Source organism: Pimephales promelas, chromosome 12, assembly GCF_988280905.1.
Source record: "Pimephales promelas chromosome 12, fPimPro1.hap1.1, whole genome shotgun sequence".
NCBI classification, from domain to species: domain Eukaryota; kingdom Metazoa; phylum Chordata; class Actinopteri; order Cypriniformes; family Leuciscidae; genus Pimephales; species Pimephales promelas.
In genome coordinates this window covers 15371225-15494157 of record NC_142780.1, presented here as the reverse complement: position 1 = coordinate 15494157, position 122933 = coordinate 15371225, and the positions used below count along the sequence as shown (strand labels likewise).

Below are 122933 nucleotides of genomic sequence, written 5' to 3'. Positions count from 1 at the left end.
TTGCATTCTGTCGGTGTTCTTTAGATCATCTTTCACCATCAGTTCCAAAATCAAAAAGAATATGTCAACAACAGTGAATGTGATGAGCTCACCATGGCACTCGCTGCAGGGCGGTGGTGGGCAATAATGGAGGTTTCACGTCCCATCTCTGAGGAGCCTGAGTATGGAGACCTCACCTCAGGGCTGTGGTGGGAAACAGTGAAGGCAGAGGAACTTCATGCCTGATAACCTGGTCTTCAGGGATGCATCTGAGAAGACTCAGTCCCTGCATTCAGGCTTCTCAGATGCAATACTGAAGACCACAAGGCAGAGGAAGAAACAGGGAGTACCCATCTCTTCTGGGTCTACACAGGGAGGACTTGCGCCTGCCAGGTCCCAACAGGGAGCACCTTTGCATGCCAGTTCTAATAAGGGGAACCTCACCTCAACCTTCATCTTGAGTGATGCATCTGTATTCAGATGCAACACTGAAGACTTTAGAGAAGTGGAGGCAGAAAAAAACACACCTGGGCCTACCTTGAAAGTACGATGTCAAGCACTGTAATTTGCTCTGGACCCCTTCCTGTTCGCAAGAGTGATGAGATGTTTAGTCGATTGGCCTCACTCAATGGCTGGCTGTCTAAGTGGTGTCCACATATAGAATTCATAGACAATTGGCTTTATGCACATCTGCACTACTTCCTGAACTTCAGCAGAGAATGTCTAATTGAAGAGAATTGGCACTGGCTGGTTACTTCCGGGTTCTGGATTGGCTGCAGTAACGCGTCTCTGTCCATGCGGGGGCGCTCGCAGTCGAGTGCAGAATGAATGGGAGTCAATGGGGTTTCATCCCCAGAAATCCACTTTTCTCAGGATGTAATTTTTTGTCAAGTAATTTGAAAGTTGCATTCAAAAGGAAGGGCTAAGAAACACTCAGCTGAAAATTGCATTTTATCTTACTGCACAACTGCACTTAGCTGTTCGAAAAATCCGTTCAAAACTGTGATGACGTCACACAATAGCAGAATGCTAGCGTGTTCCGGCCAACAATGGCCTAACCTGTAAGAAATCAAAAGGACATAAGTACTCGTTCATTCGACTTTTGGCCTATAATCTATATTGAACTTGCGGAATCAACAATAAAATCTTTTTTGATTTAACGACAAACAGGTGAAAGAGACACGTTTAGCCCCATAGACTCCCATTCATTCTGCACTCGCCCGCGATCACCTCCAGTGGAATTCTAATGGAACTGCAACCAAGATGATACACAACGGGGCTAATAGGAAGTGCCAAGGCTCTCCGTTAGACGGGCTCTGACTTCAGCCAGCTCCTTGTTTCCTGTCTGACATTATTGGACAAATTGATTAATTCAGGTGTGCCTGACCTCAGTAGTCACGGCAACAATAATCAGACACACCTGAAGTAATCAAGTTTGGTCAATAATGGCAGACAGGAAACAAGGAGCTGGTTTAAGTTCAGGAAGTAGTGCAGCTGTGCATAAAGCCAATTGGAAAAGTTTTTTGAGAACAGATGGTGCTGCTCATCTCTCTACACTCTAAACAATGCTGGGTTGTTTGAACCCAAATTTGGGTAAAATATGGACAAACCCAAATGTTGGGTTGAAATGTAATTTCAAATTTTAACCCAACTTCAACTGTAAACTTTTGAATTAATTTTTAACCCAACAATTTGGTTTGTCCATATTTGACCCAAATTTGGGTTGAAACAAACCGACCATTTTTTAGAGTGTAGTAATTTGGCAAACTATAAAGTTTGGGTTGCTGAATATTCAATCCCTTACTTCAAAAGTGCTCATAGTTAATGATATGATTTCAGATTATAACCTGACAGAAACTTGGTTAAAAACAAACGATTATATTACTTCAAATGAGTCAACCCCACAAGATTACCATTATAAACATGAGCCTCGTCCGAAAGGCAAAGGTTTGCGTTAATTCATAGAAATATTTTCAAAACCATTAAGAAATCTAGTTTTAAATATGCATCTTTTGAAGTGTTGGTGCTTAATGTAAAGATATATAGTAGTGTAAACGATAAATCACGTTTGAGAATTCTGCTGGCTACTATATACAGGCCACCAGGGCAACATAAAGATTTTATCAAAGAATTTGCTGACAGATAAAGTACTAATTGTTGGTGATTAAAACACACATAGATAATGAAATAGATGCATTTGAATTGGCATTTAAAGACATTGTAAACTCAATTGGAGTTAGACAACACTTGTCAGGACCTACTCATTGTCATGATCATACTCTAGATCTATTACTATCAAATGGAATAGGATATATGTTGATACTGTTGGAATACTGCAGCAGATCGATGACATCTCAGATCATTATCATGTAAATTATATTTAGCCAAGGCTGCAAAGCCGACTCTGTGTTATAAATTTGTTAGACCTATGACTTCTGCCACTAAAGATTGCTTTATCAATAATCTTTCATTTTCAGCATCCCGGAACATGAAAACTTTAAACTCTCTCTTTTCTAGCACTTTAGACGCAGTTGCTCCATAAAGAAGATTAAAGAAAATAGCCCAACGCCGTGGTACAATGAGCACACTCAGGCCCTTAAGAGAACAGCCAGAAAAATGGAGCGCAACTGGAAGAAAACTAAACTAGAGGTATTTCGGATTTCATGGAAGGAGAGCTCTATTGCTTACAAGGCTTTAAAAGCTGCTAGATCTGCTTATTTTTTAACCCTATTAAAAGAAAAGAAACATAATCCTAGGTATTTATTTGAACAAGTTACTAAACTAATGAAAAATAAAGCTTCTAGCCCAGAAGTTTCCACACAGCAGTAATAACTTTATGAACTTCTTCGCTTATTAGATCGATAATATCAGGGACAAAATTATAACTATGCAACCGTCTACTACAGTATCGCATCAAGGTGTGCATTGTAGTATCCCTGAGGAAAAATTTAAATCGTTTGTTACTAGGAGAGGATGAATTTTGCATCATCTAAATCGACAACTTGTAAGTTACACCCTATACCGACTAAGGAGCGCTGAAAGAGATTTTTAATATCATTGATTTGTCTTTGTCTCTAGGATATTTACCAAAAAAGCTGGCTATGATTAAACCGCTTGTTAGAAAAAAAAAAAAAAAAAACGCTGTCAAAGATATTAGAAAAAGCAGTATCCTCACAACAACTGTGTTCCTTTCTTGAAAGAAATGATACCTGCGAGGATTTTCAGTCCGGATTTTAGACCGTACTGAGACAGCTCTCATTAGAGTCACAAATGATTTGCTCTTATCATCCAATCATGGTTGTATCTTTCTATTAGTGTTACTTGATCTTAGTGCTGCATTTGACACCTGACGACCACATTCTTTTAAAAATAGACTAGAAAACTATGTTGGCATTTGTGGAATTGCATTAGCATGGTTATATTTATCTGACAGTTATCAGTTTGTAGCAGTAAATGAAGAGATGTCATATCGATCAAAAGTTCAGTATGGCGTACCACAAGGCTCAGTACTAGGACCGCTGCTATTCATTCACAAGCTGCCATTTGGAGACTTCATTAGGAAATATGGAATTAGCTTTCTCTGTTATGCTGATGATACTCAACTGTATATTTCTTCAAAACCTAACAAAACTTACCAATTCACAAAATGAATGGAATGCTGATATAAAAAAATTGGATGACTAGTAAATTCCTACTACTAAATTCTGAAAAAAAATTCTAATTATTGGACAAAAAACTTCCTCACGTAATAACCTAGAATACTTGAACACTTGATGGCTGCTCTGTTAAGTCTTCGTCGTCAGTTCAGAATCTGGGTGTGCTCTTTGATACCAATCTTTCATTTTAAAGTCACATGTATCTGTAAAACCGTATTTTTCCATCTTAAATATATATATATATATATATATATATATATATAAAAATTACGCCATATACTGTCATTGACAAATGCGAAACAATTAGTTCATGTGTTCATGACCTCAAGGCTAGATTATTGTAATGCTCTACTGGGTGGTTGCCCTGTACACTTAATAAACAAACTACAGCTAGTTCAAAATGCTGCAGCTTGAGTTCTTACTAGAACCAGGAGGTATGACCATATTAGCCTGGTTCGATCAAAACTGAATTGACTGCCTATTAAACATCATACATTTCTAAATATTACCGATTACTTAAAAAGCACTAAATGGTTTAGCTCTGCAGTACTTGAGTGAGCTCTTAAAGCATTATAGTCCTTCACATCTATTGAAATGAGCTCTAGAAATATTTACACAACTACAACTACAAGTGACAACCTTGTGTAATTTCAATATCAGAAAAAGTGATCAATGTTATCCAAGAAAGATAAAAATAAGCAGAACAGCACATATCGTTTATCCAGGTAAACAGCAGCAGAATTTTTTTTTAATATAAAACAGCCTGAGCAACTTTAGTTGAGAGTCATTTTATATAATCATTCTCAGTGGGATATAAAACTCTAAAATTGCTTCTGGAGCTGAAGTCTTCCTTTGAGCCTTTGGTTGTTAGAATAAAATACTAATTGGTTGTCAACTTTCCTCCTCAACCATTCATAAAAAAATTTCCCATAATTTCGATTTCACTCATATATGTGTTTTACATACGTCATGCCCCTTTAAAGGTTAAACTCATAAATACCACCATCATTATAAGAGGCTATTCTGAGTTGTAGCCTATGTCTCCAGAGCCATGATGACGCTATAAGGTAAGTTAATTATATCAATTATGGCACTCAAGGTCCATCCAGATATAATTCTTTGAGTAAAAAAGAAATGCCAATTTTCCAGAAGGTGAATTGTTCATGGCTGTATATAAAAGGCCAGTGAGCTTTTGAGCAACAGAGGCAAGCTAACAGCAAACTGCACACACAGCCTGGCACTGCAAACATGTGAGTTCTTTTGGTTAGATGTTGAAGATTTGGTTTACTGAGGAAGTCTATTTCATGCTGGGATTGTAATGTCTCTGCATGTTGTGTGTGTGTGTGTGTGCGTGTGTTTTGCGTCTAGGTTGAAAGTGTTGGCTCTGATGACACTACTGATGATCTCTGTGGAGTCGGACCTCTCACATGAAGAGTGGAAGTCTCTGAGCAACCCACAGACCAGGACCCTAGTGAGTCAAACTGCTCAGTTCTTCATGCAAACACTCTTGCTGATTTTAAAAATAAGCAAATGTGGGTGTTATATGTGATTTTCTATTTTTATATTTAAAGAACCCTTTATGGCATAAAGGTTATAAGGAGAAATGTCTTAAATGATTAAAAAGTCAGACTTTTTTTTTAGCTTCATTTTTTCTTGTAAAAATACTTAAATGACATTTACTGCATTTTGTAATATGTTTTCAGTTTTTCCGGATCCTGCAGTCGTATCTTGAAGGCAGAGAGAGTGAAGCTCAAGCGATGGGCAGGAAAGCAGACGTGAAAGTCAACCAAAACGGCAATATGGAAAATACTGGTTACGACAAGTACAACTTCTATCTTCATGATGTTTAGCCTGAAGATTTAATTTTTAGTTTCTCAATGTCTATCATGTAAATCATTAGGTCTAATAGTTTGAGGAATGTTCAGGTCATTATGCCTGTAATGTTTTGCACAGTAAAATTTGAACTTTTAATGCTTAACCAATCTTCACTACGTGTTTCATGTCTCATATACTACATTTGTATGTTGTAATTTTTTTAAAAAAGCTAGAAGCTAGTTAATATAGCAAAGCATGTCATATGTATTTATAATAAAGACTTTTGTAAGTGGTGGTAATGTGTTGTTCTCTTCAAATTATCATTCCTCTGTTAGATGTCCTCTAAATTAGTATGATAATGGAAACAGTGGAATGAAAATAGCAACTGTGGATATGAGATTTTGTTGAGGAGTGCAGATTCTCAACATAATTATATTATATATATATATTCATTTTTATTGAATATTAAAGATTACTGTGAATATTAAAAGATGGTGTACTGAAGTGTAATGAAGACTACACTCTAAATTGAGTGTCTGATTTCAGTTTCAATTTCATATTGATGAAAGAAAGAAAGAAAGAAAGAAAGAAAGAAAGAAAGAAAGAAAGAAAGAAAGAAAGAAAGAAAGAAAGAAAGAAAGAACATTGGGAGAAATGTATTTAAACATGCGTTTTTGCTTCTTAAAACACACACATATACCTTCATCTTCTTTTAGATCCATAAGAACGGGTAGGAGGAAACCAGACTTTACCCAGTAGGTGGAAACATAAGCTTGCATTGTTCTGCAACTACACAGAGCACAAACCCTAGAAGAAGAGCAGCCAACAGGACAGAAGGCAGAAGAGCAGTTTGATATCTGTAACGTCGTATGAGTGAAATGAGTATGTTGTGAAGTTGATTATGGATGAAGTTACTGGAGCTCAACTGATCGCTGAGGCGCTCAAATCTCAGGTCTGTATTGTGTTGCTTTTCAAAAAGTGTTTTCTCCAAGTTTCTCCTGTATATTTAAATGAAATTAATCTTGCAAAGTAGGCCATCTAATTAAAACCTTTGTCCGTAGCACCTAGTCATTAACGTGTATTTTATTTACAGTGTTGTTTTTCCATTGCAATATGCATATATATATATATATATATATATATATATGTATATATTCATGTTTGAAGCGCCCCATTAAAACTGTGAAAAAATAATTACATATTAAAACAAATTATAAATATCATGAGGTGTGTTTTGTGTTGAGATGTATCATTTATTCTTTTAAATCACTTTTATTTATTTACTTATTTGTTTAAATCAGTTCATTTTAATCAGATTTATTAAAAAAATCTATTATTTTAATAATTAATTTGTAAGTTTAAATCAAATAGCTTATTATGTATTTATTCAAATCAAATTTTATTTATTTTACTATTTGTATATTTGAATCAAGGTTAGTTAGTTATTTGTTTGTTTCGGATAACCTTATTTTTTATTATTTGTTTTTTTTTTTTTTAATTTAAAATGTACACTGTTTTTCTCTAAATGTTTCAACGGTCCCTCCGTGTTTAAAAAAACCCTGGCCTAAATGTACTGCTTCTTTTATTGTGGCTTGGATTACCAGAAAAACTTATAATATTAAAACAAATAATTAACATATTAGTTTGCCTGTTAGGTATGTCTTTTCTTATATATCTAACTCCATCTGCAGAATGTGGAGTACATGTTTGGCATTGTTGGCGTGCCTATCATCGAGGTGGCCATGGCTGCCCAAGCGGCGGGCATCAAGTACGTGGGCATGCGCAATGAACAAGCAGTAAGACAGTCTCTCTTTCCACTTTTATTTTTAAATTTGTCCTGCTTTAATTAAATTGAAGACTGTCTGGGTCTATGTTTCCATACATCTTCTCTCTCCTAACAGGCCTGCTATGCTGCATCTGCTATTGGGTATTTGACAGGATGGTATGAATATGTCAGTTCATTTATTGTATTTATAACTTGTTTTTTCTCATGCTGTTTTGCTGAAGAATAATTTCCTTTCCATAGGCCAGCCGTGTGCCTGGTGGTGTCTGGACCCGGGCTGATCCATGCTCTCGGAGGAATGGCCAATGCTAACACGAACTGCTGGTAGCTAACTCCAACACTGCTGAATTCACTTAAAATGAAAGGGAATTGACCTCAAATGGGCCATTTTTGTAGTTTTCTTCTCTTCTTTGAAATCACAGGCCTGTCATTGTCATTGGCGGCTCATCTGATAGGAACCAAGAAACCACGGGAGCATTTCAGGAGTTCCCTCAAGTAGGGTTGATAGGAAATGTTTGGCTTTGGTACAAAATAGCCTCTGGAATCTCAGTATTTTTTACTGATTTTATACATTAAGTAACAAATAAACAGCATTTGGTGAATGATAAATGCAACACGTTTAATCAATAGATTCAATAATTATTGATTCATCTCATATTTTTATAGGTGCTTAACATATCATTTGTATTTATTGTCTTGTGTCTCTTTAACCTGTGATATTCTTTCCGTTTCTCATCAGGTTGAAGCTTGTCGTCTGTATAGCAAGTTCTCTGCTCGACCAAGCAGCCTTGAGATGATACCAGCTGTAGTCGAAAAAGTAAATTGTGCTTTTAAACCCCATGAAATCAAAAATTCAAGTTTTGTGGCTTGTAGTCCATGTCTGTCAGCTTTGAGGCCATCTTTATGACATAAACAAAAAAATGATATACAGTTTAGCCGATATACATAGCATTTTTAGCAATTTTACTAATTTAAAGTTAAAAGTTTATGCCTGTTTTCTACAGGAAAAAAATATAGATGACTCCTCTTGTTTAAAGATTTAGTCTTATAGCCATTCTGTCATGTAAAATAAAGGCCCAGCTCCTTAACATGTCAGTTATGTTCACCCCAACAAACAATAATTTTGTTTCAGTGTTGCTGTTAACTAAAACTTTGAATTATAAATTTTGTTAATTGATAAAGCTGATATAAAATGTAAATATAATAAATAAAAATAAAATATGTTTGAGATAAAACGCATAACTAAATCTGAATCTGACAATATAAAATAAAAGCTAATTCAAAATATCAATACCTACTAAAATAGCACTGCCCTAGGTTTGCCAAACATTTAAAGGGATAGTTCCCCCAAAAATGAAAATTAAGTCATTAATTTCTCACCCCCATGCTGTACCAGCCCCGAAAGACCTTCATTCATCTTCGGAACACAAATAAAGATATTTTTGATTAAATTTGAGAGGTGGATCACTACTACATAGGCTAAAAATCCTACAAAATCTCTTGAACTCTCGTCTCAAGCCCAGAAGGAAGAAAATAAGTAGTCTAATAAAGTTGTTAATTTTGTTTTGTTTTCCGCACAATAAGTATTCTCGTCGCTTTATAAACTTATAGTTGAGCCACATGGAATATTTAAACATTTTCTTCATTGACTTTCTGGGCCGTCAACTTTCAATCCCTTAGGGAGCCAATGTAGGAGTGATCCTGTTCCCAAATTTAATCAAAAACATCTACATTTGTGTTCCAAAGATGAACGAAGGTCTTACGGAGTTGGTACAGCATGGGGGTGAGTAACTTTATTTTCATTTTTGGGTGAACTGTCCCTTTAATGGGTTCCTGAAATTGAATGTAAGTTCTATTTGTGTTTTTTTAGGCTGTAAGGAGCAGCATTTATGGCCGTCCAGGGGCTTGTTACATAGACATAGCTGGAGACATGGTGAACGCCAAAATAGACCGGACCAGTGTCAGGTGAGCTTTATGTAGACTTCAAGAATAATCATAGCAAAGGGGACTAACTAGTTTATGATGTGATGATCACTTATTGATGTTTTTTCTTTTGAATCTTGAAATATGCACAATTGCATTGCTTGTATAGACGTTCTTCATTTTTCTTTAGGTTTGTTTCCTGTTGTCCTGCTCCTCCTGTGAGTCAGGCTGACCGCAGGGAGATCACACAGGCTGTCAGGCTCCTCAAAGCGGCTCAGAGGCCTCTGATCATCGTGGGCAAAGGTGAAGAGAATACAGCTGAATGACCCAGATGTTTGAGCATCTTCAAGGCATGCAGTGTTGAGCTGTGATCTGGTGCAGGTGCGGCGTATGCCAGGGCGGAGAAGGAGATCAGGGAGTTGGTGGAGGTCGCTGGAATCCCTTTCCTCCCCACACCTATGGGGAAAGGAGTACTGCCGGATGACCACTCCAACTGTGTTGCTGCCGCCAGATCCAGGTATGTGTGTGTATGTGTCTAAATTATCTTTACGAAATCTCTTTTTAATGGAACCGACTGATGTGATGTGATGCCCGTCTCTCTCTCTGTTCTAGAGCTCTGTTGCAGGCTGATGTTATAGTGTTGCTGGGTGCCAGACTCAACTGGATCCTGCACTTTGGTTTTCCACCAAGATTCAGTCCTCATGTGAAGATCATTCAGGTTAGTTGCAAGCTGGACACTCAGTGAGTTTCTGCAACATCAGCGTAAAGACTTTAAAGTAAAAATTTTAGCCCTTAAAACTCGTCCTTGTTAATCAAATTTGCATAGGATTTAATTTTTTTTCCTGTGAAAATAATTTCGTCATGCCTTAAAGGATTAGTTCACCCAAAAATGAAAATTATGTCATTAATCACTGACATAAGCCCCAGAAAGGTGGTAAAGACATTATTAAAGCAATCCATGCGACTCCAGTGGTTTAACCTCAATTTTATGAAGCGATGTGAGTACGGTTTACTAAAAAAATACATAATTTACAAATAATTTACAAAATATTAATCTCCAACGCCCATTCACGCATAAACGTCTGCTCACGCGTCAAAACAACATGCATACATTGTGGTTCTCTTGTTCGTTGGAGATTATTATTTTGTGAATAAAGTGGTAAATTATGTTTTTTTTGTTTTTTTAGCAAATAGTACTTTCATCGCTTTATGAAATTGAGGCTAAACCACTTGAGTCAAATGGATTACTTTAATGATGTCTTTACTACCTTTCTGGGTCTTGAAAGTGGAAGTTGCGCAAGTGGTAGTTTCGGAGGCTGTCAATGGAGGGACAGAAAGCTGTCAGATTTTGTTAAAAATATCTTTATTTGTGTTTTTGGAGATGATAGGATGTCTTACAGGTTTGGAACGACTTGATGGTGTATAATTGATGACATCATTTTCACGTTTGGCTAAACATTCCCTTTAAAATAGCTTGAATGTTACTCTACAACCTTACATCATTTAGTGTACGTGGAACTCCCTGATCCACTCGGTCAACTGTAGTAAACGCTACTCAATAGCAAGTAGAAATATTGGTTTAATTCAGTCATGTTTGAACCAGAAATTGAACAAATTATAGTGGGTCGTCTACAAGGCGATGTATCAGAATGGTAATGCATTTTATTTACCGCTCTCTACAACGTCGGACACATATTGGTAATTTATGTGATTAGCCTTTGACTTGAATACATTATAAAACAGCTAATGTGTTGCTAATTTTACACAAACCATGTTCCTGTTCGCTATTTAGAGTCAGGCTGTTGCCCTCTAGAAACATCTTAAAGCATATTAAAAACACCACAGAAATATATAAACAACATTAAAAACTAAATTTGCACAACAGCAACTCTTTAAAATTACAGTTGATTGTGAATTTGTTTAGGTGGATCTATGTGCTGAGGAGCTGAGTAATAATGTGAGAGCTGCATCTGCTCTGCTTGGAGACATACGGGCTGTGGTCAGCCAGGTAAATTACAATGTCACCTGAGTTATCTTACAGAAATACAATGTTTTTTGGTTAGCATCATGTCAATCGGCACTCTCAGAAAAAAAAAAAAAAGATCCAAAAGCTGTCACTGGGGTAATACTCTTTCAAAAGGTACACTTTTTTTTTTTTTACCATAGTAGTACCTCATATTAGTACATTCAGGTACATATTGGTACCTAAATGGTACATATTAGTTTTTTTTTTTCTTAGAGTTTATGTTCTATAGACTATGAACTACAGTATGTTTTGTATCATTTATTTCCTTTTAGTTCTTATAAAGCTACACAAATGTTTTTAGCAAAAATGCATCATTTAATTTATTTTCTCTATTAAAATGGCAGTTTTTCTATACCTTTAACTTAAAGGGATACTCCACTTTTTTTGGAAATAGGCTCATTTTACAACTCCCCCAGAGTTAAACAGTCAAGTTTTACAATTTTTGAACCCATTCAGCCGATTTTCTGATATTCAGAAGTATCAGGGAATACTATGGAAGTATTTAGAAGTATGAATACTATGGAAGTCAATGAGACCAGAAACTGTCTGGTTATTGATATTCTTAGTTTCAAATATCAGAAAATCGGCTGAATGGATTCGAAAATGGTAAAACTCAAATGTTTAACTCTGAGGGAGTTGTAAAATGAGCCTATTACCAAAAAAAGTGGAGTATCCCTTTAAGGCTTTTCTATATCAGTGACTTCTGTTTCTGTGGCTTACGTCTTTGCCTGTGAAACGAGGATCAGTTTGTCCATTGTTACAGAATTCGGATTCAGTGTTGATAAGTATAAATGGATGGCAATATGTTAAAGGGTTAGTTCACCCAAAAATGAAAATTCTGTCAGTATTTACTCACCCTCATGTTGTTCCAAACCTCTATGTGTACCATGTTAGTCAATGGGGATTGAGATCTGTTTGATTGAAACATTCTTCCAAATTTCTTACTTTGTGTTCAGCAGAACAAATAAACACATAGAGGTTTGGAACAACATGAGGGTGAGTAAATACTGACAGAATTTTCATTTTTGGGGTGAACTAACCCTTAATGTGCTCATTTTGCCGTTTAATAGCGTGGAAAACATGGGAAATCATGTTTTCCATGAAATGGCCTCTTAAATCTCTTTTTCTATGTGGTTTAAACAAAGCTGTTGGAGACTGTAAGGTCAGAGTCCTGGAGATTTCCTTCTGATTCACAATGGTGGGTGACACTGAGGGACAAAATGACTGCCAATGCTCAGATATCAAAGGTGAGCTTGTGGGCTAGTAACATCCTTGATAATAAAATTGCTTTCAATTGATGATTCAGATTTATGTAAATATATCAACTGTGAATTTAGCATGTATTGTATTAGATTTGACAATTTTTGTCTCCCACAGACTCTTGCTCTCCAGTCCACTCTGCCCATGAACTACTACACAGCGTTCCACCACATTTCTGAGCTCCTGCCCAAAGACTGCATCATAGTGAGTGAGGGAGCGAACACGATGGACATTGGCCGTACCATGCTGCTTAATTACCTCCCGCGACACAGGTGAGAGACCCTAATGTTCCTGCCCTAATGTTCACAGCTGGAAAAGAGATGATGCTCTCCCTTTTTTTTATCCCTAGTTCAGTATTCACTGTTTAGCTGTCCAGATCCAGACCTGGGATTGGTTCAACTTGAACAGTGAAGGAGAAGGAAATTTAAAGAATGTCTTGTGCAGGTTAGATGCGGGCACGTTTGGCACTATGGGGGTGGGTCCAGGCTTCGCCATTGCCGCAGCGGTTTTGGAGCAGACGCAGAAGAGCACTCAGAGTGTGGTGTGTGTAGAGGGAGACAGCGCTTTCGGTTTCTCTGGCATGGAGGTGGAGACCATGTGCAGGTGAATTACACATCATGATGCATCATTCTAATCGTTATTTATCTAAGACATGGAGCTCCACCTTCAGGACGTCTGTGCGGTGTGCATACTTTCATAATGGTTCTATTTGCCCTGCGTCATTATAACTACTTTTAATTCTGAATAGGTATAAACTGCCCATCATCATCATAGTAATCAACAACAATGGCATCTACAGTGGAGTGGATCCAGAAACATGGAAAGAGATGGAAAAGATGGGAGACATGACCACCATGTGAGTATTGAGCGAAAGGAAAATTCTGGGTTCCTTCTGAAGCAGAGGTGCCTAAAAACTGAAATTAAATGTTATATTATACAACACAAATTTACAGTCTCTACATTTCAAAAAAAAATAAAAAAATTATTAGAAATGAAGATATGCTTCAATGGCTTGATTTGTTTTCCTTTTGTTTCTCATTTTTGACAATAGATGGTGATGCACGTTTTGCGACTTTATATCTTGCCAATTCAGACTTTATGACTCTATATTTCTCAATTCGGAGAAAAAAAGGCAGTGTGATACAAACTCAAAGTCTGAATTGTGAGAAAAAAAGTAGCCATTACCTTTTTTTATTATTATTATTCCACAGCAGAGACAAGTTTCCATAGAAATTTGTGCAATTTATCCGGGACTAAGATGGAATGAAGATAATACAAAATTGTTGGGATAGATGGCTGAAATGTTCAAAATGTAAATTGTATATATAAATTTATAATCAATAAGTACATTGAATTAAATTAATTTTTAGCAGTGTAACAGATCGCTATCAATTGGCTTAATTTCTTTTGAAGTCAGCTGGTATCAAACGCTGGCTATAATTCTGACCTGTGTGTGTCTTAGTGCTCCTCCGGTGACCCTGCTACCAGAGGCACGGTACGAGCAGGTGATGACTGCGTTTAGGGGTCATGGGTATCTGGTTCGAACGGTGGAAGAACTCCGCAGTGCACTACAGGAGAGTCTGAAAAACACAGAGATGCCCAGCCTCATCAACGTACTTATAGACCCGGCCTCAGACCGCAAACAACAGGTACCACACACACCTCAGGAACCTCTGCTGCAGCCCTTAGTACGGGATTGTTGATTTATTTATGTAAAATTCAGAACAGATACTTCTTCTAAAGACACCCACCTCAGTTTACAATCGTTAAATGAGTATTGTGAAACAAAGAAAAAAGGTATAAAATATTTACTGATTTAAAGGGGAGCGTGCAAGTCGTACTGAATGTGAATATGCAATACTTAAGGGTCTGATCACCTTGTTTTATTACAGAACTGCAAGAATACAATACAAACAACATGTCACATTATAGAGCATTACAATTAGACAAAGCTTAAAGGGATAGTTCAGTTTGAAATTAATTTTTGATATGTTTTAGCTTACCTCAAGGACATCCAAGATGTAGGTGTCTTTGTTTCCATAGTATTTTCAATTTTGATGTTTTTAGTTCAAACCGTTCTTGTCTGTCAGTCATATAATGGAGGTCTATGGTCACCACCTCAAAGAGACACGAAACAAGCAGTTTGTGTGAGAAAAAGAACAGTATTTATATCGTTTTTACCTCTTTTAACCACAGCCACGTCCAACTGATCTGAAGGCACGGGCGCTTTGGTCTGCGCAAGTGCTGGAAAGCACCGGAATGATCTCTCGTGCAGTTTCTGAAAAAATATATCGAAATCGTCTTCCATTGCGATTTCCCATATATCTAAATATGTTTAGATCTTCACAGTGAAAGGTAACGCTTCCGAAATATCTGTGTAAACAATGATTGACGTACATGCACGAGATATCACTTCCGGCGCTTGCGCAGACCAAAGCGTCCACGCCCTCAGATCACTTGTACATGGCTGTGGTTACAAGAGGTAAAAACAATATAAATACTGTTTGTTTTCTCACACAAACCACTCGTTTCGTGTCTTAGGCCATCAATGTGTACTTACATTTACGAGTCATTAAATCATGTTTAATTTGGACTTCTCTGTGCATGCTCTTTGAGGTGGACCCCATAGACCTCCATTATATGACTGACAGACAAGAACGGTTGGACCTAAAAATATCAAAATTGAAAATACTGTGGAAACAAAGACAGATACATCTTGGATGCCCTTGATGTAAGCTAAAACATACCAAAAATTAATTTCAAAGTGAACTATCCCTTTAAAATATGAATTACGACCGTCTATATTCGATAAGTCTATATTGGGATGATTAACGTTTTTGAGGAAAAAGATTAAACCATAATGTTTGCAGTTATCAATAATTAGATCAATTTGATGTTTAAGAGAGAGCGAGATGAAGCATAAGTTCACTAGTCTGTGCGTGCCTCAACAGTGTTCGGCAGTAGCATCTCTACTTTTAGAGAAACTAAGTTTATCTGCTCCAAAAATAGTGCCGTTATTACCTAGCTACTGAGAAATGTCATGTAGCTTTTAAGTTGCTAAACTATTTTACTGATAAAATCATCAGTGCAGTGATGACAACACGTTTCTGTGCCAGTGTGTGAGAAAAAGAGAAAATGTGCTCAAATAAAATTTAATTTTGTGCCAATTCCAAATTTAATTGAATTTTTGTCCTATTGTTTACTATATTTATTTACGTTGTCAGTGTCATAGCAGGTTTTGGTTGCTTTGCTGTTGTCGGCTGAAATAACAAACCACTTTTGGCGAAGTGATATGGAACTGTAATGCCTTTGACTACTTTAGCCGTGCGTTTCCCTGAATTGCACACTTTAGAAAGTTTGTCAACCAATCAGTTTCAAGCATTTATCAGCCCCATAGTATAACAATTTATATAAAACACAACTCCGTTGTATATTCTTACACAGGAAAAACAGGCAGTCTATGTAAGTGTCAATTGGATAGTGTGAGGTTGTTGGACCTTTGACATGTACAGCATGCCTGTTAAGTGTTCATAACATCACAAGACATGTGTAACCTTACATTTCAACACACTGTTTTTTATATACCTCTCCCTCTCTCATATACACTCACCTTAAACATATCTGACCTTTCTATTCTTGAAAGTTATGAGGCCCCATTATTGAAAGTTGTGACCCTCTTTGTTGTGCTGGTTGTATCCTGGCAACCACACGCAGACGTATTGAAGGATTGGGTGTCATAGCGAGCTGGAACACTGAAACTCTCTCACACCGACACTCAAAGGGCTTCCCCAACGATGAATGGAAACTTTCTAGTGTTACAAAAGCAGTTCGAAGTAAACAGGAGTTTATTCAAGTGTAAACTTTCGTTGTCTTTAATGTTTATATTATAATGAGACTGTGTTTTTCTCCTAGGAGTTTCCCTGGCTGACCCGGTCAAATCTTTAAAAGCTGACAGAGGTATCGGATGTCGGATCACACTGCATCTTACACTACGTTTGTCAATTGACTGATTTACTGTAGGTGGCACCGTTTCCTATAAAAATAACCAAATCTATAATTTTACATGATCTTCAGTCTCTACAACTGACTGAAATAAATTTTTAGAGATTCCATTTTTCCTTTAAAAACTTAAAAGGAACAATTCGCCCAAAAAATGAAAAAATCTGTTATCATTTACCTCATGTCGTTCCAAATTTTGTTTGATTTTATGTTGCTTGTGGAACCCTAAATTTGATTTTTGTTGTTGTTGTTGTTGTTTTGTTCATTGCTTTATATACAATCCAAGAAATTAATTCCATTGTTCTGAAGTCAATGTGTTTTTGGTGAAATATCTGAAATAAGCTAAAGATATTTTCACAACATATAGCTCACTCGTGCCCTCACTCTATACTCATGCTCTTGTAAACTCTATTTTAACCCTACAACTTTCCACCTTGTAGATTTGAAATAGCTTGGTGATGGTGACGTTGAGGTCATGTGGCTGTGGTGAAGTCCATTTAAAGCCTAAATTTAGCCTTTTATTGCTGCTGATTGTATTTTAGGCTTCAAAATGTTGATTTATGAAACATGTAAGAAACTCAAACTTTTGTTGTTCACAAAGCATATTGCCTGCAATAATTCCAAAAGCCAATGAAAAAAAATCCTGTTGATTTTTTGTCGAGGGAAGCAGGGGCCACAGTACATTCCTGGTTGGCATACAAAAAAAAGACATCCCTTACTTTATAGTGACCATGTCTGTGTCAAACCATATGATGTGTGCGAGTCTTCTAAAGTTATATCCCAATGGTAACACTTCGCTTGAAGGGGTGTGCATAAGACTAACATGACACCTTCATAATAATGACATGACATATGTAATGAATATGAATGCCATTATGCCATCATGAAGCCATTATAACCTTTTAATGACAAATTCACTGTGTACCACTGTAGTTGAGGTCACGAAAAATATTCATGACAGCCAATGTCAAAGCCAACCACATTTAATGTCAAGTTGTCATGACAAAGACACTGACAGGTTTTGATGTTATGGTTTATGTCAAGATGTCATTACAAAGACATCTTAAACAATGTCATATTTGCATTCAGAATGTCATTATTGAGTGAATGACACTTAATGACAGTTGTCATAAACCCTATTTCATATTCATGACATATGTCATGGTTATTAAGGTGTCATCCAGTCTTATGTACACCCCTTCAAGTAAAGTTTTACCCTACAGCTTTATATGAGAAGTAAGCTAACTTTTAAGTAATTATTCACAGATAATATTCATGTTTTATTCCTTTTTATAGCTATAAAAGAGCAGTGGGAAGATTCTTCCAAATATGTTTTTTGTTCCACAGAAGAAAGTCAGTCATGACATGTAAATGATGACAGAATTTTTGGGTGAACTTCTCCTTTTAAAGCGGTCATGAACTGCTTTTTAAATTGTATTATATTGTTGTCTGAGGTCAACTTATGCCGTTCGCTTGGTTTTTGCATTCAAAAACATCAAAATTAATAAGTAATAGGCTATTTTCGACCCTAGTTTTGCGCCTAGCTCAGAAACGCACGGTTTTAATGGGCGTCTCGCACTGAAGACTTGGAAGTAAACGCCCACTGCTGTGAGTGGATAACAGTTTTGCATATTATAATGAGTTTCGACTCACCCGTCGTCTACTTCATAGTTTCTCCACTTTGAAAAACGAGTCGTTTGCTGAGCCTGGTGTCAATAAATAAAAGCTTTTATTTGACTGACAAGGACGTTTTCAGTTCTGAAACTTACAGGATATTCTTATAATATGATGACCTCTTAGATGTCAAAAGCTCAAGGAAAATTCGATTTCTCAGTTCATCACCCCTTTAAAGAGAAAATGCTAAATAACAATGTCAAATAACAAGTTAAGGGACATTTCACTAGTTAATAATGTATGCTTAATCATTTTATTTTACTGTTCCAATTAATCTTTGTATATTTTGAGTGTTTTAACCTCTGATCTCAGGTCAGTGTTGTGTGCACTGCTCTTGAGGACTTCTGTTTAAGCTCATCTCAGTATCTGTAATTGAGGTCTTTCTCCTGGCCTCTCTTTCATAAGGTATCATCATTACTGTGGTGCTTTATCACAGAGTGAGAGTGCTTCTCCTCCTCGGCCTTGGCAGATCACATCATTTTCACAATGTTCTCAACAGTTTAACAGCATATAAAAGAACAATTTCCACAAGGTGAGAATGTTCACATTATAAAAGCCTTATAAATGTGTTAATTATTGTGCACTTACAAAAATGGCCTTATTGTATAAAAGTGATATTTTTCTTGTGATAAGAAACAATGAATGTACCATAATGTGATGCTCTATTGTTGTAAAATTAAAATGCGATTCATAAGAAGCCATCTCTGCCTCTGTCTTTCTCTCCTGTCTCCTTGGTTCTGCACTTTGTCTGATTGCAGGCGTTTACAGACTGCATCTCCCATCAGCCTTTTAAACGGCCCTCTTCATAATTGCTCTGTCATTAATTCTGAGGGAAAGTAAAGGCGCCAATAAATTGTGAGCAGTGGTGGTCGATAAGTCCTGAAGAGGAAAACAAAAAGGACAGAGAGAGAGAGGGAGGGCGAGGTAGACTGGAAAACATCTGTGATATTCCACTACGAAGCATGCTGGCATGCGAGATTTAAGTTCTCATCTCGAGAACCAAACCAAACCCAGCAGGTTTGTCTTTCTATCGTTCTATACAAACAGATGCCTGTAGTTCAACTTCACCACTTGCATGACACATTGTCACTTCAATGTCATTTCTATCCATACTGTTTTGTTTTCTCTGTCCATTTGAGGCAGGGGAAACAAAGGCAGTGCTGGCAGTAGTAACAGGCTAATATTGGCTACAGAGGGCAGCTGACCGGCTGCCTCCTGTATATTTAGCTCAGGGCCAATACATGGGAGAGGTGCAACAGACATTGGCTGGCGTTCACTTCTCCTAAAGGCGTGGATCTAGTGTGTGTGTGTGTGTGTGTGTGTGTGTTTGAGAGAGAGAGGAGTAGTGCGGGACTGCCTCAGATCACTCCTCGGTGCGATTGGAGGTAGACGACAGCCGGCAGAATGATTCTGTTCTCTCTTGGACTATATTTTCAACTCCTTTGCTATGTGTCGTCATTCTCTTACGTGGAGAACATATTCCCTCTCCCAACAGGTAAGACATCACTCTCTTTTGCACATGTTTGGTAGGTGCTGATATTAGGGGTTTTCTCTTTCAGAGGGAAGTTTTTTTTGCACAATATGCAAATTTGACTTTTCAGCAACAGAAGCTTGTTTAACTAATGCAAATTAAATATATGCAGTTGCAGAATATGCATAACTTGACTCGGGTTGCACTGCTTGTTATGAGATGTTGCCCTGATTTTGCAATAAATTTCCCCACAGGCATCAATGAATTATCTCTGGCTATTATCTCTAATGGCAAAATGGCAGGGTTTCAGTTTTGCCGGCCAAAAGTGAAAAGTTTAATTAGGCAAGTGGTTGTTTTTTTTTTGTTTGTTTTTTTTTTTTTTTTGCAAAGTTAACAGATTTTTTTGTACTTTATATGTTAATGTACTGTGATACATGTATAAATGGTCACTTTTTTCTCCTGCACAGCAATTATATATATATATATATATAATAAATGTGGGAAAGTATTTCAACAATAAAGTCAAACTTAATGTATGAATATCATTGCATTATATATGCATTGTATACAAGTACCATTTATTTTAAATAAAGACAGATTATACATAACCACAAATATTCAAAAGACTTTATATTAATTTATATGTTAATGTACTGTGATACATGTATATATGGTCACTTTTTTTCACCTGCGCACCAATAATATATATATATATATATATATATATATATATATATATATATATATTTATAATAAATGTGGGAAAGTATTTCAACAATAAAGTCATACTTATGAATATCATTGTATGAATATCATTGCATTATATATGCATTATATACAAGTACCATTTGATTATACATAACCACAAATATTCAAAAGACATTAGGTTGATAAAAACAATGCATATACTGTTCAATATGGCAAGAACAAGTAATTTTCAGATGTTAGTGGATCCTTTTCATAGTAATGAAAATACTTTATAAATAATAAAGTAACTATAATAATAAATATATACTTATAATTAAAGTAAGGATGAACTGCATTTATTTAGTACACATCTTTTTCTTGTGCACCTGACCAATCAATACTAGCACTTACCTTTTCTATACTATTCTATTTAACCTTATTAAGTGTACTGTGCTGTTACAGCACTTGTTTACTGTTTCCCTCTCAATGGTCATATTGCTTCCATTATTCTCCTTATTTGTAAGTTGCTTTGGATAAAAGCGTCTGCTAAATTATTTAATGTAAACGTAACTGTGTGAACTTGATGTGAACTGACTTAATAGAATCTCTAAAAATCACCCTGACACCAGTTGAAGTCATCATAAATGCCTAATTTCTTAGAAAAGCTCTAGCATCGTGTGTTTACAGATAAATCTCTAAATATCCAGTAGTTTCAGGAATGAATGGCCTTTCGTTACACTCTTGTCCACATGATGACTACCGTAGCGGTCATGTGTTTCAGTCTCTCTTTTCCAAAGCAGTGGCTTGAAACCCTGTTCCGCTGTCCCACGTGTCTGTTGACATGTTCCTCATGAACCTCATTTCCCCACATCTAGATCTCCAGTTGCTGGAAACCAGAAAGAAATTCAACCCCTGCTGTTTACTGAGTCCACCTCCGCCCCCTCTCTTCCCTCCACCCCCTTCACTGTGGCGGCAGGGGTCTCTGGTGAGTCCTGACACGTGCATTTTATGTAGGTTACCGGTCAAGGGTTACATCAAGTGTTCAGGGTGTGAGTAAATACATTAAGTTTTTCCCCAGAACCACAACAGCTGTGTCTACATCACTTTGATTAATAAATGCAAATAAAGGTCAAAAGAGGTTTGTGATTACCACTGAAGACTGTACAGTTCATATCATATTTCTCAGGTGTTATTTTACGTGACTTGTTTTATAGACTGAGACTGGTGTTACACCAAAAGAGGTGAACTCAGAAGAGAAGCACAATCCCACAACCCACATATGTTCCCCAGGGCCTCCAGGACCAGCAGGACCTCCTGGCCCTCAGGTATGTGCTTCAAATGTGATGTAATGTTGAGGACGAAACCATGTGCATTCACATAGAGTACGTTTTTTGGTCACAGATTTTAAATAAAACTGTGACTGTAATCAACTCAAATCAGCGAAAATCTGTTGTTGTTTGAAGGCTAGTTTGATTTTTACACTGTTTGAATGGCAAACACTGTGTACAAGAGCTTATGAGGGTATACAAGATTCCTAAAATATTGGTTTTAGTTTTGAAAAAAAAAAAAATTCCAGTCCTTGATTCTAATTGGATGTCATGTGTTGTAACTATCATATCAAGTATCATGAATATAAATATTATTGTTGGTCACACCATGTTGCTTTTTTGTCTAATTGGTGAACAGAAATTTGCTATTATTTTCAATATATTTTTAGATATTGAATATATATTTATAAAAATATATATTTTTGTCTAAGAAAATCATACATTCTTAATTCTCAATTGATCTTTATGTCATGAAAACACTCCACAGGAGAAAACCAAAGCAAAGATAATACTGGACAATGAGCCCAACTAAACTGAGGGCTTAAAAACACAGGAGAAAACAAACTAAACAAGAAACGGGTGCACAAAGCAATTCGTAACCATGACAACAAATATTAAATGAGAACTCAGGCAAACAGGAACAGGGAAAATCAAACTTAAAGGAGAACTCGGGCGCAAAATGAACCATCGGTACCTAGTCGACCGTTCTCTGAGATTTGTTTTCATGATAATCGAATGTAAAGAGTTTTATCTCTAAAAACTGTTTAGCGTATAACGCTGGTAATGGGGGCATTTAGTATGTAAAAAGAAATCGCTAGTTTATACCACTAACAAGGCTCAAAATAGCCCCACACTATCACAGTAACATAATGAGGGTCTATACATACAAAACGAAGCATTGAGAACTTTGTAAGTGTACAGACCGTTTAATAAGAAGATACTTTATAAAGACACTTCACTTTGTGTATACAGACAGCAGCCATCTTGGAAAACAGTCACAATAAGTCAAACCACGAACGTCGTGCTGAGTGAGCTGAACTGTATGAAGTTCAGTGAACTTCTGAACTGTATGAGCGGTGATCGGGGATCGACTTATCGAGACTATTTTCCAAGATGGCTCCTGTCTGCATACACGAAGTGTGAAGTGTAAAGACATGAAGTGTCTTTATAAAGTATCTTCTTATTAAACGGTCTGTACACTTACAAAGTTCTCAATGCTTCGTTTTGCATGTATGGACCCTCATTATGTTACTGTGATAGTGTGGGGCTATTTTGAGCCTTGTTAGTGGTATAAACTAGCGATTTTTTTTTTTACTTATTAAATGCCCCCATATAGTAGTTTACAATCTAAACAGTTTTTAGAGATAAAACTCTTTACATTCGATTATCATGTAAACAAATCTCAGAGAACGATTGACTAGGTACAGATGTTTTATTAGACCAAAGGCTCATTTTGTGCCAGAGTTCTCCTTTAAGCACTATTTACACACTGTTTACAACAGTTTTTTTTAAAACTTTTCATTTTGGCTGTTCGTTTACATGTCAATGGCACTTTGGGGGCCTCAAAATGCAGACTTTTGAAAAGGGGTTTCAAAACGATACCGTTATCATCTCTGTGTAAAGTACAAAATCTGTGGAAACAGTGACGGTATGCTCATGTGTATTACGTGTTCAGTGTATTTGGTGTGTATGTACGCAGGCACGTAGTCTTTATTTTAAAAGTGACAAAATGACATTGCCAAATACTGGCCTGGCAGCACAATACAGCGTTTTAGTCGTTTTTAGCGTTTCAGACCCATTTGAACAGGGATTGTTGTAACAAGAAAAAAAAAATCCGTTTTCAGTACATTGTTGTCGTATAAACATAATAACCCCAAATAAAACCTTACAGATACTCAGGACAGTTGTATCAGCGTGACTTTTGTTTCTTTATGAATTTTAATAGAAAAATGTTTAAACTTGCTCATCATAGAAAAATTCTATTCAAGTCAATGTCATTTTTATGTATTTCTGAATAAATTAATAGATGTGAATAAAAAATAGCATCATGTCAATGAGACATAAGCTTTGTTTACCAGTACAGACTCTGTCAAACTCAAATGTTAAGTATTTATTCATAAGTAATAACAGCAGTCACATGCAAAATTGTTGAGGGTTGCATAGTTGGTGAAGGTGCTTCAAGGAAGCCGAGTATTATTGGGTTGTCACAATGGTCAGTTCCAGCTCTGTAATTAGCCTTCATAACCCTCTACTCAAGTGAGACCCGTGTGAGTTCCCCAGACGTCTTTCTGTAGTGACACGGATGTGACCAGTTTGGCCCCCCACGACACAGCAGGCCATTAACGCTCCACATTTAGAGCAGATGGAAATAGACCTTTTTCCATTGCCAGTCTCTGCTCCATCGTGCCATTCTTAGAAACAACCCCAAGAGAGACACACAGGCACTCGAAGCCCCCAGAGAGAGTTCACCCCTTCCTTGCAAGTTCACTCTGAAAAGAGTTTGATCCCTGTCATAGGTTTTCAATTATGTGGTGAATATTATTGTTGTGATTGTCGGCCAGGAAGACTTGGTCAATAGATACTTATAGATACTTTGGCTTTAGACTGTGATATTACCTGAAATTGTAAGAGGTTTTCTATAAAGTTTTGCATTGTCTGTGTTATGATCAGGGTCCTTCTGGACTGCCAGGACCAAAGGGACCAAAGGGAGATAAGGTACGACACTTACTTGTGTAAATACTGTATACAGTACATCTAAGTGATCCAGTGAGAAACCAGTGGAAACAAATAAGATATTATTATGGTACCACTTTATTTTACAGTCCTTTATAGCATAATACATATTATGTATTTTTATTGATTATAATAATTGGCTAATAACTAGGTACTAACCCTGAACCTACCCTGAAACCTATTTACTAATTATTAATTACTGTCTTATGTTACTTATATTACTCATACTTTAATATATACTATGTCTTATTATTATTTGGGCTGTGAAACGATTAATCGCATCCAAAATAAAAGTTTTTATTTACATAATATATGTGTGTTTAGTGTGTATAATTATTTTGTATATATAAATACACACACATGCATGTATACATTTAAGAAATATTTGCATGTATATACTTTATATATATTTATACAAAATTAATATTATACATAAATATAAATATTTGATATATTAATAAACAATTTTCTTAAATAGATACATGAGTATGTGTGTATTTATATATACAAAATAACAATACACACTACACACACATATATTATGTAAACACAAACGTTTCTTTTGGATGTGATTAATCACGATTAATCATTTCACAGCCCTAATTATTATTATTGTTTATATGTTCCAACAAAAAAAAATTTTAACGACAGCATCAACATTCTGTCAATTACTATAATAAACAATAATTTCTCTTTAGTTTTAAAAAATGAACAAAAATCACACATCTAGGATTACAGAATTAACATGCATGACAGGAGTTTAAAAAAATGGATAACTTTGTACTGACAATGTTTGTAAGCAAATTCTCTATTTTAACACCTAAAATATTTAAGTTTTGTGGATATGTTTTTTTTTGTTTTTTTTACCATTAACATTTATGCCTTGCCCCGTATAGACTTCTATTGCAAGTAGATTACAAACACTTGTTTTACAAACTGAGGGATGGGCCAGAAATAATTGGTAACACTTTATTTTACGATGTCCTTGTTACATGTTACATGTAGTTCTTACAGTAAATTGTGAATTACATGAAACTAACCTAAACCACATCCTGATTCTAAGTACATGTAGCTTTATAAGTACATGTATCTAATTTTTATTACTCAATATTTACATGTATAATCACACTGTAACACGGACATCTAAAAAATAAAGTGTAACTGAATAATTTTATGTGGTAAATATCATCATGCCACAGATGCTGTTAATGGCAACCTTGTGGATTCCTTTAATTCACATGGCAAAACCCGTCATCTGTGTTTAAAAGGACAGTTCATTCTTATGTCATTCTCATGTCACTCCAAACCTTTATTACCTTCTTACTTCTGAGGAACACTTAAAAAGATATTTTGAAAAATGTCTTAATGTTTTCTGTACAATGAATCTAATGTAGTCCAGTGTTGTTTTGGACCCAATGATTTGCATTCTTTAAAGGGTTTGTTCACCTAAAAATGAATATTCTGTCATTAATTACTCACCCTCATGTCATTTTAAACCCGTAAGACTTTCATTCATCTTGGTAGCACAAATAAATAACTTTTTGATGAAATCTGAGCGCTTTCTGCATGTCCCTCCATTCACAGCTACGCAACTGAATGGTAAATAGACTGCATTTATATAGAGCTTTCACAGGCCCAATGGCCACCAAAGCACTTTACATATTGCCTCACATTCACTCACCGACGGAGATGTCTGCCATGCAAGGAGCCAGCCAGCTCGTCAGAAGCTGCTGGTGATAGGTGTCTTTCTCATGGACACCTCGACACTTGGTCAGGTGGAACTGAGGATTGAACCACCAACCTTCTGATTTGTAGACAACCTACATGAACCACCGCGCAACTGACGCCCAACTACCACTTTGACGCTTCAAAAAGTTCATAAACAGATCATAAAACTAATCAATGTGAATTTAGTAGTTTAGTCCAAATTTTCTGAAGAGACTCGTTTGCTTATTTGAACATATTGAATTTAGGCTTTTATTGAAATTTAAACATTCATCAACACACACATTACTTGGGGGTAAACAGAAGCTCAAGCATGTTCGCTTGATGTGCAAGAACCAATGTGTTTCATTCTCGTGTTAGGCAGCACGTTTGAGCTTCTGCAAGAACCAATGAGGTTCATTCTCGTGTTAGGCAGCACATTTGAGCTTCTGCAAGAACCAATGAGGTTCATTCTCATGTTAAATGGCACATTTGAGCTTTTACAAGAACCAATGAGGTTCATTCTCATGTTATATGGCACATTTGAGCTTCTGCAAGAACCAATGAGGTTCATTCTCATGTTATATGGCACATTTGAGCTTCTGCAAGAACCAATGAGGTTCATTCTCATGTTATATGGCACATTTGAGCTTCTACAAGAACCAATGAGGTTCATTCTCGTGTTATATGGCACATTTGAGCTTCTACAAGAACCAATGAGGTTCATTCTCATGTTAAATGGCACATTTGAGCTTTTACAAGAACCAATGAGGTTCATTCTCATGTTATATGGCACATTTGAGCTTCTACAAGAACCAATGAGGTTCATTCTCGTGTTATATGGCACATTTGAGCTTCTGCAAGAACCAATGAGGTTCATTCTCGTGTTATATGGCACATTTGAGCTTCTGCAAGAACCAATGAGGTTCATTCTCGTGTTATATGGCACATTTGAGCTTCTGCAAAAAAAAAACAATTGGGTTCATTCTCATTTTACACAGCAGAATTTTCTTTTTTGGGTGAGATATCCCTTTAAAATGTCAAATTTTGGGTTCCAAAGAAGAAATAAGGGTTTACAATTGCCGATTAAATGATGACAGAACTATTCCTTTAAGTCAATTAGAACAAGACTGTATATATTGTGTAACACACTGATGGACTGACTCTGTTCTTATTTCCTCCTCCCTTCCTCTGTGTTGCCAGGGTGAAATTGGAAGACCTGGACAAAAGGTGAGACTTAATGTCCTCTACATTCCAAGTGGATTTGCTTAAAGAACAATAAATGAGAGATGCACACACACATAGACTTTAACAACTGCAGCTGGTTGGAATTCAAAGCAAGCGCAACCTTGACACAGATACGCAGATCACATGTTTCCACACAATCTTCTGTATGTATAAGCAGCGGAGTGCCTAAACATCAGGGGACGCTTAGGTTCAATCCACAATAGAACATCCCCATGGCACCTATCCCACAATGTGATTTGTGGCTTGTGTGGTTTCCTGGAAGGCATTTGGGACTAGAGTCAGTAATACCTACTGCGGGTAAACTGAGAAGCCACTAAACCACTGCGCAGGTTTCTGGGTGTGCTGGTGCATTGTTTTACTCTAGGCAGGCACTGAGATTACAGTACTGTAGGAAGCTTTGCAGCATTGCATAGTAATTTCGCTTAGTGCTGGGGCAGCCCAATAAATCATTCCCTCTCCCACAATTCCTGGCTCCTGCCCTTAGCACATAATTTAATTAAAGCCAGGAGACTGATGGGGTTTGGTTTAGTTTGCTCTCTCTCTCTCTCTCTCTCTCTCTCTCTCTCTCTCTCTCTCTCTCTCTCTCTCTCTCTCTCTCTCTCTCTCTCTCTCTCTCTCTCTCTCTCTCTCTCTCTCTCTCTCTCCCTCCTGATGGCTGTTTTGTCCCTCAGAGCACTCAGAAGACACATTGTCCTCACCTTGTCCTTATTGCTCTGTGTTTTAAGAGCCAATCATCTTTAGGTGTTAAGGAACATAAGTCATAACACCTAGATAATACTCAATAGAATCGTAAATATTCCATTACGTTTGTGTTCTTTGCATTTGGACATATGCCTGCCTCAATTACATTTCTGATATACTGTATCAGTGTTGTTATCGTTAACAACCGTTTTTGCGAAGACCAACTGTTACATTCAGATCGGATTCAGAATGATGATCAAAACATAGATTGAGTCGATCGAGTCCATTAACTCTCCTAATGCTTTGCACAGTCCCTATAGCTCGCCCTGGGTCGACATTTCATTCAGTAACATTAGGCAGTTTTGATTTATGTGCTGTTTATACGTAATTTATTTGATGATAATTATGATGATCGCGTTATTTTAAATATGCATCTGCTCATACATATGATATCGCTTGTTTCTGCTTCTTCTTCATATGTTTTTTGATCAGGAGAATCTGTACTATTTCAGATGTGTAATAGCGCCCCCTACCATATAACATTGAAAACACGTGAAGATGACAGGGAAAGAGTTAATAAAGTCTATTTAAAGAGCACCTATCATGGATTTTTGATTTGTGTAGTGTGGAATATAGCTCTAAGGGAATGAAAACATTCTGCAAAGATTTATATCTGAAAGTTCACCGTATATAAAGTTATTGTCTTTCAAAAGTGAGAGTCGACTCTGGGTCTATGAAATGAATTGTTTTTGAAATGAGTCATTAGCTGTTTCGTCGTGACGTAGATACAAAACTGCTCCCAACAACTGCGCGCGCGCAGACGGGAATGTAAACTTGAAGTCTAGTCTAGAACAAATTCAAATACTTCAGCTGAATCGCATCATGTCGGACGCTGTGTTGTACATTGCATCTACGTCGCTAAATGTTTTAATTTTTTTTATAGTACCTTTAAATGTTTAGCTTTGTGTGCTAGATTCATAGCTTGTATGTGTTACAGGGGCGCACTGGCCCTCCTGGTCTCCCAGGGCGACAGGGATCAAGCGGATGGCAAGGACCAACTGGGCCTAAAGTGAGTAATTCATTCCATCCCGTGAACACTATTCCTGCTGCTTCTCTTTACAGAGGCCAGGAACTAACTTGAAGTAGATTCACATTTGTCTGGATGAAAAAATCAAATAATCTGTATCTCTGTAAATACTGTAGAATCCAAAACATTTCTTCACCTACATACTGTATGTCTGCAATATGTTTTTCATAAAACTGTTTTATGCTTGTCATACTGTAAATTAACATTCAAAGATTTGGGGCCAGTGACGTTCTTTTATGTCTTAAAAAAGTATCTTATGCTCATCAAGGCTTGCATTTATTTGATCGTAAATACGGTTAACAGTAACATTGTGAAATATTACTATAATTTTGTAAAAAATCAAATTTATTCCTGTGATGGTAAAGCTGGATTTTTAGCAGATAGCATTTAAAACGATAAAAGATTGTTAAAAACATTTGCGCTACATAATCTTTTTGTTAATTCTTGGATGAATAGAAAGATCAATTGCATTAAGATCATTTTAACACTCCTTTCTGAGATAAGCATTAAGTTTCCCTGTGTGTTTTGTGTTTCTGGACTTTTATTTTGTATTGTTTCCTGTTTCTAGCTCTTTAGTCCTTTTGGAGTTCTTTTGGTTCCCCTTTGTTTGCACCTGTTATCTAGTTCTCCTGTTTGTGTTTTTACACCCCAGTGTTTCCTGTGTTGTATTTGTCGATGATGTCCTCAGTTCTGCTCCTCTGATTCCTGGTTGTTTAACTAAATGTGTTCGAGTTTTGCCAGTGTGACCAAACCCTTGTGACACATTTGCAGTGAATGCTTTAGTGTACAGTAACTACTACTGTATGTGTTTTAACAGGGGGAGAAAGGTGACCCTGGCCTGATGGGCATGCCAGGGGCAAGAGGACCAATTGGACCCAAGGTCTGGACCCAAGTCCTGAATTAGTATTGCTATAGTCATAATGCCTTGTCATATGGACACAGAATAATGTGCTCTGTGTGTTAATGTTCATTTCTTCCTGCAGGGCTTCCCTGGACATAAGGGAGAAAAAGTGAGTTACCTCTCTGAACCCACTATAATTCATCAGTCGATTCATTCTTTCACCTTTTTCCCTGTTGTCCATTAAATGACCCTTTTTATCTTGTTAATGTAAATGATTTAATGTCACTGGGGTTTTGATGTTGTCCTGCTAGGGCTCACAAGGTTTCAGAGGTGAAATTGGCTTAAAGGGTGACAAGGTAAGTTACCAAAGTACTTGTGTTGCAATACAAGTTTGAATCGGTCTAAACTATAATTCATTTTTCTTTCTCTGTCTCAGGGATCAATTGGTCTTCCTGGAATGCTTGGGCAAAAGGTGCTGAAAATATTACTACGTTTTTAGCCTTTTATATTATTACAGGATTATGCTAGAGGAGGTGATACTGGTTAACTGTATATGCTGTGTTACATAATATATTTTATAAGGTTATGGTACAGTTAGTACTATTTATAATAATGCAGTGGTCTAATTGTATTGGTAACAATAAGGTCCCATTAGATAACATTAGATAATGCATTAACTAACATTAACAATAACAATGAGCAATACAAATGTTACAGTATTTATTTACTGCATCTTTGTTAATGCTAATTAATCAAATACCACTTAGTACTTTTGATTTTAATAATGTATTAGTAAATGTTGATATTAACATTAACTAAAATTATTACATGCAAAAAGTACTTTTCACTGTTAGTTCATGTTAACTAGCGTAGTTAAATAAAGTTAAAGGGACTGTTCACCCAAAAATGAACAAAAAAGGTTTTATTAATTACTCACCCTCATGTCATTCCAAACCTGTACGACTTTCAATTATCTTTGAAACGCAAATGAAAATATTTTAATAAGATCTGAATGATTTCTGTTCCTCCATTGACAGCCTGCGCAATTAACACTTTGATGCCTCAAAAAGTTCATTAAGTGATAGTAAAACTAATCCATGTGATTAGAGTCATTTAATCAAACTTTTCTGAAGTATATATACAGTATATACTTATATACAGTAATATAGGGTTAGGGTTAGGATTGGGGAAGGGTTATTATATGTCATTTTAAAATTCTTTCTCAGGGTGAAATGGGCCCAAAAGGAGAACCTGGAAGCTCAGGTAACAGGGGACCCACTGGCCGCCCAGGAAAAAGGGGAAAGCAGGTGATCCATCCTTACACATAATAGCAACATTATAACAAAGCAAAAGCATTTGGAAAAAATTGACATTATCATTGATTTGTCATGCAGGGCTCAAAAGGTGACACTGGTGCAATTGGCCCCATGGGACCTGCAGGCCCTCCGGGGGTCTCTGGTCACCCTGGCCCTCCTGGTTTGCCCGCCTCAGGTATTATATTTACATACAAGTATCAGATGGAAACTTCCCTAGGGCAATTACATGAAAATTTTAGAAAAATTACAGTATCATTCAAAAGTGTGGGGTTGGTAAAATTTTTCTTTTTCTTTTTTTATTATGGTGCAATGTTTTTGAAGGCTGCATTTTATTTAATCAAAAACACATATAAATGTAATTTGTTCCTATGATGGCAAAGCTGAATTTTGAAAACAGTTCGGTTTAATGTTGTGGAAGCGGTGATACTTTTATTTATTTATTTATTTATTTCAGTATTATTTGATGAATAGGAAGTTCAAAACCACAGCATTTATTTGAAATATTTTTACTAAAAGTCTTTTCTGTCACTTTTGATCAGTTAAATATATCCTCCAAAATCCTCCAAAAAGACTCCAAATCTTTAAATAGTAGTGTGTTGTATGATTGATGGTACTTTTTACAAACATTTCCTAATTATGTTATTTATATATTTATTTTTTACTGTATGCTACATCTTCTGAGTTGTTAGTTTGAGGATCACATGATGATATTGTAGCATTAGCCATGGCCATGTGCAGACGGTGAAGCACATGATCTTAAATCACCTTAGGAAATCCCACCGCTGGTCTATTTATCTTTAGAAGGAACCTGATCTCCGACTGAAACAGAAGCCCTGAAGGTGACTGAAGCCATGACATCATGCCCTTAACTGATGGCCGGAGCGGCCAAGCTTCGTGTAGAATCACAAACATTATGTCATCACTTTATTCACAGCACAGCTGCTGTCTTGTTTTGGTTTCTGTGCATATTAACTCAATTGCTTACTCTTCATGATAGACGAGGGCCAGGTTTAGTAGCTCTTAAAATCACTCCATTACTTTTGCATCACACGGAGGGACATTTCTGTTGTTTATCTCTCCTCTAGGACTCTACATGGTAGGACAGAAAGGAGAGAAGGGACAATCCGGCAGCCCAGGCCGCTGCGGATGCAGTAGCCCCTCGAGTGTCAACCCCTCCTTTGACCAGCACTTGCACCGGGGCATCTATCCCAGAGTGCCAGCGGTAAGCCACCAGTGCAGGCACGCTTTACAAATTAAGCCTGAATATTACCAGATATTTGTGCGCCTCACTGGATCCTCGCTGGATTCCCAGTCCAACGTTCAGACATTTGATGACATTTAATGTCTGTTGCAGATATTTGTGGTGAATAACGAACAGGAGCTGAACCGCCTTCAGACCGACAACGCTTTGGCGTTCCGTAAAGATCAGAGGTCACTTTACTTTAAAGATACCGATGGCTGGATGCCAATTCAGGTGCCCATCAATAAACAAAATCCAAGTTATAAATGGGTAGTAGTTGCCCTATTATTGACACTGAGAAAAGAGATGCTCCTGTAATGGATATTATGTTTTTTGACCTTGGATGCATGTAAACCTATTGTAGGAGACCTTCAAAACAAAATTAGGTACCTTTAAAAAAATATTTTCAAGATTTGTTATCACAACATATTTTCTTTTGTCAAATCGACTTTATAATAATTTGTTTAGTTGAGATAACTTAATATTTTGAGTTTCCGATGATTAAATTAATCTCCTTCATTGTATTAACTCACTTTTTCCAGTTCAGTCAACTTAAAATTTTAAGGTAACCCATGGTTACTTACTTTTTTAAGTTAAACCAACAATATTTTTTACAGTGTAGTTATCACAACATTTTTTCTTTTGTCAAATCAACTTAAATAATTCATTTAGTTCAGATAACATATAATTTTGAGTTTCTGATGATTAAATCATTCTCCTTCATTGTATTAACTCACTTTTTCCAGTTCAATGAACTTAAAATTTTAAGGCAACCAGGTTACTTACTTTTTTAAGTTAAACCATTAATATTTTTTTACAGTAATAGGGGCACTTTAATACACTATAAAAAATATTGTTGGTTCAACTTAAAGTAAGTAACCTGGTTGCCTTAAAATTTTGTTGATTGAACTGGAAAAGGTGAGTTAATACAACGAAGATTGATTTAATCATCAGAAACTCAAAATAATAATTTATCTCAACTAAATTAATTATTTAAGTTGATTTGACAAAAGAAAAAATGTTGTGATAACAAATCTTGAAAATTTTTTTTTTTTACAGTGTAGTTTTACACACTTTAATAATGAGACTCTTTCATTCCAGTTAACGCCGTTCCAGTCGATGGAGCGGGATCCCGACCAGGACGGTTTCTGTGGAGACAGCATTGTGCAAGTGGAGAACGGAGAGGAGTGTGATGACGGAAATAAGGTGGTCACAGATGGCTGTGTCAGTAAGTATCTGGTTGAAACAGCGGAGTTCCTGCTGGCAGCTTACAGTATGTACTGTAATGCGGTTTAGTATGAGAGTGAGTTCTAAAATGGGAATGCAGGAATAATCGGGTCTTGTATAGCAAGCTGAGCATAACACCTTCATTCAGTAGTCACCCAAACAAATGCTCTCATAATTCATTACATGGCGCTCTGGAATACTACATTTTGATTGGTCGATCACTGCATTCTGCGGTCAAATATTTTAGTACAAGGACCTCTTAACTGCACAACTGGCTGTTGTCCCTGGCATCCGATTTCATACACGGCTGTGCTATCACTCGTGTCACTCTGTGGTCTCTGGGTTCTCATTTAATAATCATTTATTCTATTTATTTTGTGTGCCGTGTAAAAAGATGGATAATGTACAGTTGGTATGTTTGCGTTTATTACAGACAGATTGTACATTTTTCTCTCACTGTAAAAAGAAATATCGCAATTTGTAAAATAACGTGGTTAAAAGATAAATTACTTGAACACTTAACTTAAAAAACCATGATGGTGTTTCATATTTGTGTGAATGACATCTTCTATATACTAGTATTTCCCTCAGCTTGTGGAAAAGCTACTTGTGATGAACACACAACGTGTGATAGTTGTTATGGTAGTTGTCTGTATATTTTAAAGGTTGCAAACAGATCATAGACTGTAAAAAATAAGGACAAAGCCTCTGTGACGTCACCCATAGACTTTCTGAAGAACGGGTTTGAGGCTGTTTATGGGGGGTATGGGCGGCGCCATACTGGAAAATCTTGGGAAATACAAAATACAAATGTTCAGAAAGGATACAGAGGTGGTATCATGTGATGTGTCAGATCATGGCCGAGACGTCAAATTCACTCGGCGCAGCCCGTTATCAGCTGTCAATCAAAGTTAACCGCCCTTATTTGTCATATATTTTATATCTAAATATGATCTAAACTAACGAGTTAGAAAAAAAATCACTCCCTCACAGTTGTCAGGCACGCGGAACATCGAAAAATACAATAAAAGTCCATGGGACCAAACTGTAAACATATGAATTTATGCTGTGAAAACGGACATTTTAACATGGGGTCTATGGATATTAGCTCCCTTTTGGGACCTCCCTCTAGCGGATTTTAGATGTATTGCAGTTTTTCGCACTTCCGGGTAGGATTTTTCAGATTAGAATGTTGCCGCTTGATACAGATTTGTCCTTTGGTCTACAATTTTTTTCAGTTATAGAAATGTTGTTGTTTTTTACTGTAAATCTTATTTTTTTTATAGAAATGTTGTTGTTTTTTACTGTACATTTTTACAGTGTACGTATCTCATTCTTTCTTTCCCTCTTTCCCAGAGTGCAAATTTGCATATTGTGGGGATGGATATCGCTATGAAGCGGCAGAAGAGTGTGACAGAAAGGATTTCGGCTTTCACACTTGCAGATCCTTTTTGCCTGGGTAAGACATATCAAGCCAATATAATAAAAGTTCAAAAAGGCTAAAATCCCATTGAACATGTAAGAGTACGGATGAACACAAAATCTACAATTATAATTTAATTTATTGGTCCCATCAAAGGTCAGCAGCAAAGTAAATGTGTGTTATTTAACATATCTAATTATTATAGGTTTGTGCTTTTTGTTCATTTTGAGGAATACTGAATCTGTTTTTGCGCAAGTGAGATGAGACAATGGATGTTCACGTTTAGTCTAGAACTAGAGGAGAGGTGTCAGTCAATAAATGGGGAAACAGTAACTTTCGTTACTTATTTGAATAAGTAACTTTAAAAAAAAAGCAATGTGTTGCTTTACTAGTAACTTGGAAAAAGTAATCTAATTACTTTACTTGCATTACTTGTAAGGCAATGGTTAGTACATAGTAGTTAAAGACAATTTATTGAATATTAATATATTATTTTTTTCCTCAATCACAATTTTATATTAAAGTAAATTTTTTAAATAATTTTGTTTAGAATAAAAACCCATACAAAAATAAAGGAACACCCCATGGTCCTTGAAAAAGCAGACTATAATATTTGACAAAATGTCCAAACAATAATAATGTCCATCTTTCTCTCCACAGATCTTATGGACATCTCAAATGCACAGCTGACTGTTTCATTGACTCGACAAACTGCAAGTATTTCACATGAGGACACGAGAAAGCAGTGTCTCAATTCAGCTGGCGAGATCCATATAAACAACGACACTGAACACCATAGATTCAGCAGATAAACTGAGAGTAGAAATCATTGAGGGAATTATCACAAACACATTAGCTGAACTCTTTCTTGACATGATGCTCTGAGGCCACGTAGCTCACTCGGGAAAGGAAAGCCACGGTTCTGCTCTTAACAGTACTTCAGACACCAATATCCGTTCATTCAGCCTCTGCTGCCTGCTGCCCAGCCCTGGCTCGACATTTGGCCAGTGTGGTTGGCAAGAGGAATGAAGCGAGTTGGGTGCCCTTGGAGATGGGTAAAAGACTCCTCAATACCTCAAAGTACTGTAGTACTGTTTCAGAGGAAAGACATTTTCTCCTGGTCCATCCCACCTTCCCTTACACAGGGTGCTCTGTATGTGGAATGCAATGTGACATTGTTACTATAGTATTTAGCATGAGGCTGAGATTGCAGTAGACGTGTCAGCAGAGATCATTACCGAGGCATGTAAATGAGTCAAAGCTCATATCTTTAATTGTAATATTATGTAGGCTTAGACCAAACTGCTGCTTGGCCCTGGAAGAATCCTAATAATTTAACTCTGATGTACATTAGGATCAGTACAGCTTTGCATACTGGGTCCAAAATTAACCTGTTGCCATACAGCTCAACAGCGGGTATATTGAAAAGAAATGTAGAAAATTTAAGGTTCCAGATATATATAAAAAAAAAAGTGGGCTCACAAAAATTATATTTAGCTAAAAGCCAAATTACTTTGTAATTGACAAATGTCAGAATGGCTATAAAGTTCAGAAGTGCTTTAGTTCATTGCATGCATCTGACTTTGGCTTTCAGTACACGCTTCGATTTCAATCGAACATAACCAAAAAAATGATTCACGGTTCAGTGAGGGAGTTGCTTTTAAACTCAGTAACATCTCTGAACGATTCACCGATTTGGTCTCCGAGCAAATCACTCCATCACTCCATAAAAAGAACTGGCGAATTTCAAAAATGTGTTTTTGCACACTTTAAGGGCACTTTGGGAACTTTACTATAATATAAACCGTATATTTTTACAGAGTTTGTTCTCGAATCCGACTTCACAGTTCACGCTGTTCAAGAAACACTGTCTCGCACTCCTACGAAATGATAGACTTGAAATTATTGTTGAAAAAAGCTACGTTTTTGTTGGATTTGCCACCATTTTACTCACCCTAATGTGAAACATTACCTCTCATATACCATTTATACTCTCGCTTTAGTGGTTTCATGCAATTTAAACCATTGTTGTATTGACCCAAATGGCCAGTAAATCCATTTACTTTCTCACCAAATTCACATTTTACTCCCGTTGGCGCATGGCAGGTGTTATTTTTGGACCCTGGCTAAAAATTGAATCTAAAAAAGGCTGTATGAATGTACTTCAGCAGTAACCACAATAATACTACAATACTACTGATTGACAATACTTTATTACAGATGTTTAAGGTCAGAATACCCTCCTTTCCAGGCTCTCAGTATGTCTTGCTGGGTCACACTTAGTCTAACATTTCCATCATATCTCAGGAAACCACTTAAAAATATCCAGAACCTTTCCACCTCCATGTGTGGAGTAAGGTGCACATATTCCACAGTTTAGCCTAGTTCCACGCTGTTGTCTTGCGCTTCAAGAGCTTGCAGTCTTGAAGTAAAGCAAATACGGTTTGTTTATTAGGGTTATGAGTCTACAGATCTTAAATTAGGGTTGAAAAACCAACCCAATCTCATGAGAAAAAGTAACTATTTTATGATCCAGCGATTTATTTTGAATAAATTCGAACCAAAACCTACTGTCAATGGAGCGTCTGAAGAAATGTAGAAATGGTACATAAAAATTCATACGAATTAGCTACCAATTTGCCGAATGTAAAATAGTTATGAATTGCCATGAGATTATGTTGGGAAAACCATTCAGTATGTGAAGGCTCTACAGCTGTTATTGAACATTTTGTACTGTCTACTATTGCAGGAGTAGCATTTTGCTGCTATTCAGGCTAAAGACTGTTGGATTAAGGCTGGACTGTTTATGTCGTTCCAAAGGCTTTAAATTGATTCATACCCAGTGCCAAAGTCCAGTCTGAATATACCTCAGCATATACATTGTGCTTTAGCCTTTGTGATTACAGGACCCGAGGTGTAGCATACAGCACTTACTTACTGTTATATTCAGTGAAACTTTGCTTAAGTACCTTTGAGTTATGTTACTTTTTTTGATCAACTCTAAGCCAGTTTTCCATAAGCTATATGATGCATTTGCTACAGGAACCTCTTTGCTTACATTTCTGCGGTGATATTCCTGACTTATCTGTAGATTTCATGTAAAATATTATGGATATAATATGGAAATAAGTGTCTTGAATGTGTTATTCCGGTGCAACTGCATGTTCATCGTATACTCTTGTTAAAAAGAGCAGGATTGCCACATTTCGATACATTGACGGCCTATGACAGGGAGGCGTTTTTGGAGTTGAAGTGCATTAAGCTTATAACTGACTGTTATCCTCATACTGTGTTTGTACAAACTGAGAAAAGATGATATATATTGCACAACGAACATACAAAAGAGACTGAATGTTTTGTCCTAGTGTAATTTGAAAGATGTTCTCAATATTATAAAACATGTTTGATACTGTCCTGTAATCATGTTGAAATAAAGCTTGAAAAGCTAACTTACCGCTGACCTTTATATTGGACCCATTCATCTTCTTATCTTAAATATGAGTTTTGAGACAAAAAAATGCTAGTACTCAATGTCAATACAAATGTGAACATGGAATCAAAATTAACTCTCATTTACTTTCTTATATTCCTGATAGTATTCACAATTCATGCATGTAAAAAAATAAATAAATAAAAAACCTCTTCATATTCGTTCATCAAAATGTAACTTGCTGGCTGTAATAGACTGCAGGAGATTTGCCAAAATAATTTTTGCCACAAGTTGACACTAGTTGCTGTGAGTAAGAGCCATTTAGGGCTGAGTCAGTGTTCATCGATTTCACAGAAAATGGCGTAGTGTATGATGGGCACATAGGTGAACTCAAGTTGTTTGTGCCACTTTTCCCATACAGTCTCAATGGCAGAAAGCGTCCCGATTAACCTGAATTCACTACACTATGACTTTTAAAAACCTGAAAAGATTTTGTATCACTAGGCATCATACTAGCGGTCCGAACACAACCCACACAGGAAATTGCACCTCATTGTTAGGAGTCATGTGACAAAATGAAAACATGAGTTCTAAAATCAGCTCAAAACATCAAATGTTGATTTTTGTATGAAATTGTATGAATTATACAAAAACATACCACTTAACATACCCGTCACTGGGGCTTAAGCGGATCATACGAAAATGTACGAATGTACAAATTCACACGACAATTTGCCAAATGCAAAATAGTAACCCAGACAGCAAACTGACATTGAATCAACGTGGAAACGACGTCTCTCATGACATTGAAACAACGTTGATTTTGCTCATCGAATTAACGTTGAACCAACGTCAGATGCGGCATTCTTCAAAGCTAAATGAAAATCGAAAATTGGTTTGCTTTCATAACGTTGAAACAACGCGTTGATTTCAAGTTGATTTTCCGTTAGTTTTGAAAGAATGACGCGTCGGACGTTGGTTCAACGTTAATTCGATGAGCAAAACAATGTCAGATCAACGTTGTTTCGATGTCATGTTTCCACGTTGATTCAATGTCAGTTTGCTATCTGGGAACTCATTGCCATGAGATTGTGTTAGACTTTCTGTGAAATTGTATTTCCCCATGCTGCTATGCCGCAGCGCGATTTTATTCACGCTTCTAGGCAGCCTAGACACCATGAACCAAATTTTCCCCTGAGATAGGGAACCAATCACAGAACGGGGAGGGGGCAGCAAGACAATGACGACGTATATGCGACACATCGAAGCATCGAAGTTTGTTTATATCTATGGATGCATCTTGGCAGCGGACACAAAGATATCTTTTGATACAGCCTTTGTGTATATATACTGTAAATTTGAGACAGGCGTCTATATGAAACCGGCCTTTATAGTTTAGTATTGAGATGTTGTTCATTGAGTCTATAATCTCTAAAAATCTCCAAATGCTCCACGTGAAACTGCAGTCTTCCAACCTTTTACTTTCGTGTCAATTGATTTGATAAATATGCGCGAGGGAAAGAGAGCAAGACAGCGCTTGTGTTGTTTGATGTGTCTATGTTGTTTGATGACGTGAGAGTGCACGCGTGTAGCCGGGGCGGTCTCTCTATGCTCGTTATGCGCCGTCAAGCGCAGCTTTCATTCTATTCTACATCGCTCACCAATCAAAATAGGCTTTGGCGGGACAAAAATTTGCTTTGGCGGCCGCCAAAAAAGTTTTCAAAGATTAACAACCCGAAACTAAAAAAAAGATTTGAGACCGGCTTTTATTTACCCAAACCTGCAGCCACACCAGGTGTGTAAAAGAAACAGACTATTTGGGACTCGGCTATTATTTGAAGTTTTACGTTAAAGGTTTTTTCGCCACCAGGGGTCGCTTACCTCTTACAATAACAATGGCGTATATTGATGACGTATATTATGGATATTATGGATCTTGTCGTCAAGTTGATGGATCTTTTATGGATGAGTGAATACATTAAGCAGAGTAGAATAAAGCAGGGCGCAATTGCTAGACGTATACCAGCTTCACACGCAACGTCCCGCAGATATAACAGTTAAAGGAATAAGGACATTTAATTCTACCGAACTACACGCTGAATTACTCGCACAGGTCAGTTTATTAGAGGAATTAAACTTGAGGTAATGCAGCTGCTTCACTTGCTCTAACTAACAGTTTCGCTATCACACCAAACGGCATTTGTGTGTTGAATGTTGTCATTAGGTTGTTTGTTGGCTGTATGAGACTAAGCTAGAATAACATTAGAGAATAACATACAGATCATTTTCTAACTTTTCATCATGTTGAACTAAATAACATTGATTAGTTTTATATACATTGATTTTCTCACATTTTCTCACTAGTCGCAGACGTGGAGCTCTCGGCATCTCGAAAGATGTTGATCTTCATTTTAGTCCTCTTTTTGTCTCAAAGTCTGCTTGCCATGATCCATAATGTTTGAACAAAACCCTGCTAGGGACGCTCACGCTGTTGAGCACACATAACGGGCATAACCGACCCAGTTGTCCACGTCTGTCGCCATGTTTACTATTGCAGTACGAGGTCAAACCTGGCGGAAACCGGGGGTAACGCGGATATGACATTGTTGACTGGCGACTCCTCACCCCTGCTCACGCATCCCATTTCCTTGGTTAAAAATCGCAATTTTCTCACGATTTACAAATAGTTGGAAACATTTGGGATACTGTAAGTAATCAGCTAAACAAAATATACAACATTGTCCTAGTGGTTTTTGGATATCTTACTGCAAAAATCCTGCATATTGCACCTTTAAATCTCCTAAATCTCTGACCCATCGTCTTTTTGGCTCTAGGCATTCGTAAACCACGCCTCAAATACGAGAAAATGAACATGTGGTTTCCAGACCATGTTTCTTTCTCAATGATACGTGGTCTGGCGTCAGCCAGGCTAGTGAAATTCGTCAATTTTTTTGACTTACAGCTGACTCGTCAAGACTGTAAACTGGGACAAAAGTATTTTAGTGTATTCCACCCTTTAGATTGTAGACACAATATTGCCAGTTACAATTACAGTTGCAATTTTTGCTTGACCAAAGAAAATTGTTTCAAACGAAGCTGACTGGTTGATTCATAAAGATGATCCTGCACATATACAGTGTGTCTTGCTCTTTTTTCTTTGGTTAATTGTTTGGTTTATGTCATATTAAGGTTAACTTTATGTCAACCTTCAGTCAGAGAATGTCAAACTGCTCTCATTGCTTTAGATTTGATGAGTTGTAGCTGACTAAGCTTTGAGCTAGATCACAGCCAGACGCAGTTAGATCAGCATTTCTGTGCTGAGTCTCTGGTTCTGCTGCTCACAGACTGTATGTGTGGGCGTTTGGCCCGACAGTGATTGACAGTGTATTGATCGTGGAGAAGACGGAAGGTGACAGAGAAAGACAAAAGGGATGCTGTCAACAGTTTTCAGGAAAGAAACTCTGTGCTGGAGCACTGGAGAACAGACAGCGGAGCCTGCAAAGGTCTTGTGCTGTGGATTTGGGCTGGAATTTTTTAATTATGTGTATTTATGTTTCTAAAGGTTGGCAGGAAACCTCCAGCTTGGCACTGAGATTTTTGAAGATGGTTGTCGTTCAGTAACCATATTATAGAGCCATGTCTTTACCCACTAATTTCATTACAGTAATTTGCCTGCAGATGAGCTAGGCAATATCTTACATATGCATTGCATAACAGAATCTGATTTTGAACTTTGTTGGGAACATGCCAGTATGAGACTATGAAGAGAGGCCACATGGAACAGGGTGCGAGGTGAGACTCTGTTGCATTTGTGGGGGCTCAAATGGGGTCTTATTTAGCTATAGCTGCCCGGGACTTTCCATTGCAGCTGAGTGGAAACTTTCTGATAATCCTATAGTCTGGAGTTTGAAATGTCTTGTTGAAATCCTAAGCTGTGTCCAAAATCGCCCCCCTATACCCTTATATAGTGCACTATTTAAAGGTACAGCCATTGTAGTGGTCTGAAACCAGGGGTGTTTCTAACCCCCAAAGGAGTATCCTCATATTTAGATTTTTTTTGTTGTTGTTGTTTATCCACATTATTTTTTCATGCAATTTGAATGTGCGAGGCTTCCCGCGTCATTCGCTTCCAGTTATTTTTCCTGTACAAAATCTTTGTTATGCTGCTTGATGATATTGCAAACTGGTACATATTATATTATTTTAATTTATTATCATAATCATAAACACTGATTTGTAGCACAAATAGTTTTACAGTGGCAATCACTGCATTTTTTTATTATTCAAGTTCTTTACCTGTAGGTGGCAAACTAATCACAAGTCTCACGTATTAAAAACATTGCTTATTTCTGTTTCAAAATAAGATATAAGGATATCAATTATTTTTTCCGTCAGAAGAGTCATTCACAAGCTGCATGTAAAATAAAGGATTGCTTCGTCCTCTGCTGCATCAATGTATCTAATGTGTGATTATATAATCAAGGTATTAATCAATATGTTTTCCTTCTAAATATCACATGAGTTGAATGACTTCTAGGCTTATGAGATTTTACTTATAGAAGTTACCAGTGTGATTACTGAAATGTAACCTCTAATGTTTTTATTTGATATGTGAGAGGTGACTCTGGCCCATGTCTTATATGCTGTAACAGTGCTTGCTCATTCAGCCCGGCTTCCAGAAATTTTGTTTGGGAAAGTTATTCAATGTGTTTAAAAGTATATCTGCTCTTCTAGCTCACCATGAAGACTATAGGTCACAAGGGTCATTGAAATCCATAGTTTAAGTGACCATTTCGCAGGGTTGAGTTACAAGTGCATGGTGGTCCTTTATCCAGGCAGAAATGTACTGTATGTCTGTCAGGCAGGCTGAGATGCGAGCAGCTACCATTGGCTCATTTGTCTGGAATAAGATGAAGTGCTCATTCCAGCCACTTGAATTTCAAGTGCTTTCAACTTCCTCAAGTGGTCGAGGGAAGTTTATTTGGACAGATCTGTGACCCCTCAATGGTACCCCCTTCTATGAGGTAGTAAGTCTACTCAACACTTCAGACAAATCCATTTCAGTTCTCGCGCATGCGTCGTGGAAATCTCTTGAACTCTCATCTCAGGCCTACAAGGAAGAAATTGAGTAGTCAAATAAAGTCATTATTTTTGTTGTTTTTTTCTCACAATAAGTATTCTCGTCGCTTGATAAAATTACAGTTGAGCCATTGTAGACACAAGGAACATTTAAACATTTTCTTCATTGACTTTCTGGGCCGTCAAGTTTCGATCCCTTATAGGCAGCCGAAGTAGCAGTGATCTACCTCTCAAATTTACTCAAAAATATCTTCATTTGTGTTCTGAAGACGAAAGAAGGTCTTACGAGGTTGGTACGGGGGTGAGTAATTAATGACTTAATTTTCATTTTTGGGTGAACTAACCCTTTAACATCCGAGTGAACAAGACATTGGACTTAAACACAGTACTGGGCTGCGTCCGAAATCGCATACTCGCCTGAGTGGGTACTTAGGTTCAATCCCAATTCGCCCCTTGGCCCTACCCCTCCGTTTTGTGCGCTCACGTCTAGGGGTAGGGTGTCCCGATTCTTGTTGAGATCGAGGGGTTGGGCGAAGGGGGTAGGGCTACATAGCCCTCGAAATGGAAATTTTTCATAGGCACACTCCAAACTGAGGGCTACGAGAAAGTTCACAATGCATCACAAATCACCGGCGAGATGGCTTCGCAAATGGTTAACATTTAAATTTAGCGCCAGATGATACCACCATGTACTTGTAATACTATTGTCATTTGAATTAAGAAATTGTATAATAAATTACCTTTCCGAATCAGAAAAGACATGCATTTCAAGGAAGGAAAGTTATAATCATCATGTTTCCTCAAAGTTAAGAGCAAAAACTCTGTAACGGCAGAGCCATCGCCGACGACTGATGACGTATCGGGTTCATGAAGGGTTGTTCCATTTCATAGGGGAATATTTCAACCCCTTGGCCCTTGTAACTCTGTTTTAAGGGCCAAGGGGTACTCTCGAAAACAAGGGGTAGGGCCAAGGGGTGAATTGGGATTGAGCCTTAGTTGATACTTCACGACCACCAAAAAAGTTATTTCCAAATAGTTTGAATGTGTCAGTTGCGTCGCTTCACTGCTATTTATTTGTTCATTGCTATTGCAGATTCTCCTCTTTGCTTGTTTTTGGATCCAGTGAAGATGCACACTATTTCAGAAGATGTATAACAGTGTATTGGCAGAAAAGAATATCTTCAATGGAAGCAAAGCGCAAAAGTGTCAAACGACAGAAAATCTTGTCAATTTTGGGGAACTTTGAACGTATGTTCGAATAACATTATTTCTTACATTTCTGAGAATGTTCCCTGTTATCTGGGTAAGCTCATGCACTGTGAGCATTGCATCGAATTAATTCATGCATTTCGCAAGAAGATGAGTAGACTTGAGTAGACTTGCTCCCTCAGTCAAAATCAAGGGTCCCACATATCTGTCCATTTAAACTTCCCTCGTCCACTTGAGGACGTTGAAAGCACTTTAAAATGGTGAGTGGGATTCCCCTGAGAGGAAGTGCTTGGGGAAATTTGCAAGGGTATGTCTTAAAGTGGAGTTAAACACAGCCATGCACACAGTGCTTGAATTTGCTCACTCATTCAGTGGACTAGATTGTATGTGTAGAGAAATATGGGAAATACTGATTTTGTCTACAGCCTACTAATCAGATTGATTAAATAGGAAAAAGGGCAGCTGCCATGTGTATGATGATGGATTATACTAATGCAGGTGGTGTCACGTTTCGGGTGCTGGTGTAGGACAGAGGAAAAGGGCCTCATAGGCAGGAAATAGAGAGGACCCAGCTGTCACCCAAGGCCCCAGAGAAAATCCCTGACCTAGAGGAGGGAATGGTAAGCATGCAAGGTGCAAGAGAATAGCATGGAAAGAACAAACGCATACATAAATGGACAGATTTTATCCAGGGACAAAGAAACAATTTACAAGAACTCTTAAATCTTGGATTAGATGAGTTTTCATCAATACAAAAATCGAATTTTAAAAACGCAAACTAAAGAGCGCAATGATGAAATATTTTTGTTGGCCAGTTCTGGAAGCATCACCATCCCTCAACAAAAACACAATAGGATTTTTACATATTTTTTTTGCCGTCAAGCCACTGGCCCAATAAGTGAAAGTATGCTTTTTCCCTGGTTAAAATAATGCAGCTAGTTCTGCAGAACATCACGAGGAGAGGTACACTCTTGCTGATAGTGCCGATATCACCCAACCAATCATGGTTTCCGAAGCTGGTGGAACTAATTGTCGATAACTCCTCTGTAGTCGATACATGGACTTTCATGGACTGTATGGCAGGTCAGTGCGGAGTGAGCCAGCTGGCTGAATCGCAACAATTGCTAAGCACAATAGCGGAGGCAAGAGCCCCTTCAACAAAATGCTTTTACACCGTTAAGTGGAAGCTGTTCGCAAACTGGTGTGTGGGCAGAGATGAGGACACTCTAAACTGTGACGTGACCGTAATTCTGGCTTTCTTTCAAGAGCGGCTGGATGCTGGCAGCTCACCCTCTATGCTGATGGTTTATACACTCACCTAAAGGATTATTAGGAACACCATACTAATACTGTGTTTGACCCCCTTTTCACCTTCAGAACTGCCTTAATTCTACGTGGCATTGATTCAACAACGTGCTGAAAGCATCCTTTAGAAATGTTGGCCCATATTGATAGGATAGCATCTTGCTGTTGATGGAGATTTGTGGGATGCACATCCAGGGCACGGAGCTCCCGTTCCACTACATCCCAAAGATGCTCTATTGGGTTAAGATCTGGTGACTGTGGGGCCATTTTAGTACAGTGAACTCATTGTCATGTTCAAGAAACCAATTTGAAATGATTCGAGCTTTGTGACATGGTCACAAACGCATTATCCTGCTGGAAGTAGCCATCAGAGGATGGGTACATGGTGGCCATAAAGGGATGGACATGGTTAGACACAATGCTCAGGTAGGCCGTGGCATTTAAACGATGCCCAATTGGCACCAAGGGGCCTAAAGTGTGCCAAGAAAACATCCCCCACACCATTACACCACCACCATCAGCCTGCACAGTGGTAACACGGCATGATGGATAGATGTTCTCATTCTGTTTACGCCAAATTCTGACTCTACCATCTGAATGTTTCAACAGAAATCGAGACTCATCAGACCAGGCAACACTTTTCCAGTCTTCAACTGTCCAATTTTGGTGAGCTCTTGCAAATTGTAGCCTCTTTTTTCTATTTGTAGTGGAGATGAGTGGTACCCGGTGGGGTCTTCTGCTGTTGTAGCCCATCCGCCTCAAGGTTGTGCGTGTTGTGGCTTTGCTGCATACCTCGGTTGTAACGAGTGGTTATTTCAGTCAAAGTTGCTCTTCTATCAGCTTGAATCAGTCGGCCCATTCTCCTCTGACCTCTAGCATCAACAAGGCATTTTCGCCCACAGCGTATTTTACGGTCTGTTTGTTTTGCTATAATCTAATTAACATAAGACCTCTCCTTCCAGGAAGCTTGATTCAGGTCACTGGAAAACGCTATCTGAGGGCCAGATGTTGTTAAGAGTGATGAGGGTGTTGCAATTTGGCATCCATGTGCCAATCCCTCATGCTGTCTGCCAAAGCTGTTATCCCACCAGAACCCTGGAAATAGATTGAGCAATGTTGAATAGGTTAAGAGTTTCCAATGTATTTATCGCAACATAGCTCCTCTCGGAACTGTAATGATGCTTATATAATAAATACTATATTCCTTTATTGTACACGTAGTCACAACAGATTACTAGTAAATCCACTGCTTCAGGTTATTTGATTTTTTTTATGTGTGTGTATATATATATATATATATATATATATATATATATATAAACAAACTTTCTCCCTCTATCACACATGCAAGTGCATGTAAAAAAACATCCTTCTATTCTCGGCCCTTATTAATTAGTCTAGTGATCATCCTTGTTGTTGTGAGAGTATCCTGGCAACCACATCCAGATATTGAAGGATTGAGTGTCATAACGATGATGTAACATTACTTGTGTCTAAAACTGTCGCCTCGTGTCTAAAACGGTCATCTCATGACTTTGAAATATATTTAAAAAATAGATTAATGTTGCTAAGAATTTTGTATATTTTTTAATTAAAAGATTAAAAACACTGCAACCAATTCAGTATGAATTTTGACAATTTAAATGACAATTTAAAATTACAATTAGTAAATACATATAAAAAGGCATATAGACATTTTAATACTAGTGAATGACAACATGAATACTGTGTGCTATTCCTGGGAGAATTAAAAGCAAACATTCTTTTAATGGTGTTATGTCACCTGAACTAATGTCGTATTGATTTAATAAAGATTTAAAGGGTTAGTTCAGGCAAAATTGAAAATTCCGTCATCATTTACTTGCCCTCATGTCTACAAAAAAAAAATACTAATCTCATTTTTACATTGTCAGTACAACTTTTTTTGTTACCAGCATTCTTCAAAACATCTTTTGTGTTCTGTAGAAGTCAGTCATAAATGTTTGAAACAACATGACATTTTCATTTTTGGGTGACCTATCCCATTAATGATTCTGGTAAAGGACACATCGAATAAATTGTGACAGTTCAACCAAAACTGGAATTGAAAAAAAAAATGCATATTAAAAAAGACAATGATTTGTGGGATTATAGTTTAAACTCTGTGAAATGCAATTAGAATAAAATATAAACCTAGAACATTCATCCTCATTATGTGCTAATCATTTAGTAATATAATTCTGAAATATAAAAACAAAACCCATGCAATGCAACATGCACAAATTAGCATCCATATGATTCTTACAATAAAATCATCAGTTAGAACTGATATTCATATAAATAAGTCGATAAATAAACTCACTGAGGAAATATCACAACTACTTCCTTTTGTCAATGAACATCCATGATCATCACAGCTACATTTTTTCCGGAATTAACCTAACCAAGAAAAAGAAACTCATTTGGTCCCTAAAACCAAGTACATCCAACAAGTCCTAAATTGGAGCAATTGTGAATGTGTTTAAAGACTGTCTCTGCGAAACATATCAGTAGGCTATACTTAATGGTTTCATGATGCATGTTCTGAATCCCATGAAAAAAATCCCCCAAAATCTTTGTGCTAATCTAAAATGAATGTGTACCTGAACAAAAATAATGCAATATTGAGGAGAAAAGCACACTTTTACAATGAATACTACGACTAATATCTTCACTTCCAAGTGAACAATATGGTATATTACCTTCTTCACCATATCTGCAGTTTGCACTCTGATGCCCAAATGTGTATGTAAAACGCATACAAACAATGTCAACAAAACCAACATGGCGTCATGACTTTGCGTAAACATACACACCACATAAGTGGTGTGTTATCTATACGCATTTTGAGCTATCCGCGTGTATGTCCACGGCGAAACGAACCGGCATCTTTTGCGTGTATGTCTACGCCGTTAAATGTCCGAATGATTCCGAAACGAAGCAAAGTGTAGATCTACATCTGGGGAGCGATATTTTTTTTCCCAGGATGGTAGGGGAAGACTCATAAATGCTATTAACCCCAGTGACGGGTAGGTTTACGGACGGGGGTGGGGTAGGTCATATATTTATATATACAGTAATGTAACGTTAAGTCAACGGCATTCATAAACGCGCTGAAAAGCGATTATGCGTGTTGATAGCACGCCAAAAATGGAAATACGAATTGGCGTGTCATACATACGGTCAGTCTGACAAAACACTTGATCACTCCACTGAAGGTTGCTAAAAATACAGCTGTTCCCTGAAAACACTTGGAATCACACCCTGCTTTTATGTGACTGTTTCAATTTTGCAGGGATGACTTACTGTAGTTTACAGATAGCACATTAACCAACACACTCTTACTGGTCAGTCTCTGCAAGCCCTGCCCTCACAGAAACCTCCCTGTCTTCTTCAACACCAACTCAGGGTTCGGTTACCACAGTGGGCGAAAGAAATACAACTCCACCACTGAAACCGATCAGCTCCTTCAGAAGCAAGCTGTGTTCGCTGTGCGGGTGCGTTTGTGTTAGTCACACGATCTCGTCTGATTCCAAGCCGTACTCCTCATAGAGAGAATCCAGGATGGACAGCTGCTTCCCCATAGCTGGAAGGTAGAAGTCCAGGTCTCGGTGCATGCCGGTCTTGAAACCCTCCTTCAGCTCATCGCCTTCATGAGAAACCAGAGCAGCCATGAAGCCCTCGTAGGACGGAGCAGCCCGTAGAGCCAGCTAACATACACAAACACAAAAACTGAGTCAGAAGGCCTAAGGGGATTTGAATGCATGTTGTCCGAGTAGGGGGAGGCTGCAGACATATATAAACTCACAACGACATGTTTTACTCAATCTCATGTATATAAAAACCTACGGCCTATAACTGCAGTAAGTCATCATTAAAGAGAGTGAAGACCAACTGAATATCTACAAATATTTTAATCAGTGCATCTACACTGTAACGTTTATATTAAATTGAAAAAAAAAAAACTTTGTCAAGTCTATGGACAGGTTATTAATGTGTACGTGTCGATTTAATTAGTATTATTTTATGTTTAGTTCTGTTCGATCATAATTGCTGTACCCTTATGAAGTTTTTATTACTTATTGAATAAAAAAATTTATAAAAAATACCAATTTATTGCAAAATGTCTGTAAAGTGTTTTGAATTACCACTAACCATCCCTTCTTTTGTTCAATTATTTGAATGATCAAATACTGAGTAACAAAAATGTTTGCATTGTGTTCCCTTTCTAACCAAGTGCTATAGGTTGATTGTAATCATAATGCAAAACCTGATACTTATCTAAAAAAATTTGTTAAAAAAATAAATAAGTTGTCTTTTAGAATATCTAAATGTATATCTAATTTTTTTTTTTTTTTTAAATGAATAAGATAGAGAAATCATGTCTAAAACAACAACAGGAATCAAAAAGCCTTCCTATGTATTTATATAGGAAGCTATAGGCAGCCTATAGGCTGTACAGGACATTGCACACATGTAACTATTTTTTCTTCAACTGGAACATTTTTTTTTATAAAGCTGGCACTCTATTTTGATGTGAATTGTTGCATTTATTGAAAAAAAAAATATATAAATATAAAATAAAAATATATATATTAATTCTAATGGAAAAAATAGCTCTTAAAATTATATAATTAATGCAAAGTATCATAAAAAACTCTGAAAATTCTAAATAATAATCAGAAAATATTATAGAACAAAAATATATTTGATCGGTTATCCTGGGAAAAAGTAAAGTTAAATTTTGAGGCTTCGTCCGTTTTTGACTGGGAGGAAGCCAAGTGTAACCCATTTACGAAGAAGCCCAGAGGGTTAATTATGTTATTTCGCAGTACTGGACGCATCAGGAACAATAGGGGCTTAAAACTGCCAGGGGCATATATCTACCGGTTCCAGGTCCGCAGCGTTGTGTTGTCATAATTTTTCAAAACTGAATATTGTTATTTTATCAATGGAACACAAAAGGTCAATTTTAAAGTCTGCATGATAGAAGTCTTTTATTCTCTATTGTGACGTATATCTGAGTTAAACGGCTACTTGAACAGGAAAAAATGTAGGACGGGAATTGATTTTGTCCATTGGGAATTGATTGGATGGTTGTAATTTGCTATCGCTGTGATTTCATGTGAGGGACAGGGGTAGTTATTTTGATCAAAGGGTACAAGGGCACACGAATAAAAAAAAACAGATAAAGAACAGATAAAGAAATGTATACTAAATACTGCTATATTAAATAAAAAACTAACAATTGTCAATTTTGATTTCATGGTGATATATAGTGTGTATATATATATATATAGTGAAATCTATCAAGTTTTGTATATATATATATATATATATATATATATATATGTGTGTGTGTGTGTGTTGTGGGAACAGATTCTTCAATATCTACTTTTTCGTTTAATGAGGGAACAAATTTTTAATTTGTGACCATGATATCTTGCCACGATCAACCCAACCCCCACAACCACTCAGACCCATGTCGTGCAGGGATCAAAAAAATGATTATTAATATTTTTATTTGTTTGGACATTTTCATTTTTAAAGCTTGACAGCCCCTGGGTATTATTAATCTTTTTTGGTGAGAGCTGCCAAACGATTCTTCAAAACGAAAAATGCTCGATACTAGGGCAAATACATTTTCAGACAAAACTATTCATTTAAAATGGAGAAGCAGTTCTTAGAACAATACTTACTGCAAAGACTCCTCGAATAACCCATCCGTGATATTGCCGTAATGTTTTTCCATATGCTTTATCTGAAAGAAAAGAAAAAAAACACTTTTCAACAGGACACATTACAAAGCACTGATATCAAGGACACATGAACCATTAATCACAGTTTTACACTTGATCATGTGACTTACTAAGAGCTCCCTGGACGTCCTTCATCCCTGTATTGATTTCAGAAAGGAATTCTTTGAGGAACTTGAGTCCACGTTTAAGCCATAGCAGCGCTTCTGTGGCCGAGTTCCGCACCTGTGACACCTCCGTCTCCACCTCGTGCAGCACGATGCTCTGCAGGGTGGGGAAACTCTCAGGATCCGACACCACCTTCTGCTGGATCTTCTGATAGAGCAAATAAGGAGGATCAACTCGGATCAAGTTATGATGCCCTCTAGTGGTTATGGAGACACTAAATGTGACCCTGGATCACAAAACCAGTCACATGGGTCAATTGAGATTTATACATTATCGGAAAGCTGAATAAATAAGCTCTCCATTTATGTATGGTATTTGGCCGAGATACAACTATTTGAACATCTGGAATCTGAGGGTGCAAAAAAATGTAAACTTTGAGAACATCGCCTTTAAAGTTGTCCATTTATGTTCGCGATTGTGCTGTATTCACTCACAAAAGTAAATGTTTTATATATTTACGATAGGAAATTTACAACATCTTAATTGGAACACTATCTTTACTTAATATCCTAATGATTTTTGGCAGAAAAGCAAATTAGATCATTTTGACCCATACAATTTATTGTTGGCAATTGCCACAAATATACCCGAGCATCTTGTGATCCAGGGTCAAACTCACAAATGAGGACATTGTTGACCCAGGCTCAGGCTCTTTTGGTACCCTAGGTGAAATGTTAGATAGCACCCCACACAAACCAACCCCATAATCTCTAATCCAACCTTTGCAGACCCAATTCATAATATGTAAGGAAACCCACTCAAAGTCATCAAGGACATCACTTTGAGTGGTCAAACCTATTAACAAAAATTTAAGACAATTTGCTAACAAAAATTAAAATAAATAAATATAACATTCAGTTTGATTTGATTATATTGGCACAATTCAAAGTTTATTTCAGAAATATGGAATCTAATTTGGAATACTGAAGGAAATAAACAATACTCCAACTCAAGGAATTTTTCCAGGTATTTTAATAAAAATATGGGTACATTGATATATATATATATATTGGGCAGCGATTAATCACATCCAAAATAGTTTGTATTTACATAATACATGTGTGTATAATTATTTTGTATATATAAATACTCACATATCCATGTATATTTTTAAGAATTATTTGAATGTATATACTGTATATACACTCACCTAAAGGATTATTAGGAAAACCATACTAATACTGTGTTTGACCCCCTTTTCACCTTCAGAACTGCCTTAATTCTACGTGGCATTGATTCAACAAGGTGCTGAAAGCATTCTTTAGAAATGTTGGCCCATATTGATAGGATAGCATCTTGCAGTTGATGGAGATTTGTGGGATGCACATCCAGGGCACGAAGCTCCCGTTCCACCGCATCCCAAAGATGCTCTATTGGGTTGAGATCTGGTGACTGCGGGGGCCATTTTAGTACAGTGAACTCATTGTCATGTTCAAGAAACCAATTTGAAATGATTCGAGCTTTGTGACATGGAGCATTATCCTGCTGGACGTAGCCATCAGAGGATGGGTACATGGCGGCCATAAAGGATGGACATGGTCAGAAACAATACTCAAGTAGGCCGTGGCATTTAAACGATGCCCAATTGGCACTAAGGGGCCTAAAGTGTGCCAAGAAAACATCCCCCACACCATTACACCACCACCACCAGCCTGCACAGTGGTAACAAGGCATGATGGATCCATGTTCTAATTCTGTTTACGCCAAATTCTGACTCTACCATCTGAGTGTCTCAACAGAAATCGAGACTCATTAGACCAACAACATTTTTCCAGTCTTCGACTGTGCAATTTTGGGAGCTCTTGCAAATTGTAGCCTCTTTTTCCTATTTGTAGTGGAGATGAGTGGTACCCGGTGGGGTCTTCTGCTGCTACTTCCATTAAACCCTGATGTACTCCTTACATCATAAAAAGAATGGCATCTACGCTAATTTGAGTGTCTTTGTTTATTCCGAGGTTCTCCCGCCGCCTGCCGGATCCAGGCTGTATCCAGATCTGACGAGGAGCTTAGCCTGGACCCAATGACCCAAGTGCCAACTAGCCTCTCCCTATGGCGAATCCCTTTCCCACTATAGTGTTCCTAATAATCCTTTAGGTGAGTGTATATTACAGTGAATCTATAATCCATAAACCCACTGCTCATGTAATTCAAAACAAGCCCCCTATTATTTATATTTCTTGCTTTTATTTATATAAAAAGGATGCATTGAGTTTCGTTGTTTACATGTTACACTTACCTTAATGTTTCCCACAAAATCTAGTTTAACTGGAGCAAAGACAGTTGGTCCAAGCTTGTCTGAGGGGAGAAAACCTTTGTAAGTACTTTGTTGGTTTAACTTATTTTGCGCCTAAACATACACTCAAAAGTTTGGGGTCAGGAAGATTTTAAGAAATTAATACATTTATTCAGCAAGGATGGGTTGATTAAAAGTGACAGTAACAACTTACAACGTTACAAAAAAAAATCTATTTCAAATAAATGCTAAATAAAAATTGTATTTATATTTAATTATAAATGTTAAAGACTAACTGGTGCCCCTTCAAAAATAAATAAATAAAAAATGAATTACCACTGTATGTTCTTAAGAGGAAAGTGCTGTACAAAAGCTTTCATAAGTGATTGCTGCTACAGTTGGACTTTATTTTCTTGTGTTTCTGGGTACTCACTGAACTGTCCCAGTATAAAGACATATCAGAGCATGCATGAGCATGAGCAGACTAATATGAGATGCAGAATAATTATTAATAATTATTAAATGAGATGAAAGAAAAATGAACTAAAATCAAGAGCGCGTGTAGAGCCGACACATGCACAGAGTGTCAGAAATCAATGTTCCCACAAGCCTTTTGCAACCTTTAATAAGCACAACACTAATGAGAGCAAAGACAGATAGCCGACAGAACTGACAGAAGGAAAAAAGACGAAGCAAAGAAAGGGTGGAAAAGGGAGAGTGAAAGATAGAGTGTCCTACCTAAAACTGGTACTATAGCATAGCAAGAATCCAAAAAGGCCTGTGTGGGAATACCACTGTTGTCCTCCAGTATTATATCACTAAATCTACAAGAAAAGAAAAAAAACCACAGACATTCACACAAGGACAATACATGTGAATTAGTACACACATCAACAGAGAGTACATTTATTTGATCAAATAAAACACCAAATACAAAAGCAGGCAAAGTCAAAGCAGAAGAAAACCGGTTTGGAGCATGCATTCCTTAATTGAGAACGGCACACATTAAATACATGTTTAGAAAATGAAAAATTATACATTCTTCACACAGTGGTATAATACTGAAAAGGTTTTATATCTAAATACCAACCCAGTGCTTTGATAACATTACTGGTTCAATGCAATTTAGTTTCAGCCCAATGAAGGGTTGTTGGAACAGATTAGTGCTGTAGTTATATGATGACCTCATCATTACATAAAGAAGATGAAAGAATTATATATAGCAAAAGGATCTACAAACCCTCATCACAGGCCGGGTCTCGTTTTGAGTGATCAAAAGAAAACATACCATGATAAACATTTAATCATGGACCATTTGTCTTTCAAATCTTTACATATTGAAACCATTATATATGAAATTGTGAGACATTTAGTTCATTGTTTTGGAACTTTCCACAAACAGGGAACAAATTACAGTCTTAAAACTTTTTGTTTTCCAGCAAGGAAGGTGCTTGTCTGTTCATCAAAATGTCATAATTTACTTATTTTAAAACAATTTAACTTCATAAATAAACAAAATAATCTGCTAGCTGCTTTACTTTGAGATTAAATATTGCTGTAATTTTTTTTTTCAGATAAAGTTATACATCAAACTTGTGCTAGCTTATTAAATTGTATGCGTTTTACTTTGATAGTACTCTTGCACTAAGACATTAACAATAACCCAGCAAACACAGAACGTTCCCGTTCCTAACGTTCCCGAATGAGGTTATTTTTTGGGAACCAAACAAGAACGTTATAGGAACGTTCCATGTAGGTTATTTTTAGGTTCCATTTTTATAACGTAAGGAGAACATTCCGGGAACGTTCCCCTAACCTTAAACTAACGTTCCCAGAACTTAAATTTGTTTGCTGGGAAACAATTACGGGAATTATTGAACAGAAATAATACAACTTCACTATATTTAATACTGGCATTTTGAGTGTTTCTGTCAAAATTCGTTATGTTGTTCTGTCACGATGTATATGCACCTACTGTTTAGCTAACAAAAAAAATGAGATTTGTACCTCTATTGCTGTAAAAAAATAAATGGGAGACCTAATGTACCCTATTTGTGGGAAGTGCCTTTTTAAAACCATAATCTAATCAGGCTAGACTCACTACAAATGATCTCATAGACTTTCAGTCAATGCATTTTTTTGTTTGTTTTTATGAACTCTCGGATCATGTGTTCAACTTGTGTTATTTCACAGCATTCACAATGCTTGCACTTAACCTGGACATTCCTTTAACATGAAACAGACATGACTGATAACGTCACTTTATGGCATTGCACCTGGTTCCTTAGAACACAATGTTACTATATGGAGATTTCTAGATTTTCACTGACTCTACATATAGCACATTTCTGTAAAACAAAAATTCTAAGAGTAGTGTTAGCTGTAACTTTAGGAATACTGGATTCTGAATTGTGTAAATGTGTGCAGTACATTCATCTTGTTTCTTCAGAGGATCACAGCAACGGAGGCGCCTCATACCTGTGGCTCATGGTACTGAAGAATGTGTCCACCTTATCTTCCTCTTCCTGTGTGTTCTCAGACTGAGGCTTGTTCACTTCCAGGTCAGCCTGGATTCCTTCAGTGACCATTTCTTCTTTGTTCTGTGTGGGGCTATGCGAGACGTCCTGTTGCTTTTCTTGAGCACAGTCTGCTTCTTCTGGTGGTCTGTCCTTCTTCTCTCCTACAGGTTCTTCAGGGTCATGTGTGCTTGATGAAGAGCCATTATGAGGCTCCTCCATTAAACCACTTCCTAAAACAAACAAGACAGACAAGATCGGAAATGAGAGTTGAGGCGAGTCAAAATGTAGCACCAGTTCTGAATCCGACTGGCTTAATGCTTGGCAAACCTGTAGGTGTGCTTTCTTGAGGAGATGGAGGTGGTTCATTTTCTGGTCCACTCTCATGTGCTGATGTTCCTGAGGTGTTTATTAAGTCCCTTTGTCTGCAAAACACACACATTTTCAACATTTTAGAGACAAACAAAATGCACACCCGACCCACAAGCATCCATTAATGTTACTGAACTCACGTTTCTCCTTGGTGCTGATTTTTTGGATCAGTAGTTTTGATCTATGGGAATTAGAAATATTTGAGTTTTTTACTAACTGAATTAGAATTACAACAGCACAAACGTTTGTACTTTCCAGTTGGTGATTACGGTGTATTTAATATACCTTCTGAGGTTTGATGGTAGCCACAGGAGGAGAGCCTGGAGGGGTCTGACTCAGAAGATCTGGATTGAAGGTTCGGCTAGCAATCTGCATACACTCCTCCAGGGTCTTTAAGAAGGTGGTGCATGTGGACTTCACTAGATTTCCTGTCTCATCCCCTACCTGAAACCAACACATGACCACACCAAACCTGAATTTCCAGAGCCACTTGACCAATCTGAACAGTACAGGGCAGCTTTTTAACCCTTGGTTTTATGATAAAGACAAAGCACAAACATTTAGGGTGTGTTCACAATTGGCAGGTTTGGTTTGATTAAAACGAACCCTGGTGTTAGTGTGCACCCAAACAAGTGGACCAAGAACGCTAAAAATATGGGTCTCTGATGGGTGAATCTGTCTGATTTCCCGATTCGATTCAATTACGATTATTGAAGTTACGATTCGATTACAGTCGATTTTCGATTATTAGCGATTCTCGGTTAGCGATTACTGATTTTCTATTTCACAACAATAAACGAAAATACACTAGACCAACACATGATTATATTAGCAGCAACATTTTGGTATTAATTGCACTTTTATTTGTTTGATATTCAATGAAAATGTAATGGTTAGTGAGGACATGCAACCATGCTTGTTGTCTACTACATAGGCAACCCATTATCTTTAAATTATTTATTTTTTTAAAAGCAATTGTGTTGCATTATAATGCAAAGGCACCTGGTTCTATTAATTGAAAGCATTAAAATGTATTTTGTGATTTCCTTCAATTGAAAATCTTTGAAAAGAGTTTGGGGGACTTGAAGGGCACCCGATTCAGATAATCACCCAGAAATTCAAAAGAACAGCATTTATGTGAAATAGAAAGCTTTTGTAACATTAAACAATACCGTTCAAAAGTTTGGAGTCGGTAAGAATTTTTATTTAATTTTTTGGGCGAAAGAAAAAAAGAAATCAATACTTTTATTCATCAAGGATAAATTAAATTGATCAAAAGTTACAGTGAAGACATTTATAATGTTACAAATCGATTATCTGAATCTTTTGCGTGTGTGTGACTATAAACACTTTGCTTTAAAAGTACAAAGTAATGACCCACAAATAATTAATGTACAATATATTTTATTAACATTGCAAAGAACCAACGGGAAAATAAATGTGCGCCTGACTAGGAGCATACTTGTAGTAAATTAATAATATAATATTTTTTGGGGGGGGATCGATTTTTTGACATTTGTGAATCGATTCAGAATCGTCCACGTCCGCATCGCAATTCAAGAATCGATTTTTTCCCCCCGTCCCCTAGTCTCTGTCCACTTCCAAACAAACTATGGTGCGGCTCGAATTAAATATGAATGCAACACGGACAAAAGACATGCAAACAAACCAAAAACAGGACATGCGACCCAAAAAGGACAGAATCCTCAAGCATACCTGTTTTTTCTCATCATAGTTTTGATATTATTCATCACAGTTCGGTACAGGCATCAGAACTGCATCTCCGTGCAGGAGAATTTCGTTTGTGTGTTAAAGAGAGCTTCCTGACACTGTTTTGAGCCCTTTACACATTTTATAAGCTCTTCACGAGTTCTCAGCTCCATTATGTACCACATCACTAACAAACATACACCGAGCACATTTAACCCAGCACACAATATTCGATAAGTTCCGTCACAAAATATACATCATAAAAGCTGTTTTTGTTTTGTGTCTTTAGGTTCAGTGTTAAAAATGACTGTGTGACTGCTAAGTGAACCAGGAAAAATGTAATAATTTTCTTTTTTGGTCCAGACCAAACTACCGAAATACAAGTGTGACACACCCTTTAGAATGATAAGGTATGAAAAGATAAACTTATAACCCTGCATTATTAATGTTTGACGAGCTTGTAAATTGTTTAGGATTTCCTCAATGATGTCCTTAAAATATGCACAGTAAAGCAGGAGGTAGACAAGGTCGACACTTAAAATAAACACAACACTCTCTTACCTCCTCAGAATCAGCTGTCATCTCCGCTAGAGGACTTTCTTGTATTTTGTTCACTTGCTGAAGGAGAAGGTCACAGTAAAGCCTTAGCTCAGACATTTTTGTTTTCAGAGCCTCTGAGCTTTCCTGGAGCTCTAAGAAAATAGAAGAGACTAGTGTTGAAACTCATTTTCTTCCTAGACAGTTCTTTGAAGAATTGCAACATGAGGAAACATCATGACCTGAACGAGTTATGTCATTTAATTTGAATCCCAAGAAATGGGTTTTGCATCCTTTATTCACATTGTCTATCGAAACAGGAAGTTTAAAATTATTTTTGGTATATTTTTTTTTTTCCTGGAAGTGTGAAACTATAAATATTCAATGTGTAAAACAGCTGAAAATTAATTTTGTCATATTGTAGGAGCTGAAAAGTCCATAGACACAGACTAAAAAAACACTACAGTGTATTGTTCACAATACCCTAGGCTATACATTACTTTATCATATTTCACTGTCATATTAACACGAAAAGAAAAGCCAGATGATCTACAGAGAATATCGTGTCTACTTCAGCAGAAATACAACACTCACCCTTCTCTCTCTTAGTCCGGTTGTCTGTAAGACAGGCTTTTGCAGTCCCTAACGCCACAAGCCATTTCTGCCTCTCTGCTGCATTAATTGCCCTGAGATAAAAGTACTGTTCTCCTGGAATGATCAGATCAACCCTTGTGAAATCCGATGGGTGAACTACAATGGGCAAAGGGAGGACAAAGAAGAAGGATTAGCAAAGTATACCTTCTGTAAGATCATTCACAATAGTTGTAATACAGTACTTAGGTGGGTCCTGTACTTGTTACTTGTTACTGTACTTAGTAATTGTGGGGCCTGTGGACTTTTAAAAATAATGACTGTCAAAACATATTAACAGTGAACACACATTAATCACAAACTTTCCCCCTCTTTTTTTCTTAAGAAAAGCGTTAAGGATTTCAACCACAGTGTCATTTACACCACATCTCAAGTTAAGTATAATGTTTAATAGCATTTTAGGGTCGAAAGTGGCAGGCATTTTTCTTCATATCTAGCATTTCATGTATCCTAAATACAATTAAATAATATTTTCACCCTTTTTGATGAAATTACAACAAAAAGAATCTCACTTTTTTTATTCGGATCATGCCTCACATACTTTATCTCATGCTCTTTACTGTTTTTTATGTATTAAGGACATTTTTTTTATGCAGCAGTGGCAATAATAGATCATTTTCACACAATAAATATCAAACTATGTTGTGTTTACTTTACAGTTATAATCATGTAATAATTCATACTTTTACAATGATTTTTGTTATAGCTGGGTCTGATAGTCTGGGTCTTAGAAAATCATAAAATTATAATTTGAAAAATAGGGGGAAAAAGTTCAGATGGCATGATATAGATATAAAAAAGCTTTCAAGACAGTAATGAAAATGAACCCCTAGGACATAAAAGTTCCCAAAGATTGGGTAAGCGTATTATGACATCCTGAAGCATATAAAGAATAGATGCTTGTGATGTAACCATTATTAGGTTTCCTGCTCAGGTTAGGCACAAGTATTTCCTTACCCTGTATTTCACACACAGATATTTTGATGCTGCCCTTGCATCCTTTCCATGCATCTTCTTGAGAATCATAGTAGGAAAGAGTGCCTCCTTCAAGAACAAACCAACGGGGCTGCCAACCTTCAAAAGACACAAACGAGCCATAATGACATTTTAAGCTGTAGCTGACACATGTAACAATGCATATGATGACGTTTAAGATACATGAACATAATATGGCTTGACTTGTTTTTCCAGTCAAGAGGCTTTAAACAAACCATTGTCAAAAGTGAATAAAACACAATCCAATACATAATGATAATCTTAGGAACTTTTATGCGATTATTTTTTTTTTACATTTTTTTTTTTAGCAGATGAATGTATGTGGTTGAGTTGGTCACTGCATTGGATAAAGTATCGACACAGAGAGTTAAAGAGGATGATGACTTAACTTCATTTATACACAACTACAGCTAGCAAACAGGCTAATTGCTTTACACACTTCCCTTATTTATATAACACATAACTTTTAAGTGTCGCAGCATACATACCACTGATATAGTTGGTCCATTTATAGAGAACTCCCTCCATGGTAGACATTCTCTTGACAATTCATTACTTAGTCGTGGCAAGACTGAGCCCAACACAGCCGCTTTGAGAAACTCGAGATAATTCTTAACTACGACAAGTGTACGTAAAAGACGCAAAGTCACTGCCGGGAGTACAAATTACGCAAATGATTTTCGTAAATGCTTCGAGAATACAAATCCATGTGATCATAGAAGGATCGGCCCAAGCGCTTGACGTCTAAGGGATTTTCTCTTAGCGCATCTCTGATTGGATACAGTACGAGCATGTGGGCGTTGTTGCACTGGGACTATGTGTTTGACTTCCAATGAAAATTGAATATTGGTTTTTAAGGCGTGTCTACAAAAGAAGCTGACCAATAATAATAAAGGGTTGTATTTTAGGGTGGTAACGTTTGCGTTGGGATCTGGGAGTGTGATCTGAAGTGCGTCTCATTTCTTAGAGTCGGTTCTTTTGAACACGTCGTTTTAAAAGATCATACTCCACGAGTCTTTTACGCCATTGCGTTATAACATCTAAACGTGGCATATTACATTCTTAATATTCTAATATACTGTTTTATTATCAATACAAATTTAAAAAGAACAGCATTTACTCTGTTAATAATATAAATATTTTCCAACAATACATCTTTACTATCACTTTTTTAATCAATCACATCCTTGTTGAATAAAAGTATTAATTTCTTTAAAAAAGAAAGAAAGAAACAAATGACTGACCCCACACTGTTGAAAGGCAGTGTATAGTAGTATTGTTACAAGAGATTTCTATTTAAAATAAATGCTGTTCTTTTTAAAACTTTTTATTCATCAAAAAATCCTGGAAAAACTACGCATATCACAGGTTATAAAACAAAATATTTAGTAGCACAAATATTTTCAACATTAAATCTGCATATTAGAATGATTTCTGAAGTCAGGAGATACTGAATACTGGAGTAATGGATGATGAAAATTCAGCTTTGCATTAAAGTAATTCAATTTTAAAGTAGGCTATATTGAAATAGAAATCCATTATTTTAAATTATAATAATATTTCACAATGTTTTTTTTTCTGTTTTTTGTTCAGCAAATAAATGCATGCTTGATGAATACTCCTTTCAAAAACTAGTAACCTAATAGTAATGTTTCCATAGTAAAATTCATGATCACTTGGCTAATTTAAAATTTCAGTAAGTTTTATATTTCAATAAGTCATAGGCTACAATCAGCCATTAACATTTTAACATGTTGACCGAATTATTTAGATAGGTTTGTGAACTGGTTCGAACAATTCATTGAAGAGAATCGATTCAAAAGAACGACTCTTTAACGAATCGGACCAACATCGCTGGTTTTGGGAAAGACCCCTGCAGAAACTTTGCTTGCCACGTAGTCGTGGCTGCACAACTTGTAGCCTACTTTGTGAAGCTTTTCATGCTTTGTTGTGCATGAAACGTCAGCTTAACAGTTAGGCTAGAGGTTGTTAAACTGTTCTTGACATTAAAATGATTCCAGAATTGTGGACATGCATTTTTTCTGCATTCTTCTTTTACGTGCATGGAGCAAAACTTCCGGAACCAGAGGTGAAGATAGAAGTTCTATACAAACCTTTCCTTTGCCATCGTAAATCCAAATACGGGGATATTCTTCTGGTTCACTACGATGGCTTTCTGGAGAGTAATGGCACAATGTTTCATTCCAGGTGACATCCAATGAACCATCTACTGCATGTTCATAAACTTTGAATAGACTGCACACTGCAAGAATAGACTGCATTAACTTAAAGCCTGCATGCTTTTTTATTTTGAGAATTCATTAGTTACTGTCCACATGTGTTTGTGGTTTATTGAATACACAACATTTAAGCTTAAACAGCTATGTTTTGGAGCATGGTAGTTTGTTTCTGATTAAAGGTGAGCATTAACATGGTATACCATGGTCCAAAAACAGTTTTCGACCACCTTTAGCTGTTATCTGGTGCTGGAGCTGGACCAAGATGGTCTAGTTTGGATAAGCTAATGACCAACTTAGACCATATAGAAATCATCTTCCAAAACACAGCTGCCAGCTCAAGGATGTTAAGTATGCATGTCCAAAGTTTAATAGAGTTTTGTCTTGTAATTGGCAGCCGTCATCATGGAGACAAAAACCCTGTCTGGTTCACATTGGGGATCCGTGAGGTGATAAAGGGTTGGGACAAGGGTCTTCAAGACATGTGTGTGGGGGAGAAGAGGAAACTGACTGTCCCTCCAGCTCTTGCATATGGCAAAGAGGGCAAAGGTGTGCCAGCAACCAGCAACATTTGAGGAACTTTGGCTTCCAACCTTCCGCCATTAACGTTGCATTAAAGGAATAGTTCACCCAAAAAATGAAAATTCTTTCATTTACTCACCCTCAAGATGAACTACTGTAAACCTGTATGAGTTGTTTGTTCTGTTGTGTACTAAAGACAATATTTTGAAGAATGTTGGTAACCAAATAGTTGATGGCCCCCCATTATTTTCCATATGAAAATTAAATACTATGGAAGTCAATGTTTTGTGTTCAACAGAAAAAAGAACTGCAAACAGGTTTAGGGAAAATGATGACAGAGCTTTGAGGGTGAACTAAAACACCCCATACAAAAATGACTTATCTTGCCAATGGTTATGCTCTGTACTCAGGTAAAATCCCTCCGGAGAGCATTCTGATCTTTGACATCGAGATCATGGAGATCCGAAATGGGCCCAGGTCACATGAGTCCTTTCAGGAAATGGACCTCAATGATGACTGGAAGCTTTCCAAATCAGAGGTTTGTGTGTGTGTAAAAAAAAACAACAACAACAAAACTGCTGTTTCATCAAGCATGGGTTTCAGGTATATTTATTTCAGGGAGTTTATTGTGTAATTCCTTTCTATTTCAGGTCAAAGAATACTTGCGCAAAGAGTTTGAAAGACATGGATACGCCCCCAATGACACCCATCATGAAGTGATGGTTGAGGACATCTTCCAAAAAGAAGATGAAGACAATGATGGATATATATCATCCCGGGAGTTCACTTATAAACACGATGAACTGTAAATGCACACTCCTGCAAAACCACAGCAATGTTTACCTTCAAAAGATTCCAATATTTGCCTTCAGAGATTCGCAATGTGTCAGTATCATTTCACATAATGTTACGGTATACAAACAGGCTTTCTGTTATCTACAGGTCATGTGTGTCATTTTTTTTTTATTTTTTATTTTTTTTATTAACTCTCAGGTTTGTTTGAGCTGTTTGTAGTGTTTGAAGATTTTAGGTCTTTTTCAATGGCAAGATAAAATTAAATTCTGCTCAAAGAGAATGTTTTTTTGTTTTTTGTTTTTTACCGAAAGTGCCTGTTCACTGAAATATTGAACCTTTCAGAACATTTCAGTGCTGTTTATTTTATAGTATGTGTGTGTCTGTGTTACTTCAGAGCCAAATGAATTATGCACACTGTTATGTTACAATATTTAGGACTTGTTAAAGAACATTTTTAAGGAGTTGGCTGTAAGTATTTCTTATAAAATATAAAATATATCTGTTTTGTGCTGTTCATCACTGTTGACATTGTAATTTTATACACCATCACTAGAGGGAGCTCTTCTCTTAACCTGTTATAGCCTGTTATGACACAAATAACTAGAATGGCTCATACATATGATAGATAAAAACATACTTTAGTGTTTAATAATGTACAAAGGGACAGAAAACTCTGAGACACGCAATTAAAATGCAGTCATGTGGCATTTCATTGACAGATGGCATAGTTACCATCACACTTAAAATGCAGATGACTGGTTGGCAGTGTGTATTATAATTTGCATACAATAATTAGTCAGAGCCATGTTTGACAACATTCCATTCTTTTACTATGGCATTACACAACATTAACCTTTGCAACATTAAGTTACATTTACGGTTTGTGTGTTATGTTTGCCTAACTAGTTTGTTCCAATGGTTCAGTCTCAAGTCAATTTGGATCGAACCATCACCAAATAGTTTTTTAGGAAACCAAACAAAACATTTGCCAAACAAATAGGCTTTATATGTTCAACCTGGGTTTCTATGAACCCCAATTAGTTCATTTTTCTCAAGTAAAATGGTTAGATAAGGTAGCCTAACTTCTCAAACGTGCAAAAGGCTATTTATAGTTTATAGGCCACAATGTTCCCCTTGACAATCAGGGTAATAATAATAAAAAATTCTTCTGTATATCCTTCATTTACGGTTGCATAAAACACGTATCTTAAAGTCCCTTTTTAAAATAGGTTAAGAGACTTTTCCTTCAAAAAAAAAAAAAACTAAAAAAAACCTAAACAATAAATACATGCGTCTACAGATTAAAGGAGCCGTATGCACGATTGTGGCCAAAACTGGTACTGCAATCACTTTCAAATTACTATAGAGTGGTATATCCTCTCCCCCTCCCCCCTGACTCAAGGTTGCCAGATATAGGCTGAAGGATCCAACATTTTTTTTTTCATCTGACAGGTTTGTAGCTGCAGCTAGAGCAGAGCTTGCAACCCGGATGCTGCAACACCACCGACTTCGTGATTGGTAGATCGATGGAGGGTGGAGCATCAGACCAAAACACAACATGACAACAACAACATCAGTTGCAACTTCGGTTTTTAAATGACAATATCCTGGCTGGACTACTGTTGTCAGTGATAAGTATTTGAAATGAACATTATTTCTTAATGTCAAGTGACATATCAGGGCCATTTTATGATTATTTGAAATAAATTTCTATACAGCTCCTCAATGTCTTTCTTTTTGCAGGCTTCATCAATGCATGAAGCATTCCGTGTCTCTAAGAACAACCGCAGTACAAAAGTAACAATAATCCCACATTACTGGGCTACTGTAGGCAGCAGAGTGTAACAGGTGTCATTGTCAGTCACTGAAATTGAAATCAATGGCTCCAGCAAATTAGTTTTTTCTTTTCATTAACGTTACATCCTCTACGCGACAAAATTACAACGCTCTTGCGACAGATGGAGAGACTGACGATTCCATTCACAAATCCCAGAAGACATCGCACGCTTGCAGTGTAAACAGCGCCATAGGCCTATAAACAGGTTCTTTTTTTTTCTCTTTTTTTTGCATAAATAAACAGAGTAAATTGGTTAGCTGTGCTACTTCGCGACAGCAATGTTTTTGTCATAAAAGTTGTTCTCGGGCATGGTGACCCGCACTTTTCGTTTCTCCTTGAAACGGCCAGAACGTGAAACGGTCCAATTTCTGCGGCACGTGTTTTCGTTGAAGGAGGGCTCGAGCTGAGAGTCGTCGTAAGTCTCATCGCTGATCAGATTGTTGTTTTTGTTCTCGCTCACAGTTTGTTTCGCCGTCGTCTTGTCCGAATTTCCAAATTCATGTTGGGTTTCTTTCAAAGTGTTCTTATTTCTTCCAGTTAAGTTTTTCCACCAGGATCTGTCTGCCATTCTGCCTTATTCTTCAATTCACACTGAAATGCACATTAAACGTTTATAAAACAACACCTTGCAGTTACAATTATATAGCTACTTAAAGGAACACTCCGACTTTTTGGGACTTTAGCCTATTCACCTTATCCCCCAGAGTTAGATAAGTCCATACATACCTTTTTCATCTCCGTGCGTGCTATAAGTCTGTTTGACGCACCCACCGCTAGCCTAGCTTAGCACAAAGACTGGATGTGAATGGTTGCAGCTTTCATACTAATCCAAATGAGTGGCAAAATAACGCAAACGTTTTCCTATTTACATGTTGTGATTTGTATAGTCACAGAGTGTGCAAATATCAAGGCCATATGAGACACAGACATCTTTTAACCGTATAAAACCTGGGAAATATTCTCTGAAGGCGAAGCACTGCTACTTTGAAAAAACGAGCGTGTTGAACTTGCGCGCGGCGCGCCTAGTAGCCTAAATTTGAAATAACCATGGAAATAACGAACTTGAACGTGCAAAAGGGTACGATAGGCTGTGAGTTCATTGTGCAAAAACAATTTGTGCTATTACTTTCCCCTTATTCTATCCTATAGTAATGCAATTATACTGTATATTATATGCTGTTGAATACATTTGGTTCAGCTAATAAATTGCATTTAAAATATTAATATATATTGATTCCTGTAATAATAATTATTTATTCATGTTCTGTGATATTTATAAATCTGGATGCATTTTTGGTTGGAATTCAATAAAACATGGTACTGTATTACCTGGTCTCCCCTGTTTATTGTCACAGCTCATACAATAAAGCAAACACCCATGATAAACTATGCTTTTCTATCTAACGTTAGTAATTGCTGACTCTTTACTCTTTACTCCAACACTGAGCGAACTCTCTGCTCCTCGTCACGGTGCGTCCCAGGTGATGGTTATCACTCTGCCCAAGTAGCAGTGCTTCGCCTTCAGAAAATATAGTATTTATACGGTTAAAAGATGTCTGTGTCTCATATGGCCTTGATATTTGTACATTCTGTGACTATACAAACCACAACATGTAAATAGGAAAACGTTTGCGTTATTTTGTCACTCATTTGGATTAGTATGAAAGCTGCAACCATTCACATCCAGTCTTTGTGCTAAGCTAGGCTAGCGGTGGGTGCGTCAAACAGACTTATAGCACGCACGGAGATGAAAAAGGTATGTATGGACTTATCTAACTCTGGGGGGTAAGGTGAATAGGCTAAAGTCCCAAAAAGTCGGAGTGTTCCTTTAAACAATCATATGATTAATAAGTTACGATAACGTATGTTTTTACATTGCTTTAACTTATTTTGGTGAACAAATGTAAAACATGTTGTCGTAACTTAAGCAATATCCAACTGTTTAATTAAAATAAATAAGTTACACTTTAAAAAAATATTGTTGGTTTAACTTAAAAAATCAAGTAACTTGGTTGCCTTAAAATTTTAAGTTCATTAAAATGGAAAAATTTAGTTAATAGAATGAAGGAGATTAATTTAATCACCAGAAACTAAAAATATTATGTTATCTGCACTATATAAATTATCTAAGTTGATTTGACAAAAGAAAAAATGGTGTGATTACAAATCATGAAAATATATTTTTTACAGTGTATACAAGATTCAACTCATTTTTTAAAGTCAGTTTAATGCAATTTAAGTTGAAATGACTTACAATTTTTAGTACAACCAACTTGGATGCAGCAACTTTTTTACAGTATATATATATATATATATATAGCCTACACTGTAAAATAATATTTTCATGATTTGTAATCAAAACACTTTTTCTTTTGTCAAATCAACTTAAATAATTTATGTAGTTCAAATAACATAATATTTTGAGTTTCTGATGATTAAATCAATCTCCTTCATTGTATTAACTTACTTTTTCCATTTCAATGAACTTAAAATTTTAAGGCAACCAGGTTACTTAATTTTTTAAGTTAAACCATATATATATATATATATATATATATATATATATATAAGCATGTCCTCACGATAAAGTTTTATCTATATCATCCATCAGAAACACTCACCTCAGCAGCCGATGTGTTAATGTCAGTCAGAGACTGACTGTCAAGTCTTTCGTTTTTTTTTAAGAAAACATCCAGCAGAACAAGCTTGTGGCTCTTTCCAAACCCACATCAACTCTTCAGCTACAGCTAAACTATAATAAGTTATGAATTCATTCATTTATACTTCTACTGCGTGCGTCTCAAACACCCTCCCTCCTCTCTCCCATTGGTCTGTTGATCTCCTCCAGCTGCCCTCAGGAGGTTGGTTTCAGGTTCTCGCTTCACCTGTGATTTGGTAAAAAAAAAAAAAAAAAAAAAAAAATCTCTTTGGGGCATATACCGTCTCAGCTGTCTGATACTAAAACAATGCTGCCGTTCACACCCCTGAATTTGGAACAAGAAAACCGAGCTTAGAGAAAACCAACGCCTAGAGAGCTGACCAAGCACCAATTACAGCAACATACTTCCCATACTGCATATCTGAGGTGTTGTAGCTTCAAACAATGACCCAAAAACTACTTTCAGAAGTTCATTTCGACTGCCACTTCATTTTCAAGTCCAGAATCAAGGTCTTCACAGATTTAAAAGTAACCATATTTACATAATTTAATAAATCAGCATTTGATAAATTACAATCATAATTACAATCATTCTTCACAGAAAATATCGTCAAAAAAACAAATTGTAGAAAGGTCTTATATCAAATAAACAATCTGAAGGAAGTCAAACCAAGGTCACTGTACCGTTTATCAACATTTTTTCTCGAGGTGAATAAATGATCTCGCCTCAGGAGACTAAGATGAATACAATACAAACAATTTTGTTCTTGAAATGGGATCAAGTTCAATGAGGAAGGGACAAGCACTAAATAAATGCTCTAAGAACAACTTTTTCCAGTCACAGAATAATCACTCTATTGTTGTCAGGGTAAACAAAAAAACAATTTCAAAGGCATGGGTTAAACACAGAATTATTAACACTGGATGAACAAGAAAATAATTATTTACACTCCATGTAAAATTAAAAAGTGCTTTACACATGATCTCAATTGTCTCGCCATTACAGTACATATACATTTACCAACCACATGACCCAAAAATATAGCATTTTAAATTCATATTTCTGACAATTTGTTAGTTTCACAATGCTAAATGACCATAGATTCATACGTCATGGTCAGTGCATCATACTTGTTTGGCATCAGAGAAAACAAAAGGTACTATACTTGGATTTAAACAAAATGCCCATTAATTAAAACTGTATATCGGCATTGATACACGTTACTCCATGCTTAATAGCATTTGTTTGAAAAAATAAAAAAGGTAAATGCAACTTTTTATAAAACGTCATCATTACCAAATTTATATCTCACAATTCTGACTGAGTTTATGTTTCGCAATTCAGATTTACTCACAATTCGTTAGTTTAACAAAAAAGGTCAGAATTGTGAGATATAAGCTCACAATTGTGAGAAAAAAAGTCAGAATTGTAAGATAAAAACCCGCAATTACTTTTTATAATTGCAAGATTATACCTTGCAATTCTGACTTTATCTCTCGCAATTCTGAGTTTGTAAATTCAGAATTGAGATTTAAACTCGCAATTTAAAAAAAGTAATTGTGACTTTAATCTCACAATTCGGACTTTTTTATTTTTATTTTTTACAATTGTCAGTTTATAACGCAATTCTACTTTTCAAAGAACTACAAGTTTCGACTTTATAATTTACAATTCTGACAATTATGAGATATAAACTCGGAATTGTGAGAAAAAAATATCAGAATTGACAAATATAAACTTGGAAAAGTCAGAATTGTGAGATAAAATTCGCAATTGCCTTTTTTTAGTTTTGAAAATTTCCATAGCGTGGGGGGTTTGAAACACATTGAGTGAAATGTGCAATTAGTTCCAAATTTCATATGCAAAATCTGATGAGAAAACATATCTTTGAAATGTGTGGCAGGCCGCTTTTTCAAATGTAAAAGTCTTTAAAAGATGTCTTCATTTCAGATGTTTAAAACAAGATGTCTTCATGCTCTATCAGGAGCTGAACAATCAGTTTCTGGTATCTCATATCGTTGAGAGTGGCGAGCGTGTTCTGGTCCGGGGGTCTCATGAGCGTCGGGCCGAAAACGATCCCTAGGTTCTCCGAGTTCATGTAATTGTCCTTCTCGTACATGGTGACCCTGATAAACGGAGACAAGGCATGGAAAAAACACCTCAGACAATATAATTTTGGTAATAAACACAGGTAAGTAGTGATATACTTTCCGTGGTTAGGGAAATGTGGCAAAGCTGGCTTGACAAGCTTTTCTTGGGGATTATTTTAAAGGTTTCCTGAAGTGCACTGAGCTAAAGTGCCATATTGGGTTTCCTGTTTCCTACTAATCATTCTTAGAAGTTTTATATTGCATGGTGACAGGAAATAAACTCACTCGGCAAAATGCTTAAATGCAACAAAAACCTGAACAGCCACCGGCTCAATGTGGAGTCGTGTAATAAACTATGGACCCGGAACCTAAGGGGGTAGTAAATGTGTCAGATTTGTGGTTTTACCTCTTCAGGTGTGTCATCAGGTACCGCAGGGCCTCATAGTGGGCTGGAGGAAGTTGGAGGAGACCATCATGAACTGCCTCGAGTCTGGAGTCAGGATCTGTTATTTCTAATTAAAAAAAAAAAGTTTGAAAAATGCTGTTCAGAATTATGCTAAAAACTGCCACTAGTCCACACACTGTTAGAAATTGCTGTAAATTTACGGCTAAATTTCAACAGTATATTCCTGTTTTGTTCAAAAGCAGTACATTGCTGTTTTTTTGCGTTTGTAATATGACGTAGAAAAATTATAACGGCATTTTAACGTAATTATTGCTCGAGGGAAACAAAACGGTACTTAACAGTATTTTTGACTTGACATCGGAAGAGCTGCAGTGAGCACGCATGGATTTTTCATCCATCTTCATACTTATAATAGGTGAGTTCCCTTTTGTTTTGCTCGTTGTGATAGAAAAATGCATTACATCTGCAATTGTTACTAACTTGTATTTTGGATATTGGAAGTAGCCTAACTATTTTTGTATTCGCAGTGATAAAAGCACCAACTGCGACATCGTGAGGGAAGTTGGATTCCTCACACGGATAATTCACGATTACAGGGTGAGTTTTATCCAAAATCAATTTTTCTGCAAAGTTTATGCAAAGCTATAAGTAAAAACATTGTCTCATGTGAATTACATCGTCGTCTTAGCGCGCTAAAGTGTTGCAGCTTGATTTTTCATTATTCGGAAAACCGTTGCACAAAACCTAAATTTCGGGCTTTTTGTGCTTTTAAATGGGGATAAACTTGTTGTAGGCCTAATCTGTACATCTCAGGGTGATTTATTTGTTGTACAAGTGATTGTATTGTTAGGCCTACTTTAATGGTGGCATTATTTTTGCATAGATCCAGGTTTTGATATAAGTATAAGTGATAGAATAAGCATTAAGAATAATTCATATTAAAGTTAAGCTGTATTGTTACTTTGTCCAGCACTAAATTTAGAATAATCTTCAAGACTAATTAATATTTAAAGTTTAGTTATTGCTGCTGCAGTGTTACTTTGTCCAGCACGTAGCCTAATTTTTAATAATCATTAAGACTAATTCATGTTTCACTGTTGCTGCTGCAGTGTTATTTTGCCCAACACGTAATTTAAAATTTATTAACACTAATTCACATTTAAAGTTTTGTTGTTGCCGCTGCAGTGTTACTTTATTATATTTATTAACTAATTCATATTTAAAAATTGCTGCTGCAGTGTTATCATGCTGCAGAGCATGATTTGGAGTGAAATGTGGTGCTATAGAGTCTCGTGTCGTGTAAATTTACAGTACATTTCGGTTTGTATACCCCCAGAACACTTGGAATATATGACACGAGTCACATAGAATCATTTTCTGATTTCAATTGTCCAGAAACCAGATTTCAGATTACATGTGTAGTCAATTTTTCTTTAATTTGTGATCTGAAAAAGAACATATGGCCTTGAACAACCAGGGTGAGTAATTATTTGCTTAATTTTCAATTTTTATATTAATTTACTTATTTTCAACACTTAAAAGGATAGTTTACACACACACACAACACACACTAATTATGTCATCTTCTTGCCCAGTGTTGTTTCTGTTGAGTTTATGGACTTTTAATTGATGGACAACAATTATTAAACAATTTTAGAAATATCTTTGTCTAAAGATAAATTAAAGTTTTATGGGTTTGGAACATAAGGGTGAGTAATTCATGACAGGATTTTCTTTTTATGGTTGAACTAACCCATTAACAATGTTGAGAACATAATTTCACAATACACATTTTAAATGTTTGCCCAGATAAGTCCATGATCAACACGTTGAAAATGTAATAAAAATGGCTCTGTCAATGATTTAATTTACAATACGGTGGTGGTAGATTCATGTTTTTATGCCGATGCTGACAGTTTTTCATTTTAAAGTTTCAGGTGAAACACCAGGAAACTGTATTCAGCACTGGATGATCAGTCTTGAGGGTCATATTATTTGTGAGGGCATCCAGACGGTTTTCTGTCTGGGCTTGCTGCTGTTTTTTCTACTTTTTACAACTTCAATCTTCAATACCAAGCTGAGGCAGCATGCACACTGGAATTTATTCAAAGGTAAATACTTGGATGCATACATTCAATTCACTTCACTTTTATTTATATAGCACTTTTTATAATGCATATCATTTCAATGCAGCTTTACATAAAATTTTTCATTGTTGCAATGTTGCATGTTTAATTGATACAACACAATTTGGCCCTAATTAACGGAATCTAGAATCAAATAAAGACATTTTCTTTTAAACTATTTGAAGCACGGTGAGTAGCCATAGATGACTATGTCAAGGAAATAAACAGGGCTTTGGTGGTGGTGAAGTGTTGGTGAAAACCTTGGAAGGAAGCCTCATCTTTGACACCTAAATGATGATCAAATGATTTTGTTAAAATGTTTTAAACATTGCTAAAATAGCATACAAGGTGTGCATATGAGATATCTTTATTCTAGATTAAATCACATCCTTCACCCCCAAAAGATTGTTCAGAAAGCTATCCTTTCCTGACAAAGTTAAAGGAAGTGATCTTAAAACAAGAATAGTTAAGATTATAGCAAATTTATATGTTCTTTGTGAGTAAACTAATTCTGAACAAACATGTTTGTTTTTCAGGCGGTTCATCGGGATAAACCCAGAAAAAGGCACCAAGGTTGGAGGAGTCATTTCAAAACGGACGGGGAAGGTCGCCCAGAAAAACAAAACAGTGAACCCTCGTGTCTCCAGTCTGCTTAAAAAAATTATGGATTTTGAGTGGGACTTTATACAAGTATTACACACAAACACTCAAACCCCATACACACACACACACACACACACACACACACGCATATACGCGCGCACACACACACACACACACACACACACACACACACACACACACACACACACACTCAAAATCAGGTGAATAAGGTAATTCACTGTTTGTGTCCAGAGTAAAAAATAAAAAAAATGACAGTATACTTAGTCATTTGTTAAGGACTTGTTCAAGTTACAGGATATATCAGATTCTGATTTTGGAAACATCTTGTTTATTTATGTTTGTTGTAACTTCTAAACCTTGAATTTTCAGAAGTTTCAGAAGTTTAATAAACAAGAGACATGTTTTGAAACAATAAAGCTGCTTTTCTTCTGTTACATTTTTAATTCACTATTTCACTTTTAAATTTATTCACTTTTGGTATTTTATAGCAAGACTGCAACAGGGAAATGTATTAAATCACAAGGTTCAGAAAATAATCTTTAAAAACACAGGGGGAAAAGTTGTCCTTTTTGCTAACTGTCCATTATTCAGTACATTACACAATACCATATTGTATATTTGTGTAGTTTACACTAATTTCAATATGAAGAACAAATAAGTGCCCATGCTTTTTTCAGGATATTGCTGTAACATGTAGAAACTGCTTTATGCATTTCCAAAAGCAGTAACAACTGTAAATTTAACCAACAGTAAGACACCGTTAATTTAACAGTATCTTGCTGGCAACCATGCTGCCAGTTAATTACTGTTTTTTAATAAACGGTAGTGAACTGTAAATTTCACTAACAGTAAAAACCTGTTAATTTAACAGTAACTTGCTGGCAACCGTGCTGCCAGTTCTTTACTGTTTTTTAACGGGAAAATTTTTAACAGTGCATACTTTACTGATGTTAAACATAATTTGGTCCAAAATCTGAGAACACAGTGAAAGTGATTATTTTTTTGTATTTTTGACATATATTTTCATTTTTTTTTTCAATTAGAAATAACACTACCATTCAAAAGATTGTAATTTTTAATTTTTAAATATCTAATGCTTATACCAAGGCTGCAGTTACTATCAAAATATGGTAAATCAAAAAATAAATAAATAAATAAATTATATATATATATATATATATATATATATATATATATATATATATATAGTCATATTGTGAATTATTTATGCTTTTTTTCCTGTGAAAAAAAAGTTGAATTTTCATCATCATTACTGCATTCTTCAATATCGCAGACTGATCTCGTGAAATGGGGTATGTATGACACACCAATTTCGTATTTCGATTTTTTCCGTGCCATCAATGCCGTGCTATCGTGTTTATGAATGCTGTTGACTTAATGTTTCATTACTGTATATATAAATATATGACCTACCCCAACCCCGTCCCTAAACCTACCCGTCACTGGGGTTAACACCATTTATGAGTCTTCCCCTACCATACTCGGGGAAAAAAAAAATATCTCTCCCCAGATGTAGATCTAGATTTTGCTTCATTTCGCTCAGACATTTAACGGCGTGTACACACACGCGGAATCACTCAGACATTTAACGGCGTAGACATACACGCGAACACGCGGATAGCTCAAAATGCGTATAGATAACACGCCACTTGACTTGAAAGTGGCGTGTATGTTTACGCAAAAGTCATGATGTCATGTTGCATGTCACATGATCCTTCAGATCCTTGCAGCTCATTTCTTATCATCACTGTTGAAAACAGTTTTAATATTTTTTGTTAACTGTCATACATTTTTTTTCAGGATTTTTTGATGAATAGAAAGTTTTAAGAAATCTTTTGTAACATTATAAATGTTTTAATGTCACTTTTGATCAAATGAATGTTCCCTTGCTGAATAAAAGTATTAATAAACAACAACAACTTACGATCCACAAAGGTTAGTGTATATTTGGACCCAACTGAAAAAATATATATTTATTTAATTAAATAGTTTTTATTCATTTATATATTTGTTTATTCATTCATTGTCATAAATTATTTCATTATTTAGTGCCATATCAGAATCCAAAAGAATTTAATGGTAAAATAAAAGTAAAAAAAGGGACATTATTAAAGGGATACTCCACTTTTTTTTGGATATAGGCCCTATGTATACAGTAGTAACTATGCTAGTCAATGAGACCAAAAACTGTCTAGTGGTTACTGATATTCTTCTAAATATCAGAAAATCGGCTGAATGGATTTGAAAACGGTAAAACTCAACTGTTCAACTAAGGGGGAGTTGTAAAATGAGCCTATTTCCAAAAAAGTGGAGTATCCCTTTAAGGATAATCAAATCAGAGATTAGAAGAGAAAGTTCCTGGTTGAAAGTGTTCTGAAGTCTCTTACTGGCTGCCTGGATGAATTTGGAGTAGACGTCATATGTGATAACTGGAATGGGCAGATCTCGCAAATAAAGCTTCAGAGCTCCAGCGATTATATTGATGTCTGAGTAGGTATTGGCACTGATGTCCGCCTTCTCGCCATCTACGGAAGAGAATTAGTTTTCTGTTATGAATATGAATACTTCACCAAGAATACATCGTTTTGACTGGACAAAGCCTGGGCTTTTCCATCCAGGTTGAATGTTGATAGAATTACAGTGATATAAATGACTTTGAGTTCATCCAAGCATGGAAGAAAATGTAAAGAGACCAAATATTTGTTCAACACCTATAATACACAATCTAACGGTAGAAGAGTTATTCGACTGCAAACCTCTATCGAAGGCCAGCCGGACATCTTCTATGTGGTCTGTGAAGCCTGACACTCTGTACAGACCCTCTGATTTCAAACCTGAAAGAAGCAGAAGCAACACCTATTTACTTGAACTACCCAGACAGTGGACTTGGAGGACATGTATATTTAAGAAAAAAAACATTATTTATATATAAAATATTTATTTATAATATAAATTATATATAAATCTATATACAGTATGAAAATATTTCTTAAATATATACAAGCATGTATGTGTAATATCTATACAGTACATCTATCCAGTATATGCAAACATTAGCAGATGATTTTCACAGCATTTAGTTAATCATTAATGTGATAATTCTCCATGTGGATGTTGCATATTGAGTTTTCACCCCTGAGGTTATCTCATTCCATCTGTAAATTATAGCTCAGGTTGCACAATGCTGTGACATTTTCTGAAGAAATAGTTATGTAATGTTAGTGTGAGTGATGAACAGTCATGTTTACCATTCCATGATGGCATACTTGTCAAGAGTGCGACACACATGGCCATCTACGCGAATGTAAAAGAAAACCAAGCCACCTTCTTTCATTGCTCGGTGGTCCAGTTCTGATGCTCACGAGCCCACTGTTGGTGCTTTCTGCGGTGGACAGGGGTCAGCATGGGCACCCTGACAGGTCTGAGGCTATCGAGCCCCATACGCAACACACTGCGCTTCACTGTGTATTCGGACACCTTTCTATCAGAACCGGCATTAACTTCTTTGAGCAATTTGAGCTACACTAGCTCATCTGATGGATCGGACCACACGGGCCAGCCTCTTCACTCCCCACTAGCATCAATAAGCCTTGGCCGCCCATGATCCTGTCGCCGGTTCACCACTTTTCCTTCCTTGGACCACTTTTGATAGACACTGACCACAGTTTTGGAGATGCTCTGACCCAGTCATCTACCCAACACAATTTGGCCCTTATCAAACTCGCTCAAAACCTTATGCTTACCCATTTTTCCTACTTGTAACACATCAACTTGAGGACAAAATGTACAACAAACTTGCTCTCTTGAACAAAGAATGCTCTCTTTAATGATAGGCGTCAACCAGTAAGTCATAATGTGAAGAATGTTAGCTTATCTTCCTGTTGTTTTAAGTTAGGCATCTAACACATTTTAATATGACAGGGTGATGGTGATTAATTGCCTTGCTGAAGGCCACAAAAGAAGGTTTGAGCCTGGGATCTCCATATTAAAATGTTCTGATTATTTAAAGCACTCCATTTTAGAAGCGATCAGTACCTCTGTGCTCGATCTCTTTGATACACATGTCCAGAACCATCGGCCGCGGCGTGTTGTGGGCTTTGACCAGCGTGGTGAGATCACAACTGAAGACCTTCTTGATCCTGCGCAGGTCGGGCTGACAGTCGCTGGGCACTAGTTTGGAGCACTGTTTGTGCACGTTCAGCCCGCAGTCTGCAAGAGCAACAGGTCAGAGGGTTAGAGGAGCGTGAGACAAAAAGACGGACTCCAATAGACTGGAGCGGGTGTGTGTGTGTGTCTGATCGAGGGTATATCCTCAGGGCTAAAGTATACGTGCAGAGACAGGTGAGTGTCAGTCAAGCTGGGTGGTAAAGTGTAACAATATCTGTCACATGCCGCCGTGTGTTCGTGGCTCTGTCAATCAGAGAACGTAACCTTGAGTGACCCTGGGTGAGTTTTGTCAGCAGGCCTACAGCACATACATACGTCATTACCATAGACTGTAAAAAATATGGACTAAGCGTCTGTGACATCACCCATAGACTTTCTGAAGAACAGTTTTGAGGCTGTTTATGGGGGGTATGGGCGGCGCCATACTGGAAAATCTTGGGAAATAGAAAATACAAATGTTCAGAAAGGATACAGGTGGTATGATGGCCGAGACGTTAAATTCCACTCGGCGCAGCCCGTTATCAGCTGTCAATCAAAGTTAACCGCCCTTATTTGTCATATATTTTATATCTAAATATGATCTAATTCTAAACTAACGAGTTAGAAAAAAACTCACAGTTGTCAGGCACGCGGAACATATCGAAAAATACAATAAAAGTCAATGGGACCAAACTGTAAACATATGAATTTATGCTGTGAAAACGGACATTTTAACATGACGTCTATGGATATTTGCTCCCTCTAGCGGATTTTAGATGTATTGCAGTTTTTCGCACTTCCGGGTAGGGTTCATTTTTCAGATTAGAATGTTGCCGCTTGATCATTACATGTTTGTATCCAAAAAGGAGAGACATGTTTAAATGATTTTTTGTGGTAATCAACATTATACAAGTGCTTTTGATTCAGTGTAACTTGTATTGAACCCAAGGCACATTACATGAACAAAATTCTTAGAATGATAAACACTTTTGATCTGTTCATTATTCAAAGTGATTCTGTTGCTTGGAATGTACCAGTAGAGTCACATGCTACCTTTATGCTGTTTTTGGGTCCCATAATGATTATATTGGACAAAAACAGCTAAATTATTATTTTATGCAGAACATAGAAACTCCCAAGAATTTGGAATGATGAAAGAATTTTCAATTTTGAATGAATTTTAAGTTATATGTTACATGTTATATGTCAACTATTATTTATTTATATATACACACACACACACACACAGACACATATAGTTAATTATGGTGAAACGTGTAAAAGTATTGTTCATTGTCATTTCATGTCGCCCATGGTATGAACTAATGTAATCACATTGAACTGTTAAATGTGACCATTTTCCTTATTACTGGTGCTTGCTCATATTCAGGGTTAGATATTTGTACAACCCCTTAAAGTGTTCAACTTTTTGTGCTACAGACATGAATGATCTGAATCAGAATATATTATGAATAGAATATTTAGGGAATATCATTAAGACTTGAGCATTTCTTTTTCTTTTCTTTTCTAGTACCCACCCAGGAAACCCATAGCAATGCTCTGGGAACCGCACCCAAGCATACTAGAGATGTTTCACAATTTCTTCAAAAAATGTAAAATGTAAAAAAAAAAAATTTCTAAAAATAATGAGTGCAAAAATGAGTGCCATTTAACTCAATAGATATTTTTGATCAACATCAGAAGATGTGAAAAAACTAAGCAGATTTCACGTCAGATTTTTTAGGTGTAATAAACCTTTGATATTCATCTTTAACACAGGGACAGTGGTGTGTGTGAAGTGTAATGTGGGAAAAGGGAGGCATTTGCATGCTGTCCCACTGTTCCTCATCTTCAACAATCCCATTAATCACTCTCTCTGTCCATTTTACTGCCTGCTTGGACCCCTCCTTCACATCTTTACACCACAGAGAAAAAAATAAGAAAAACAACCCTCTGTGTCCTCCTCATGAGCCTGGGGACAAATTCAACTCTGCTCTAATTCTCAATGTGTCTGATGACACTGGCTCGCCCAGGGCCCAATGTGAAATAAGAGCCCCTGTGTGAAAAGAAAAGGCTTGTGTGAGTGCAGAAACCTGACTCACTAGCCTAGGACTTCAAAGTTCTTTTGTACTCAACACAAAACGTCCGCGAATAAAAGTCTTGAATCCAAAGTTCTTCGTTTGACTGTTTAATTATGAATTTCAAAAACATAAAATAAAACAAAAACTTGGAATCTTTACTTTTCTTACAAATTAACTGTTCCGTGTAGGTCAAAAGACTGTGTTGCTCCAAAGTCCAGTGGCTTCTGACTGCTTCGCAGTATACTATTCTTTCATACTAAATCTAACAACCAATCAAATTACATTATACTAGATCACTGGGCAACTGCTTACATTCAAATTTCTACGTTCTATTTGCAACACAGTTATTCTCAGATATTACTAAATAAACTCAAAATATTTTAAATTATATTCAATATTATTATTAGTTCCATTGAAATGGCTTCAACATATCCCGGCCCCTAATTGACTAGGCCTTAACATATCAATTATCAACTTAAACTTAAACTGAAGCCATTTATACTGCTAAATGTAACACTATCTCAATTCCTTTTGGCAAAAAACCTATTCACAGAGAGGTATTTCAAGTAAACATTAACTGGAAAGCATTAACAACTAAATATTTTTCACAGTCTAATCAAACTGGTTATTTCTATTCAACATTCAATCTACTCTGATAAGTATTTTTTAGCTTGTTCAAGTCTCTCTCTTCTATCTTCAGTCTTCTCCCTGCAATAAACAAAGTTTAGTTATGGGTCTTTGAATGATGCTGGTCTTCGTTCGAACTTCAGCACTTCGGACAACGCCTTTGGAATCCGGCATCACTCTCGTGATTCTGCCTAACATCCAGGAATTTCTTGGCAGGAACGAATCTGCGACGAGAACAACATCTCCAACCTTGAAACTTCTCTTTAGGCCGAGCCATTTTTGCCGTTCTTGCAAAAGCGGTAGGTATTCGTGAGTCCACCTTCGCCAGAATAGATCCGCCATGTATTGTATTTGTCTCCAGCGCCGGCGGGCATAGACATCATCCTTAGCGAACACACCAGGTGGAAAACTAGGCTGTGTTTTCAATGTGAGCAGATGATTCGGCGTTAGCGGCTCGAGGTCATTGGGGTGATCTGTGTTCGTGGTTAATGGTCTCCCATTAATGATGCTTTCAACTTCGCATAGAAGAGTGTGTAGTCCTTCATCTTCTAAGAGTTGTTGCTTCACAACAGAACTCAGCACTTTTCTCACCGTGCGGATTTGACGTTCCCAGATACCGCCGTGGTGGGATGCAGCAGGCGGGTTGAAAATCCATTGCACACCCTTTCTCATCATGACTTCATTGATACGAGACTGATCCAGCTCTGACAATGCCTCACGCAGCTCTCGTTCAGCGCCGACAAAGTTTGTGCCATTGTCGGAACGAATGATTGACACTTGTCCTCTTCTTGCTTGAAAACGCCGTATGGCATTAATACAGGAGTCAGTGTCAAGAGAATGGGCTACTTCTATATGCACAGCTCTGACAGTTAAACATGTGAATAGTACTCCATACCGCTTAACCTTTGCACGTCCTCTTCTGACCTCAAAAGGTCCAAAATAATCCACACCCGTGTTGGTGAAAGGGGGTTTGTCAGGGAGCAGACGGTCTTGTGGCAGATCTGCCATTTTCTGCTCTCCTGCCTTTGCATGGAGTCTTCTGCAGAGGTTGCACTCTGAAATCACTTTTCTTGCTGCTGCATTGGCTCTTGGTATCCAATACCGTTGTCGCAATATGGCTAGGATGTGGTTCCTACCTCCATGTCCACACTCTTGATGGATGTGGTGGAGAATGAGGTGAGCTATTCTGTGCTGTTTATGCAGAATGGCAGGATGCTTGGCCTCCTCGGGCATTGCCGATCTGTTCAAACGTCCTCCTACTCTCAACACATCATCTTGCAAGTATGGATCCAGTTTGAAGATAGAACTGCTCTTTTTCACACGAGAGCCTCCCGGCTGCAAGGCTTGTATCTCCTCTGAGTAAGCTTGTCTCTGACTGTATTTAACCAGTTCCATTTCAGCTCTGGATAGATCTTCCACGGTAAGTATCCTTTTTTCCAGGTTCTTCTTGTACATCACCATTTGCTGTCCAACTACTGATCTGCATTTACCTGGATCAATCTCATTCTCTTGTATGTTCTGCTCAAACTCTTTTCTCTTCTCGCTCAGGTGCCGCAACGTCCGTCTCAAGTGCAAAATCCAGGCTGTCGCTTTTTTCAGCTTATGCCAACTGGAATAATACTCAACGAGCTGGTTCAATGGATCTGTGCACTCATTTGAGTCTGTGCATGACACTGCAGCGGATGTCTTCACCTCAACATCATCTTCAGTCAAGTAAGTACACTGTTTAGGTTGTTCTGGCCATTCAACTTCTTTTTGCAGGAAACTAGGCCCCTGAAACCAGCTTTTACTTTCCAAGAAGCTCTGGATCTTCAACCCTCTTGAAGCCTGATCAGCTGGGTTTTGTGAGGTATTGACATACTTCCACTGAGAAGATGTAGTCGCTTCTCTAATGAAAGAGACACGGTTTGCCACGAATGTCTTGAAGCGAAGCGCATCGTTTTCAATGTACTTTAGTACCGTTGTACTATCTGTCCAGAAGACCGACTCCATCAGGGGAACTTCAAGTTCTTCTTTCAACATCCGATCGATCTTGACTGCAACAGTCGCTGCTGTTAACTCCATTCTCGGGATCGTGATCTGTTTGAGCGGAGCGACTCTGGACTTTCCCATCAAGAATGATACATGTTTCTCACCCCGATCATTTGTCAGCAAGAGATACGACACAACGCCATAACCATCTTGACTAGCATCTGAGAAATTGTGGATTTGAGCAACCTTTGTTGGCCCAAATGCAGGGGGTTTGAAACATCTGTTCAGACTGAGTTCTGAAAGCTTGTCTAAGTCTGTCAGCCACTTAATCCATGTCTGGCATGACTTTTCATGGATCTCTTCATCCCAACCTTTCTTCTCTTGGCAGAGATCTCTTAAAATGAGCTTGACAGGTAGCAGGAGTGGTGCCAAAAAACCCATTGGGTCATACACTGAACTGACTACAGATAAAATGCCCCGTCTTGTGCATGGCTTGTCCGGCAGATGTATTTTGAACCTGAAGCTGTCAGAACTTGTGCACCACTGTATCCCCAATGCTCGTTCCACTGGTAACTCATCATGCTCCAAATCAAGATCTTTGACCTCAGCTGCTCGTTCGTGATCGGCAATGGAACCTAGCAGAGCTCGGCTGTTGCTGACCCACTTGGTCAAATGGAAACCACCACTAGCGCACAGTGTCATCAGCTCCCTGACAAGAGTAACGGCTTTGTCTTCTGTGGCTACTGACTTCAAGCAGTCGTCCACATAGAAATTCTTGAGGACAGTCTGTGTGGCTTCTGGTGTACTCTTTGATGCTGCATCCTCCGCTGTTCTTCTCAATGCATATGACGCACAACTGGGAGATGATGTAGCACCGAACAGATGCACACACATTCTGTACTCTTTTGGTTCAACATTCAGGTTACCGCCTGGCCACCAGAGAAAGCGTAACATATCTGCGTCCGTGTCTGGAATCCACACCTGGTAAAACATGGACTCGATATCTGCCATCATGGCAACAGGCTCCTGTCTGAATCTCAGCAACACTCCGATGAGGGTGTTCGTTAGATCAGGCCCTTGCAACAACTGGTCATTTAGCGACACACCCTGGTAAGTTGCCGCACAGTCAAAAACGACTCGGAGTTTCCTCTTTTTTGGATGGTAAACCCCATGGTGTGGAATGAACCATACTCTTCCATCACTGCGAATCAACTGTTCTTCTGGAACCTTTACTGCATAGCCTTTTTCCAGTATGTTGTCCATAAATGCCCTGTACTCTTGAAAGAAGTCAATATTCCTACTAAACTTCCTCTTCAGAGAGTTAAGCCTCTGTTCAGCAATACCACGGTTGCATGGCATCTTCACCTTGTCATCCTTCAAAGGCAACTTGATGCAGAAGTGACCATCCACAAGCTGGGCTGATGTTGTCACCGTATGCATGAACTGCTTGTCATGTTGAGACTGTTCTCGTCTGTCATCACATCTTCTTTCTGGGAAATCTGCATTGTAATACTTCATCAGCATTTCTTCAACGCTTATCACAGAAATCCGATTGACAAGGAAACTTTGTCTTTTGCCATCGTCTGACTCCTTCTCTGGACATCTGCTGATTGGTCCATTGACAACCCAACCAAGAGCGGTCTTCACAGCGTATGGTCCGTCATTCTGACTATTAATGATCTCCCATGGCTCCATGGCTTTGTACGCATTGACACCGATGAGCAGACCAACTTCTGCATCCAGTTTTGGGAGATGGACTTGACTCAGATAAGACCACTTTTCCAAATCTTTCTTCTGTGGGATGTTGGCCTTTTTTGCAGGTATATCTGGCTGAGTATACACATTGGGCAGCTGAATGTAATCTTGCTCCTCTAAGCCACACACCTCCAGATCTGTAAGCTCATAGCTACTAACTTTCTGTTCTTGGGCTATAGTGCGAAGCAGGAACTCTGTCTTTCTGCCTCGCATATTCAACCTCTTCGCCAAGTCTTCAGTGCAGAAAGTTGCTGTACTTCCTTGATCTAGAAAAGCATAGGTCTTGATTATCTTTGAGTCTTTCTTATGTTTTACCCGTACAGGTACGATGGGAAGGATACACTCACTGTTCCCGGCCCCAGTATGGTCACCTCTTTTGCATCCTGCAGACACGAGAGCACTTGTGACTTCACTTGAGCTTTGTAAGCTGTCATCTGCACAGTTGGTCTTCAATGAAGCAACCTCCTTTACAACGTGCAAGATAGCTGGGTGCTTGAGCGAACAATCTGGACAAGAAGACCTTTTTTTACAGTCCTTGGACATATGACCTGCTGTCAGACACCCAAAACAAAGGCCGTTCGTTTTCAAGAACTGAATTCTTTCTTTCAGAGGCTGTTCTCTAATCTTGTTGCACGCATTCAGTGCATGATTCTTCTGGCAGTAAAGACATGGACTTTGAAAGACACTTGCAGACTTGAGTGCAAAGGGTTTCTTCTCAGGTTGGCTTTTACTGACGCTATTTTCAGTAGCAGACACATTTACAGCAAAGCTGCTTCTTTTAGACTCACTTTTTCTAATGCTTGTTTGCTTTTTTGAGTTGATCTGGTTACTTGAAGTGGAGTCCAGGATATCTCCAAACAGCGGATCATTGGCAACCTTTGCTTGGTGGTACACAAATTCCACTAAATCAGGAAACCTGGCTCTTTTTCTTGTTTTTTCTTGAATGTCATAAGCATGACTTCTCCATCTTTCTTTCAGTTTGAATGGAAGTTTGGATAAAATGGACTTCATGTTGGTAGGATTGTTCATTTCATCCATGTAGTCAACATCATTTATTGTGTTACAACATCCAACCAAGAACAAAGCAAAAGCATTCAATCCTTTTCTGTCGTCTTCATCTGTTAGCTCACACAACTCTTCATTAATCCGTTCATACTGTCTTAAGCATCTTTCAAACTTTAGCAATGCTTCATCTTTAATGAAATTAACATTGTGTTCATTTTCCTTCAATTTGGCTAGATCATTCTTCTGTTTTGTTATTTGTGCCAACTTTCCCTTGCGTTCTCCTCTCAGCCTTTGTAGTTTCTCCTCTACAGCCTTTTCTGTGGGCTTTGGCGCCCTCTTTTGGTCAACACACGCAGCTGCGCTTTCATCTGCCATGTCACTTTAAAATCTTCACACAAAACTGTAACAATTTCTTCTGGAACTGTCCACAGTTTCTACTCTTCTTATGTCTTCACAAACACTCGTAAAAAAGAGTCACTGTAGTGAAGGATTTCTTTAAATAAAGCTCTATGACTTTCAGAACGAAATATGTGACCAAACTCTGTCTTTGCTTTAAGACGATGGTTAATCAGGAGGATAATAGAGCCAAGAAGAAAATATCAGACCTGTTGCAGAGAAAACTTCATTCAGCCGACGACTCGTACTGTAGGTTTGGCTACATCTGCTTTTCTTTCCGTATTGGACTATTGTCTGTCTTTGTAGCAGCCGTTAGCAAGTTTCCTCAGCCCCGTCGATTCGCTCGCCGTCCTCGCGCGAGTGACTGCCTTCCTTTGCGATCGTCTCATGAGGCTTCTATTTCGTCTTCGTCGAACAATCTTCTGAATATACTCGATTTTTGACTAAGTCGAGCAGTCTTTTGACTTTGATGTGAGTGCAGAAACCTGACTCACTAGCCTAGGACTTCAAAGTTCTTTTGTACTCAACACAAAACGTCCGCGAATAAAAGTCTTGAATCCAAAGTTCTTCGTTTGACTGTTTAATTATGAATTTCAAAAACATAAAATAAAACAAAAACTTGGAATCTTTACTTTTCTTACAAATTAACTGTTCCGTGTAGGTCAAAAGACTGTGTTGCTCCAAAGTCCAGTGGCTTCTGACTGCTTCGCAGTATACTATTCTTTCATACTAAATCTAACAACCAATCAAATTACATTATACTAGATCACTGGGCAACTGCTTACATTCAAATTTCTACGTTCTATTTGCAACACAGTTATTCTCAGATATTACTAAATAAACTCAAAATATTTTAAATTATATTCAATATTATTATTAGTTCCATTGAAATGGCTTCAACAGCTTGAATAATGGCCCAAATGGATGAGACCATTTACACAGTGAGACAAACCAACACTAATGCCTTGTGACTGGATTGGATTTACATACAGAGTGTTTTGGGAAAGTGCTGTCAAACAATAAACAGCGTTAACATGAGATCTAAACCAAACCTGTAATCATGACATTATGGTGCATTTGATTATCTAGGGCACACCAAAGAACATCCTGAATCGAAGATGGTTATCGATTTAATATGGCTGCTATTTTTATAGATATATTTTTTTACACTTTTAATAAAAAAACAAATACAGGGGAAGACAAAGCAACAACAACAAAAAAGTGAAACAAAACGAAACAAAATAAAGGTATCATTTATGCACCCTGGTGTTGTTCTAATACCGTATGCCCTTCTTTCTTTTATGGACCACAAAATGAAACTTTTCAAAAAAGTATCATAGAATGGACCAATGCTACACGTGTCTTACAGTATATCCCACATGAGTATACGATAGGGTTTGGTGAAAAACAAACTGAAATCCAATGTATTATTTAACAAAAAGGCTGACCTTGGCCGTTGTTCTTTTGTGCAAGGCTTCGTGAGATGCATGTTTGTGAGACTCTATTAGAAAGCTCAGAAAAAGCACACAGGTTGTGAGGCATCAAGATGAACAAAAACATGACATGAAATACAACGCCTAGAAATCCCAATAAAGTATCCGTGTGCTTCCTTCACTGAGTCAAATATGACCAGACCAGAACTCCGTCAGAATAACTGTCGACCGATGTGAAAGTGATTACTTACAGTATGTTATGACAAACACAAGGCATATAGCTCAGAGAAGGTACATGGATTGGATTTCATGTCGCATTTTTCTTAGTCGTGATCACAATCAGAGTCTCATGAATGTGAAGCTGCACAGAAGACTAACGGCCAAGGTCAGGATTTTTGCTAAATAATACATTACATTTTCATCAAACCCATACACTCCTTTAAGGGAGATCACCCTGTCACGGCTTATTTAGCGATAATGGATGTCTGACAGAACATTATCCCTTTATTAATGCCACAGCTAACATAAAATATGAATGAACAATATCAATAATTTCATTAATTAATTTAATTAATAATATTAAATTATATAGTTAATAGGTTACTTTTAGCTTACCTTCTAAATACATTTTATAAAACAATACATTAAAGGCGTTGTTCACCCAAATTTTTTTTAAAGGTACCCTGACATGGGGTTATTTTATAATTTCATAAAGGTTGTCCTTATAATGTTAGTATGTTTTTTAGATCAAAAATAGTCAGAATTTAGAAATAAAAGGCATTTTTCCTAGCCTGATTTTAGCCTCTGTTTGAAGGGGCGTGTCTGCTGTGGGATTCAGTGTAACCGCCCATTGCTGTGATTGGCTGACATGCTTGCATATGAAATAGCTATGTGTTACATGCGAAACTTTCTCGAATACTTTTACTATTATACGTTTTTCCGAGATTAACGAATCGTGAGAAGTTTTTAAAAGTATTTAGATCTATTCCCATTATATAAAATGTTTCTGTGATGAGCATTGATCAAGCAGAGGACTGTCTGTTGATCACGAGAATGAAGATCTTATCATTGTAACGCAGTTTCTGCACTCTCTAATACTTTCACCAATGCAGACACGATGATGTACATACAGTAAGAGCTTCGTTGTGCAGTGTAACGTGCGTCATCGATTTCATAATGAGTTGTCCAGATAAACTCGTGCTGTGTGGAAAGATTGTTCTTTGATCGCTTTCTGTATAATTTGTTCAGAATTTAAATAAGATTATTTTCATTGTACTAAAAGAAATGATGTGAAGTTGATATTTTAGTCACTGGCTTGACTTACTAATGCATAAACAGTATTGAACGATTTTGAGGGAAAGATTAACTTATCTGTCTGAACTTGAACAAGTAGGTTACACATCAGAAATTGTTGCTTGGTAGCTCTATCGATTTATTTTCAGACGTTCATCGAGTTGTTTCTTCAGAGGCTCGGATGAAGGAAATAAACAATACTTGTGTTCAATTTGTACATCCGAACACTGATCAACTGCCATGCTTCACTCGTTTGATAGACGTGTGATATCTTGGAAAAACTCAAATCGTGCACACGCGTTCGTACTTCCTAGCTCATTTTCTCACGGGCGAGCCAAATTTTCCGGGGCGGGCAAAGCAGAAAAAGGGGAGGTAACCTTTCCTCGACATGACGTAATAACGAGGAGATTCAAGATCAGCGTGTCTGAGCTGCAAAGAAGAGAAAAATAGCCAAAGTTTTAGCCAAACTCGGTTTACTCCGATTCACGAGGGGACCAAATACAGGCTAGGGGAACTAATATTAATGTTAAAAAAAACTCAGAAAATGAAAATTTCATGTCAGGGAACCTTTAAAACAAACAAATCACCTTTAGTGTTGGACGGAACAATATAAAACAATAATAATCAATGAACAATAGTATACACATAAATTAACCTAGATTAATAAATGCTATAAAAATGTTGTTCGTTGTTAGTTTATGATACACGATTCTTTAATTTGAAAGACTTTTACTTGAAATTTGACTTGTAAAGTTAGTGCATAAATCGTACACCTCACTTCTACAAAGTAACAAAGTAACTGATACAGTACAGGGTGTAGAGTATGTGCGTCTAAGCATGTGTTTATATACGTCAAGTGTAGCCTGATTCAATTGGCATTAATTCAAGACTGTCCTGGTTCACCTGGGTGTGCCTCTCTCACAATACTCTATGGTGTATACACTATGTACAACATCTATAAATAGTCAACACTCAACAGAACGCACTCAACTGGTTTGGACCAGGTGTCATTTAGGAATTCAGAGTCCTACACATTCTTCAGCATTCCAGTTAAAACCCTTATTGTCCCAGGTATCACTTTCAGTATTTAGCTTTAGGTTTCCACATCACATTGGAATATTTCTACAGGCAACTGAGCATTGTTATCAGGACAGCATCGTCTGGATCTTGAGCGGCTATTGATTGTAACTTGATATGAATAATGCTCCTTGGCTGGTGCCATAATTCTGATGGACAGTTTATTTGTGTGGGAGAGTTTGTGATTGGTGGAGGGTTACCTGAACAACGGACGCCCTGGGCGATAAGACCCCACATAAAGTTAGCACAGTATTCACACCAGTGCGGCCCTCTGAAGGTGTGCACCTACACCAAAGACAAAGATGTCATCATGAGTCACACAAACACACAATTTAAACTCATGCACACACTGCCTGTCTCAAACATAAAGATCAAAGCACAACACATTTACACTTTAGACCTATAAATGTACATAGAACCACTGAAATTATTATTTTAGAAACTTTGGCAGGGTACAGTTCAAAATTGTTCATGTTCAATATTTTATTCAATACATCACCAATACTGCTTCCAAAACACATTTTGTCTAACCTTAATTGACTATGGTAAGTATATTGCAAGTGTTTATATTTTAGACCTGACACAAGGGTTTTTACAAAAAAATGCGCACGTCACTCGCCCGTGAATGTCTCGTCAAATCTGTAAATAAAGAAAAGTTGGTCCAGCTACTTTGTGTATGGAGTGGGTGTGGCTTAGCTTAATTAGCCTTTCGCCGGCCTCTCCCACAAAATGGCCATTGTCCAATCACACATCATAGCAACCGTTACTATGTGAGCTGGTCCATCAAACACAGACTAGCAAGATGGTGAAGCGGTGCGCCCATGGCATTTGTAAATCGGACACTAGGTACCCCGAGAGATTGTCTGGAGGAGTTGTATTTTTTCCCTTTCCAAAGCCTACACATTTGTTTGACGGACGTAGCAACAGTAACTAGGGGGGGCGGGGCTCGGCGAAAGGCTAATTGTCACAGCGAGCAAGAAAGGTTGACATGGAGCAGCTAAATCTCCAATCTCTGGGGAGTTACCTGTTAAAAACGCTAATCAGAGGAGTATCTGCTAGCAAAAAGAGAAGGCAACATAGCTTGTAATAAAACAAGAATCAACATGGACTTGGCTTTTTGGAAATGGCGCAAACTGAGGGATTTGATATGTAAAAGCGATGCGGAGATTACAGATGCAACAGGTGAGTACAGTATTTTATTGAACAGATTAATTGCCATATATAGCTCTGTTACAGATTTCATTGTAAAGCATTATCTATTGTGAAGGGTAATTTCATTATTGTTGTTGTAATCTTGTGCCGGAATTTTTTTTTTAAGGAAGTATTGTGTCTATTAATGGGTAACGCTACAGTAATGTCTTCAGCTTAGCTTGAGACCTACCATGCAATGATCAAAAAATGTGAGTCAGATTACAGGATTGCTAGGGAAAATAATGTGTCTGGCATCTGTTACCAAGCTGCTGAAAGTCACACGCAAAGCATGTTCCCATGCACGCCCTTGTGCTGTCAAAACACAACTCAAAGATTGACAAAAGAAAACACGTAACACGCAGGGTTTGTGGAACAAAACCCAGGTTTGTGAATGCTGAAATATAAATATAATGAAAATACTCTTTCATCTGTGTCCACAACCACTGGCTGTTCTCCAAAACCTAGCAAGCTGTCTACATCCTAACTAAAATACTACCCAATTTGAACCCTAAATAAGGCAGAAACACTCAATATTCATAGCATACATGATAGGGATGGGCAACGATTAATCGCATCCAAAATAAAAGTTTGTGTTTACATAATGTGTGTGTAGTGTGTATAATTAATTTGTACATATAAATACCCACACATGCATGTATATATTTAAGAAAAATGTGTTATTAATATATCAAATATTTATATTTATATATAATATTAATTGTGAATAAATATATATAAAACATATATATATATATATATATATATATATATATACATATATATATATATATATATATATATATATATATATACACATATATATATATATATATATATATATATATATATATATATACACACACACACATACATGCATGCATGTGTGGGTATTTATATATACAAATTAATTATACACATTACACACACATATATTATGTAAACACAAACTTTTATTTTGGATGCGATTAATCGCGATTAATCGTTGCCCATCCCTAATACGTGACATATGGGCAAAATTGCCAGTTTGTTTGATTTTATTTTTGTGTAATGAAGCTAGCCCAATTTTTTGGTAACAATTACATTTTATTATATTACTTATAAACAAAGTTTTTATGAATTATTTTTTAGGCATTAAGATGTGTTTCGGTAGCCTGGATGCCAGCCCGAACTCCGCCCACAACATTTTTTGGTCGGGAAGTTCGGTCTGGACTCGATCCATAGAGGAGAAATTATGATCAGGGAAAACATGTTCGGGCCAATCAAAAATGAGCTTGCGCAATTTACATATGAATGGGACCGAAGAAGATGGAAAATCATACAGAGAGCAGCAGCTCTGACTGCCGCAAGACCACGCTCAACGCTTTGAGTGTGTGTTAGAAATCAGGAATGGTGAGAGAACATTGAGCTTGGACGGTTTTACGTCCTCAAACCAAAATTGGTTCTCCAGCCAACAAAGTTTAAAACCCCTCTGGCTAGCATGCCTGTAATGTTTACGCATTAGGTAAGTAGGCGGAGAGTCGTCTTTTATGAATCTCAGTAGCCAACATAAATTACGCAAAACGCTCTACGCACTGAGTGAGCTCGCTAGGTTTTGGAACACAGCCTGTGTGAGAACACTTCTGGGGAGGTGGGCACTGAATAACCATGATGCTCTAATGACTGTAGGTGACATCATGAGGAAGCATCCAAGTGACACGTTGAAGTCAGATGATTGCTTCGTTTTGCTTTGTTTGAGTTTTGAAAAGTCAGAAGATGATACACTGAGCTCATTCTCAGCTTCAGTCATTTATCAGAAACTGAAAAGGCATGAAATGGGTAACTCCATTCAGCAGCGAGAGGTTATTGATTTGTGCGATCAATCTTATCAGTCAATAACGCTGTTAATGGATTAAAAGCCTAGGCAATTAGGCTCATAGGATAGATTTAGGCTTATTGATACGAGGCTCAAAGTACCGTGCATTTAAACGCTGTCAGCACATAAACATTTGAATGAGACATTAGTAAACATTCGAACAACCTCATAGTACCGGCACATTAAGAGTGAAATAAAAAAGTGAAGGATTTCATCAGGCTCAAAATCAACATTTCAAGTTTTGGTAGTTTTAAAATGAATTAACCATCCAATCAGAACATTTGAGAAATCGCAAACACACACACACACACACACACACACACATATATACATACATATACACACACACAGGATATATTCAGTGTGTGCAATCTCAACATTTAAAGGAATATTTCACTTAAAAATTAAAATTCTGTCATCATTTACTCATCCTGAAGTGGTTTCAAACCGGTATGAAATTCTTTTGCTGAAAACGTATTGTCGAAAACAGGTTTGAAACAACTTGAGGGTGAGTAAATGATGACAGAATTTTCATTTTTAAGTGAAATATTCCTTTAATACAGGCCGCCGAGAACAATAACTGATAATTCTGCATGAAACATTTGTGTTTACATTCAAATGTTCTACATGTAAAAATGAAGGCAATTGTGAGATGACATCAGTAATATCCACATTAATATTGTTACAATTGTTACAATTTAAATAATAGCCATTACTCCAGGCTTGAGTCACATGACCCTTCAGAAATCATTAGAATATTCTCATTAGAATAATCAATAGAACATTTATTATTATTATTATCAATGTTAAAAACAGTTGTTCTTCTTAGTATATATTTTTTCCAGTATTCTATGCCACTTCTGATTTAATGAATCTTTGCTGATTTTTTTATTATTTTATTACTGCTCTTGACCATAATTCTGATAGGACGTACAGTAGTCGCTACACAACCAGTACTAACCTTAAAGTTGTGGATCTTCTCGTAGTTGCAGTGTTTCTCTGGTCCATCCTTGAGTGTGGTGCGTCTACTCAGTGGTGGCGGGGTGATCTGTGAATAAGCCAAAATCTTTAGAGGCTTCCAGAGGAGGGCACCTTTACTGCCCAGATTCACCCCCAGAGCTAGTGCCAACAACTCCTGGTGCTTACGGTCCTTCTGCTTAGCTTTGTGAGGGGCTAATTCACCTTTTGCTGACCCCTTAGTGCCAACAACTAGGGCCCTGGTCCTCAGAAGATCCTGCATCTCCTCTGTAGAGGAAGATGACAATGATGTGGAATGGGGGATAACAGAGGCAACTGTCGTCTTCACTCTTTGGTAATCTGGGTCGAATGAGAAGGGGGACAGCCTGATCCTGCATGAGCAGAGCAGGGCTGGGCTGGGGGTGGGTGGGTGTGCTGCCTGGGGGCAGGAGTGTGTCTCAAACAATAGCACACATTCAGGGGCAACACAAGAGAGGGGAGACATTGGGAGGAGGGAATGTGTCAGTCTTGTAGATACATCTCAACAGGTTTCCACAGTAGGATAAATGGAATCCAGAACACAGCAGGATTATTATTGTTAACTACAATGCTGCCTCACACATGACAGGCGGACATATATATACACACATACATACATACACACATATTAGTGCTGTCAGCTGTTAAATTGCATCTAACATAAAACATTTTGTTTATATAATACATGTATGTACACTCACCTAAAGGATTATTAGGAACATCTGTTCACAATTTCTCATTAATGCAATTATCTAATCAACATGGCAGTTCCCTGCTGAAAAATCCAGCTAAAACCAGCCTAGGCTGGTTGGCTGGTCTTAGCTGGTTTAAGCTGGAAGTAGCTGGTTTTAGTTGGTCACCCAGCCTGGCTTAGCTGGTCAAGCTGGTCTCCCAGCCTGGCTACCAACTTGACCAGCTAAGACCAGCCTGACCAGCTGAAAAAGTGTTCAAAACCCCTCTAAAACCAGCCTGATAAACCAACTAACCAGGCTGGGAGACCAGCCAAAACCAGCCAACCAGCCTTGGCTGGTTTTAGCTGGATTTTTCAGCAGGGTTGCTTCAATGCATTTAAGAGTGTGGTCCTGGTCAAGACAATCTCCTGAACTCCAAACTGAATGTCAGAATGGGAAAGAAAGGAGATTTAAGCAATTTTGAGAGTGGCATGGTTGTTGGTGCCAGACGGGCCGGTCTGAGTATTTCACAATCTGCTCAGTTACTGGGATTTCACACACCATTTCTAGGGTTTACAAAGAATGGCGTGAAAAGGGAAAAACATCCAGTATGCGGCAGTCCTGTGGGCAAAAATGCCTTGTTGATGCTAGAGGTCAGAGGAGAATGGGCCGACTGATTCAAGCTGATAGAAGAGCAACTTTGACTGAAATAACCACTCGTTACAACCGAGGTATGCAGCAAAGCATTTGTGAAGCCACAAAACGCACAACCATAAGGCGGATGGGCTACAACAGCAGAAGACCCCACCGGGTACCACTCATCCCACTACAAATAGGAAAAAGAGGCTAAAATTTGAAAGAGCTCACCAAAACTGAACAGTTGAAGACTGGAAAAGTGTTGATGGTCTGATGAGTCTCGATTTCGGTTGAGACATTCAGATGGTAGAGTCAGAATTTGGCGTGTAATGGTGTGGGGATGTTTTCTTGGCACACTTTAGGCCCCTTAGTGCCAATGGGGCATCGTTTAAATTCCACGGCCTACCTGTGCATTGTTGCTGACCATGTCCATCCCTTTATGGCCACCATGTACCCATCCTCTGATGGCTACTTCCAGCAGGATAATGCACCATGTCACAAAGCTTGAATCATTTCAAATTGGTTTCTTGAACATGACAATGAGTTCACTGTACTAAAATGGCCCCCACAGTCACCAGATCTCAACCCAATAGAGCATCTTTGGGATATGGTGGAACGGGAGCTTCGTGCCCTGGATGTGCATCCCACAAATCTCCATCAACTGCAAGATGCTATCCTACAAGATGCTATCCTTTTTTAAGGCAGTTTTGAAGGCGAAAGGGGGTCAAACACAGTATTAGTATGGTATGGTGTGAGACAGAGAGAGACTGTGAATGTTCCCCTTGGTGCCGACCATGACTGGAAGTTGGAACACAGCACTTCCAGACACGATTCCACTGAAATTCCCTTGAGTGCGTACGATCCTACATCTTAAAGCAAAAGAGCTCAGCTTCTCACTTTTAGAGTAGGAGTAGGTTCTCTCTCTCTCAAAAAAAGAGGTCTTTATCAGGTCTAGTCTCTGTCTAGCATGTACACTTTCATGGGGTTTAGCCTTCAGTCTCTTCACTTCTGATCGTAACTTCAGTTACAAATCGGATCAGGATTTAGGCAGCTTACAGTCGTAATCCTGCATCACGGAAAGAAATCCTGTAGTGCCAGAACCCTTTGTTTAGGGATTCAGACTTGTTTAAACCCCATTTAAACCTAATCTTATCATTCATTTCGGGTAATCTAATAAAAAGTGGGTAGTGTAAGACAGGAATAAAAATATTTTGTGATCTGGATCACTCAAACCATATATGGGGGTCACAGAAAAACAATTAGTGCAGGGTTTGCTTTTATGGCATTTTCACCTTTATAGTTTGTGGGTTTTTTCTGCTAATTTTTGCCTATTTGGATTATTGTGGTTTATGCACCTAGACTTTTTTAGGTGCTGTGAATTTTTGGTGTTAAAAGAAATTAAACTTCCGATCTCAGGACCATCAACCCTTGTGACCAGATCATCTAAGACGGATGTTACCGAGTACTAAGTGCAAGTAAGGACTCATGAGCTGCATTTCCACTGTCGGACTCGGACCACAACTAAGCGAGACTCATTTTTCAAGGTGGGGGACCGTGACCCTTCTCAGCAGGAGGCTGATGCCGAATCCAGCAACATTGTCTGGGTATTTGCTGAAACATCCTGGAGAACACACATGAGACTTGCTGACCTCACAGATACAGCACATCTTAGGGCTTAGTATGGGTGGCCGCCTGAGCCGGTCATTTGCATGATTACATCAATTAACAAAATGGTGAGATTAGGAACGAATAATGGAGATCTGATGAGTTAAAAAGAAAGAATGCTGAAGAGGAAGAAAATCAACCACGTCTCACATATTCAAGATATGTCGCATTCAGGGACATGATGTACCTGATTTCCCAGAAAGTGAGGTGGAGATGGCTGCAAGCCTGTCAGGGTTGTTCTGAGTAAAAGTATGAGCACAGCTTAAAAAGCACTGGTTTGGTTTTTATTGCTGCTGACCTCCACAGTGACACAAATTTTTGTGTGCTGGGGGTATAGGGCAGTTAACATGTGCTCTAGTGGTCGACCGGTATGGGTTTTTCACGGCCGATTCCAATATCTAGGGCACAAGGCACTGAAGGCAGCTGATGGCCAATATAATGGCAATTTTATAATCAATATAGAGCTGTTCAGTTTGTAGTCCTAGAACGGATTCCCTCTGGAATTTCCTATGTTTTTTTCCCAATTTTCCCCTTTTGGTTTGAGTAAAATATATATTTTTTTTTTAATAATTTTAAATTATTTGCTTAAAAGTTGCTAAATGAGGTGTGCACACAACAATTTAAAACAAGAAAGTCTCTATAGGTAATGTTAAGCACAGAATCACTTTAGAATACTTTTAAAAATAGTACTTATAATGGAAACTATATACTGGTACTTTAAAAGTACATATAATTGCAAACTGAATGTAATGTATTCAGAAACTTAACTGCATGTTAACTGCAATTAAATTAAAAGTGTGTTGAGAACAGTTTTTTTTTTACTTCCTTAATATTATATGATCTCCAAGTACAGTTTAATTAAACTATCATTTTAAAATTTGAACAAGTGCGTATGAAACAATTAAGTGCACTTCTTTTTCACAAAGTCCAAAAAATAAGATATACAACATTGCTAAATTACAACAAATAAACTATTATTTCACACTTATTACTCAAAAAAACATAAAAAATGAGCATTTACAACATAACCTAACACAAGAGGCTTGTCAAGGCCAGCACAGTTATGCACAGCCAATGATGATGATCTCAAAAATCCAAACTGAAAACCAACATCCAGTTGCAATACCAGTAAAAACAGTGACTTACTGAGGGTCACGCGTTTAAGATATACACTCAAAAGAAAAGATAAAGGGATGTTGGCGAGTCACATACAGTGATACAGGGGAAGAGGGAGATGGGGCGCACAGAAAGTGTGAGTGAATGAGCAAGACTTGCACTTTTTGTCCTAAGGCAAATGGCTTCTTGTCTCCTAATGAAAGCAGCTCAAAAGTCAAACACAAAAGGGAGACAATAAGGCCTGGTCACAGATGAGGAGACTCTAGGAATAACTAGGGCACATAAAGTACGTACAGTACAAAAACAAATCCTATGCGATACATTCATTCAATACACTATTGAGTAATTCAAAATACGGTCTATCACAGTGTCGGCACAGCTGTAATATTAGGGAATATCTCCATCAATACTTGATCTTGGAGACCATGTGGCTGTAAATGACATAATAGATTCAAAAAGGACAAAAGAATAATAATTTTGTCAAACCGGCCAAATAATGAAACCATCCAATACACTGTGATTGTAACTAAGAGCAGACTCATTTGTAAGACAACCGCAGGAAAGTAAAAAAAACAAAAAAAACATATTTCCAATCCTTCATTTTAAAAGCTGCAGTGCTGAAAAATAATGTAAACAACAATGATAAATCACCACAAAAGCTCAGCGCTAATTCTAATAACTCCGATCCATCATCAGCGAGTGGTTTTAGGTGGAACTTGCCAGGCCAGCAAAATATTTCAGCGATTACTGTTATTAGAGGAAGAGAGCCATGTGAACCCTGAGCTGCGTAGACAACCAAACAGGCAAGGTGAACAATTCATAAAGGTCATCACTCAAGAAACCTGCCGTCATAGAACGACACACCCTGATTCTGGTCCCTAAATGACAACGGTAAATGGTCAGGCACAAGTAAATCAAGACAGTGAAGTTAAAGGGATTTCAGGGTGTGTGAGGTCACAGTAAAATTTCAAGAGAACAAATTCCTTTATAATAAATGGATCATTAGGTTGATGATGGTTACCATTTATCCATTGTAACAAATTGGCTAAGCCATCGATAATTGGGTGAGCCAATTATCATGAAAAGCTTTAAATATAGATCCATATCAATCACATCGTTAAAACGCGAATGGTAGCTCATTAAGGGTTGTTATTGCTAATTAAACCAAAACTAAAACTACTAAAACATTTAAATAAATAGGTCACATTCCTATAATATTTAAATAAAGCTGAAATAAATGTATTGGAAAAATTGGCAACTAACTGAAATAAAATAAGTTGAAGTTCTAAAATGACTAGAACTGACACAGAAATAAATTTTAGCCATTTAAAAGAAGACAAAAATATAAAAATTAAAAACTGACGAAATATAAATGCTAATTAAAAATATGAATAAATCTTATAGTAGTATATAAATAATCCTAAAATAACACTGATAAAGACACTTTATTGTAGTCACACTGTAATACAGCAGCAGTAATCACAACCAAAATTAAAATTATACCTGCAAAGTTATTATCATGAATCCCAGCATTATAAGTCTAAGAATACTGAAATACTGAGAATACCGGGCTGCAACAACACTGTAAAAAAATATTTTCAAGATTTGTCATCACAACATTTTTTCTTTTGTCAAATCAACTTAAATAATTTATTTAGTAGAGATAACTTATTATTTTGAGTTTCTGATGATTAAATCAATCTCCTTCATTGTATTAACTCACTTTTTCAAATCACAACATTTTTTTCTTTTGTCAAATCAACTTAAATTATTTATTTAGTAGAGATAACTTATTATTTTGCGTTTCTGATGATTAAATCAACCTCCTTCATTGTATTAACTCACTTTTTCCAGTTCAATCAACTTAAAATTTTAAGGCAACCAGGTTACTTACGTTTTTAAGTTAAACCAACAATATGTTTTACAGTGAAAGCAGATCTTCTGATGTATACTGTATACAAATCCATATTCAGTTTGTCAGCTTGTTGAGGCTGCCCTCTAGTGGACATCTGAACAAAGCTGTAAGATGAAAAGACTCCACTTGTTGAAGTGTGTTGAGTTCATTGTTATGAATTCAAATCCTTAAGCCAACTAAAATTCTTTGTCTGGTGTCAGTAAACAAAAACAAATGTTCTCTATGTAACATGATTGTTTGAACACTTCCGTTGACTAATTGAAGAATGGTTTGATCATCGCTTTCATAGAGCTCATATGAAGAGCTATTTCACCTCAATAGTGAGGCAACATAATTCATAAAGGTAGCAGTAAACCTGACTGAATTGATAAAACTCTCCTGTCAGTGAGCCAGACAGTGTGTCTGATGAACGAGAGAGGAGACAACACATTCATCGCATTATCGTTCATCAAAGATCCACACCCTGATGCTGAAACACTCGCCAACTCTTCTAATCTTGCAAACGCACACAAAGAAATGCTCCTTCTCATTTATCAAAAGACCATTCTAGTAACAACGATTTGTGAAAGGGTAGTGCCTGACACCATGATTTGGTCAAAGGAAAATGTGTGAATAATTAAAAAACTAAATGAACTGTGTTAACTCTTATCAATAAAACCTTGATGACATCTATGGGCAAATGCATAATGAAGCAGTGCCAATGTCCTGTTATTACTACATTACTGTAACTCTCTCACTGAATTCTGCATGTAAATGTCATCTCAAATACCAATGACGGCTCAGATAAAGAAAAATAATTCACAGCATTACAGCAGGTTAGTGTTGAGGGCTGAAATGTTCAATAACAAGCAAAACATGTCAAATTTATCCCAAGTCAACTGATTAGCCTATAATTAACATATACAATGAAAACAACAGAGGTCCTAAAACAGAGCCCTGTGGGATTCCACAAAAAAAAAACAGTGCCTTTTATGATTGATTTCAACAAAAATTGTCACAAATTTCTTCATGACCTTTATTTGGCACACAATGACCAAGGATTTATTATAATGTCTTGTGATTATGCAGTATATTATATATTTAATTCATATTTCCTACATTGCTGATATACTCTATAACCTTTATAGCATTATAATCTATATCTGAAGAGGTATGCACCTTACCTTGTCATTCTGTTGGAAAGTCACTTTTTTGGGCTCAGAGCGGGTTCGGTTGAGTCGGTGAGTGATTTTGTCCCTCAGAAGAGAAGTATAGCCCAGGTGCTGGTAGATGGGGTTTGTGGTCATCTTGGCAATGTACTCTGCTGCCTTGGTCTCAATATAGAGAGTGATGAGACCGTCTGTAACCAGATCATGAACCGACTCGAAACGTTTTTCTCCCACAAAGTGCTTTCCATCATAAAACAGTCGGTAATTCAGAGTCTGGCCACCAAATCTGAATGATAGACAATAGTACTGCATATTATATTACTGTATATTATAATAATTATACTGTACATTGTAAAACAAAATATTTTGTTTAATATGATTTAAAGGGATAGTTCACTTTGAATTTTTGTTTTTGGTATGTTTTTAGCTTACCTCAAGGGCATCCAAGATGTACGTGTCTTTGTTTCCACAGTATTTTCAATTTTGATATTTTTAGGTCAAACCGTTCTTGTCTGTCAGTCAAATAATGGAGGTATATGGTCACCACCTCAAAGAGCATGCACACAGAAGTCCAAATTAAACATGATTTAATTAATTCGTATACATTGATGGCCTAAGACACGAAACGAGCAGTTTGTGTGAGAAAACGAACAGTATTTATATCGTTTTTACCTCTTTTAATCACAGCCACAAAGCGCCCGCGGCCTCAGATGACTTGGACGTGGCTGTGGTTACAAGAGGTAAAAACGACATGAATACTGTTCGTTTTCTCACACAAACTGCTCATTTTGTGTCTTAGGCCATCAATGTGTAATTTGGAATTCTTTGGCATGCTCTATGAGGTGGTGACCATAGACCTGCATTAAATGACTGACCGACAAGAACGGTTTGACCCAAAAATATCAAAATTTAAACTACTGCGGAAACAAAGACACCTGCATCTTGGATGCCCTTGAGGTAAGCTAAAACATACTAAAAATGAATTTCAAAGTGAACTATCCCTTTAATATAACATAATATATTTGGATGGATAGACAGATGGACGGACATGTAGAGAAAGGATAAAGAATAGATGGCACGTACCTCAAAGCAAGTGTATAAGTTCCTGGTTGTCTCTGGCTCTCTCTGATGAGATAAGCACCTTCTGTCCCCGCCAGCAGTTCATCTGCACGCTCTCTGGAAATCAGACCATGGAACCTGTACAGAGACACCACGATTTACCCTGGTGTACACACACATACATATTCACATGCACAAACACGCTTGACACGACATAAATCATAGTCTCTTCCTCATACATTCATATTAGCACCCTCACACACATCACTACACAAAATCAATGTGCACCACCACTCGTCTTCAATAATAAATTCTGCTAACTCACAGCCAATTTTCACATGCAAGGGGGTAAAAAGTAACTAGACGGCTAGAAGAAGTAATTTGAGGAATGGTAATACTGATGCTTTGCTTTCAAATCACTACCAATAAAGTTAGACACTCACTCTCTACCATAGTATTTGGGTCTGCTTTCCATCTGCAAGCCAGAGAGAAGAAATACAGTTTTCAACACAAAATCACTTTGTCAAACGGGTCAAGAGGTGGTAAAACAAGCTTTTCTAATGGTTAGCCTTTCTAACAAGATGAGCATTTTGTGAACAAGGAGACAGTCTAAACATAAGCTCCAGTGTTTAGCAAAAGATACGCAGACTGGATCAATATGAGTCATGTTTGAAAAACCTTGGGAGTGTTTACACACATTTTTCTGTACTTACCTCCTGAGGACATGTGATCCTCTTTGGTCTTGACGCTTCTTGTTGTAATTGGTACACTGATGAACAAAACAAAAAAATCTACAATTTTCATAAAATTATTATTTCTATATTTTGAAAATAAGAAAAGGTTATATTGATAGTGAGTCTTTTGGCATGAGAAGCAGCTCAATTCTACAGTTTATTCGACCTCTAATCCTTATAACGCTGTGGTGAGATGTTGGTATATTTAGAGCGTGTCAAAACACAGCATTCTCTCTTAGACATTAATCCATTAGGTCTGAGCTTGAGGACACACACCCACTTACACTGCTGTCAGGCTAAGCTACAACGCATTATAAAAGTGGATTGGGTAATATTGGTAAAGCTATTGAAAAATGAAGACTGCGCAAGAGGCAAACGGATAAATCAACACCAACAGTTGGTCAATATGGGGAAGGAGTACACGAAGGGCCAGTATTCAGCTCAAATGGGTTTAAGAACAGATGTTTTGTTTGTGCCTGTTTGTGTAAAAATGTAGTACAGAGCCAGGAATTCCTCAGGTTATCCTCTCCTAAATAATCAGCTTGCACAGGCAAGGTCAAATGGTGGTCAGTTCGCACAATATTCCTTTGATGGGGAGTTCATTCTCAATTATAATAATAGGTATTGAATTCCAAGCCATCACACTTCTAGTTAAAACTTTTCACAAGGGAAAATACACCTGTATCTCCTATTCAAATAAACAGACCTTGATAAGATGCTAAAGTGCCCCTCCAAATCTCTCTGCATTTGCAGTGGGTTTCTAAAGTCCGAGACTACATTGAAATTCTTTTTATTTAAACCGGGAAAGCATCATTAAAGTTTTAGGATTTTGAACACTGTAAAACAGAAACATTTTAGTAAATTGAATTAGAAATACTGTTTATGGAACTGTCAAACTTTCCTACGTATTATTGAATGAATCTCTTCTCTTTTATGATGTTTTAATGTTATAATGTTTTTCTCTTTTACATATTTTAATGTTCTGAATTAAAATATTTTTCCTATTATTGTGGCGGATTAACCCTAAAACATTAGTCTGGACAAATGTGAGCAAAATAGTTTTGATTTATTTTAAAAAAAATAATTCCCTTGATCTGAGCGGTACACGACTTGGCTAAGTTTGCCTCCTCAACACACCATTTTCTACAATGTTAAGTGGGTGAAAAAAAAAAAAAACTCCTTAATCTTGTATTTGGGTCAAAAATGGGCACCCATAGAATTGAATGCGAAAAACTGTAATTTAGAGTATTCTAAAATAAGCCAAAATAAGACACCAGGTGACAGCAAAGTCACTTCATCTTTAGGTTTTAGCTCTAAGAACTTATTGGAATGATATTTTAATGTGGTTAAAAAAATAAAATATAAAAATAAGCATAATTTACATAGAAAATATGGTACTTTTTGAAGTAAATAAATTCAAAAATACCCCCAAAATAAAAAAAAAAACCACCATAAATGGATAGACAAAACTTTATCGAAGACAGTAAAATATATAACATTTATAATAAATAAAAATTAGGAACACAATTGAGTCCTCTGTGCTCACATTTGTCCACAATTACAGGATTAAGGGCTATAAAGTGAATACGGTTTGAGGGCTACGTAAAAAATACAACTAATGCAATTACAGATATCATAATTAAGGGAGTTTTAAAAAACTCAAAAGAATAAATTCTTGTAAAGAAAACATTGGGTAGTTTGGCATAATCTTTTATTATTATTATTTATTAGAGAAAAAACAAAACTGAATTACTGCTTATTATTTGAAAAACTTTTGTCTGCCAAAGCAAAGTATTGTAGTGCAACAAGATCACTGTGATTTTGCCAAGTAAGTCTTGGATATTTTGTTGATCCTGGAACAACATTTCTGCCTGAAAATTTGGACTCCTAAACATATCCCATATCCCTACCCCAAAACCTAATCCTACCCATTAGTTATCCCTAAAATCAGAGGGAAAAGATAGGTAAAAGAGGACAAAATGCTGGTTGTAAGCCTAAATTTGACATAAACTGTAAACCTGTCTCTCAAATCTGATTGGTTGATTGGAATGTTATTCCAGGATCAACAAAGTTGTTGATCCAGGAACATGTTGGTTCACCCTCTTGGGAATATTAGATAAATTGACCTTTTAAATGTCAAGGCAAGATTAGTTCAAGTTGTAAAATGTCATGTGCATGGGTTGAGTCACTTAAAACGTATAAGTATAAAAATATTATATTCATATTACATTTTCAATTAAATATTTTCTCTTTATAATTCAAATTGAATAACTGATCATTAAATTTGTAGTTCAAAAAAAATATAGCACGAAAGCATAATGAATGTTGGACTTTTGGCAGTATATTATCAATCTGAACCATTTAGTTCTTTACTGTGAGTAAAAAAAGTTTAATGATGTGATTTAGATCATTGTGAAGAAATCAGCGGAAGTGAAATGATCAATACTGGCTCAAAAACAGCAGCAGATGTGCAGGGGTACTTCAACTCGACATGAACGTGACCTTCTCTTGATGACTTCATTAAAAGCTGCTCATCGTGCAGAGCAGCGATTGGCCGGCGCTGTTCGAGCACAGGCAGAATCTGGACTCAGCACTTAGATTTTTCCTTCCAGAGAGCAGGAAGGCATCTGACAGCGATGCCAAGATCTTGTCAAAGAAGCTCAGAACGAGCAGTGGGTTCTGGACAACGTCCACCAGAATGACAAGGACGGGGCCTGCTCTAAAAATACTGCACAGTGGGAGTGAATGCGAGGGAAAATGAGTTGAAATGTGGGACGGGCTCGAAAAATCAGAGATAATGCTCACTGGCCAGGAAAACCTTGACAAGTGAATCACTCCTGTGTCGGGGTCGGAAATTTACAGGATGAACATATTAAAATGCCACCACATTCAAGATAAGGGGGAAAGGGGTAACTCTGCACAATTAAACTAAATCGATTAGGCTGTTGCGATTTAGATTTAGATTTAGATTAGCAACCACTCAAACTGAACGAACAACAAAGTTCAGATATGATGCAAGAGATTCATTTTGCAGTGTAGACAGCTTGAGTGATTGTAGCATGAGTTGTTGTGAAAGTCATGGACCAGGGATTGGGAATGTTCTTTGCTCACTTTCTGTATTAATTCTCAGTTCTAATTAAAATTTAGTTTTTCATGCTGCAAAAAAAAAAACAATGTCAAGTTTTGAGATTCTAATACATAAAAGGCAGTAAACTAAATCATAAACGTTCTCAGCTTGTTTTGTTTGTGTAGCCAGAATATGGCGTGCAACAATTTTACAGGTAAAAAGTCTATAGCATTTTGATGGAATCAAGTAATTGAATAAATATAAATAAATTGGTTAAATATTGGTCAAGTATAAAAAAATTGCTCTTACAAAGGTAAAAAAGCTCCTAAATTCCAATTTGCTTTATAATGGAAATGAACTTTTTTCATTTCTGGCCCTGATTCCTGTTCCCTTTGCCCAATGCCAAACCACATTTCCCATGATGCAATGTTCTCATGTTTGAAGCCCAGATTACTGTATTTCTTCAGTCCATTGTGTTTTATTCTGGTTGTTAGTGAAGTCAAGTCTGTCAACTGGATCCAATTGAGACTTTAAAATGATGTCTGTACATGTATAATATTAAAAGAATACTTACAGTAGGATTTCCATATCGGTGGCTGATAATCTTCAGGATCTACAACAAAGGATCAAAAAAGAATGTGCTAAATTAACACGTGTTAAAATAATTGTCTCTTGTCTGCATGTTCTCACTTAGCACAGTCTATAAAACTTACTGTCAGGTTAAAGAGTGGCTGTAATCCAAGCTTATTATGTTGTTTCCTTAATGTCAAGTTATTCAAGATGTGATGCGTAATGTGCATGGCACTGACAATATAATCCGTCCTCTACAATGCCTTCGGGGTACACATCTTTTAACGCTTCATTTAGTTCCCCAGCTCAAAGACAATACATATACAAATGTGTGTTTGTTTAACACACCCGTACAGCTAAAACACACACACACACACACACACACACACAAGATTTTATAATTTAAAACACAAGGGCTGTCAATCGTAAACACTTTAACCAAATTAATTACATCACTTGCAGATTAATTAATAAAATTAATCACAATTAATTGCATTTTGCATATTTAAATTTAACTTGCTGAGAAAAGCCCCCACACAAAGGGAATTCAAGGACGTTGACATTTTTTTGTTGCAGAAAAATTCAAAAATGGATTTAGAATGTCAATATACTGTTTGTTTGCTTCCTCTTACATTCTGTTACAGTTGATTTTGAACTTGGGCAGATCAAAAGAGAGCAATCTGTTTCACTTATTAATATGGTCATTCTTGAGGGAGATGAAGGTTAAATGATTTTGGTTTGCAGCCCACCCAGGATGACAGAAATGAATAGAAATAAGGTGGAGATGGGGTTGTGGGAGAGTGACAGAAAAATTCCCACAGAAATTAGATAAGAAACTATAATGTTATTGACATGCTCCTCCCGAACAGAGCTCCATTCTATGTTTCCACCGCAGAATAACTAAGAAAAAAGGTAATTGCAACTTCTTATCTCTTTAAATCAGTCCATTTTTATCTAGCAATTTTGACTTTTTTTCTCTCAATTGTGATGTATAAACTTGCATTTCTGACTTTTTCTTGCAATATATAACTCACAATTCTGGCTTTTTGTCACCCATTTGCGAGTTATAAATTCCAAATTATTAACTGCGGGGAAAAATTCTGAATGATGAGATAAAAAGTCAAAATTACCTTTTTGGTGGAAACAAGCTTCCTGTTAAAGCTTTGGGTGACTATCTAACTTCAAATAACATTATGGTAAATACTTTCAAAACTAGGATGAAATAAATTAATGGGGAAGCAGCACCTCTAAGCAAGTCATTTCTCAAAGGAACACAAGTCAGAGCCTGACATGTTTTAATATGGCTGTCGAGCACAGACAGCCTGGATATGGAGGTTCATTGTCATACATTATAATGAGAAAGGCAGTCCTGTCCGTCTAAAAACACAACACCTTAAAACAATATTTTAATTCAAATATCTCAATTACTGTTTAACATGTTCATTTAATACAGTAAATTACTTTTTAAAAATGAGATACAAAAATTAACACATTCAATCATGCCCTCCTGACCTGTAACTGGAAACATTCATAGGCTATTCTCACTCTTGTGCCACCTTTAAAAATTACTAGAGGTAGACCGATTAATCGCTCGGCCGATTATTCAGCAGATTTTTGGCATTTTTTAACATAATCGACATCGGCCTATATCCAAGTATATCAAGCCGATTATTAGGCAGGCGCATCATAGGTGTTTGACGCACGCTGCTGCTAGATTCATTTTTCAGCCGAGTGAGCAGCAGAAATATGTTATTGTTAGAAGTTAAATTAAATAAAATATAATAAATCTTATATATAAAAAAATTAAATCATTTAAAGTTTTTTTCTCCTTTTTTGTGATATTTAGGTTATGTCCATTTGTCTTTGTCCGTCAACAAACAAAACAAACCAAAAATACATGTTTCAGGACATTTTTTGAGAGGATAAAAAGTTTTTGCTGAGAAAGTTTGTCTATGTTAAGTAATTATCATTTCTTTAACATTTTATCTTTCAAATAGAGGTTAAAAAACCAAGCAAATATCGGCCAAATATCAGCCAAAATAAAACGGCAGCATTAATCGGCCATTGGCCGACCCGGATTTCAAAAGATCGGCCATATCCATGAAATCCGGCCATGAAAAAAACCATATCGGTCGACCTCTAAAAATTACAGTTAAAATGCAAAAACTTGACACAAAGTACACTCTTTTTAAGTCAAAAACAAAACAGTGGTGCTAATCAGAATTTCCTCATCCAGAAAAGTACCTGAATCTCTGATCATTCATAGAAAGATTACCCAAAAAAACTTATTGCATCATAAACAATGACACACTCATTGTGTGTGTCTGAATTGAGAATACAGCCCTGGAAAGTGTGTGAAAGTTCAGAATGACTGCATGATCTTGTGTGTGTGTGTGTGTGTGAGAAAGACAGAAGTAGATCGAATAAGAAAGATAGAGTGGAAAGCAGTAGCCCTTGTTTTCTTTAAGTGAAACAATCTCTTTGAACGTATAAATCAACGTGTGTTTTTTTCTCTTCCCTGAATACGTACTGGTCTCTATGGATCCATGTCTTATTTCAGGCACTGTCTCTTTTGATGTCAGCACTTTACTGCGGCCAGTCAGCATTTCCTCCCTGCCTACACACTCGCAACTAAACACAAGCTCAAAGTCCAAACCACAAACACACCATCCAAACCTGCAGCCAAACATACAACAACTGTTATACAACATAGGCTTGCTCTGTATATGTCTTGTCAAAGTTGTAAACATTTTGTCAGATTTATTTATAAAGCCACAGGTAAAAAGAACACAAAAACTGAGCTACCAAGCTACGATACTCATGATGGCTTGACTTGGCAATAGCTATGCTGAGCCAGAAGGAAAGGATTGTATGGTTTGAGACTTGGCATGTGCTTGCAAAGAGAACATTTACCAAGAACATCAAGCGATTTAGTCCTTTTCTTTCTGGAAGATGATGATATAACGAGGATTAAATGTTGGCTGAGGTTTAGGTTTGTGTTTTTCTGGTCTGAATCCTTTGTAATTTATGTGTAGCTCAATTTATTAGCTTGAGTTAGGATGCAGATTTACCGTCAACTTACTGTCAAATATGCATTTCGAGACAAAACGTGTAATTTGAATATTGCAGCCTGCACTGCAAACTGTGCTGAAGAAATATTTTGCTATTCAAATATTTATTTTAAGGAAAAATGTTTGAATGTTCTACCTCATATTATGTATGTGTGTACATTATTATGTATGTATGTATATTATGAATGTTCTGAATTGAATGTTCTACCTCATATTATGCATGTATGTATATTGTGTATGTATGTTCTCGTACTAGAAAAATTGTGCTCTGAGGCATGGGATATCTGACATGGGATATCTTCTCTGGTAAATTTCTTCTGTTCAGTCCGTTGATGTCAGACGTCTGTGAGTGAAAACATGAACACACTGGAAAGCCACTTTATAGTAGAAAACGGCTGTAATCCTGAAGAAATTAGACATTGGCACTGGTTTAAATGTGTAAAGCTGCTTGCTTTTAAGCGATCTATTGTAAAAAGTGCACCTTTAATTAATGTATTAAATGGATTAATTGTGCAGCAATACTTTGAAGAGTGTATCAGCTGTTTTTGTCCATGCATGGAAAGTCAATGGGTTCAAAAACACCACTGATTGAACTCATTTGACTTGCATTGTATGAACAGAGAACAAGACATTTTTCAAAATATCTTCGTGTTCCACAAAAGAAAGAAAGTTATACAGGTTTGGAACAACATGGGGGTGAGTATTTTCACTTTTCTAAGAACTATTTCTTCATGTGGGCAGCCCAGTATCCACTTTACAGTAGTCAAGTGAGATAGATTAGCTTTCAATCAGTGTTTATGTGAGCGTATGTTTGGATTAGTATGAAGCTGTATTGTCTGTTGGAGCTCAGGAGTGCGACAAAGCAAACAATCAAAAAAAAATATATATATAAATATATTCTTCAGTGGCTCATTTGGAAAATTTATGATTTCTTTTGGTGATCTGCCAGGTGCTTTCTTTTCATTATCGCTGGATCTAATAGAGAAGCTGGAGAACAGGAAACCTGAGGGTCAGGAGGTGCAGGCTGCCTATTCACAAAACACTCCCGTGTACTACCAGTGTGTCAATTAACAATGAACAAAGGTTTCGAAAGCCTGAATAGGAAGAATATTGAAGTCAAAGCAAATTGGAATGGCGAAGGTTGGGCTTTGTGAAGACTATGAAAAGAAGTGACTGAAAGATTCAGAACAAAATCTTGCAAAATACTGCATCTTTCTTGATTAGACACCAGATCTGCTGCGGTCCTCAGGAGAAAAGGCTTTTAATTAATAAAATGTCCTTCCCTGAATGCTACAGGCGATTTGTGAGAAGTGTTTACCATTACTGAAAAAAAGAGACTAGATGAATCTGATTAAAATGTTCCAACCAAGGACAAATTGCTGAAGATATGCTGTAAAAGCTCTTATTATATCCAACTTCTCTCGTAGCTCTAAAGCACAGCCATCCATTTGAGGCAGTATTTTACAGGCTGCGTAATGTCAAATGATATTTGCTCTTCCAGGCTGTTGCAGAAACGATTCCGTTGCTTAAAAGAATCCGAGAGCATAAAAGCTGCTTTGAGATGGAAAGTTGGGCGACTATCTGCAGCTCACACACACCCTCACAGCTCCCACTTTCTTGGGCAGACTCTTATCTCTCACACAAATTAAAGCTCAGCGGATGAGAGGGAACAGGCATCCTTAGGGCAGAACATAGAAATACAAACACAGACTAGCAGTATGTGCTTCAAACGAACGGCCCGTCTGAAATCTCTGCATGTGGAGGAACACAGCCTTAGTAAAACCTGACTATCTAATTCCAACACCTTCGCATATATACACACAACTCTTTTTTTTTTATCATTGTGGGGACTTATGGTGTGTTCACACAGAACGCGAATTTAATTATTTGCGCAAGTAGATTACATACAAAGTCAACGCAAAGACGCGAATAGACGCATCATTCGTGCCGGGCGTTGCGAATGACGCGAATTAGGCGACGCATTTGCCGCGAATGTCTTCCGCGCAAGTTGTAAAATTTGAACTCGAATGTTCAAATGTTCAAGCATCTAACTAGACGCAATAGACGCGTATTTGATGCTCTATTCGCGTTCGGTGTGAACACACCATTAGACTTCATTTGTTTTTATACTGAGCTAATTAGTGATGCACGATATATCGGCCACCATATCGGTATCGGCCGATATTTGTTCATTTTTATGTTATCGTTATAGGCTCGATAATACAATTTGGCTGATATATTAAAGCTGGTAAATAATGAATTATTTCCTTCAACACGACATTTGAGACACTTAAAGGGTTAGTTCACCCCAAAATGAAAATTCTGTCAGTATTTACTCACCCTCATGTTGTTCCAACCCCGTAAGACTTTCGTTCATCTTCGGAACACAAATTAAGATATTTAAGATATTAAGATCGCTCCTGCATACAGTCCATAGGCTTCTTGAGGGACTGGCTCTTGCTGTCCTCGAAAAGTCATTAAAGACATCGTTAAAATAGTCCAAGTGACTACAGGGGCTCAATCTTAAGTTTATCAAACGACGAGAACACTTTTGTGCGCAAAAAAACAACAAAAATAACGACTTTATTTCAACTATTCACTTCCTCCTCCATGGGCCTGTAAGTCAGTTAACGTAGTGTGATTGCGTAGAGCTACGTCACACGTAGGCTCACTATTGGCCGACGCTGGTCATGTGTGTGTGATGCGTGTCACGTACAATAACAGAAGCTTACGCTATTAAACTAGTATCCTGACTCGTGCAGAGGGAGAAATAAACGAATAATTGAAATAAAGTCGTTATTTTTGTTGTTTTTCTGCGCACAAAAGTGTTCTCGTCATTTGATAAAGTTAAGATTGAGCCCCTGTAGTCACTTGGACTATTTTAACGATGTCTTTAATGACTTTTCGGGGACAGCAAGAGCCAGTCCCTCAAGAAGCCTATGGACTGTATGCAGGAGCGATCTTAATATCTTAAATATCTTAATTTGTGTTCCGAAGATGAACGAAGGTCTTACGGGGTTGGAACAACATGAGGGTGAGTAAATACTGACAGAATTTTCATTTTGGGGTGAACTAACCCTTTAAGATGCGCAATGTTCAACATGATTGATCTTAATTGCTTGAAATATGATTGGAAAATGTGCGGTCATATCGGCTACATTAAATTGTAATGAGAACAATCAGGCTCTTAAAAATTCTTTAAAAAAATAGGATTTAGATTTATCGGCCGATATATCGGTTTTCAAACACAAAGAATTATTGTTATCGGTATCGGCCAAAATGTTCATATCGGTGCATCCCTAGAATTAATTATTGGTAATGCTTACTGCTCATCCCCACAATGTGCTCTTTCAGGTTTACTTTCCATTATGGGCAGTGTCTACTTGTCAAGCATCTTCAGGGCCATGGCCATTTTTTTTTTTTTTAGTTGCGAATGTGTTTGCTTTATGTCTTTTTTGAATGTGAGGAAATTAAAAGTTATGCTGGCAAGAAACATCTTTCCATTGAGCTGTACTCCCATGCAATGCAATGCCACCAATGTTATGTGACTCGCAAACATGACTTATGAAACGTTCTGTTTGGTGAATCAAAAACATATAGGCTGAATACAGAACAATATACTAGAATACTACTCTTAATGTCTGGCATTTAAACTAATTGCAAAAATCTTTCTAATTATATGAGACTAGGAAAGTCCGAATTACGACTATAATGATAGTGATACTATTGAAATCATTTTCAGCAAGATTTGTTTTCCAGCTGATGAACAATATAAATAGTGACAGCCAATCAGAAACCACCTGACTTAGCACCAGCAGTAGACAACATAACTGTGTGCATGCTTATAATAAAGAGAAAGTTATCATGCATTGGTATGAACTAATACACAGTTATCATTATATTTACCTTTATAGTTATCGTTCTGGGTGTAAACGAATCAGTGTGAATCCTTCAATCACATGAATCTATCAGAGCTGATTACTGAATCACCAACTTATTTATTAATATTTAACTGTATTACATGATTACATTTTTTCACCAATACAGTTGGTTTTGTATCAATACAGTCTGCTTGTCCATATGACAATGTTGAAGGTACTCATAAAAGGCTAAAAGTACAGTCACATATAATGTTGTTCAATTTTTTTCAAGATTCGAAATCCAGTGATCTCAATAGAAATCAACATGATCAGGGATTTCATGTGAGGCCAAAAGATTTTCCCCAAGTGGATTTCACATCAGCTTCAGTTGGTCATAATTTGCCTCATTGAAAGTGCTCTGCTTTTTCAATTAATTCCTATTGAAGCTGAGCTTCACGCCTACATATTGGATTGTGGGATTGACAGCGAGTCGGAGAAAGCATTGAGAGCAGCCAAAATTTGAGAGAAGCTCAACTTTATTCAAATATCAAGGGGAAAACATCAGATGACATCCTATTCGAAGGTACTTTAGATTTTATGGTTATTGTGTTATATTAAATGAAGTTTGGATGTGCAAAACCTCCAAAGAATTCTGAAGAAATCATTGCTTGTAGAGATATTTGGTCCAAAAATGTCAGCAAAAGCATATCCACACACACAGCAGTCTGTTTCAGCCAACACACATATGTGAATATGCAATACGCACACATTTAGTGCTGATCCAGTGTTTTTGGGGACAGGTTCCAGCTCCTGCGGGGAGGCCATCTGTACAGTATGCTGCTCTGTAAGAGCTAGGGTACATTATATAGACTCTAAATGTCTCTGAGGCACAGAAAGAAAAGCCACACATTACTTCCACTTCACACAATGAGCCTAAAGAGTGTGGGGATCTTCAGGAACAGAACTGGCAAGAAATGTGGAGAATTCTGTGACTATGTGCGAGACAAGGCATCACGACAGAGTAACTGTGAGGAAAGGCAAGATGAAGTGTGTTTATCCTGTAACACTGAATGCAAGTGAGGGTGGGTTAGGGTATTTTCCTGTATGGCTGTATGCCTTTGTTTAATTGTGCGTGTGTGTGTGTGTGTGTGTGTCGCATGTACTGTTGGAAGCCCCTCACTTCTGATTGGCAAAGGAAACACACAGTCTCACGTAGCCAGACATTTGACTCACAGTATACAATGTCCAGTCTACAATGCAGTTTGTATTTTATACATATGTTGGTGCTCATGTATCAACCTGAATACCTGTACACCAAATAATTAAATAAAAGTATTAATAAAAATTCAGGTTGTATACACCAACACCAGAAAGTTGTGTGAGGCCAGTCAATCAGATAAGATCTTGCTAGTTTGAGAAAGTGACTGTTGAGGGTCCGTTGGCCTGCCATGAGTTTACACCCATATACACACGCACACATGCACAGTACACAAGCACACATCAATATCAGGGAGATCCATTGTTTGGTAATGTGATTCCAGAGGGTGATGGATGACCATGGGAATATCCACAGAGGTGATTAATAATAAATGCAGAGACACAGGAAGAGGTGAGCACTAAAAAAACTCTCTTCTCTGGTTCTCAGCAACACTCTATTCATCCAATAAAACGGCAGTCTTAAATAAGCCTCTTGTATTTCACTCAGACTCACTGACTGTTAAAGAGCCCCTATCATGGATTTTTGAAAATGACTGTTCATATGGTGTGGAATATAGCTCTAAGGGAATGAAAACATCCTGCAAAGATTTCTATCTGAAAGTGCACCATATATAAAGTTATTGTCTTTCAAAAGTGAGAGTCACCGATTAGCAAAAGGAGTGGTTTGGAAAAATGAGTCGTTTATTTGGAACGTGTTCCTCCGTACGAATCATTTGGGAGTCGGTGAGCAAATCAGTTAAAAATAAATGCATATTATAAGACAAATAAAGTGTTTTTTTTATCCTTGCATGCATGTTAAACTGTTTTTGGGAACTTCTAAAACAGAAATAGGAACATTTCAAATGCTATAATAGGGGCTCTTTAAACTACAGCGGGAATCACACAAGAAACCATGAAAACGATTAAGATGACCACTAATGGAGAGACCGTATTACAGTGGCTTCAGTCAGAAACGAAAGCCTTTAAAAACTTATTAAGATTATAAAAATGAGCAGCTTTCCGAAGAGCGAAGGAGAGAAAGTACCATTTTCTGGCCAGCAAGTGATGTGCACGCCTCATTTACCAGCTCTGTCATCACAGGCTGAGCTTCCATTCAATCTTTTGCCCCTTCATTCATGCTTTTTTTAGCTACGTGAAACAGCTTAGAAAAGATCTCGAAAAACCGAGGTTCTTTTACGAGACCACTTCTATGAGACATTTACCCAGTCTTAAAGGGATAGCTGACCTAAAAATGAAAATTACCTGGTGATTTACTCACCCTCAAGCCATCCTAGGTGTATATGACATTCTTCTTTCAGATGAATACAATCTGAGTTATATTAAAAAATGTCATGGCTCTTCCAAGCTTTATGAGAGTGAATGGTAATTTTCCTTTTTGGGTGAACTATCCTTTTAAGTTAACATGAATTGATTTGAGTTCTTCTATTTCTTTTTTTCCCTTAGCTGTTGACCTGACTGGACGAGGAACAGAGCTTTACCTCAAACAAGCCGATGCCGCCTGCAATGCAAAGAGGCCGAGTAAAAGGACAGGCAAGCCCTGTTGCGAGCTATCTTTCTTGCTGTTTGCTTACCAGAGCTTTCAATCATGTGATCTGTTCCTGTTGTAGAACTCGCCCTTCACTTCCAGAAGAACACAGAACAGAACCACAAAAAGCAGACGTCATTTTCACGATGACTGTGATCAAGTACAGACTAGCAGTCAAAAAGGACCATTTTTAGATCAATGACATACAAATCTACTATGGTCTAAATCTACTAATTTATTCAAACGTATATACAATGTCTTGAATGCATCTCTTATAAGATGACCACGTTTTAAATTTCTAAATTAATCACTTTCATATTTAAAATATTATAAAAATGTTTTTAAATGTTTTGTTTACCAAATCAAACTCATTCAGTGCAACCAACATTAAAGGACAGATTTTATTAATCAAAAGTGAAAGTTAAGTTATAAGTTTATAATGTTGCAAACGTTTTCTATTTCAAATAAATGCTGTTTTTATTTATTTATTTACTAATGCTTATTAATAGATAGTAAGGTACTGTAGTTGTTAAATTTGGATATTGTGGATTAGGTGATGTAGAATATGTTCATGCAGAATAAGTGCATTAATATGTGCTTTATAAGTACTAATAATCAACCAACATCCTAGTAATATGCATGCTAATAAGCAAATAGTAAATATATATATAGTAAAAAAATAAATATAGTAAAAATATATAAATAGTAAAAATAATTTTGAAATTCTGCTGCTTGAATCTGATATTCGTGGCTATCTTTACGAGCCACAATATAGTGAAGAGCAGCTGAGGCTGATGGAGGAACAGGAGGCGGCTGCCTGTCGGTTGAGAAGCCCGGATTGGCTCGAGCTGAGGCGGACTGCTGGTGCCCGTGCTCTCGCTGTGAACTACGGACACAGATAGAGTCCGTCTGCTGCAGAGAATTTCAACAATGGCAATTTCTCCTGAACAAAATCTCTAAATCAGACGAGCACACGGACGTTTGTGTTGTGAAGTGAACCATCCTAGTTTCGCCTGACTGAACATCCAGGTATCATGCAATAGTTCACCATATAGAAACAAATACAAACGAGGAGTAATTCATTAATGAGTTTGCCAATGTAATGTTAACAGGGTTTGTTGTTGTGGGAAGAAGGAGGCGGGAACTGGCGAACATTTAAACATTTTAATAGTAAAATGGACAAATACAAAACGAAAGTATAAGCCAGCAACCTCTCATTGACGACTGCTGTAACGTTACACACAACAGAAACAAAACACATCATAAAATCAGGCCTGTTTCTCTCTCAATCTGCCGTCGTCGCTCCTCATTTTAAGCTTTCACTCCTCCGTGAGAGACGCGAGACCGGCGAGCGGTGTCTTTCATTATCACTCACGCCACCGGCCTCGCGTCCTGCTCGCCACAGCCAACTAACTAGACATTTTGTGTGAAATGGATTTCAAACTCTGGTGACAGCTAACGTTAGCCTCGTTAGCCTCTCTGTTTGTGCTGTTCCGGATTAGTGGGTGTGGCTTGCAGAGCTGTGCAATGTGGTGCATTGTGGGAGTTGGTGTCTTACATACAAATGCGCCCCTCGGTTATTTTCTTTTCTCGGTCAAGAGGGCACCAAATTCAAAAATTCTACATATATGATCCACTTTCAATAAAGATAAATGTTGAAATGGGTGAAATGCACTTTTAAATAGCTGCTTATAGCATGCATATTACTAGGATATTGGCTGTTTATAAGTACTTATGAAGCACATATTAATGCCTTATTCTGCATCCCCTAATCCAACCAAATACCTAAACTTAACAACTACTTTACACACATGCAGATTGATAATTATGCAAGTAGTCACTTAGCAGGTTATTTTATCCAAAGTCTCATCCAAAGCGACTTACTGAAGTGCACTTATTATCAAGACAATCCGTCTAGAGCAACCTGGGGTTAAATGTCTCGCTTAAGGGTACAGTGGACAGTTACTGGGATTAATCCAGCAACCTTCTGGTCACGTTCCCCAGGCTTAAATCAACACAACCCCTTCAGATTAGAGGCAATCAAATCAGCGCAAAAACCCATGAAATCACCCATAATTTCAACATCGCTCACAAGCTTGCAGTTCTGAGCTGCAGTCCCAGTTTTCCTTTAGGGGAACATCAAAAGCTCAAACTGGCCTTTGAAGTCAGAAGAGCTGAGCACAGCGCCATCTCAATCTGCCCTGCATTTGTTTACAGCCCTGTCCTTGGCTAATATAAAGCAGAACGTGTGCGCATTGCACACGCACAAACTAGACGAAACGAGTTTTAAGCCAAAAAAAGTGTTTTTCCAACATAATGATACTCCCGTGACAGACACGGCGAGCCTGGTATTCAGCATCCGATGATTACACCGGGGGCACGGAGCTAATGACAGCTCTCCGTACCGCAGGCACAAAAAGTTCCTCCGCCTTCTCCAGGCCTCGCAGCCACAGTGCAGTTCTGCTTCTTCAGCAACACGCATGTGAGATAATCTGGGAATGGATGGCGACCACGGAGAGTCATGGCTTGGCTTGATCCCTTTACTGGATCTCAAGAGCCCGTGGCTTGGCGTGGGGGAGGAATCGCGGTTCTGCGTCTCTAGATGAAGAGTTACAGCGAGCACGAAATTGAACGAGGCAAACCCTCTCTTTCTCTCTATTGAGCTTCAATGAAATGAGTGCCTTCTTCTTTACACGCCCATTTAACAAAGCTTGTTATTTGAACTTGCACTCCCTTGAGACGTGGAACTGCTCCTCAGATCATACACATCCCTCCTTCTGTTGTTACAAACGCAATGCCAAGCAGCTTGAGAACAGGGTGTTAATATGTGGGAGTGATTCTGAGTGCGCTTCCAACCTTATCTCACTCTTGTGATCGGTTTATTTAAACACCTGCAAACCTGTTTGCGCTTCTCACACCTCCGGCCAACCTCATGCTAGACATTTACTGTGTTTTGTGTCTTACAGGGAATTACGGATTTATGGATGGTGGTTTCCGTTCCTTCCAACCAATGTGCGTTTCTCATCTAACCTCACAAAATGTGAATACTACATCAAGTTTGGGGTCAGTGTGATTTTTTTCTTCTTAAAGCTACACTGTGTGATTTTTACCCCCATCTAGTGGTGAAAAGGTATACGACCATCCAGTGAATATTAGTTTGTGTTCCTCTCAATTCCGATTTCGTTGGCCAATGTAGTCCAAGATTAGCATGGCTTCCAGTTCGACCTCGTCCAAAACGTAAACGCGAAAGGCGAAGCTTGAATTAACGGGTATGTCCCTCTTTGGCTAATGTACTTTCAAGATGGAGGGGCAACATGGCAATCGACATTACAACCTCTTACCCGTATGTATTTTCAATGGCATATTATACACTCACGAGAATACTTTATTACTTGAACGAAGTAAATATACATTAATGAGCACATATATTTTTGAAAGTGTTTTTAGCTAAGAGTAAACAAAAAGAGTTACACGGTGTAGCAAAGACACAATAAATTGATCAAAATACTCAACATTGATAATAATAGTAAATGTTTCTTGAGCAGCAAATCAGCATATTTGAATGATTTCTGAAGGATCATGTGACTCTGAAGACTGGCATAATGATACTGAAAATTCAGCTTTGCCATCACATATAATATTCAAACTATAATGTATTTTTCATCAAATAAAGGCAGAAAACATCTTACCAACCCCATACATTTGAACAGTAGTGTACATGGGTGTAGATTTAAATGTATCGTTGGCAAAAGATGCAGTTTGGAAGATGCATGTGTGAAAATATGGCAAAAGTTTTGAAAATTAACAGGTAATTGTAGGTGGAAGTTAATATCTTGGCAATCAAACTTGAGATAATGTAGTTCAATCACCATGACACTCAACTAGGAAGATGACAGGTAATTTTAAAAGCTAATTTTCAACATCAATAATTTCTTGCAGATAATAAGATCAGGGTAATAGAAAATCTTTCAAGTGCATAATTCGGAGAGAGGAACAGCTTTTAGGGTAATTCGTTTTCATCACACGCCCATGAAAACATTTGATGACTCATTTTAGATGGAAAAAAAATCTGAAATGTTGGGATTTAGGGTAGGCTAAATGGGTAACACTTTACAATCAGGTTCATTAGTTAACAGACAATGGGCGGGAAGTGCATTTGTCCTGGATGTGTCCAAACCAGTTTTTGGTTCCCACGTTACAACATTTTGAAATGGACTGACAAAACCCAAACTTTCCTGTTTTTAAAGTTTAGATCATTTTCTGAGAGGCGTTCCTGTAGTGATATATACTTGGGATATCAATAATTGACACTGAAGATCTGAATGTGAGATTGCAGTCGACTGAAAGAAAGGGGCAGGGTATTTATGCAAACTTAAAGATTAAACATGTCATTGAAATGAAAGAGCGTGTTGTTTTGATTACAAAAATGAAACGAATGCACGGGTGAATCATTGACAAGGTCATGACACTATTTCCACAATACGCTGATATTTCCACAAATATCCAGGTTTCGATAATATGTTCTTTAATGTATATAATCAAGGTAAAAGGGCTGAAAAAAATAAAGGTTATTTCGCAGCGATGCCATAGAAGAACCATTTTGGGCTCCTCGAAATGAACCAGTTTTTAGTGTGATCACATTTTATCCATTTGTGCAATGGATATTAAAGCCTATTTGTGGAACCATTAATAACAATCCATTTCTGGTAACAATAAAGAGTGTGTGGTAATATTGCTATATTAGAGAGAAGACAAAATGATTTAATTCTATAAAATCTGTGCATATAGCCAATGTTTTTTCACTGAGGATTAAAAAATAGGATATTATTTGGAATAACAATATTTATAATTCAGCACATTTTTATTTTTTAACCTCCAACCATAATGGTTAACAGTTATCGTGATATCGAGTCATATGCCATATTATCAGATAGAGGTGGCCTGTAAAACTCGTGCACTGTGAGTGTGACATTACACAACCCTCTGCCACCGTGCATTGGTTGGTATTAAAAACTGCATGCTCTTACATTGGTGAAGGAAGTCAAAGGTGGGTCTAGTTCGTCCTGGATGAAGAAAAGGTATAGCTACAGTTTGACACACCTCTTCACCATGTTCTATCCTGTCTGCTTTAAATCCATCCAAAACCACAAAAATGAAACTGCCAATCATATCCTTTCTGCCATAATCACGTCAAGTGCTTCTTCAGATTCCCAAACAAAACACCATGTTTCATTTCGTTTCATTAGTACTCACCCGAAGAGACGGAGGAACCCGACAGACTGGAGTTACTAGACGCTGCCATCGCGTGTAAATCACTGAATCCACAAGCTTACTGGCGTCTGTTTGGGCTTGACAGCTCTTCCATCTCAGTCTCTGCTCTCCTGACCTGTCTTCAGCTCTCCAGAGTTCCTCCTAAACAGCCGAAAATATCCAGCTGTGAGAGTCGGATCAGACGGGAGTCGCCAACGCTGCCGCATTTACAGGCGCGTGTGTGGCAGAAGAAGAACCATGTGGAACTAGTTGATATACTAAATATGACAACTCATCTACACGTCATCGTAATGAAATGCAGAATTCAAAAAAACTTCCAAACCGGTGCGTAGCCTACGTGCTGTCAAAGCCAGTAGGTTTCCCCATATTTTACTGTATCGCTTCCATGTGCCACTTCAAGGCTCGTAATAAACACACAGGGTGTGCAACTGCGAATCCGCCTTCTTAAAGTGGAAGAGCGCGCGTCACTAGAGCGCGCGCATTCCTCCTGTCTACCTGACCATGCTGTAATAGTTACATGCCTCTCGACTGTGTGCTGTGTGGCCATATAAGAAAGTTGCATTCTTAGTGCTGTTCAAAAATTATTACATGTCATGTACAAAATTCATATTGCTTTCCTGTAATTTGACATTACACTAACACTAATAGCTACTGATAGGCTAATGAGACATACTTAAAAAGCATTAGATGCTAAACCCATGTTTTCGATAAACTACTAACTTAAAGTTAAATGGGACCCATGTCAGTTTCTATAAAGCCCCTTTCACACAGAGATTCCGGAAAATACACGGATAATGTGACCCGGCATTTGATTTTGGTTCATTCACACTGCCAGTGATTTGCCAGGATCTGTGAGTGCGTTGACACACAACCCGTAAAGATCCCGGAAAGACACACGACGTCAGGATGAGATCGTGTAACGTACGCGTCATGTACAAAACATGTACACGCGCATACCGTTCCAGAAAGCTGGTGAACGATCTCAGCTTCAGCGCGGATAGTGAGGAGCTCCTGGTCTCTGCTTTGTTCCAGTTCGCTCCAGAGCAACAGAGTCGCGCGATGGCTCCCCTTACGGCATTGGTCCTGGCTTTTGTTCACACAGCGCGCGTTCCGGGACTGATTCCGGCAATGTTACTAGGTCCCCAACCCGGCATCGATGCCGGTATCATTCCTGGGTCGTGTTTG

The 122933-nt window shown here is 37.3% G+C and overlaps 6 protein-coding genes across 7 annotated transcripts; 4 read left to right on the top strand and 2 right to left on the bottom strand.

Annotated features, from left to right (window-relative positions):
- The first annotated feature begins 4668 nt into the window (after positions 1-4668).
- On the top strand, positions 4669-5803 carry nwk (neuropeptide WK). Its single transcript, XM_039694322.2, has 4 exons — positions 4669-4702; positions 4785-4885; positions 5004-5106; positions 5339-5803. Coding segments are annotated over exons 2-4 (252 nt in total). The 5' UTR covers positions 4669-4702; positions 4785-4883; the 3' UTR covers positions 5486-5803.
- Positions 5804-6241: 438 nt separating this feature from the next.
- On the top strand, positions 6242-18816 carry hacl1 (2-hydroxyacyl-CoA lyase 1). 2 transcript variants are annotated; one of them, XM_039694514.2, is made up of 18 exons: positions 6242-6402; positions 7142-7246; positions 7352-7392; positions 7477-7557; positions 7656-7728; positions 7973-8050; positions 9104-9198; positions 9347-9459; positions 9538-9673; positions 9769-9874; positions 11081-11164; positions 12328-12429; positions 12560-12714; positions 12887-13045; positions 13191-13298; positions 13905-14091; positions 16355-16399; positions 18521-18816. In XM_039694514.2, exons 1-17 carry the CDS (start codon positions 6352-6354, stop codon positions 16385-16387), a joined length of 1707 nt encoding a protein of 568 aa, XP_039550448.2. In that variant the 5' UTR covers positions 6242-6351; the 3' UTR covers positions 16388-16399; positions 18521-18816. The 2 variants fall into 2 exon arrangements, with proteins under 2 accessions (XP_039550448.2, XP_039550447.2); XM_039694513.2 differs by having other exon boundaries at positions 16355-18816.
- A 61-nt stretch (positions 18817-18877) lies between these two features.
- On the top strand, positions 18878-37219 carry colq (collagen like tail subunit of asymmetric acetylcholinesterase). The gene is made up of 17 exons (XM_039694548.2): positions 18878-19610; positions 21149-21258; positions 21488-21598; positions 24272-24316; positions 27242-27268; positions 28965-29036; positions 29872-29934; positions 30038-30064; positions 30207-30251; positions 30332-30367; positions 31122-31202; positions 31290-31386; positions 32297-32433; positions 32566-32685; positions 33553-33679; positions 35035-35137; positions 35762-37219. The coding sequence occupies exons 1-17, from the start codon at positions 19520-19522 to the stop codon at positions 35829-35831; spliced, it is 1362 nt and encodes a 453-aa protein (XP_039550482.2). The 5' UTR covers positions 18878-19519; the 3' UTR covers positions 35832-37219.
- A 10635-nt stretch (positions 37220-47854) lies between these two features.
- On the bottom strand, positions 47855-61717 carry plekha8 (pleckstrin homology domain containing A8). The gene is made up of 13 exons (XM_039694555.2): positions 61570-61717; positions 61043-61159; positions 60029-60184; positions 59459-59589; positions 57473-57631; positions 57328-57368; positions 57146-57240; positions 56778-57048; positions 55038-55123; positions 54303-54361; positions 52012-52213; positions 51842-51903; positions 47855-49852 (listed from the first exon to the last, which is right to left on the bottom strand). Exons 1-13 carry the CDS (start codon positions 61616-61618, stop codon positions 49655-49657), a joined length of 1626 nt encoding a protein of 541 aa, XP_039550489.2. The 5' UTR covers positions 61619-61717; the 3' UTR covers positions 47855-49654.
- Positions 61718-62939: 1222 nt separating this feature from the next.
- fkbp14 (FKBP prolyl isomerase 14) lies at positions 62940-65149 on the top strand. Its single transcript, XM_039694474.2, has 4 exons — positions 62940-63289; positions 63716-63867; positions 64251-64378; positions 64491-65149. The coding sequence occupies exons 1-4, from the start codon at positions 63093-63095 to the stop codon at positions 64647-64649; spliced, it is 636 nt and encodes a 211-aa protein (XP_039550408.1). The 5' UTR covers positions 62940-63092; the 3' UTR covers positions 64650-65149.
- Positions 65150-69652: 4503 nt separating this feature from the next.
- Positions 69653-122193, bottom strand: chn2 (chimerin 2). Its single transcript, XM_089117551.1, has 14 exons — positions 122086-122193; positions 121731-121889; positions 106808-106846; positions 103146-103201; positions 102876-102907; positions 102457-102570; positions 101389-101659; positions 94188-94274; positions 90384-90468; positions 78435-78608; positions 77156-77233; positions 76787-76924; positions 71629-71734; positions 69653-71258 (listed from the first exon to the last, which is right to left on the bottom strand). Exons 2-14 carry the CDS (start codon positions 121777-121779, stop codon positions 71087-71089), a joined length of 1401 nt encoding a protein of 466 aa, XP_088973677.1. The 5' UTR covers positions 121780-121889; positions 122086-122193; the 3' UTR covers positions 69653-71086.
- Between the last annotated feature and the right edge of the window lie 740 nt (positions 122194-122933).

What these genes read in the sequence shown, in the direction of transcription:
- nwk (XM_039694322.2), top strand. An exon ending in ACCCACAGACCAGGACCCTA is followed by an intron (nt 5,107 to 5,338) that starts GTGAGTCAAACT and finishes ATATGTTTTCAG; the next exon opens with TTTTTCCGGATCCTGCAGTC.
- hacl1 (XM_039694514.2), top strand. Translation starts at nt 6,352, where the DNA reads ATGGATGAAGTTACTGGAGCTCAACTGATCGCTGAGGCGCTCAAATCT. An exon ending in TCTGATCATCGTGGGCAAAG is followed by an intron (nt 9,460 to 9,537) that starts GTGAAGAGAATA and finishes GATCTGGTGCAG; the next exon opens with GTGCGGCGTATGCCAGGGCG. An exon ending in CCTCAGACCGCAAACAACAG is followed by an intron (nt 14,092 to 16,354) that starts GTACCACACACA and finishes TTTTTCTCCTAG; the next exon opens with GAGTTTCCCTGGCTGACCCG.
- colq (XM_039694548.2), top strand. Translation starts at nt 19,520, where the DNA reads ATGATTCTGTTCTCTCTTGGACTATATTTTCAACTCCTTTGCTATGTG. An exon ending in TGTGGCGGCAGGGGTCTCTG is followed by an intron (nt 21,259 to 21,487) that starts GTGAGTCCTGAC and finishes CTTGTTTTATAG; the next exon opens with ACTGAGACTGGTGTTACACC. An exon ending in GAGGACCAATTGGACCCAAG is followed by an intron (nt 29,935 to 30,037) that starts GTCTGGACCCAA and finishes TTCTTCCTGCAG; the next exon opens with GGCTTCCCTGGACATAAGGG.
- plekha8 (XM_039694555.2), bottom strand. Translation starts at nt 61,618, where the DNA reads ATGTCTACCATGGAGGGAGTTCTCTATAAATGGACCAACTATATCAGT. An exon ending in AATCAGCACCAAGGAGAAAC is followed by an intron (nt 57,241 to 57,327) that starts GTGAGTTCAGTA and finishes TGTGTTTTGCAG; the next exon opens with ACAAAGGGACTTAATAAACA. An exon ending in TTATTCGAGGAGTCTTTGCA is followed by an intron (nt 49,853 to 51,841) that starts GTAAGTATTGTT and finishes TGTGTATGTTAG; the next exon opens with CTGGCTCTACGGGCTGCTCC.
- fkbp14 (XM_039694474.2), top strand. Translation starts at nt 63,093, where the DNA reads ATGATTCCAGAATTGTGGACATGCATTTTTTCTGCATTCTTCTTTTAC. An exon ending in GGCACAATGTTTCATTCCAG is followed by an intron (nt 63,290 to 63,715) that starts GTGACATCCAAT and finishes TGTAATTGGCAG; the next exon opens with CCGTCATCATGGAGACAAAA. An exon ending in GGAAGCTTTCCAAATCAGAG is followed by an intron (nt 64,379 to 64,490) that starts GTTTGTGTGTGT and finishes TTTCTATTTCAG; the next exon opens with GTCAAAGAATACTTGCGCAA.
- chn2 (XM_089117551.1), bottom strand. Translation starts at nt 121,779, where the DNA reads ATGGCAGCGTCTAGTAACTCCAGTCTGTCGGGTTCCTCCGTCTCTTCG. An exon ending in ACCGATATGGAAATCCTACT is followed by an intron (nt 103,202 to 106,807) that starts GTAAGTATTCTT and finishes TTTGTTCATCAG; the next exon opens with TGTACCAATTACAACAAGAA. An exon ending in CCGGCTGGCCTTCGATAGAG is followed by an intron (nt 76,925 to 77,155) that starts GTTTGCAGTCGA and finishes TCTCTTCCGTAG; the next exon opens with ATGGCGAGAAGGCGGACATC.